Source organism: Oryx dammah, unplaced genomic scaffold, assembly GCF_014754425.2.
Source record: "Oryx dammah isolate SB20612 unplaced genomic scaffold, SCBI_Odam_1.1 HiC_scaffold_5, whole genome shotgun sequence".
NCBI classification, from domain to species: Eukaryota; Metazoa; Chordata; class Mammalia; order Artiodactyla; family Bovidae; genus Oryx; species Oryx dammah.
The window spans coordinates 98,385,521-98,529,699 of NW_024070189.1; the positions used below are offsets into that span (position 1 = coordinate 98,385,521).

Below are 144,179 nucleotides of genomic sequence, written 5' to 3' on the forward strand. Positions count from 1 at the left end.
CCAGGAAGAAATAGGACATCTTAACAGACCCATCACAAGCACAGAAATCAAAACTGTAATAAGAAATCTTCCAGAGCCCAATCCAAGATGGCAGAAGAATAGGACGGGGAGACCACTTTCTCCACTGCAAATTCATCAAAAGAACATTTGAACGCTGAGTAAATTCCACAAAACAACTTCTGAATGCTGGCAGAGGACATCAGGCACCCAGAAAAGCAGCCCATTGTCTTTGAAAGGAGGTAGGAAAAAATATAAAAGATAAAAAGAGGGACAAAAGAGGTAGGGTCAGAGCTCCAACCTGGGAAGAGAGTCTTTAAAAAAGAGAGGTTTCCAAACACCAGGAAACACTCTCACTGCCAAGTCTGTGGTGAGACTTGGAACCACAGAGGGCAACATAACAGGGAGGAAAAATAAATAAATAATTAAAACTGACAGATTATGTGCCCAATGAAAACTCCCAGTGGAGAAGCAGCACAGATGCCCGCATCCACCCCTAGCAAGCGGGGGCTGGGCAGGGAGGTGCGGGCTGCATTGCTTAGAGTAAGGATTGGGTCTGAATGCCCCGAGGGCAATCTGAGGGAATTAACTTGGGCTAGCAAACTGTGGCATAGCTACCACGCGAAAAGTCCTAACCTAAGACACCACCAGGCCCGCTCACAGAACAAAGGACTGAGCAGAGCTAGCTGGCTGCAGACCGACCCATCCCCTTCCAGTGACAGGCAGGCGAGGGCAGCCAGAGCCCAAAAGGGGCAATCACAGCCCAAGAGAGGCATTATCTACCAAGCTGCAAGCAGGCTTCGTTGATAATCAAGACTTCTTGGGATTCTGGACGGTCAATATCCACCTGAGAAGGTGTGCTGTTTGTACACCCAGAAAACCGAGCTGCAGGGTCGGAGGAGGTAATAAGTCACAGCGACCGTGCTGGCCAAACACCTGGTCACCTAAGCTGCTCGGACCTGGGAAGGGCACAAAACTCAGGCCCAACTGAGTCTGCACCTCTGAGGACCACCCAAGGACCTGAACCTGAGCGGCTTGGACCTGGGAAGTGCATACAACCGAGGGCCAGCCTCAGACAGTTCCCAGCAGAGCAACCTAGAGCCTAAGCAGTGTAGACAGGGAAAGCACACATACCGTGAGCAGGGGCAAACACAGTGTGGCTGAGACACTGTGAGCACATGCCAGTGTTATTTGTAGGCAGCGTCCCTCCCTCCCCACAGTACGACTGAACAAGTGAGCCTAAAAAAGAGTCCACCACCACCCCCTTGTATAAGGGTGGAAATTAGACATTGAAGAGACTAGCGAACAGAAAAAGCTAAAACAGAGAGAACCTCCTTGGAAGTGACAGGTGCAATAGATTAAAACGCTGTAGTTAGTACCGACGACATAGGAAGGGGCCTATAGATCTTGAGAAATATAAGATGGACCAAGGAACTATCCGAAAATGAACTGACCTCCACACTGCCCACAATGCCACCAGAGAAAGTACTAGATATATTTTTACTATTTTTACTATCATTCTTTAATTTAAAAAATTAAAAAAAACTTTAAGTTCTCTATTACTCCTTCAATTTTTATTTTTATAACCTATTACTTAAAAAAAAGAGACCCTATTTTTAAAGCAAACTTCATATATATATATATATATATATATATATATAATAATTTTTGTGATTTTGTTTTTCTTTTTTTCTTTAATATTGAATTTTTGAAAATCCAACCTCTTCTCTAGATTTTTAATTTTTGCTTTTTGGTATTTGTTATCAATTTTGTACCTTTAAGAACCCAATCTTCAGTACCCATTTTTACTTGGGAATGAGATTACTGGCTTGACTGTTCTCTCCCCCTTTGGACTCTCTTTTTTCTCCACCAGGTCGCCTGTATCTCCTCCCTCCCCCTTCTCTTGTGTACCCAACTCTGTGAATCTCTTTGTGTGTTCCGGATGGTGGAGAACACTTAGACAACTGATTACTGGCTGGATCTGTCTTTTTGCTTTTGATTCCCTCTTTATCCTCCTGGCCACCTCTGCCTCCTTCCTTCCTCTTCTCTTCTCTGTATAACTTCATGAACATCTCTGAGTAGTCCAGATGTGGAGAGCACATAGGGAAGTAATTACTGGCTAGCTTGCTCTCTCCTCTTTTGATTCCCCATCTTCTCTTCCTGTCACCTCTATCTCCCTCCTCCCTCGTTTCTTCTCCATGTATCTCTGTGAACCTCTCTGGATGTCCTTCACTGTGGAGAAACTTTTCATCTTTAACCTAGATGTTTTATCAATGGTGCTGTATAGATGGAGAAGTCTTGAGGCTACTGCAAAAATAAGAGTGAAAACCAGAAGCAGGAGGCTTAAGTCCAAATCCTGAGAACATCAGAGAACTCCTGACTCCAGGGAACATTAATTGACAGGAGCTCATCAAACGCCTCCATACCTACACTTAAGCCAAGCACCACCCAAGGGCCAACAGGTTCCAGAGCAAGACATGCCAAGCAAATTCTCCAGCAACACAGGAACATAGCCCTGAGTTTCAATATACAGGCTGCCCAAAGTTATTCCAAACCCACTGACATCTCATAACTCATTACTGGACACTTCACTGCACTCCAGAGAGAAGAAATCCAGCTCCACCCACCAGAACACTGACACAAGCATCCCTAACCAGGAATCCTTGACAAGCCACCTGTACAACCCCACTCATAGTGAGGAAATTCTACAATAAAAGGAACTTCACAAACTGCCAGGATACAGAAAGGCCACCCCAAGCACAACAATATAAACAAGATGAAGAGACAGAGGAATACCCAGCAGGTAAAGGAACAGGATAAATGCCCACCAAAACAAACAAAAGAGGAAGAGATAGGGAATCTACCTGATAAAGAATTCTGAATAATGATAGTGAAATTGATCCAAAATCTTGAAAACAAAATGGAATCACAGATAAATAGCCTGGAGACAAGACTGAAAAGATGCAAGAAAGGTTTAACAAAGACCTAAAAGAAATAAAAAAAGAGTCAATAGATAATGAATAATGCAATAAATGATATCAAAAACACTCTGGAGGGAACAAATAGTAGAATAATGGAGGCAGAAGATAGGATTAGTGAGGTAGAAGATAGAATGGTAGAAATAAATGAATCAGAGAGGAAAAAAGAAAAACGAATTAAAAGAAATGAGGACAGCCCCAAGCATTGAGTATCATGCATCAAACCTGGACTGGCAATTCGTTTCATATATGATATTATACATGTTTCAATGCCATTCTCCCAAATCATCCCACCATCCCCCTCTCCTACAGAGTCCAAAAGACTGTATGGCAAAACCAATACAATATTGTAAAGTAATTAACCTCCAAAATAAATAAATAAGTTTATATTAAAAAAATGAGGACAATCTCAGAGACCTCTGGAACAATGTTAAACACCCAAACATTTGAATCATAGGAGCCCCAGAAAAAGAAGACAAAAAGAAAGACCATGAGAAAATACTTGAGGAGACAATAGTTGAAAACTTCCCTAAAGTGGGGAAGGAAATAATCACCCAAGTCCAGGAAACCCAGAGAGTCCCAAATAGGATAAACCCAAGGCAAAACACCCTAAGACACATATTAATCAAATTAACAAAGATCAAATACAAAGAACAAATATTAAAAGCAGCAAGGGAAAAACAACAAATAACATACAAGGGGATTCCCATGTAAGGATAACAGCTGATCTTTCAATAAAAACTCTTCAGGCTAGGAAGGAATGGCAAGACATACTTAAAGTGATGAAAGAAAATAACCTACAGCCCAGATTACTGTACCCAGCAAGGATCTCATTCAAATATGAAGGAGAAATCAAAAGCTTTACAGGCAAACAAAAGCTGAGAGAATTCAGCACCACCAAACCATCTCTCCAACAAATGCTAAAGGATCTTCTCTAGACAGGAAAAACAAAAACCATGTATAAACTTGAACCCAAAACAATAAAATAAATGGAACAGGATTATACTTATCAATAATTATCTTAAACGTAAATGGGTTGAATGCCCCAACCAAAAGACAAGGACTGGCTGAATGGATACAAAAACAAGACCCCTATTTATGCTGCCTACAAGAGACCCACCTCAAAACAAGGGACACATACAGACTGAAAGTGAAGGGCTGGAAAAAGATATTCCACACAAATAGAGACCAAAAGAAAGCAGGAGTAGCAATACTCGTATCAGAGAAAATAGACTTTAAAACAAAGGCTGTGAATAGAGACAAAGAAGGCCACTACATAATGATCAAAGGATCAATCCAGAAAGAAGATATAACAATTATAAATATATATGCACCCAACATAGGAGCACCACAATATGTAAGACAAATGCTAACAAGTATGAAAGGGGAAATTAACAGTAAGACAATAATAGTGGGAGACTTTAATACCCCACTCACACCTATGCATAGAACAACTAAACAGAAATTTAACAAGAAAACACAAACTTTAAATCATACAATAGACCAGTTAGACCTGATTGACACCTATAGTACATTTCACCCGAAAACAATGAATTTCACCTTTTTCTCAAGCATATACAGAGTCTTTTCCAGGATAGATGACATCCTGAGCCATAAATCTAGCCTTGGTAAATTCAAAAAAAATTGAAATCATTTCAAGCATCTTTTCTGGCCACAATGCAGTAAGATTAGATCTCAATTACAGGAGAAAAACTACTAAAAATTCCAGCATATGGAGGCTGAACAACACGCTGCTGAATAACCAAGAAATCACAGAAGAAATCAAAAAAGAAATCAAAATATGCATAGAAACGAATGAGAATGAAAACACAACAATCCAAAACCTGTGGGACACTGTAAAAGCAGTGCTAAGGGGAAGGTTCATAGCAATACAGGCATACCTCAAAAAACAAGAAAAAAGTCAAATAAATAACCTAACTCTACATCTAAATCAAATAGAAACAGAAGAAATGAAGAACCCCAGGGTTAGTAGAAGGAAAGAAATCTTAAAAATTAGGGCAGAAATAAATGCAAAAAAACCCAAAAGAGACCATAGCAAAAATCAACAAAGCCAAGCGTGGTTCTTTGAGAGGATAAATAAAACTGACAAAGCATTAGCCAGACTCATCAAGAAACAAAGGGAGAAAAATCAAATCAATAAAATAAAAAATGAAAATGGAGAGGTCACAACAGACAACATAAAGGATCATAAGAGACTACTATCAGCAATTATACGCCAATAAAATGGACAACTTGAAAGAAAGGGAGAAATTATTAGAAAAGTACAACTTTTGATTTGCATTTCTCTGATAATGAGTGATATTGAGCATCTTTTCATGTGTTTGTTAGAGATCTGTATGTCTTCTTTGGAGAAATGTCTATTTAGTTCTTTGGCCCCCCCCCTTTTTTTTTTAATTTGGTCGTTTATTTTTCTGGAATTGAGCTGCAGGTGTTGCTTGTATATTTCTGAGATTAGTTGTTTGTCAGTTGCTTCATTTGCTATTATTTTCTCCCATTCAGAAGACACGTGTACCCCAATGTTCATTGCAGCACTGTTTATAATAGCCAAGACATGGAAAAAACCTAGATGTCCATCAGCAGATGAATGGATAAGAAAGCTGTGGTACATATACACAATGGAGTATTACTCAGCCATTAAAAAGAATACATTTGAATCAGTTCTAATGAGGTGGATGAAACTGGAGCCAATTATACAGAGTGAAGTAAGCCAGAAAGAAAAACACCAATACAGTATACTAACACATATATATGGAATTTAGAAAGATGGTAACAATAACCCTGTATGTGAGACAGGAAAAGAGACACAGATGTATAGAACAGTCTTTTGGACTCTGTGGGAGAGGGAGAGGGTGGGATGATTTGGGAGAATGGCATTGAAACATGTATAATATCATATATGAAATGAATCACCAGTCCAGGTTTGATGCATGATACTGGATGCTTGGGGCTGGTGCACTGAGACAATCCAGAGGGATGGTATCGGGAGGGCAGAGGGAGGGGGTTCAGGTTGGGGAACATGTGTATACCTGTGGTGGATTCATGTTGATGTATGACAAAACCAATACAATATTGTAAAGTAATTAACCTCCAATTAAAATAAATAAATTTATATTAAAAAAATAAAAAAGATATACTCAAAAAAAAAAAAAAAGAAAAGAAAAGTACAACTTTCCAAAAGTGAACCAAGAAGAAACAGAAAATTTTAACAAACCCATCACAAGCATGGAAATTGAAACTGTAATTAGAAATCTTCCAGAAAACATAGTCCAGGTCCAGATGGCTTCACAGCTGATGTCTACCAAAAATTTAGAGAAGAGCTAACACCTATCCTACTCAAACTCTTCCAGAAAATTGCAGAGGAAGGTAAACTTCGAAACTCATTCTCTGAGGTCACCATCACCCTAATACCATAACCAAACAAAGATGCCACAAAACAAGAAAATTACAGGCCAAAATCACTGATGAGCATAGATGCAAAATTCCTTAACAAAATTCTAGCAATCAGAACCCAACAACACATTAAAAATATCATACATCATGACCAAATGGACTTTATCCCAGGGATGCAAGGATTCTTCAATATCCGGAAATAAATCAATGTAATACGCCACATTAACAAATTGAAAAATAAAAGCCATATGATTATCTCAATAGATGCAGAGAAAGCCTTTGACAAAATTCAACATCCATTTATGATAAAAACTCTCCAGAAAACAGGAATAGAAAGAACATACCTCAACATAATAAAAGCTATATATGACAAACCCACAGCAAACATTATTCTCAATGGTGAAAAATTAAAAGCATTTCCCCTAAAGTCAGGAACAAGACAAGGGTGCCCACCATCACCGCTTCTAGTCAACATAGTTTTGGAAGTTTTGTCCACAGCAATCAAAGCAGAAAAAGAAATAAAGGAATCTAAATTGGAAAAGAAGAAATAAATCTCTCACTGTTTGCAGGTGACATGATCTTCTACCTAGAAAACCCTAAAGACTCCACCAGAAAATTACTAGAGTGAATCAATGACTTATAGTAAAGTTGCAGGATACAAAATCAACACACAGAGATCCGTTGCATTCCTATACACTAATAATGAGAAAATAGAAAGAGAAATTAAGGAAACAATCTCATTCACCATTGCAACGAAAAGAATACTTAGGAATATATATACCTAAAGAAACTGAAGACCTATATATAGAAAACTATAAAACACTGGTAAATAAATCAAACAAGACACTGATAGATGGAGAAATATACTGTGTTCGTGGATCGGAAGAATCAATATAGTGAAAATGAGTATACTACCCAAAGGAATCTACAGATTCAATGCAATCCCTATCAAGCTACCAGCGGTATTTTTCACAGAGCTAGAACAAATAATTTCACAATTTGTATGGAAATACAAAAAACCTCGAATAGCCAAAGCAATCTTGAAAGAAGAATGGAACTGGAAAAATCAACCTGCCTGACTTCAGGCTCTACTACAAAGCCACAGTCATCAAGACAGTATGGTACTGGCACAAAGACAGAAATATAGATCAATGGAACAAAATAGAAAGTCCAGAGATAAATCCACACACCTATGGACACCTTAACTTTAACAGAGGAGGCAAGAATATACAATGGAGAAAAGATAATCTCTTTAAGAAGTGGTGCTGGCAAAACTGGTCAACTGCTTGTAGAAGAATGAAGCTAGAGCACTTTCTAACACCATATACAAAAATAAACTTAAAATGGATTAAAGATCTAAATGTAAGACCAGAAACTATAAAAGTCGTACAGGAGAACATAGGCAAAACCCTCTCCGACATAAATCACAGCAGGACCCTCTATGACTTACCTCCTAGAATATTGGAAATAAGAGCAAAAATTAACAAATGGAACCTAATTAAAATTAAAAGCTTTTGTACAATGAAGGAAACTATAAGCAAGGTGAAAAGACAGCCTTCTGAATGGGAGAAAATAATAGCAAATGAAGCAAATGACAAACAATTAATATAAAAAATATACAAGCAACTTCTGCAGCTCAATTCCAGAAAAATAAATGACCCAATAAATAAATGGGCCAAAGAACTAAACAGACATTTCTCCAAAGAAGACATACAGATGGCTAACAAACACATAAAAAGATACTCAACATCACTCATTATCAGAGAAATGCAAATCAAAACCACAATGAGGTACCATTTCACGCCAGTCAGAATGGCTGCTATCCAAAAGTCTATAAGCAATAAATGATGTAGAGAGTGTGGAGAAAAGGGAACCCTCTTACACTGTTGGTGGGAATGCAAACTAGTGCAGCCACTATGGAGAAGAGTGTGGAGATTCCTTAAAAAACTGGAAATAGAACTGCCTTAAGACCCAGAAATCCCACTGCTAGGCATACACACTTAGGAAACCAGTATTGAAAGAGACATGTGTACCCCAATGTTCATCACAGCACTGTTTATAATAGCCAGGACATGGAAGAAACCTAGATGTCCATCAGCAGACGAATGGATGAGAAAGCTGTGGTACATATACACAATGGAGTATTACTCAGCCATTAAAAAGAATACATTTGAATCAGTTCTAATGAGGTGGATGAGACTGGAGCCTGTTATACAGAGTGAAGTAAGCCAGAAAGAGAAACACCAATACAGTATCAGTTCACTTCGGTTGCCCAGTCATGTCAGACTCTTGCAACCCCATGAATCGTAGCACGCCAGGCTTCCTTGTCCATCACCAACTCCTGGAGTTCACTCAGACTCACGTCCATCAAGTCAGTGAAGCCATCCAGCCATCTCATCCTCTGTCATTCCCTTCTCCTGCCCCCAATCCCTCCCAGCATCAGAGTCTTTTCTAATGAGTCAGCTCTTCACATCAGGTGGCCAAATTACTGGAGTTTCAGCTTCAGAATCATTCCCTCCAAAGAAATCCCAGGGCTGATCTCCTTCAGAATGGACTGGTTGGATCTCCTTGCAGTCCAAGGGACTCTCAAGAGTCGTCTCCAATGCCACAGTTCAAAAGCATCAATTCTTCAGTGCTCAGCTTTCTTCATAGTCCAACTCTCACATCCAGACATGACCACAGGAAAAACCATAGCCTTGACTAGGCGGAGCTTAGTCGGCAAAGTAATGTCTCTGCTTTTGAATATGCTATCTAGGTTGGTCATAACTTTTCTTCCAAGGAGTAAGCGTCTTTTAATTTCATGGCTGCAATCACCATCTGCAGTGATTTTGGAGCCCCCCAACATAAAGTCTGACATTGTTTCCACTGTTTCCCCATCTATTTCCAATAGAGTGATGGGACTGGATGCCATGATCTTCGTTTTCTGAATGTTGAGCTTTAAGCCAACTTTTCCACTCTCCTCTTTTCACTTTCATCAAGAGGCTTTTGAGTTCCTCTTCACTTTCTGCCATAAGGGTGGTGTCATCTGCATGTCTGAGGTAATTGATATTTCTCCCATCAATCTTGATTCCAGCTTTTGCTTTCTCCAGCACAGAGTTTCTCATGATGTACTCTGCATATAAGTTGAATCAGCAGGGTGACAATATACAGCCTTGATGTACTCCTTTTCCTATCTGGAACCAGCCTGTTGTTCCATGTCCATTTCTAATGTTGCTTCCTGACCTGCATATAGATTTCTTAAGAGGCAGGTCAGGTGGTCTGGTATTCCCATCTCTTTCAGAATTTTCCACAGTTTATTGTGATCCACACAGTCAAAGGCTTTGGCATAGTCAATGAAGTCCTTAACTTACTTCTAATGTTCTTATACCTATATATGACAATTTATTCCTAGGCAGAAGAGATAAGTCCTATCACATACTGGTAGTATAAATCACTTACCAGTGTTTTAGAGTCTATTCAGATGCATATGATGTTACATTTTTTCCTTCTAAGAAACTTGTTGGACTATGATTGGAGCATATCACTGTATAAAGAACACAGAACTAGTATTTACAATTTGATAAGTAAAAAGAACCATACAAACATTATAGTACCTATCTCATGCTTCCATTTGTGTAAGATTTAAGATAGTGCACAATATATTTCATGTCTTTTATATAATTATTAAAACATACTATTTCTGAACCTCAGTTTTCTTATTTATGAACATTATGTGGGATAGCATACATGATTTTAGATGAATATTGCATGAAATAAATGAAATGTGGGGATATATTTTGCTGAGTTCAAAGAAAATGTTCAAGGCGAAAGTCATGTGCATGTATGTGTGTGCTCATTTGCATGTATGTGTGTGCTCATTTGCATATATTTTTATTGTAGATAAATATACTCATAGAAATACTTTTATACTAGTTTACCACAGTCACTCAGTCTTGTCCAGCTCTGCGACCCCATAGATTGTAGCACACCAGGCTTCCTGTACGCCACCAACTCTTGGAGCTTGCTCAAACTCGTGTGCATTGAGTCGGTGACATCATCCAACCATCTCATCCTCTGTCATCCCCTTCTCCTCATGCCTTCAACCTTTCCCAGCATCAGGGTCTTTTCCAACTAGTCAGCTCTTTGCATCAGGTGGCCAAAGTATTGAAGCTTCAGAAATATCAGAAATGGAATGCAAACAAATAAATCTCATCTAAAATCTCATTCAGTTCAGTTCAGTCACTCAGTTGTGTCCAACTCTTTGCAACCCCATGAACTGCAGCATGCCAGGCCTCCCTGTCCATTGCCAACTCCCGAAGTCCACCCAAACCCATGTCCATTGAGTTGGTGATGCCATCCAGCCATCTCATCCTCCGTTGTCCACTTCTCCTCCTGCCCTCAATTCCTCCCAGCATCAGGGTGTTTGCAAATGAGTCAGCTATTTTCATCAGGTGGCCAAAGTATTGAAGCTTCAGCTTCAACATCAGTCCTTCCAATGAACACCCAGGCCTGATCTCCTTTAGGATGGACTGGTTGGATCTCCTTGCAGTCCAAGGGACTCTCAAGAGTCTTCTGCAACACCACAGTTCAAAAGCATCAGTTCTTAAGTGCTCAGCTTTCTTTATAATCCAACTCACATCCATACGTGACAACTGGAAAAACCATAGCTTTGACTAGATGGACCTTTGTTGGCAAAGTAATGTCTCTGCTTTTTAATAGGCTATCTGGTTTGGGCATAGCTTTTCTTCCAAGGAGCAAGCGTCTTTTAATTTCATGGCCACAGTCACCATCAACAATGATTTTGGAGCCCCCCAAAATAAAGTTTGTCACCATTTCCATTGTTTCTCCATCTACCTGCCCTGAAGTGATGGGACCGGCTGCCATGATCTTAGTTTTCTGAATGTTGAGTTTTAAGCCAGCTTTTTCATTCTCCTCTTTCACCATCATCAAAAAGGTCTTTAGTCCTTCTTCACTTTCTGCCATAAGCATGGTGTCATCTGCATATCTGAGGTTACTGATATTTCTCCCAGCAATCTTGATTCCAGCTTGTGCTTCATCCAGCCCTGCATTTTTCATGGTGTACTCTGCATGTAAATTAAATAAGCAGGGTGACAATATGCAGCCTTGACATACTCCTTTCCCGAGTTGGAACCAGTCTGTTTTTCCACGTCAACTGTTGTTTCTTGACCTGCATACAGATTTCTCAGGAGACAAGTAAGGTGGTCTGGTATTCCCATCTCTTGAAGAATTTTCCACATTTTGTTGTGATCCACACAATCAAAGTCTTTGGCACAATCAATAAAGCAGAAGTAGATGTTTTTCTGGAACCCTCTTGCTCTTTCAATGAGCTAATGGACGTTGGCAACTTGATCTCTGGTTCCTTTGCCTTTTTAAAATCCAGCCTGAACATCTGTAAGTTCATGGTTAACATACTGTTGAAACCTGGCTTGGAGAATTTGGAGCATTGTTTTGCTAGTGTGTGAGATGAGTGAAATTGTGTGGCAGTCTGAACATTCTTTGGCATTGCCATTCTATGGGACTGGAATGAAAACTGACCTTTTCCAGTCCTGTGGCCACTACTGAGTTTTCCAAATTTGCTGGCATATTGAGTGTAGCACATTCACAGCATCATCTTTTGGGAAGTGTGCTTATATAGAAACAAATCTATGAAACTGAAAAAATTATGAAATAAAATGATTGGCAGAGATAATAAAACCAGTTAAGTAGAGTTATGGTTAGGCAACTGTCTTCAACAAATGAATGGAGCATTGAAAACTTATTGAAATATGATGTACAATAGCAGTTATTGAACAATATCAATATGGATCAATAATTAAGTAAGCAAAGAATTGAAATAAAAGAATATAACATAAAGTGTATCTATAACTCTTTGACTTGAAACAGATGTTCTACCACTATTTGTTGAATGAATAAGGGACTAGGTTTCAGTGCGTATGGGCCTTTAATATATGACGAGGTTGATAAAGGCTGATTGTTTCAAAGAAGTTGGCACAGGTAGTTATCCATCTAGAAGGAAATTATATGGGTTTCTACTTCATACAACTTAAAAATATCAGAAAGATTATAGACCTCAGTGTAAACAGACAGAAGACCTGTTAGGTGAACATGTAAAGATCTACAGATAAACGTGTGTGGAGGAAAAGGGGACGACAGAAGATGAGATGGTTGGATGGCATCAGCAACTCAATGGGCATGAGTCTGAGCAAGCTCCAGGAGATGGTGAAGGACATGGAAGCCTGGCGTGCTGTAGTCAGTGAGATCACAAAGAGCCAGACACGACTGAGTGACTGAACAATACACATAAAAGCTACATGTGGGAAAAACCATCATAATTAAAACAAGAAAATCATATGTAAGAAGATGGATGTATTTGACTACATAAAATTTAAAACTTTTTATAGACAATATATTCAACTAAGAGTTAATAAAGAAAGATCTGTAAAAATCATTAAAAATGCTGCTAACAATAGAAGGCATGTAATTTATGGACATGTAATGACAATGGACATATAATAATGAACATGCTGATCAACTACATGAATATTTCTTCAAGTTGATTAATGGTTTAAAGAAACAAAAAGAAATCTCTTTCACATCCTTCAGTCTGTGAGACAACTTAAAGATCTCTCACATTGATTGGGGTTGGAGTTTTTAAACAGCTAGTAAGCAAGGATTCTCTACTTTTTCTGCAGAAAGGTGAAATGTTACACATGGGGGAAATAACCTGAAGACACTGTTAACATTAAAATACAGATGTTTTAACTGTGATTTCTCACACTTGGCACTGTTGGCATCCTGGGCCAGTTGATTATTCTTTGTGGTGAGGTCTATCCTGTGCATTGTAGAATGTTAGTTCAAGATGTCTCTGGACAGTGCTCAATGTCCCTTGAAGGAATGATATTGCCTTTGATGGGGAATCAGAGTTTTAACATAGCAATCTTAAAATATTTTTGTATGATTGTCATATGGGATTGGACATGACTTAGTGACTGAACAACAGCAACAACTGAGAAAAATTATGTAAAGCTTTGTTAGGGAAATTAAATAGATAGTCTTGTTTAGGCTTCAGAGACAAAGCAGAGCCAGTCTCTGACCTTTCTTATAACCTGCCTGGACACTGACCTGACTGGGAATGACTGTCTGCTGTGAGGGCAAGACTTGCAACACCGTAGATAAAATGGGGGGAACATCTTGAGATTTTTAAGCCCCTGGAGAAGACCTGGTCAACCAAGCCCCAGGCTTGACTACACTCCAAGTTTTACACAACAAGGCAAACAGCATTAACATGAAAACAGAGCTGAAATTTGCTCACAGATTGATGATGATATCAGTTTGCTTCCTGGAATTAGAAATGAACTGGAACTGTGGTCTTTGAAGTTTCATCCACAAATTGGACACAATGCTACCTGGGACCCTTTCCCAACTGGGACTCCAGATGTGCTGTGTCATGAAACTTCCCAGCACTGTTTAAGTCTGGATGTTGGTAAGAACCCAATTTGGTGTTGTATCCTCTGCTCTGTCTATTTCTCTTTTCTTTTAATGTTAATATATTGTAAGTAACCAAGATAATTCTCTAGTAAATATTTGTATTATTTGTTTGTATATAATGAGTGGCTCATTTTGTTAACAAATCCTTTGAACCTGAGATGAAAGTGAAAACTTTTGGTAAAACAAGCTTTATGCAGGTGAATAACACAGTCAAATGAAATGTTATGGAGCCATTGAAATAATGAATTAGCATTACACTAGTTGAATGGACATTTAGTCTTTGAGGTATTATTGAGTAAAAGAAAGAGTGGACATGTAGAAAAAAGGACTGCACTAAGACATGAAGAACAATTGTGATGCCACAGAATGCTATTTGTGTGTTTGTATGCCTATGAATATATATGTAACACAAAAAAGAGAATGTTAAAAGAAGCTAAGAATTTATGAAATAAAGGCCATCAGTAGGAATGCAATTAGGTTAAGTACAGAGGATTCACACAGTTCATGGGGTTCTTAAAAAATACTGAAGTGGTTTGCCATTCCCTTCTCCAGTGGACCATGTTTTATCAGAACTCTCCACCATGACCTGTCCATCTTGGGTGGCCCTGCATGGCATGGTTCATAGTTTCATTGAGTTACACAGAGTTATGACAAAGGATTAGATGGTTGGATGACATCATTGACTCAATGGACCTGAGTTTGAGCAAACTCCAGGAGATAGTGAAGGACAGGGAAGCCTGGTGTGCTGCAGTCCATGGGGTCATAAACAGTCAGACATTACTTAGCAACTGAACAAAAACATAGAGGTCTCAAAAAACATTATGAAATAAAAACAATGATAATTTATGAAATAGAAACAATGATAATTTAAATATATCCACATAGGTCACTAATTCAAGAATAAATTTCCAAAGACATGGACATAAAAGAATAGAAGGGCATTTTAAAATTGAAGAGGTAGAAGTATATAAGTTATGATATCTTCTTTTATAAAGATAAATGGGTTCAAATATACTTATGGAGGGTAAAAGTGGCCTTTAGTTAAATGTAAAAACGAATGCATTACAGTCAGAGATGATGCAACTTTTAGAAATAGATCTAATTAGAAAAGTGCAGAAGAAACAATAGGGAATAACAGATTTAAAAACAAGTCCATTAAGGCCGTATATTGTCACCCTGCTTATTTAACTTATATGCAGAGTACATCATGAGAAACACTGGACTGGGTGAAGCACAAGCTGGAATCAAGATTGCTGGGAGAAATACCAATAATCTCAGATGTACAGATGACACCTCCTTTATGGCAGAAAGTGAAGGAGAACTAAAGAACATCATGATGAAAGTGAAGAGGGGAGTGAAAAAGTTGGCTTCAAGCTCAACATTCAGAAAACTAAGATCATGGCATCCAGTCCCATCACTTCATGGCAAATAGATAGGGAAACAGTGGAAACTGTGGCTGACTTTATTTTTTTGGGCTCCAAAATCACTGCAGATGGTTCTTACAGCCATGAAATTAAAAGACCCTTACTCCTTGGAAGGAGTTATGATCAATCTAGACAGCATATTGAAAAGCAGAGACATTACTTTGCCAACAAAGGCCTGTCTAGTCAAGGCTATAGTTTTTGCAGTAGTCATGTATGGATGTGAGAGTTGGACATAAAGAAAGCTGAGCACTGAAGAATTAATTGATGCTTCTGAACTGAGGTGTTGGAGAAGACTCTTGAGAGTCCCTTGGACTGCAAGGAGATCCAACCAGTCCATCCTAAAGGAGATCAGTCTTGGGTGTTCATTTGTAGCACTGATGTTGAAGCTGAAACTCCAATACTTTGGCCACCTGATGCTAAGAGCTGACTCATTTGAAAAGACTGTGATGCTGGGAAAGATTGAGGGCAGGAGGAGAAGGGGACGACAGAGGATCAGATGGTTGGATGGCATCACCGACTCAATGGACATGAATTTGAGTAAACTCCGGGAGTTGGTGATGGACAGGGAAGCCTGGTGTGCTGTGGTTCATGGGGTTGCAAAGAGTCAGACATGACTGAGTGACTGAACTGAACTTTGCATCTATGTTCATCAGTGATATTGGCCTATAGTTTTCTTTTTTGACTGTTGTCTTCGTATGATTTTGGTATCAGAGCGATGAGTTTGGAAGTGTTCCTTTCTCGGCAATTTTTTGAAATAGTACTAGAAGGATAGGCATTGGCTTGTCTCTAAATGTTTGAAAGACTTCTTCTGTGAAGCCATCTGGTTCTGGGCTTTAGGTTTATGGGAGAGTTTTGATCACAGTTTCAATATCAGTGCTTGTAACTGGGTTGTGCTTAATTTCTATTTCTTCCTGGTTCAGCCTTGAGAGATTGACTTTTTCTAAGAAGCTGTCCATTTCTTCCAGGTTATCCATTTTATTACCATGTAGTTGTTCATAATAGTCCCTTATAACCCTTTGTATTTCTGCATTATCTGCTGTAACCTCTCCTTTTTCATTTCTAATTTTGTTGATTTGATTCTTCTCTCTTTTTTTCTGGGTGAGTCTGGCTAAAACTTTGTCAAATTTTTTGTCTTCTCAAAGAACCAGCTTTTAGTTTTTTAATCTTTATTATTGTTTCTTTCATTTCTTTTTCATTTATTTCTGCTCAGATCTTTATGATTTCTTTCCTTCTACTAATTTTGGGGTTTTTTTATTCCTCTTTTTCCAGTTGTTTTAGCTGTAAAGTTAGGTTGTCTATTTGATGCTTTTCTTGTTTCTTGAGGTAGGATTGTACTGCTATAAACTTCCCTTTTAGAACTGCTTTTGCTGCATCTTGTAGGCTTGAGTTGTCATGTTTTCATTGTCATTTGTTTCTAGACATTTTTTGATTTCCCTTTTGATTTATTCAGTAACATGTTGGTTGTTTAGTAACATAGTATTTAATCTCCATCTGTTTGTGTTTTTTAGAGTTTTTTTTTTCTCTTGTAATTGATATCTAGACTTATAGTGTTGCACTTGGAAAAGATGCTTGATATGATTTCAATTTTCTTAAATATAATGAGGTTTGATTTGTGACCCAAGATGTGGTCTATCCTGGAGAATGTCCCATGTGCACTTGAGAAGAAAGTGTGTTTCTTTTCATTTGGATGGAATATCCTGAAGATATCAATGAGATTCACCTCTTCTAGTGTATCATTTAAGACTCGTGTTTCCTTATTAATTTTCTGTTTTGATGATCTGTCCACTGGTGTGAGTGAGGTTTAATGTCTCCTACTATTGTTCTGTTACTGTCAATTTCTCCTCTTAAGTTTGTTAGGGTTTATCTTATGTATTGAGGTGCTCCTATGTTAAGTGCATAGATATTTACAATTGTTATGTCTTTCTCTTAGATTGATCCCTTGATCATTGTGTAGTGTCCTTCCTTATCTCCTGTAATCTTCTTTAAGTTTTATTTTGTCTGATATGAAGATTGCTACTCCAGCTTCCTTTTGCTTCCCATTTGCATGGGATATAGTTTTCCATACTCCCACTTTCAGTCTATATGTGTCTTTAGGTCTGAAGTTGGTTTCTTGCAGACAGCATATATATGGGTCTTATTTTTGTATCCATTCAGCCAGTCTGTGTTTTTTGGTTGAAGCATTAAATCCGTTTACATGTAAAGTAATTATTGAGATATATGTTTCTATTGCCATTTTCTTAATTGTTTGGGGTTGATTTTGTAGGTCTTTTTCTTCTCTTGTATTCCTTGACTATATAAGTCCCTTTAACATATGTTGTAAAGCTGGCTTGTTGGTACTCACCTCTCTTAACTTTTGCTTGTCTGAAAAGTTTTTTATTTCTCCATCAATTTTGAATGAGATCCTTGCTGAGAACAGTAATTTTGGTTGTATATTTTTCCCTTTCATTATTTTAAATATATCCTGCCATTCCTTCTGGCATGCAGAGTTTCTGCTGAAAGATCCACTGCTAAACGTATGGGGTTTCCCTTGTATGTTACTTGTTGCTTCTCCCTTGATGCTTTTAATATTCTTTGTTTGTGTTCAGTCTTTGCTAGCTTTATTTGTATGTGTCTTGAAGTGTTTCTTCTTGGATTTATCCTGTATGGGACTCTTTGTGCCATTTGAACTTGATTGAAAGCTTCCTTTTCCATATTGGGGAAATTTTCAACTACAATCTCTTCAAAGATTTTCTCATATCCTTTCTTTTTCTCCTTCTTCTGCTGCTGCTAAGTCGCTTCAGTCATGTCCGACTCTGTGCGACCCCATTGATGGCAGCCCACCAGGCTCCCCCATCCCTGGGATTCTCCAAGCAAGAACGCTGGAGTGGGTTGCCATTCCTCTTCTTCTGGGACCCCTATAATTCAAATGTTGGTGCATTAATATTATCCCAGAGGTCTCTGAGACTATCCTTACTTAAAAAAATATTTTTTCTTTAATTATAAATTTATTTATTTTAATTGGAGGCTAATTACTTTAAAATATTGTGTTGGTTTTGCCATACATTTGAATCAGTTCTAATGAGGTAGATGGAACTTAAGCTTATTATACAGAGTGAAGTAAGCCAGAAAGAAAAACACCAATACAGTATACTAACACATATATGGAATTTAGAAAAATGGTAACAATAATCCTCACTTCTTTTCATTCTTTTTACTTTATTCTGCTCTTCATAAGTTATTTCCACCATTTTATCTTCCAGCTCACTGAATCATTCTTCTGCTTTAGATATTCTGCTATTTTTCCTTCTAGAGTATTTTTAATTTCAGTAATTGTGTTGTTTGTCTCTGCATGTTTATTCTTTATTCTTCTAGGTCTTTGTTAATTGATTCTTGAATTTTCTCCATTCTGTTTTCAAGTTTTTTTTTTCATCTTTTATTTTTATCATCTTTTATCATTATTCTGAATTATTTTCCAGGTAGTTCACCTATTTCCTTTTCATTTATTTGGACTTCTATGTTTCTAGTTTCTGTCTTCATTTGTATAGTAATTGTCTGCCTTTTCATTATTTTTTAAAACTTGTTGTGTTTGAGGTCTCCTTTTCCCAGGCTTCAGGGTTGAATTCTTTCTTCCTTTTGGTTTCTGCCCTCCTAAGGTTGGTCCAGTGGTTTGTGTAAGTTTTGTATGGGGCGAGATTTGTGCTGAGTTTTTCTTTGTCTGCCTGTTTTTCCTCTGAGTGAGGTGGTAATTCTATCTGCTGATGTTTGGGTTTATATTTTTGTTTTGTTTGTTGTTTAGATGAGGTGTCCTGCACAGGATGCTACTGGTGGTTGGGTGATACTGAGTCTTGTATTCAAGTGGTTTCCTTTGTGTGAGTTGTCACTATTTGATATTCCCTAGGGCTAAATCTCTGATAGTCTAGGAGCTTGGAAACAGTGCTCCCACCTCAAAGGCTCAGGGCTTGATCTCTGGTCAAGAACAAAGATTCCACAATTGGTTTGTTATGCCATTAAGTGAGATTAAAACAAATGCCCAAAAATGAGAAACCAAAGATGAACCCCAGACAAATGGCAGTTACAAAATCAGGCAAATGATAATTAAAATAATGGAATATACACATATACATATACACCCATAAGCAAAATCAAAATAGTCCAACAAAAATAAAGTACAGTAGCTTGACCTGGTGATCAAAGGAAATAAAAAATTATATTTATCAGTTAAGATCAAAACCAAGTAAAGCACAAGCTGGAGAACAAAACTAAATTAAGGTGCTAAGCTGGGAATAAAGCAATGAAAGCAAAACTAACAAACATATTGAAATGAAAACACAGAAAAAAAGAGAGACTAGATATGCAAAGTTAAATAGAGGTAGATGAAGAAGATTTATATACGTTCAAGATTAACTGCAAGGGGAAAAGAACAGTAGGAAAAGCGAACAAAGGAACAATTGTAGAAGAACATAATAGGTTTTAAAAAATTAAAATTAAGAAAAAAAAAGGAAGAAGAAAGAAAAATTTTAAAAAAGGTTTACAGAACTGTGAAAGTCCAACTTAGAGGCAGAGGTAGATAACAACAATAAAAAATGTGATGGAGGCAAAGATTAGATTTCATAGTGCCAATAAAATTGGTATCTACAACAGAGGGGGATAAAAAGAAAAAAAATCCAAATGACTCTACAGAACAAGTGAAAACATAAGAATAATAAATGTTTTTCTTGAGTCACTGCTCTCAGTGTCCTTTTCTCGCTGGGAGTCAGAGTCCACCTCAGTTCCCTAGGATGCCCTCCAACACTGTGCTGGTCTCTGGACCCACTGTGGGGGCAGCTCAGATTCTAATCTGGTTCTACTCCTGTGTATTCTTGCCTCCAATGTCCACAGCTATCAGAACTAGTGCATTTTCTTTTGTGGGAACTCTCAAGGTCCTTTTATATATTCCATAGACAAGAGTCTGCCTAGTTGTCACATGGATTTAATCTGTAGCTTGTACAGCTGGTGGGAAGGTTTTGGGTCTTCTTCCTTAGCCACACTGCCCCTGGGTTTCAATTATGATTTTATTTCCACCTCTGCATGTGGGTCGTCCACTGGGGTTTGCTCCTGAGGCTGCCCTGGAGGACTTGGGTCTACCCCAGTGAGAGCCAGGAGTGGAGGTGGTGTAGCTGCTTGTGTAGCAGGGGTTCTGGCAGCACCAGGTACTCAGGGGAGTTGGTGGCTAGGGAAGCAGGAAATATAGTGCTCTAGAAGGGTATGGCAACTGGTATTAGCTAATATACTCCAGTGTTCTTGCCTTGAGACCTCCCCGACAGAGAAGCCTGGCAGGCCACAGTCCACAGGGTCGCAAAGTGTCTGACATGATCAAAACCACCCTGCATGTGTAGATGCAAGATTTCTTTTTGGCTGTGACAGCTCTGCCCCAGTGAGGGTTGAGCATGAAGGTAGCACAGCTCCTTCGCTTGTGGGGACCCTGGCAGCACCAAGTGTGCAGGGACATGGACTGCCTCTGCTGCAGGAATTAAGGCCCTATCATAGTCTTTTTGAGCCTCTTGTAGCTGGCAATCAGAAGGCCTCTTTGGCCAGTCTTTCTCCATAGCATCACCCCTTCAAGCACTTAGAGGGCTCCCCTGGCTGGGGTCCTACTCTGTAGATAGGCACGTCAGGCACCTAAAGGGCCACCTTGGGTGGGGTCCTACTCTGTATTTCTGTGCATTAGTCACTTAAAAGAGCACCCTGGATGGGGTCCTACTTTGTGGTTAAGTGGGTCAGGCTTTTGATGGGCCAGTCTCTCTATTGTTCAGCTCTGATGCTGGCATGTGGGGAGAGAGAGGCCATGGTGATGGCTCCACCCGCTGTGCTTGACTAACAGTATCGCCTTGCTTCCACGGCTGCCTGGCTTTCCTCCACAGGCATTTTCCACCACAGTCTCCTCCTTTACATCTGCTCGATCCATCTCTCTGCAGCCAATAGCAGCCCTCGCCCTAGGATTGCTCCACAATCCCTAAACTCCAGCTCCCAGCTGCTGTGCCTTCCAGGGGACCTGCATCCCTCTCCGGGATATGTATGGCTGTGGCAAGAACTATCTGATTCTCATTCCATTTAGGCTGCAACAGATCAGCTGTTTCACTTGTGGCCTTAAATGTTTCTCCTCTGACTCAGACAATTGTCCTGATTTGGGGATCGGACCCCTGCTTCAGTTCCCCAGTTAGCCAAGGGCAGGTCCAGTCCCACCAACACTCCTATTTTCCCCCCTAGTTCCTTCATCCTACCTAGTTTTGTTTGGTTTTATATATTCTTTTCCACCGGTCATGTACTCCTGTCTGCTCTCAACTGGTGTTATGCATGCACTTCTGTGTCTGAAAGTGTATTCCTGATATATCTGTGGATAGAAATGTACTCCACATACACCTACTCCTCTGCCATCTTGTTCTCCCTAGAAGTTCTATTTTTAACTATTTTTAGACAACTTCATACTGTTGTTTATAATGGCTGTACCAATATACAATCTCACCAACAGGACACAAAGATTCCCTTTTCTCCACATCCTCAAAACACTTATTATTTCTTATCTCTTTGAAAGTGGCCATTCTGATAGGTGTCAAGTGGTATCTGATTGTGGTTTTGATCTGTATTTCCCTGGTAATTACTGATATTGACTTCCCAGGTTGCACTAGGTGTAAAGAATCTGCCTGCCAAGGCAGGAGATGTAAGAGACTTAGGTTTGATCTCTGGGTTGGGAAGATCCCCTGGAGGAGGGCATGGCAACCCACTCCAGTATTTTTGTCTGGAGAATTCCATGGACAGAGGAGCCTAGTGGGCCACAGCCCATGGGGTCACAAAGAGTCAAACACGACTGAAACGACTTAGCACACATACACTGATATTGAACATATTCTCATATAGCTGTTGGCCTCAGTGTGTGTCTTTGGAAAACTGCCAATTCAGGCTTTCTGCCCATTAAAATTTTTTTTTTAATGTTAAGTTATATGAGATCTTTCTATATTTTGGCTATCCACCCTTCTTCAGATATATCATTTGCAATTATCTTCTCTCATCTAGTGGCTCAGCAGTAAAGAACCCACTTGCAATGCAGGAGATGCAGGTTCAATCCCTGTGTTGAGAAGATCTCCTGCAGGAGGAAATGGCAACCCACTCCAGTATTCTTGTCAGGAAATCCCATGGACAGAGGAGCCTTGTGGGCTACAATCAATCCATAGGGTCGCAGAGTCAAACACAACTAATCAGAAACACACACACACAGTAGGACACCTCTTCATTTTCTTGAAAGTTTTCTTCACTGTGCAAATTTGTTTATTTTTTATTTCATTTGCCTTGCCAAGAAAATAGATCAAAAAAAAAAAATTGCTCAGACAAGATTCAAAGAGCATACAACCCATGTCTTCTAGGAGTTTTATACTTTCAGATCTCCGTTTTGAGTTCATTTTTGTACATGGTCTGCTTTCTCAGTAGTCCAATTTCATTCTTTTGCATTTATCTGTCTAACTTTCCAATACCATTAGTGACAATGCTTTCTTTTCCTTGTTGTACGTTTTGTCTCCTTTGCCATAAACTAGCTGTCCATACCAGTGTGAGTTAATTTCTGGACCCTGTATTCTGTTCCATTGATCAATATGTCTGTTTTGAGCCAGAACCATACTGTTTTGATTATGTGACTTTGTAGTGTTTGAAATCAAAGTGCATGTTACCTCCAACTTTCTTCTTCTTTCTCAAGATTGCCTTAGCTATTGCATTAGGGTCTTTTGTGTTTACACACAATTAATCAGAAACACACACACATACACCAAGGTCTGGTTCCAGCAAGACTGATTGTGTGGTTCCAGGGCTAATACCAGGCTGCTGGTGTGGAGGTCTGAATCCTGGCAAGTGTGGTTGTACAGAGTTCCTAGGAAAATAGCACACAAACAGTTCTGTTGGCTTTAAAGCCCAGGGATTATTTGGGTTGGTGAGGTCTACTAGATAGCAGAACCAAATCCTGGGGTGGCTGGATCTGAGGCTGAAGTTGACTGGTCTGGTCCACTGGCGGATAGGTAAGACTGTTGTGCTAGAATGCTAGAGAGAGGGCTCCAAAATGGTGTTTGCCAGCAGCAGTGACCTCATGTTAGAATGAGGTCCCCAGTATGACTGTTGCTGGTGTCTATGTCCTCAGGGGCAGTCCCAAGTGTTTCTTGACTATCTGAGAAGCTCATCAAGTTAAGCATGTGGGTCTGACCTGGTATTTTCTCAAATAACTGTCTCTGTGCTGTCTCACTCAGAGCAACTGAGATTTTTCATGCACTCTTTAAGAGGGAAGTCTTTATTCTGTAGCCCTCTGACTCTCCCATATGCAAGCCCCACTGGACTCCAATGCCAGATGTTTTGAAGACTTGTCTTCCCAGTGTAGGACTCTTGGTCTGGAGAGCCTGTTGTGGGGCTCAGACCCAGCACTCTTGCAGAGAACTTCTGAAGTTGTGATTGTCTTCCTGTGTGAGTCACCTCCCTGGAAATGAGATCTTGGGTATATATTGCATTCCTCCCTTCTTACTCATTGTGCTGTGTTTCCTTCTTCATATCTTTAGTCATGAAGATCATTTTGGCTAGTCTTCTCATAGATAGTTCTCATCAAAGGCTGCTCTGTGAATTATAGTTTTGGTTTTGCCATGGGAGGAGATGAACTCAGGGTCATGTTTTCTGCCATTTTAGCTACATTTCTCAAACCTCTTGATTTCAGCCCAATGAGGCCCATTTCAGGCTTCTGACCCTAGAATTATAAGAGCATACATGTGTTTCCTTCCCATTTAAGTCACCACAGAGCATTGAGTAGAGTTTCTTGGGTGTACATATACATATGGTTGATTCACTTCGCTGTATAAGGTTAAGGTTGGGGTTCGTTGTACCCCAGAAATTAACTCAACATTGTAGAGTGACTCTGCCCCAATAAAAATTAAAAACATAAAGACATTTACCAAGCATAAGAAAAGATATATACATGTGTTTGCTTTCTATCACTAGTATGGTATTTAAAATAAGCATTGGAAATTGAATGTAAACATTTAACTAATAAAGTTTGCTCAGGAAATTGATATTAAGTGTCTCAGTTTATTCATTTAGCTTCCCCTGTAAAGGCATTTAATGTTGTAACCCCCATCTTAAGCAGAAGAAGAAATTAAAAATTAATTTGGAGATATTCAGTCTGTTTAACCAGCAGAATATTTCTCATGTACAAATGTAAATGTGATTTGGATTTCTCATCTTTGAGACATTAAGTAAAGAAAGTCATTAATCATTTAAATTTGTTTATACCATTTACTTTAAATCTTTGTGTAAATTTCTACACTCTTCAATTTCATGTTAATTTTTAGATTTACTTTTTACATTTTAATCCTCTCCAAGTTTCCTTTAAAGACAAAATATGAGATTAGGAGTCTGTTTTTGTGTACAAATATGTGTGAGTATGTTTATTTGCAATAAAAATTTATATAAATGAATTTACATATACATGCACACAACTTTCTTTTGAATATTTTCTTTGGGCCTGAGAAAATATATCTGCACATTTCATTTATTTCATGTAATATTTGCCTGATGTTATGTTTACAATACTACATGACATTTAGAAATAAGAAAATTGTGGCTCAGAAATGTTATATTTTTAAGAATCACATAAAAAAACTGAAATTTATTGTGTACTTTCTTGAATTATATACAAATGGAAACGAAGTAGGTACTGTAATTTTGGTATGGCTCCTTTTACTTATTGAATTGTACACTTTAATTATGTATCGTGTATATTGTGTCATACTTAAATTAAAGTCCAATACATTTTACAGAAGGGAAAATGTAACAATGAATGCATCAGAGTAGTATCTAGAGGACTAGTAGGTGATTCAGACTGGGCAGTGATAAGTATCTCTTCCTCCTGGGAAGAAACAAATGGTCACATACAGATACAGGAATGATATAGGTGAATTAAATTCACTTTTTATACTTTTTTTTTTCTAAAGTAAAAGATGAACCTAGGTATAAAACATGATAAACTGATTGTAGGAAGAAGTGCAACCTGACCACACATATTAACAAATCTTAGAAACAGATGTAAATTCTCCTAGCTCACTATTATACTCAAGAAGAGAGCAGTGGAACTCTGATTATATATGTGTAATATATATCACATCATATATTATCATTTGGTAAGAAAGGAATTATGCTATATCATTTGCTCTTAGGATAGCTGGTTATGCAGCAATAGCTAACTGATACACTGAGCAAAGTGAACAGAAGTAAGAATGAAGACAATAATCTGCTGATTATTCTTGGCATTTTTCTTGTATTTGAAGACACTATTCTTGATTATTCTGTTATTTCAGATGACTCTATTATAAAGTGCTTCTGGTCACCAGAAGCAGTTGAAAGGACATGCATGTGTGTGTGGGAATACTAGTGCTCTTGATTCATGTAAATTGATAGGAATCCATGCTCTCCTGAGTCACTTTTTGAAAATAAACATGAAAGGATTCCTGTGCATAATGGAAACATAATTGGTGACATTGATAATGCTCATCCACCATCGCTTTAGTGTTCATGAAAAAGTGTAGAAGAGGGGACATATTTCCTTTATAGCAACAGAAGGAGTCATACTATAGGCAGCATTAAATGTTTTGAAGTGGTAAAAAGATGATACATCAATAAAACTATAAAAAGTGCCAATCAAATTTCCACCCATATATAAAAGCCCTATTCTGTGGACAACAGTTCTCCATATTCTGGGCTCCCCAAGTGGCTCAGTGGTGAAGAATGTACCTGCCAAGCAGGAGACATAGATTGGGAAGATCCCCTGGAGAAGGAAATGGCAACCCACTCCAGCATTCTTGCCTGGGAAATCTCACGGATAGAGGAGCCTGGCAGGCTACAGTCCATGGGGTCACAAAAGAGTTGGACACAACTGACAACAAACCAAAACCAAAAATGTCCATATTCCAATGAATAAATGTACAATATGAAAAAGAAATATTTTGCAAAATAGCTCAGTATATGATTTAAAAGTCTTCTTCATCTTTTTAAGGTCATCTAAGAATCTAAGGTCATATTAGGTCAATATATTTATTAAAGTTTACCTTGTAATAAAGACTCCTCTTGAAGAAATGTATTTGATAATAACTTTGCCAGGGACTAAAGTTAGCATTTTGGACACTGAATTAAGAAAAAGAAAAAAAATAAGAAAAGAGTATCAGAATTCTAATGAGGAGAATAATACAAAATGACCAGCTTTAACACATTACTCTGTTAAAATCTACATTGTAAGTAGGAGCAGTTAAGGTAGAGCTATAGAAAGAAATGTTAGATAAAAAGGCAAAGAGTGGTCTCAGATTTTCCTCTATTATTAAGTTATATAAATTGCTTTCATCATCAGTTGTATCTTTTTCCATCAGAGTACTATAATGCATGACAATTCCAGTAGTAAAACAAAAGAAAAAATATTTAATATGATGTATATAATTTGAAATATTCTAAAATGTTGCTTCATTAGGTAAATGGGGATTTCCAAATATTTCTGAGCCATGGTTGGAAATAAATTTGGGAAAACATGGAAACAACAATGAGCAAAGCTGTTGGATATCAGAGAGAGCAGAAAGGTTGATAAAGTCAGTTATTTAAACTTTATAATGAAGTTGAGGTCAAATAAATACAAAAATTAGGAAATAAATAGAGAAAAATATTACTTTAACAATCTGATTAAATAATCAAAATTTCTGACTCTGGGGCTTTGTCTTCTGCTATCATGTGCATTTCCTCAGTATTCTGACAATGGATCACTTTGTAGTCTGCTTCACAAAGAATGCTTTCAGAGCCCTCTTTATATCTTTATTTCTCAGACTGTAGATGAAGGGGTTCAGCATGGGTGTGACCACAGTGTACATCACTGAGGCAGTTGCACTTGATTGTGAGCTGTGCGTACCAGCAGAGCTAAGGTACACCCCTAGCATTGTACAATAAAATAAGGAGACAACTGAGAGGTGAGAGGCACAGGTAGAGAATGCTTTATACTTCCCCTGAGCTGATGAGATTCCACATATGCAAGAAACTATCTTAGAGTAAGAGTAAAGGACACCAGTGAAAGGACCACCACCCATCAGGACAGCTGCAAAATACATCACCATGTTATTAAGAAAGGTGTCAGAACAGGCAAGTTGGATCATCTGATTGAGTTCACAGAAAAAGTGGGGGATTTTCAAGTTTGTGCAGAAGGATAGTCGCAATACCATTAAGCTTTGTAACAAGGAATTCAGGAGACATATGATCCAGGACATTAGAACCAGCAGTGCACAGAGCTGGGGGTTCATGATGATTGTGTAGTGCAGGGGGTGGCAGATGGCCACAAAGCGGTCATAGGCCATCACGGTCAGGAGGAAGATGTCCAGCACTGCAGAGAGTGTGAAAAAATAAATCTGGGTGATGCAGCCTTCATAGGTTATGGCTTTATTCTGGGTTTGGATGTTCCACAGCATCTTTGGGATGGTGGTGGAGGTGAAGCAGATGTCTACAAAGGACAGGTTGGAGAGGAAGAAGTACATGGGGGTGTGGAGGTGGGGGTCTGAACTGACAGCTAAGATAATGAGCAGGTTTCCAAACACAGTGATCAGGTACATGGATAAGAAAAGCCCAAATATGAGAGGCTGCACTTCTGGTTCCTCTGAAAATCTCAGAAGAAGAAATCCTGAAATCCATGTATCATTGCCTGGTTGCGTATGATGGAAGTAACTTCTAGGAAAGAAGGAAATAACACGACTAATACAAATATGTGCGGGTGTGTGTGCTAAGTTCCTTCAGTTGTGTCTGACTCTTTGTAACACTATGGACTATAGCCTGCCAGGCTCCTCTGTCCATGGAATTCTCCAGGCAAGGACACTCGAGTGGGTTCCATGCCCTTCTCCAGGGGATCTTCCCAATCCATGGATCGAACCTGTGATTCCTGCAATTCCTGCGTTTCAGGCAGATTCTTTACTGCTGAGTCACCAGGGAAACCCCAATATTCACACAAACTTGTATTATTCACATATTCTAAATTATACAATGTATACTTTGCAGTCAATAAATTATTTTCTGTATTTGTTGTATGGATCTGACTTTCTTTAATGAACCCCCCTGTGCCATTTATTATTTTTTTTAAATATAAATTTGTTTATTTTAATTGGAGGTTAATTACTTTACAATATTGTATTGGTTTTGCCATACATCAACATGAATCCGCCACAGGTATACACGTGTTTTCTGATATGAAATTGCTTGCCCAATCAGATTTTTCCCTAGGAGGGCAGGATGAATTTTACAGTTTTAATGGGAAACCCATCTATTTCAGGAATGTAAATTGTAGTATGACCATATTTTCACCACTGCCTAGGCTATGAATATAAGATGTTGAAAAGCAACACTCCATCCAATTCACAGATCGAAAAATATATATGCAAACATAAGATTATCTATCACTTCTGATGGGGACAAGTGGTATGATGAGAAAGAAAGCAAGCATAAAGGAAAGAGTACAGCATTCTATTTTTCCTGTGCTTTGGGTAAGACTGGCAAACATGGTGACATGTGAATCATAACCTCTAGTAAGAATGGGAGGGAGATGCAAAGGCATGTGTGTAAGTGTGTACCCAGCAGACAGAATGGCAAGGACTCAAATAAGTGACATCAGAACTGAAAGAGGAGATATTACAAGTGATACTGAAATGGAGGAGAACCTTATGGTCTTTACCTTCACCTCGTGTTCCACCTGTCTTCTGTGTTTAGAAAAACTTCAACTGAGAAGAACTTAGAGCAGTGAGAAAATGCAGAAACAAAGGCAACCAGCCCAACAGACTAAATAATAGTAGTTTAGTCATTAAGCACAGTCAAGGACCTTTAGTTCTTTCTCAAGATATATAGATAATATTCTGAGCTATACCCTGTGAGTTGTCTTAGAAATACTGAAACCTTCATCAGGTGAAAGAAGTTAACTACATGAGGACCAGACTGCAGCTATGATGTAAAAGCTGCCACAATTCCAAGAACTGGCCTCAAGGACATGGGAACAGACTGAGCCTGGAAAAGAAGATTAACTGTACTTAATCAAGATGACACTGGTCAGACCCCTGCATACATTCAAGTTAACTGTCAGAGATAGCAATCTACAAAGACTTAATCATAATGGAGTCAAACAATTATATTGCTGCTGCTGCTGCTGCTAAATTGCGTCAGTCGTGTCCAACTCTGTGCGACCCCAGAGACGGCAGCCCACCAGGCTCCCCCATCCCTGGGATTCTCCAGGCAAGAACACTGGAGTGGGTTGCCATTTCCTTCTCCAATGCATGAAAGTGAAAAGTGAAAGTGAAGTCGCTCAGTCGTGTACGACTCTTAGTGACCCCATGGACTGTAACCTACCAGGCTCCTCCGTCCATGGGATTTCCCAGGCAAGAGTACTGGAGTGGGGTGCCATTGCCTTCTCCAAACAATTACATTAAATGACATTTAATTAAAATTTATGACCTCTGAAATAAAACATATAGAATAAAATGTTTAACCACATCAACATGGGTCTCTCATTAAAGTGTAAAATGGCAAAGACGTGGGAATGAAAAATATAAAAATATACGTTTTGAAAAGCTGAAGAAGCAGTATCAAATGTTACACTTTTCATCTATATAAACATAAATGAATTTCAATGGGGAAGAGGCAATAGTTGGAATACAAAGGAATGTCTCTCACAAGATAGGGTAGTATGATTGCTATTTAACAAAACATATCTAACCACAAAAAGATAAAAGGTAGCAACAAAGAAAGGGAAATGTTTAACAATAAATATAAAAGGATGTTATTACTAGTAAGGATGCAAAAAAAGCTTTCTATCATTTAATGTGATCAACTGATAGAAGAGATCATACAAAATTAAGTCTCAATGTATATGGCTAGATTATATTTCAGTTTAGTAGGAAATGATTTGGTTGTTAAATAAAACCTGGCATAAATGGCTCTCTGTCTGGAAGAATGTAAAATTGGCCCACTCTCAGACATCATACAAAAACACATGAGTATTACATACAACCTCCAAAATTCCATTGAGAAACAGTGATGTGAAAATATTTTGAAACATTGAAAACTATAGAGAAATAGGTAAATACTGTAAGGGCATATAATGATGATAATAAAACCAAGTGTTGATGTATGGCAAAACCAATATAATATTGTAAAATAATTAACCTCCAATTAAAATAAATAAATTTATATTAAAAAAACAAATGGTGATAGATATATGTAAAATTTACTGCAACTGAGCAATATTTGAAGAAAACATGAAACGTCTTTACCTATCAGCCTGGGAAAAAGACTGGGATTAAGAACTATTATGATGGTTGAGGTTGGAACTTTTTTAAAAAAATGTATTAATGTTATTTTATTTTTATTATTTATTTATTTATTTTGGAATGTGAAATCTTCTTCTTCTTTTTTTTTTTTACTTTGTAATATTGTATTGGTTTTGCCATACATCAACATGAATCTGCCACAGGTATGCACATGTTCCCCATCTTGAACCCCCCTCCCTCTTCCCTCCCTGTACCATCCCTCTGGGTCGTCTCAGTGCACCAGCCCCAAGCATCCAGCATCATGCACTGAACCTGGAGTGGGGACTCGTTTCATATATGATATTATAAACTGGTAGCAAACGCAGTACTCTAATTTTGCTAGCATTAACATAAAGTATTTTAAGATTAAAAAACAACCCAAAGACAGCTATAAATATCACAAGTACAGATATTCTTTGGGCTTCCCAGGTGGTGCTAGATTGTAAAGAATCCACTGGCCAAAGCAGAAGACACCAGAGATATGGCTTTGATCCCTGGGTTGATCCCCTGGAGAAGGAGATGACAACATGGACAGAGGAGCTTGGCAGGCTACAGTCCATGAAGTCACAAAAGAGTCAGACACAACTGAACACACATACTGCCTGACTGATATGCTTTACCCCAGGGATACTCAGTCTCAGGGCTATTAATTTTCTGGACCAGATCATTCTCTTTTATGCTCTGTCTTGTAGGTTGAAAGATGTTTACAGCATCCATGGTCTCCATCCACCCTTCTCCAGGTTGACAGCCAAAAATGTCCCAGAATATTGTTCAATGTGTCCCCAGGGGGAAAAATCACCCCTGATAGGAACCAGTGTGAATTTAACAATCTCAACATCTTTTTCTAGCATTGACATAGTAGCAATTTCATGATAAAGAATGTGAAATATGGTCAAAGGTGTAAATAGCATTGCTGCACTGTAAATATTATGTAACTACTGTAATAGATACGTTAATTAATTTGTCAAACAAATAAATAGATACAGTAATCTATTGCCTCTGGCTTGAGTTGAACTGGCTTCCATTCGCTCTGACCTTCTTATGTGTAGTCAGCTGGGTTGTTTGACTCACCTGGATGGGAACTCTGAGAGGATGGTCTCCAACAGGGGCATCTGAATTCTCCCTTGGATGGTTGGTGATGGAGACAAAACAGCAGGAATGAGTGAAGCTGCAGCCTCCAACCAGAATTAGGACTCCAAACAAAGGGGAAAAAGGGCCAAGGTTACACATGCTGAGAGACTGCAAATTTGGATATATTTAAAACTCCCTATTATCTGCTCGTTAAGCATGTTTCTCTCTGTTATTGCAAGTTCTAAACCTCATAATTCCCCTGTGGAAAACTGTTAAGGAAGGAAGGAAAATTTCCTTAATGATTCTCAATTCACAAGAGAGCAGGGTAGAAGTCAAGTGAATCCAATTCTGTTCTCTGTTTTTCACTCCTTCTCCATGAAGTAGCCTCCCTTTCAGATCTCTAAATCTCCTAGCACCTTATCTCAAATCTGAGTTAGAGTTTTCTCCAAGTCTAAGACTGAGGAACCTGTCTGGATCAGGTCTCTTGCATCTTCAAATCACTGACCTGTGGTGGAGGCACAGGCCCTGAATCCTATGAATATTTCTATTCTCCTTTCAACAAACAGTGTGTGTTGGGGGGGAACTGAGCTCTTTTGGTAATAAAGCTTGGGCACTACATGCATGTCTTCATTACACATGAGGGATTTTATACCTACATCTGTAGTTCAGAGATGTCATTTTAGTTCATCATAAAACATTTGTTAATGATAGATATATTTAATTATTTTTTTTACTAAAACCTGAGCTTAGTACCGAATATGGATTGTTTGATTGAGTATTTACAATCGTCTCATCTATGAGGAAGTACATTTTAAGAACTTTATTCTCCCCTGCAGAAATGGGGCTTGAAGGTCTTTAGTGAACTGGACAATGTTATTATCTGAGTATGTGATGGGTCTTGATTGTAAATCTGTCAGGATACTTCTAGTTTTCAAACTAGACCAGTGGTTCTCAATTAGAAATGTTTTTCCCTTGAATGTTAGATGTCTGAAATGATGCTGCTAAACATCTAAAATCCATGGGAAAGAACCCCCAGAATAACATCTCTCACATTACAGTTGACCCCCTTCACCCATTTGGTTCACCCACTCCAGTTCACTCATCGTCTGATAACCCACAAGACTTTCTCTGTATCTACGAGTTTTTTTTTTTTAATTCCATATATAAGTGCAGTCTTATAAGTGAAACCATGCAGTATTTGTCTTTCTCGACCTGACTTAGATCATATGGCATAATACTCACGAGGTCCATCATGTTGTCTCAAATGGCAATGGATCCTTTTTCATAGCTGAGTAGTATTTCCTTGTGTGAGTGCATGTAGTATTCAAGTGTGTGTATCTCATGTATTTTTTATTCATTAATGTATTGATAAATAAGTAGCTTCCATATCTTGTCTATGGTAAATAAAGTTGCAATGAACATAGGGATGTAAACATCTTTTCAAATACATTTTTATTTTCTTCCGATAAAGTCCTCAAAGTGGACTATGTGGGTCTACTCACATTTTATTTTTTGAGTGATATCCATAGTTTTTATAGTGGCTGCACTTATATATATGGTGAATTCCCCAGAACAGAGTATGAGGGTCTCCTTTGCTCTACATCCTCATCAGTACTTGTGATTTCTTGTCTTTTTGATAGCAGCTAATCTAACACAGGGCTTCCCTGGTGGCTCAGCTGGTAAAGAATCTGCCTGTAGTGCTGGGGAGCTGGGTTTGATTCCTGGGTTGGGAAGATCCCCTAGAGAAGGGAAAAGCTACTTACTCTAGTAGCAGTAGTAGTAGCAATAGTGGTAGATTCTAACACATCTGAGGTGATATCTCATTGTGGTTTTGATTTGTATTTCTCTAATAAATAATGATGTTCAATAGAAAACTATTTAAATCCTGTGCCCTTTTTATATCAGGCTTACTTAAATCAACCTATAATTATAATAGTCTATTTTATGTTGCTAACAGTCTAAGTTTGAATGCTTTCCTAAAACTCTATATTTTCAATTGCTCCCATGTTGTATGTTTTCAATGTCACACTTTGCATGTCTTATTTTGTATGTTTTTTAACTAATTGTTTTAGTTGCAGTTATTTCTATTACTTATCTTTTAACTTTCGTACTAGCCTATTGGTAATTAATCCATTACTTTTATTACATATTTACTTTATCATTGAGATCTATATTTTTATATGTTTATTGCCATTGTTGTTGTTAATGTTGATCTTTCTTTTCAGCTTAAAGAAGTCCCTTTACCATTTCTTGTTAGGGCTGCCTAGTGATGATGAACTCTTTAAGTTTTTACTTATCTCTATCATGTGAGAAACGAATTGCCAGTCTAGGTTCGATACAGGATACAGGATGCTTGGGGCTGGTGCACTGGGATGACCCAGAGAGATGGTATGGGGAGGGATGTGGGAGGGGGGTTCAGGATTGGGAACACGTGTACACCCATGGCAGATTCATGTTGATATATGGCAAAACCAATACAGTATTGTAAAGTAAGATAAAGTAAAATTAAAACAAATTCTTTTGACTCTCCAATTCTGAATAAAAAGATTGCTGGGTAGAGAATTTTTAGTTTGATTTTTTTCCCCTCCTTTTCACCTCTTTGAGTATATCATGTTAGTCCCTTATGGCCTGCAAAATTTCTTCTGAGAAATCTGTTAATACACTAGGAGTGCCCTCATATGTAGTAAGTTGTTTTTTCCTTGGTGCTTTTAAAATTCTATGTGAGACAGCAAAAGAGACACAGATGTATAGAACAGTCTTTTGGACTCTGTGGGAGAGGAAGAGGGGGAGATCATTTGGGAGAATGGCATTGAAACATATATAATATCATATATGAAATGAATCGCCAGTCCAGGTTCAATCCATGATACTGGATGCTTGGGGCTGGTGCACTGAGATGACCCAGAGGGATGGTACGGGGAGGGAGGAAGGAGGGCGGTTCCGGGTGGGGAACACGTGTATACCTGTTGTGGATTCATGTGGATGTGTGGCAAAACCAATACAATATTGTAAAGTAATTAACCTCCAATTAAAATAAATTTTATATTAAAAAAATTCTATGCTAAGTTTTGTTATTTTAATCATAATGTGTCTTACTCTTGATCTATTTGAGTTTTTGTTTCACAGTCTCTCAGCATCTCTAGGTTAGAATAATTTTTCAGCAATTATTCCTTTAAATAAGCTTTCTGTTCCTTTCTCTCTCTCTTCTTGTTCTGGGATCCCTGTAATGCAAATATCATTCCAATTGATGTCGCTCCAGGTATGTCCTAAACTGTCTTCATTTTATTTTTTCTCTTCCTTTTAGCTGCCCTGTTTGGCTGAGTTCTACTACCCTGTTTCTGAGTTGCTGATCTGTTCTTGTGCATTATCTGGTCTGCTGTTAAACCTCTCTAGTGTATTTTTTAGTTCAGTTATTGTGTCCTTCAGTTCTGTGACTTCTATTTGGTCCCAGTGTTGGAGATGGTTCCAAGCAAACCTTATCAGTGTGCCAAAGGGAGGGACCACTGTCAATACATGGTTTCAGACTAGTTGGAAGATAGATTGTCAGGCAGCAGTTATTTAAATATTACAGTTATTTACAGTTCCCTGGGAACACAATGGTAACCCCTGCTGGCCTACTGATGAAGCACAGTAGTTGTTCTCTGACTAGTTGCAAAAACTGGAGATCCAGATGAGTGTATAAGCTTCTTTTGGGGGATACCTGTGAGATATATTGAGGCCAAAGGAGAGCGCTGAGTTGCCATTCCCCCAGTTTTGTCTCCCATGAGCTCCTCTGTAGCCTGTAGATACGAAACACGCAACTCAGGCTAAAGCTCCGTTTTGCCATACATCAACATGAATCTGCCACACATCAACATGAATCTGCCACGGGTGTACACGTGTTCCCAATCCTGAACCCCCCTCCCACCTCCCTCCCCATACCATCTCTCTGGGTCATCCCAGTGCACCAGCTACGGCCATACCACCCTGAATGTGCCTGATCTTGTCTGAATAGGCCTTTTTCAGGGAAGACTTGGAAAAGTGTTTCAGGCAACTTTGTATGTTGTGGCTTGTGGGTGGTAGCCTGCTCAGAACTGTTTCTCTGACTATTTCAGTCCTGGGTCCTCCAAACAGTGGTTGCCTGGCCACCAGTGCTGGGTGCTTGAGGGGCATCTCCTGTGTGTATTGTGTTTGCCTGATGGACACAATGGGCTGTAGGGGAGTCTAGGTCTGGTGTGAGTGAACCAGCCATATGGGGGAGGGGTAGGAACATAGGGCAAGCTCATGTGAATCAGGGCCATGGATGAGTGCATAGTAGTAGTAGTGTTAGTCATTCAATCATGCCCAACTCTTTATAAATCCATAGACTGTAGCCTGCCAGGCTCCTCTGTCCATGGGATGCTCCAGGCAAAAAATACTGGAGTGGGTTGCCTTTCCCTTTTCCAGGGGATCTTCCCCACCCAGGGATCAAAATAGGTCTCCTGCATTGCAGGCAAATTCTTCACAATCTGAGCCACCAGGGAAGCCTTGATGAGCACACGAGTGAGTGAAGGTTACTCAATCATGTCCAACTCTTTGCGACCCCATGGACTGTACAGTCCATGGCATTCTCCAGGCCAGAATACTGGAGTGGGTAGCCTTTCCCTTCTCCAGGGAATCTTCCCAACCCAGGGATCGAACCCAGGTTTCCCAAATTGCAGGCAGATTCTTTACCAGATGAGCCACAAAGGAAGCCCAAGAATACTGGAGTGGGTAGCCTATCCCTTCTCCAGGGAATCTTCCAGACCCAGGAATTGAACCAGGGTCTCCTGTATTGCAGGCAGATGAGCATATGAGAGGGACAAATTCTCTGGTGTCAGTTAGGCTGCCAGGGATTCTAGATCAGGGCAAGAGTTTAGCTGCATCAGGGCCTAGAAAGGCCAAAAGTGCAGGAAAAGCATTCTGGCTTCATTTGGGCTGCAGGAGAATCAGGTTAAGCCCACTGGCTGCAGTGGGGATGTGAATAGCCTTGGTGAATAATCCTTATAAGGGTTCAGGGTCATGGGAGAGCCATTAGGTGAGGAAAGCCCACTGGACATAGCAGGGGCATGGAATAGTGTGGGTGTGGGGCAAACCCTCCACTTCCATTTGGCAAGGAGAATGCAAGTTCCTAGAAAGTTTGTTGGCCTCAAGAGGGGAAGGGAACGCATGGTTGTTGGGCATTTTTGTGGACACTTGCAAGACTGAGTTTCTGCAGTAGTGGCACACACTAATGACAGCACTAACAAGGTAGATTGAGAGCAAAAAATGATCACTTCCAGTGCCTCTGTTCTCAGAGAAAATATCAATAAGCCCCTGCACCCTAAGCAGAAACCTTCTGTTGCTGCTGCTGCTGGTAAGTCGCTTCAGTCGTGTCCAACTCTGTGTGACCCCATAGATGGCAGCCCACCAGGCTCCCCCATCCCTGGGATTCTAGGTGCTTTTTAAAACTGCTGCTTTAACTTATGCAGCTCAATTCCAGAAAAATAAACGACCCAATCAAAAAATGGGCCAAAGAACTAAATAGACATTTCTCCAAAGAAAACATATGGATGGCTAACAAACACATGAAAAGATGCTCAACATCACTCATTATCAGAGAAATGCAAATCAAGACCACAATGAGATACAATTTCACACCAGTCAGAATGGCTGTGATCCAAAAGTCTACAAGCAATAAATGCTGGAGAGGGTGTGGAGAAAAGGGAACCCTCTTACACTGTTGGTGGGAATGCAAACTAGTACAGCCACTATGGAGAACAGTGTGGAGATTCTTTAAAAAATTGCAAATACAACTGCCATATGACCCAGCAATCCCACTGCTGGGCATACATACTGAGGAAACCAGAATTGAAAGAGACACATGTACCCCAATGTTCATTGCAGCACTGTTTATAATAGCCAGGACATGGAAACAACCTAGATGTCCATCAGCAGACGAATGGATAAGAAAGCTGTGGTACATATACACAATGGAGTATTACTCAGCTATTAAAAAGAATACATTTGAATCAGTTCTAATGAGATGGATGAAACTGGAACCGATTATACAAGAGAGAAGTAAGGCAGAAAGAAAAACACCAATACAGTATACTAACACATATATATGGAATTTAGAAAGATGGTAATCATAACCCTGTGTGCGAGACAGCAGAAGAGACACAGATGTATAGAACAGACTTTTGGACTCTGAGGGAGAGGGAGAGGGTGGGATGATTTGGGAGAATGGCACTGAATCATGTATACTATCATGTAAGAAACAAATCGCCAGTCTATGTTTGATACAGGATACAGGATGGTTGGGGCTGGTGCATGGGGATGATCCAGAGAGATGATATGGGGTGGGAGGTGGGAGGGGAGTTCAGGACTGGGAACTCATGTACACCCGTGGCGGATTCATGTCAATGTATGGCAAAACCAATACAGTATTGTAAACTAAAATAAAGTAAAAAACAAAAACAAAAACAAAAAAAACTGCTGCTTTTATGCTGCTCCTGGGGTAAGTGAATCTGCACATGAGCTATGTAAGAACAGACTTTCCCTTCCATACTGACTTTGGGGTCTCCTGGAAAGAAGCACCATTGATTTCCAATGCCATGCTTTTTGGTGACTTGAGACCTTTTGGTGTACGTCCCAAGAACTGGCATGCTCGATGTCAGGTATAAACCCCATTGTCCATCAGGGAAAACATCTGTAAGTGTGAGATCCTGCCCACCTGTGGGTCACCAGTGGCACGGGTGGGGTTTCTGAAGAGACCACTTCTCTGCTTCTCCTACTGTCTTGATGAGGCTTTATTAGCCTTTATTATGGAGAAGATGTTCACATAGTTTTCAGGTTTACTTTGGAAAAAATTGATCCATGCATAATTGGAGATTTGGTGCATCTGTGGTTTGAGTTGAGTGAGTGTAGGGTCTTCCTATTCTGCCACCTTGAACCACAACCCCAGAATTTGACATTAGTCCATGCCAGTAATTGAACTTTTGACATCTAGAACTGTAAAAGCATATACTTGGTTTTTTTTAAGGAAACTGAAGTTGGATTTTTTTTATAATAGCAATAAGAAACTGTTATAGACAGTTATTCTATATAATGTAGTTGCAATGTATGTATGCTCAGTTATGTCCAACTCTGCGACCCATGGACTGTAGCCTGCCAGGTTCCTCTGTCCATGGAATTCTCCAGGCAAGAATACTGGAGTGGATTGCCATTTCCTCCTCCAAAGTATCTTCCCAACCCAAGAATCAAGTCTCTTGTGCCTCCTACATTGACAGGCAGATTCTTTTCCACTAGGGCCACTTGAGAAGACTCTGAATTTTTTAAAAATTTATTTTAATTGGAGGCTAATTACTTTACAATATTGTAGTGATTTTTGCCATACATTCACAAGAACCAGCCATGGGTGTACATATATTCCCCATTGACTTTCCATTCATTACTTGGCCTACTGTGAGTAATAGGAGCATTTTTTGATAAAAACCCATACCGAGGAGAAACAAATTTTTAATCAATATAAAGATATTCTGTCCCATTAGTGAATTTCCCATTGCATAAATCTAAATGTCTATGATGACATGTGAACTTAAGAAAGGAAAAGTAATCTATTATGAAACTGGAGACACCCATTTTACTTTAAATTTTTTGCCTATATTTCAATATTTTTAAAACCATGTTAATTTAAATATTCATTACTTTCATTTCTGTCCTAACATTCTCTCAAGTTTCTTTTCAACATAAAAGATGGAATCATAATTGTGTTTTTGTGTTTATATGTATTTGTTTGATGGTGCTTATTTAAAGAAAGATGTATGCAAACACACACTCAGTCACATTACCTTTGAAACATTTTCTTTGCATAAAAATGAATTTCCACATGTTTCATTTATTTCTCAGAGCATCCATATGAAGTTATATTTAATATTCTAAATTGAATTTATAAATAAGAAATTGAGCCTCAGGAAGCTTAACATTTTCACAATTACATAACAAAGCATTTAAAGCTATATGCACTGTTGAATTAAACATAAATGGAAATATGCAATGTGTTCTCTTAGTTGTTGTATAAGTCCTTTAATTCGCCAAATTGTACACTTTAAATATACATTTTATTGTGTGTAATTATACTCTGATAATTTAATTAAATGGAAAAAACTCTAGTGGTCTGTGGCTAGGGGCTGAGTCTAGAACATAGGCAGTAGTTTCTTCCTTAACAGGGAGGAAGAAATGTCTTCCAACTGGGAAGAAAGCCAAGCCTCATTTAGGGATGTAGAAACTGTTATTAAATTTAAGTAATTCACATGATTAACTCTTTTTTTTTTCCCTTGCAAAAGAGAGGTTTATCCTAGATACAGAAACACAGAAAGCTCATCATATGTTGATTCAAGACAGAAAAGCATCACAGCCTTACTAACATCATGGATGAGGCTTAGAAACGCAATGTAGAGACTGACAACTGACTACACCTTTATAAGGAGCACAAATAAGTCAGCACAACTCCCTACCAAATAAATTCATCTAACAGTAAAGGTAATAAGGTATCCAATTTGACATAAAATAGCTTGTTATGCAGGATTATTAACTGATAAAATAATTCAAATAAACAGAGCTGAGGGCAGTTATAATAACTTGAAGCTTTTAATTTTTGGCATATGTTCTGACATTTGAAGAGAACATCCATGGCTCTTCTGTTGTTCAGTTTATTTCAGATAAACGTAGTAACAAGTGACTACCTTGAAGTTACCTTCTAGGTCACAAGGAGAGGTGGACAGATATGCATGTTTGTGCAGAAACACGGGTGGCCCTGAATCACATGACTGGGCAGGATATCAAGCTGCTTTGCAGATCATCCTCTGATCATGAAGAATGAAGAGACTCCTGAGCATGAAGAAGATGGGAAATGGATGAGCTGATATGGTTCATCCACCATCCCTTTTGTATTTATGACAAATCTCAGGAAATGGGAGATTTTTGTAGAACAATAGGAGATATTATATTTGTAGGTAGCATTAACAGTTCAAGCAGAAACAGGAAGATAATTCAGTAATAAAACATAAAATACAGAAACCAATCCTTCATCTCAATAAATGTGTCTCCTAACCTATGGTCATCAATGTTTCATGCTTTAATAAATAGATGTAGAGCATGATAAAGAAATAATATGCATATTAACAAAATACTTGGTTTGACATTTTAGGTCCTCATTTTTATGGTTTTCTCTGACACTAAGCTTTTATTGAGAATAGTCTCAGTAGGGAGGTCCTAGATCCCCAAGCTGCAAAAGGAAATAAACTGCAATTTGAAGTTGTTTTTTCTTTTCTCTTCTAATCCTGTGTTGCCATGGAGATACCTGGTTCCACCAGAACTTAACTTTATCTCAAACCTTGAGCTGACCAATGTGTTTTTCTCATGGAAATGTATTTCTTAAGCTATGTTAATGAACTAAGTATTTGCTTGGAAATCTGCCTCTCTTCAAGATTCATGTGAATTGTTTCATTGATATGAATAAGATAAAATAAAAATTCTGGGTGAGCCCAGGATGACTCACCTTGTGCGAATGCTATCTCAAAATGCATGTTGTAAATGAGGGGCCTGGTGCAACTCTCTCAGTTTTGAGGCTTTCCTTTCTCTAGTTAGTAGCTTGCTTATAGGTATATAACTCCTTGCTAAAAACTAGCAACGAGGCACTCTTTCTGTCCCCTTCTGATGTCTATGTCAGAAACTTTTTCTATCTCTTTTATACTTTAGTAAAACTTTATTACAGAAAAAAACTCTGAGTAATTAAGCCTTGTCTCTGGCCCCAAGCTGAATTCATCTCCTCTGGAGGCCACAGATCCTGGCATTGTTCATGTCTGGTAGCAGTAACCTTTCATTATTAGGTCAATTTAATCCCACTTATCTTTCCATGTAGCAACAACTGGGAGATATATATTTGATAATTTTTACAGTGACTGTGTTGGTATAGTCAAAGCTATGGTTTTTCCAGTAGTCATGTACAGATGTGAGAGTTGGACCATAAAGAAGGCTGGATGCTGAAGAATTGATGCTTTTGAACTATGGTGCTGGAGAGGACTCTTGAGAGTTCCTTGGACAGCAAGAAGATCAAACCAGTCAATCCTAAAGGAAATCAATCCTGAATATTGGGAACACGTGTACTCCCTTGGCGGTTTCATGTTGATGTATGGCGAAACCATTACAATTTTGTAAAGTAAAACAAACAAACAAACAAACAAACAAACTCCAATACTTTGGCCACCAGACATGAAGAGCTGACTCATTGGAAAAGACCCTGATACTGGCCAGAGGAGAAGGGGGTGACAGAGGATGAAATGGTTAGATAGCATCACTGACTCAATGGACATGAGTTTGAGCAAACTCCAGAGGATAGTGAAGGACAGGTAAGCCTGGCATGCTGCCGCCCATGGGGTCGCAGAGTTGGACATGACTTAGCAGTTGAACAACAGCAACAACATTTTAGACATAACATAAAACCAAGAAAGCATTTATAAGTGACAGTAGCATATTTCCAATATAAGTGCATTACCATTAACCTTTTTTGATTGTAATAAAAGTGCTTAAAATTAAGCTTTTTATTTTTTAGTCATTCATTTCAAAGGCAATCATGTCAAATAAGCATATTGCTAGCTGCAGTATGACACAGCTACTAGATAAGCTCCCAGGACTTATCTAATAACATTCAAAAGAAATAAATATTTAGGAATACATTTTATCAAGGAGTTGAAAGACATATAAACTAAAAACTGTTAGATAGTGATGAGAGAAATTGAAGAAGACAAACAAATGAAAAGATTATCAAGTGTCCATGGTTTAGAAGACTTAATATTATTAAAATGTTCATACTACCCAAAGCATTCTACAGATCCATTGAAATTTCTGTCAAAATTAAAGGTATTATTTACAATAAAGCTCAATAAAGTGAGTTACATAAATTGTGTAGAGGAGTTGAATTCATACAAATGGAAATTCCAGGAAACAGAGAAAAGGAGGAAGTTCTCCTTCTACAATCTGATAAAAAATATCAATTTCTGGCTCCCTTTATTTCAGTTCTGAAATCACAGTACTACTTCAGCCCCAAAACAGCTGGACCTTTTGTAGCTGCCATTTCAATGATTCTTTCCAGAGCTCTCTTTATATCTTTGTTCCTCAGACTATAGATGAAGGGGTTCAGCATGGGTGTGACCACAGTGTACATCACTGAGGCTGTTGCACTTGAGTGTGAGCTTTGGGTAGCAGCAGAGCTAAGGTACACGCCTAGGCTTGTACAATAAAATAAGCAGACCATTGAAAGATGAGATGCACAGGTGGAAAATGCTTTATACTTCCCTTGAGCTGATGAGATTCCTCTTATGGAGGAAACTATCTTAGAATATGAGTAAAGAATTCCAGTGAGGGTTAAAAAACCAAACATCCCAGCTGCAAAATAAAACAACATGTCATTAAAAAATGTGTCAGAACAGGCAAGTTGGACCATCTGATTAATTTCACAGAAAAAGTGGGGAATTTCCAAGTCTGTACAGAAGGTCAGCTGCAACACCATTAAGCTTTGTATCAAGGAATTCAGAGCACTCATCACCCAGGACACCAACATGAGCAGTCCACAGAGCCGGGAGTTCATGATGACCGTGTAGTGCAGGGGACGGCAGATGGCCACGAAGCGGTCATAAGCCATCACAGTCAGGAGGAAGTCATCCAAACACACAAAGAGTATGAAAAAATACATCTGGATAACGCAGCCTTCATAGGTTATGGCTTTGTTCTGTGCCTGGATGTTCCACAGCATCTTTGGGATGGTGGTAGAGATGAAATAGATGTCTACAAAGGACAGGTTGGAGAGGAAGAAGTACATGGGGGTGTGGAGGTGGGGGTCTGAGCTGAAGGCCAGGATGATGATGAGGTTTCCAAAGACAGTGATCAGGTACATGGAGAGGAAAAGCCCAAATATGAGGGGTTGTGTTTCTGGTTCCTCTGAAAATCCCAGAAGTAAAAATTCTGAAACTTTTGTTTTGTTTCTTGATTCCATATGCTGGCTGTGACTCTGAGGAGAGAAGCAAATACTATGATTAGTATTCACATGAACTTACATTTGTCACATATGCTAAATGCTACTGCATATACTATTCAGTCAATACATTAATATTGATATTCATTGTATGGATCTGGCTTTCTTTTTTTTTCACTTCACTGCTTTATTTTTATTTTATTTTTTAAATATAAATTTATTTATTTTAATTGGAGGCTAATTACTTTACAATATTGTATTGGTCCTGCCACACATCAACATGAATCCATCACAGGCATACACATGGCTTTCTTTTTTATAATTAAATTTATTTATTTTTGATTGAATGATAATTGCTTTACAATATTGTGTTGATTTCTGCCAAACATCACCACGGTATACCTATGTCCTCTCCCTCTTGAACCTCTCTCCCACCTTCCTCCCCATCCCATAACTCTAGTTTGTTACACAGTCCTGGATTGGGATATTCTGTGTCATTGATGATATGGAATTTCTGTCCCAATCAGCTTTTTCTCTAACGGGACAAGAATTTTAAACTTTTAATGAGAAATTCTTCATGTACGTAAGGAATGTACAGCGAAGTCTGGCCACATTTTAAGCACTAACTAGACTATGAATAATGGATGCTGAAGCACAAAAATCCCTGCAATTCATTGATAGAGAAAAAGTATATAAGGAAATAATGAAGTTCTATATAACTTCAGATGGGGATGAATGATATGACAAAATGGAAAACAAATCTAAGTGTGAGAGTGAGTAGTGCATTTTACTTTTCAAGAGTGTTGTGGCAAGACTGGCAAACAAGCTGACATTTGAACAGTGACTTCAAGTAAGAATAGGACAGGTGCACAAAGCTGTGTGTGGAAGGGTATGCAAGCGGAAGAATGGCCAGCACACTTATAAATAAAAATCAGAAACGAAAGAAGTGTTGTTACAACTGATACCAGAGAAATACAAAGGATCATGAAAGACTACTGTGAACAATTACAGGCAACAAATTAGAAATTTAGAGATTTCCACTCCAAAGCAGCAGAATACACTTTCTTCTCAAGTGCACATGAAATATTCTCCAAGATAGATGACATCTATCTATCAAGCCTTGGAAAATTTAAGAAAATTAAAATTGTATCAAGCACTTTTTCTGACCACAACCTTATGAGATTAGATATCAGTTAGAGGAAAAAGAACTGTAAGAAAAATGCATGGTACCTGAAAAACCTAGAGATCACTGAAGAATCAAAGAGGAAATTAAAAAAAAAATACACAGATTCAAATGACAACAAAAACACAATGACTCAAAACCTATTAGATGCAGCAAAAGCAGTTCTAAGAGGGAAGTTTATAGTAATTCAAGCACACCTCAAGAAACAAGAAAAGTTTTAAATAAACAATCTAAACTTACACCTAAAGCAACTAGAGAATGAAGAACAAACAAAATCCTTAGGTAGAAGGAATGAAACCATAAAGATCAGAGCAGAAAATACAAAATAGAATTGATGCAAGCAATAGCAAAGATCAATAAAACGAAACGTTAGTTCTTTGAGATGATAAACAAAATTGATAAACCTTTTACCAGACTCCTCAAGAAAAAAGGGAGAGGACTCCAAGCGATAATATTAAAAATGAAAAAGGAGAAATTACAACAGATATTACTGAAATACAAAGGATCATAACAGCAGACTTTTCTTAATGATATAAAATGCAAAACTTTTGAATTAGGAAATCTGGACTTGAATTTCAAATCTATCACACCTTAGCTTTTTAAACCTGGAGAGCCAACCCAACCTTTCAAAATGTTAATATCATCACTCAAATAGTGGGGAGAACAGTATCAATCATCCCAAGGTAGTTGACAGATTTAATATTTCCTGTTGGTAAATGAGCAGTTAACACTTAAGCTAAAATGAGGCGGATTTTTTTCTGCTCTTCCAATGTCTGTTTCTTCACTTCTTGGTCCTCAATTTTACAGTTTTTTTTTTTTTAAATTCATTGTTGTCTCTTCCATCTGGCACCCCTCTAGCCTTATATTCACTTTGATCCAGATAAATTTTCTGTATTGCAAAGCTGATCCTCAAACTTCCTCTCCCTTTTGTAACATTTCAATGGAGAATGAAGTCAAAATCCCTTAGCCTCAAACATGAAGCCTGGGTCTCTGAAACCTGTCTGCCAGCTTCACCTTCACACTGTCCTGCCCTCATCCACATGGATCTCACAGACACTGAACCTGACTGACTGCTTCACCTGACCCTGCAGCTTTGATGCTCAGTGCCTCTACACACCTGTCTTGGCGTCTCACCACAGGTATATTTGGAAATTTTTACCTCCTTTTCATATCCAAATCTTCATCTACACTTTATGACTGCCAAGACTTATCTATTTTATGAAGCTTTATTTTCTTCTTAAATATTTTCACAGAAAAAAAAGACACTTTGTGCACTTAATTTAGATAGAAGGGCTGTCATTTTGAAAATTTTATCTACATTCATGTCTTTTATCCATCACCAGACTGAGGGTCTGGAGGCACATAGCAATGCTATACTTACTCACCACTCTTCCATATCAGATTTAGTTTGCTTGGAAAGGTAACTGAATAAATATATATATTGCAAGAAAGACTGAGAGAAGTTATTTTCAGAAAAATTGGCAATGGTGAAAGAAAGCATAGAAGTGTGTCCCTCTGTATCCATGGAGCATTGGCTTCCTGCATATTCAGAAATCTGAGGATGAGCAAGTCTCTTATAGTCTCATACACTATACTATGTGTAGTATAGTTTTGCACATAGCCTGCATATATCCTCAGTATATTGTATTTTAAATCATCTCTAGATTGCTTATAATGCCTAATAACAGTGCAAATGTCCTGTAAATAGTTGCTGCTGTTGCTACTGCTAAGTCGCTTCAGTTGTGTCTGACTCTGTGCGACCCCATAGACGGCAGTCCACCAGGCTCCACCGTCCCTGGGATTCTCCAGGCAAGAACACTGGAGTGGGTTGCCATTTCCTTCTCCAAAATAGTTTCTGGTGCATAGTATATTCAAATTTTGCTTTCTGGAACTTGCTGAAAATTTCTGGATAGTTTTGATTTGCAAATGGGCAAATCAACAGATGTGGAAGCTGCAGATATAGAAGGTCAATTGTACTAACACAAGTATGGAGGATATGTCAGAGAAATGTTCATATTCTGAGACTGGGACCCATTAGGGTTTTAGACTATCATATTAAGAATTAAATAGAGTAGTACCAATAAGTTGCAAAAGAAAAACTCAGAGACCATCACAAATACATAGTAAGGGTAACATTGTAGATATATCAGTTCAGTTCAGTCGCTCAGTCATCTTCGACCTTTGCAACCCCATGAATCGTAGCACGCCAGGCCTCCCTGTCCATCATCAACTCCTGGAGTTCACTCAAACTCACGTCCATAGAGTCGGTGATGCCATTCAGTCATCTCATCCTCTGTCGTCCCCTTCTCCTCCTGCCTCTAATCCCTCCAAGCAATTGTAAATACATAGTAAGGGCAAGGTTGTTGCCTAGTTCTCTTTGTTCAGTCATGTAAGTGTGTGCATATGCTTGTATTTCTTTGTTTCTATGTGCAAGCATGCTGGACCACAAAATAAAGGCATAGATTTGATATATAGTCTAAATTTCAAGAATCTACCTCAGTAAAGGCAAGACTAGTTTAAAAAGGGAAATCCTGGTAATGTGAGGTAAACAACATGAATGAGGAGCCAGAAAGAATAAGCAGCAGAAGTGACCTCAGACTCTAGGGACCACACACTGACTGAACCTTTATTGTTCCACTTGTCTCACAGTGGTATCTACCTTATCCTCCTGATCTGTTATTCCTGTACATATCCATGCTCATTTGACCACAATTGTTTAATTAGTGCAATAGTCGGTGTGCTGGTCCTTCTCTCATTTTCCTTTGTGACATTATTTTCTGCTATTGATTTTTGATCTCTTTTTGGACACAGCCAGTGGGTATAATCTTGACCTATGTTTCTTTGCTTGAGTAATTAATTAATGTATCTATTTTTGTTGTTACATAATATTTCACAATGTGACTGTGCTACTTACAATTTTGACTGTCTTTCATATTCTTTATCATTAAATTGCTACTAGGTCAATGCTAGAAAAATATGTTGAGATCATTAAATTTAAACTATGGTTCCTATGAAAGGCAATTCCCACCACCTTCCTTGTTCAGCATGCAAAGTCCTCCCAGGTCATATTCCATAAAGTTCTACCAAGTCATATTCCATGAAGCCCTCCAGGCTGTGAAAATTCATATATTTAAATGATTTACTTATGATTCATGCATTTATTTTATTGTATTAGGCCTTTCCATTATGGTTTACAATCCAGAAAAGAGACCCCATAGTTTCTTCATTTTCTTTGATTCAAAATGTGTGCATTTGTATAGAAAAAAAGTATAGAAAAGAAAATTCATAAAGTAAAAAAAAAAAAAAAACAATAAGGAAAATAAAAGCAAGTCTAGTGGATTGGATTAAAATAATTACAATTAATGACATTTAGTAAAAATTTATGACTGATTTCTGAAATAATACACTGAAGAGTAAAATTTTAATCATGTCAACATGATTCTATCATTAAAGAGTAAAATGGCAAAGATCTAAGAATGAAAATTATAAAAATATACTTCTTGAAGAGCTGAAGGAACAGTATTTAATGTTTTTTTTTTTTTTTTTTTAAGATCTCATTGTATATGGACATTTACCATATGGTCAGATTATATTTCATTCTAGTAGAAGAAAGTTGGGTTGTTAAATAAAACCTGGAGTAAATGTCTGTCTCTCTGGAAGAATACGAAATTGATCCCCTATGTCAGGCATCATCAAGAAAAAAAAATGAAGAGGTATATTCCCTCCAAAATTCCAATGAGCAAGAATGGTCAGTAGAGATCATTTGGAACGCTGAAAGTAATAGAAAAATGGGCAAGTAATATATGGGCACATAGTAACAAAAAGCAAACAATAATGATATTCAATATATGTAAATTTTGCTGAAACTGCGGTAGTTTAAGAAAACAAGAAATGTCTTATACTCATCAGCCTGGTAAAAAGAACTGTCATGGTAATTGAGGATGGAACTTTTCAACTGCTAGCAAAAACAGTACTCTAGTTTTGTTGGCAGAAACACAAAGGATTGCAGGATTTAAAAACAACCTGAAGACAGCAATAAACATTACAAATACAGATATTCTTATCCCAGGGATTCTCAGTCTCAGCACTGTGAATTCTCTAGGCCAGATCGTTCTCTTTTGTGTGCTCTGTCCTGTGCATTGAAGGATGTTGACAGTATCCATGGTGTCCACCCACCTCTCTCCAGCATGACAAAAATGTCCCTGGACATTGCTCAGTGTGTCTCCCGAGCGGGGTAGAGGGATTGTCTTTTATAGGAACCATGACTCAAATTTAACAATCTCAACATAGTTTTTCTAGCATTGACATAGTAGCAATTTAATGGTAAAAAATATAAAAGACATCAAAAGTATAAGTAGCACAGTCACATTGTGAAATATTATGTAACAACAAAAATAGATACATTAATTAATTAATCAAGCAAAGAGATACAGCTTTTTGCTTCTCTTTGGGTTGAGTTAAATTGGCTTCCTTTGTCTCTGACCTTCTCATGCACTGTAACCTGGGTTGTTGGACTCACCTGGATGTTAACTCTGAGAGGTCCAACAGAGGTCCAACAGGTCCAACAGAGACTCCAACAGGGAGTCTGAATTTTTCCCTGGAGGGTAGATGATGGAGACTAAGGCTCTCTCCTCAGACAAGACAGTAGGAAGGAGTGAAGCTACAGCCCCCCAGCCAGAGTTAGGACTCCAAACAAACAAAGGAAAGGAAAGCTCCCTCCAGTCCAAGTTTATAAACACTGAGAGGCTACAGAATGGAGATATTTATTATGCCCTATATCTGCTCATTTCTCTCTAGTTATTTCCACATTTAAACACACATTTCCCTTGTGGAAAACTGTTCTGGAAGGAAGGAAATTTTTCTTAATGATCCTCTATTCACAAGAGACCAGGGTAGAAACCATGAGAATCCAATTTTGTTTTTCTTTTTTCACTCCTTCTCCATGAAATTGCCTCCTTTTGAGGTCTCTAAATCTCCCAGTTCCTTGTCTCAAGTTTTCTCCAAGTGTAAGACTGAGAAACCCATCTGGATTAGGTCTCTTGTATCTTCAAAGCATTGTCTTGTGGTGGCGACTTACCTCCTGAATCTCCAGAAAATTTCCACTCTTTCAACAAGGGTTGTGTGTGTGTGTGTGTGTGTGTGTGTGTGTGTGTGAAGAGGGGACATATTGAGTTCTTTTGATAATAAAACACGGGCTTTGCATACATTGTCTTCCTAACACTTTTGCTGTATCAGTTAGGAATTTCATACTTACATCTCTAGTTTTGAGCTATCATTTAGCTCTACATTATAAAATATTTGGTGACTCAGATGGTAAAGAATCTGCCTGCAATATGGGAGACACTGGTTCGATCTCTGGGTTGGGAAGATTCCCTGGAGAAGGGAATGGCAATCCAGTCCGGTATTCTTGCCTGAAGAATTCCATGGAGAGGACAGCCTCATGGGCTACAGTCCATGGAGTCACAGAGTTGGACACGACTGAGTGACTAACATTTTTACTTTCATAAAATACTTGCTAGTGATCTGAAATATATTTAGATTTTTTTTTTAACTAAAGCCTTAGCTTAACATGTTATACAGATTTTTTGATTTAATATTTATAAATGTTTTATCTATGAGGAAGTACATGAAGAATTCCATTATCAACTGCAGAAAGGAGGCTTAGTGATCTGGCCAGAGTTAATATCTGAGTATGTGATATGCCTTGACTATAAACATGTCAGTATGCTTCTATCTTTCAAACTCTAGGCTAGTGCTTCTCAACCAGAAAGGATTTTCCCCCTACGATGTATGATGATGTCTGAAATGATTCTGCTAAATATCTAAAATCCATGGGAAAGAACCTCCGGGATAGCATCATCCTGCTCCAAATGTGAACAGTAAAGGGTTGAAAAATTTACTCCAGACAAGCTCTTCTCTAACTTCAGTCTGTCTGGGAGTCAACAGCAATCCTGCTACAAATGCAGAATCTGATTCAGCAGGTCCTGGTGTGCCCAGAGACTCTGAATATCTCACAAGCTCCTGGATGATTTTGATGCTGGTGGTCCTGGTCTGTGGATCACTCTTTGAGTAGAAAAACTGTAAGCCTGTGATACAGTCAGTTGTAGACAGTTTTAGTTCTTCTGCACCAAAAACTGACTTTGCATGTAATTTTGAAGGAATAACTTATTCACTCATTCCAGAGGCTATGGTAAATTCTGTTGGTTTCTTTTATATAAGGGTTCTTGAATGAAACAAAATGATACGCTATTGAAAAAGATTTTGTAGTAGGCAGGATAAGGACCTCAAAAATACTTCCACATCTCAATCCCAGTTAACTTTAAATATGATATTTTTTTGTCACAAGGGAAGATTCGTCTTTCAGATTTATTAGGGCTGTTAAACAGTTAATCTAAGACAAAATTTAGTTGTGATTGAGCTTCTCTGGTGGCTCAGAAGGTAAAGAATCTTCCTGCTGATGCAGGAGACTTGGATTTGATCCCTGGGTCAGGAAGATCCCCTGGAGAATGGAATGGCTACCCACTCCAGTATTCTTGCCTGGAGAATCCCATGGACAGAGCAGCCTGGCAGGCTATGGTCCATGGGGTGGCAAAGAGTAGGACATGATTGAGTGAGGATTTAGGACCCCTAAGCAGCCTGTGGATAATGCTAGGTGTTCAAGTGTCACCCCTGTGTGTACTGTGTGTGCCAGCAGTGTGCAGTTGGACTACAGGGTTGTCTAGGTCTGGCAGAAACTCACCAGCTAAAGGTGGAGGGGCAGGAGCATAGGGAAAGTTCACCTGAAGCAGGGTCATGGATGAGCACATGAGGGGGGCAAACTCTGGTTTCAGTGAGGCTCTCAAAGGAGCCTGGACCAGGGGAAGCCTTACCTATATCAGGGCTTAGGAAGATCATGGTGCAGGGCAAGACTTCTGGCTTCAGCAGGGCTGCAGGAGTGCCTGAAGCCAGGTTAAGCCCATTGATTGCAGCAAGTGTGTGGGTATCTATGGGTGAATGAGCCCTCTGAGGGGCAGTGTGGCTGTGGGAGACACATGGGTGGGGCAAACCCACTGACCACAGAATGGGCATGGGAGTGTGGGGACAAGCTCTCCAGTTTTAGTGTGGCAAAGAAAGTGCAAATTCCAGGAAAACCTGCTGGGTTCACAAGGTGAAGGAAAAACATGAAGATAGGGCATTCCATGGGCACTAGCTAGCAAGATAGAGGGAGTGCAATAGCGGCACCTGCCAGTGATGAGCTAGCACTGTGGATCGAGAGCGCACACATGATACGTGCCAGTGCCTCTGTTCCTGGAGAACGTTTCGAGCCCCTGCACCCCCAGCAGATGCTTTAATTAACTAATGAATCTCCTTTATACACCTTCTAGGTGCTTTTCAGGTGGTGCTAGTAAAGAACCCGCCAGTCAGTGCAGGAGACATAAGAGATTTGATCCCCAGTCCAGGAAGATCCCTTGGAGGAGGGCATGGCAACCCACTCCAGTATCGCTGCCTGGAGAATTTCATGGACAAAGGAGTCTGGCGGGCTACAGTCCATAGGGTAGCAAAGAGTTGGACACGACTGAAGTGACTTAGCATGCATGCAGCAGGTGCTTTTCAAACTGCTGCTTTTGTCCTGGTTCCTGGGGTCAGTGAATGTGCAGAAGCTCTTTCAGAGCAGACTTTCCCTTCCCTACCGACTTTACAGTCTCCTGGACAGCAGCCCCATTGGTGTTTAGATCCATGCATTTTGGTGACTTATTTCTCTGGTGTAGATCCCAAAGGCTCGTGTACATGATGTAACGTACAAACCCATTTTCCTTAGTGAAAAAGTGAGATCCTTCCCACTGGTGGGTTACCAACACCAGGAGTAGGGTATTTGAAGAGACTGCATCTCTGCTTCTCCTGCCATTTTTATGTGACCTTATAAGTCTTTGCTATGGAGGAAATATTCACCTAGGTTTTGGGTCTTTTTAAGAAGAAATTGATGCACATACAGCTGTCAATTTGGTGTGTTCGTGGGTCGTGGTGAGTTTAGAACCACCTCCCCAAACATTTAATATTAGCCCAATAAGACTCACTTCAAGCTTCTGATATCTAGAACTGTAAGAGTATGTATTTGTTTACTTTAAGCAACTAAAGTAGGAGTATTATAATAGCAGTTCAGTTCAGTTCAGTTTAATTCAGTCACTCAGTCGTGCCGACTCTTTGCGACCCCATGAATCGCAGCACGCCAGGCCTCCCTGTCCATCACCAACTCCCAGAGTTCGCCCAGACTCACGTCCATCGAGTCAGTGATGCCATCCAGCCAACTCATCCTCTGTCATCCCCTTCTTCCTCTGCCCCCAATCCCTCCCAGCATCAAAGTCTTTTCCAATGAGTCAACTCTTCGCATGAGGTGGCCAAAGTACTGGAGTTTCAGCTTTAGCATCATTCCTTCCAAAGAAATCCCAGGGTTAATCTCCTTCAGAATGGACTGGTTGGATCTCCTTGCAGTCCAAGGGACTCTCAAGAGTCTTCTCCAACACCACAGTTCAAAAGCATCAGTTCTTCAGCGCTCAGCCTTCTTCACAGTCCAACTCTCACATCCATACATGACTACTGGAAAAACCATAGTCTTGACTAGATGGACCTTAGTCTGCAAAGTAATGTCTCTGCTTTTGAATATGCTATCTAGGTTGGTCATAACTTTTCTTCCAAGGAGTAAGCCTCTTTTAATTTCATGGCTGCAATCACCATCTGCAGTGATTTTGGAGCCCCCCAAAATAAAGTCTAATACTGTTTCCACTGTTTCCCCATCTATTTGCCCTGAAGTGATGGGACCGGATGCCATGATCTTCATTTTCTGAATGTTGAGCTTTAAGCCAACTTTTTTGCTCTCCTCTTTCACTTTCATCAAGAGGCTTTTTAGCTCCCCTTCACTTTCTGCCATAAGAGTGGTGTCATCTGCATATCTGAGGTTATTGATATTTCTCCCCATAATCTTGATTCCAGCTTGTGTTTCTTCCAGTCCAGCGTTTCTTATGATGTACTCTGCATATAAGTTAAATAAGCAGGGTGACAATATACAGCCTTGACGTACTCTTTTTCTTATTTGGAACCAGTCTGTTGTTTCATGTCCAGTTCTAACTGTTGCTTCCTAACCTGCATACAGATTTCTCAAGAGGCAGGTCAGGTGGTCTGGTATTCCCATCTCTTTCAGAATTTTCCACAGTTTCTTGTGATCCACACACTCAAAGGCTTTGGCATAGTCAATAAAGCAGAAATAGATGTTTTTCTGGAACTCTCTTGCTTTTTCCATGATCCAGCGGATGTTGGCAATTTGATCTCTGGTTCCTCTGCCTTTTCTAAAACCAGCCTGAACCTCAGGAAGTTCACGGTTCACGTATCACTGAAGCCTGGCTTGGAGAATTTTGAGCATTACTTTACTAGAGTGTGAGATGAGTGCAACTGTGCGGTAGTTTGAGCATTCTTTGGCATTGCCTTTCTTTGGAATTAGAATGAAAACTGACCTTTTCCAGTCCTGTGGCCACTGCAGTAGGAAGATAATATAGACTTTTTTAATATGGTAATGTAAGTTTCCATGTTACTTTTTCCATACATCTCACCCTCTGCTCCCCTCGACCCATTTCCATAAGTTTATTCTCTATGTCTGTTTCTCCACTGCTGCCCTGTAAATAAATTCTTCAGTGCCATTTCCCTAGATTCTGTATATATGTGTTGGAATACAGTATTTATCTTTCTATTTCTGACTCACTTCACTGTGCTTAATAGGTTCTAGGTTCATCCAACTCATTAGAACTGACTCAAATGTGTTCCTTTTTAATGGCTGAATGGTGTTCCACTGTGTGTGTGTATATATATATATATATACCACAACTTCTCTATCCATTCATCTGTCGATGGACATCTAGATTGCTTTCATGTTCTGGCTATAGTAAATAGTGCTGCAGTGAGCAATGGGAAACATGAGTCTTTTTCCATTTTGGTTTCCTCAGGGTATATGTCTAGGAGTGGAATTGCTGGGTCATATGGTGGTTGCAGTCATAAAATTAAAAGACACTTACTCCTTGGAAGAAAAGTTATGACCAACCTAGACAGCATATTGAAAAGCAATGGACTGTAGTCTACCAGGCTTCTCTGTCCATGGGATTTTCCAGGTAAGAGTACTGGAGTGGGTTGCCATTTCCTTCTCCAGGGGATCTTCCTGATCCAGGGATTGAACCCCAACAAAGGTCAAGGCTATGGTTTTTACAGTAGTCACGTATGGATGTAAGAGTTGGACTGTGAAGAAAGCTGAGCACCAAAGAATTGATGCTTTTGAACTGTGGTATTGGAGAAGACTCTTGAGAGTCCCTTGGACTGCACGGAGATCCAACCAGTCCATTCTGAAGGAGATCAGTCCTGGGTGTTCTTTGGAAGGACTTATTCTGAAGCTGAAACTCCAGTACTTTGGCCACCTCATGCAAAGTGTTGACTCATTGGGAAGGACTCTGATGCTGGGAGGGATTAGGGGCAGGACGAGAAGGGGACGACAGAGGATGAGATGGCAGGATGGCATCACTGACTCGATGGACGTGAGTTTGAGTGAATTCTGGGAGTTGGTGATGGACAGGGAGGCCTGGTGTGCTGCAATTCATGGGGTTGCAAAGAGTCGGACAAGATTGAGTGACTGAACTGAACTGAACTGAATGGTGGATTTATTCCTGGATTTTAAGGAATCGCCATACCGTCTTCCATAGTGACTGTATCAATTTACATTCCCACCAACAGTGCAAGAGCATTCCCTTTTCTCCACACCCTCTCCAGCATTTATTGTTTGTAGACTTTTTGATGAGGGCCCAAAGCTGAGCACCAAAGAATTGATGCTTTTGAACTGTGGTGTTGAGAAGACTCTTGAGAGTCCCTTGGACTGCAAGGAGATCCAACCAGTCCATTCTGAAGGAGATCAATCTTGGGATTTCTTTGGAAGGAATGATGCTGAAGCTGAAACTCCAGTACTTTGACCACCTCATGCGAAGAGTTGACTCATTGGAAAAGACTCTGATGCTGTGAGGGATTGGGGGCAGGGGGAGAAGGGGATGATAGGGGATGAGATGGCTGGATGGCATCACTGACTCGATGGACGTGAGTTTGAGTGAACTCCAGGAGTTGGTGATGGACAGGGAGGCCTGGCGTGCTGCGATTCATGGGGTCGCAAAGAGTCGGACATGACTCAGCGACTGAACTGAACTGATTCTGACCAATGTGAGGTGATACCTCACTGTAGTTTTGATTTGCATTTTTCTAATAATGAACAATGTTGAGCATCTTTTCATGTTTGTTAGCCATCCGAATGTCTTCTTTGCAGAAATGTTTATGTCTTTTTCCCACTTTTTGATTGGATTGTTTGTTTTTCTGATTTGTGTTGTATGAGCTGCTTGTATATTTTGGAAATTAATCTTTTGTCAGTTGTTTCATTTGCTGTTATTTTCTCCTATCCTGAGGGTTTCCTTTTCACCTTGGTTATAGTTTCCTTTGCTGTGCAAAAGCTTTTTTTAAAAAAAATTTATTTATTTTAATTGGAGGCTAATTGCTTTATAATATTGTATTGGTTTTGCCATACATCAACATGAATCCACCACAGGTGTATTCGTGTTCCCAATCCTGAACCCCACCTCCCACCTCAAAAGCTTTTAAGTTTAATCCCACTTGTTTACTTTTGTTTTTAGTTCTGTTACTCTAAGAGGTGGGTCATAGAGGATCTTGCTTTGATTTATGTTATTGAGTGTTCTGCCTATGTTTTCCTCTAAGAGTTTTATAGTTTCTGGTCTTAAATTTAGGTATGTAATGCATTTTGAGTTTATTTTTGTGTATGGTGTTAGGAATTGTTCTAATTTCATTCCTTTACATATAGCTGTCCAGTTTTTCCAGCACCATTTATTGAAGAGGCTGTTTTTGCCCCATTGTGTATTCTTGCCTCCTTCGTCAAAAATAAGGTACCCTTAGTTACTTGGGTTTATTTCTGGGCTTTCCATCTTGTTCCATTGGTCTATTTTTCTTTTTTGAGCCAATACCACACTATCTTGATGACTGTAGCCTTGTAGAATAACCTGAAGTCAGGAAGCTTGATTCCTCCAGCTTCTATCTTCTTTCTCAGAATATAAACATTTTTTCAATAAAATTTGCTTGCTAGAATTAACTTTAAGCCTCTTCATTGGCTTACCTTGGGTAAGGGCATTTTATGTTGAAAATCCACATTAAGTAGAAAAATAATTGAAATCAAATTAAGGGTATTGTGTGCTATTAGTGAATTCTTCATTGCATAAATATTAATTTTGCCTGACTATGATGTCTTCATAACTTTAAGATAAGATAAGTAATCTATTATGAAAACGAAGTTACCCATTTGACTTTAAATTTTTGTGCTTATATTTCTACATCTTTATGCTTCTTGGTAATTCAGACATTCATTATTTTCATATCTATCCTTTCCAACATTCAGTCAAGTTTCCTATTACCATAAAAGATGGAATCTTGATTGTGTTTGTATGTGTATATGTGTGTGTATGATTATGCCAATTTCAAGGAAAACTGTGTGAAACACACTCATATAAACACAAAAATATTTTATTTGCACAAAACATGAACTTCCACACAGTTTATTTATTTCTTACAGCATCCTTATGAAGTTGTATTTAGTATTCCACATTAACTTCAGAAATAAAGAAATTGAGCCCCAGGGAGCTTAAAGTTTTCACAGTTACAGGTAAAGCACTTAAATATATGTGCACTGTATTATTATGCACAAATGGAAATATGCAGTACATTCTCTTAGTTTTTTTTTAAATAACTCTTATAATTCATCAAATTGTGCACTTTAAATCTGAAGTTATTGTGTCCCATCTCTTTGCTCCCCTCTCTCTCCCCTCTCTCTCCCCATCCCACTCCTCTAGGTCATCACAGAGTGCCAGGCTGGACTCCCTGTGTTATATAGCAACTTCTCATAACTATCCATTTTACACATAGTAGTGTATATATGTTGATGCTGCTTTCTTGATTCGTCTCACTCCCTTCCTATTGCACTGTGTCCACAAGTCCACTGAAACAGGTCTTTGAGAAGAAATTATTTTTAAGAAATCAAAATTGTCCCATGTAAGATAATGGAAAAATTTCAAACATTTCTGACTTAAACTTGGGAAAAACTTTGGACATGTGTGAATATGGACAAAGGGGAAAATGTCTATATAACATACAGAGTAGTGAATGACAAATTGTGTAGAGGAGTTGAATTCAAAGAAATGGGCATTCAAGTAAATAAATAGAAGGAGAGAGTTCTACTTCAACAATCAAAACAGTGGGGTACCACTTCACACAGTCAGAATGGGCGTCATTAAAAAGTCTACCAATAAAAAATACTGGAGAGGGTATAGACAAAAGGGAACCCTCCTGCACTGTCAATGGGCATGTAAATTATTGGAGTCACTATGGAAAACAGTATGTCAGTCAGTTCAGTCGCTCAGTTGTGTCCGACTCTTTGTGACCCCATGAATTGCAGCACACCAGGCCTCCCTGTCCATCACCAACTCCTGGAGTTCACTCAGACTCACGTCCATCGAGTCCGTGATGCCATCCAGCCATCTCATCCTCTGTTGTCCCCTTCTCCTCCTGCCCCCAACCCCTCCCAGTATCAGAGTCTTTTCCAATGAGTCAACTCTTCACATGAGGTGGCCAAAGTACTGGAGTTTCAGCTTTAGCATCATTCCTTCCAAAGAAATCCCAGGGCTGATCTCCTTCAGAATGGACTGGTTGGATCTCCGTGCAGTCCAAGGGACTCTCAAGAGTCTTCTCCAACACCACAGTTCAAAAGCACCAATTCTTTGGTGCTCAGCCTTCTTCACAGTCCAACTCTCACATCCATACATGACTACTGGAAAAACCATCGCCTTGACTAGATGGACGTTAGTTGGCAAAGTAATGTCTCTGCTTTTGAATATACTATCTATGTTGCTCATAACTTTTTTTCCAAGGAGTAAGCCTCTTTTAATTTCATGGCTGCAATCAACATCTGCAGTGATTTTGGAGTCCCCCAAAATAAAGTCTGACACTGTTTCCACTGTTTCCCCACCTATTTCCCATGAAATGATGGGACCAGATGCCAGTATGGAGGGTCCTCAAAACAGTAAAAATGATACTACATTGTAAATCAATTATACTTCACTTGAATAAATTTTAAAACGGAAGAATAGCACCTTCTGCTTCTGAGGTTTTGAGCCCTACAATCATGAGTATTTTTTCAGCCCCAGGACAATTGGACTTTATATAACTGACATTCCAGTGATTCTTTTCAAAGCCCTCTTTATGTCTTTATTTCTGAGACTGTAGATGAAGGGGTTCAGCATGGGTGTGACCACAGTGTACATCACTGAGGCGATTGCACTTGAGTGTGAGCTGTAGGTACCTCTGGAGCTAAGGTACACTCCTAAGATAGTACAATAAAATAAGGAAACAATTGAGAGATGAGATGCACAGGTAGAAAATGCTTTATACTTCCCATGGGCTGATGTCATTCCTCGTATTGAGGAAACTATCTTAGAGTATGAGTAAAGAAGACCAGTGAGGGAAGCACCACCCAACATCCCAGCTGCAAAATACATCACCATGTCATTGAGAAATGTGTCAGAACAGGCAAGTCGAACCACTTGATTAATTTCACAGAAAAAATGGGGGATTTCCACGTCTGTACAGAAGGGCAGCCACAACATCATTAAGCTTTGGCTTAAGGAATTCAGGGCACTCATCACCCAGGACACCAGCACCAGCAGTCCACAGAGCCGGGGATTCATGATGACCATGTAGTGGAGAGGCTGACAGATGGCCATGAAGCGATCATAGGCCATCACAGTCAGAAGGAAGTTTTCCAGTGCAGCGAAGAATAGGAAGAAGTATATCTGGGTGATGCAGCCTTCATAAGTTATAACTTTGCTCTGTGTCTGTATATTATTCAGCATCTTTGGGATGGTGGTGGAGATGAAACAGATGTCTACAAAGGACAGGTTGGAGAGGAAGAAGTACATGGGTGTGTGGAGATGGGGGTCTGAGCTGACAGCCAGGATGATGAGCAGGTTTCCAAACACAGTGGTCAGGTATGTGGAGAGGAAAAGCCCAAATATGAGAGGCTGCAGTTCTGGTTCATTTGATAATCCCTGAAGAAGAAATTCTGAAATTTGTGTATCATTCACTGGTTCCATGTGGTGGAGATGGCTACCTGGAAAAAAAATTAACATGGCTAAGTTTTTCAAAAATTGCGATTGGAAACCTAATTGAATTCTGCAATATATACTTTACATTAGAAGTCAGTATCCATAATTTGGTATGGAACTTTACCCGTCAAGGCATGCTCTTGTGCCTTCTTATTGTGCATCCAGCCTTTTGTCCAGGTGGTCAGGTATTCTACACTTTTAATAAGAAGTTTATGTGACACATTTCAGTAATGTCAGTTGAGATCTGACCAATATCTAGGCACAAAGTACAAGAGTTTCTACTATTCTTCAACAGTTGAGAAAAATATAAAGAAAAAAATTATACAAATTCTCAGATGGTGACAGATGAAGTGAACAAAAAGAAGTCAGGTATAACAAATGGTTAAAGGTATATTATTTTTTACCCAGTCATTGAATTAGACTGGAAAATATTTGATTGGAGACCTCATGGAAAAGAGGGTGGGAGACACGAGGTTATCTGGTTGAAGTGTGTGCTGGTCAGAGTGAAAAGACAGGGCAAAGGACCTGAAAAGCAGTTGTTTTAGAAAGTCAAGGTTAAAAAGTAAGCCGCTGTGTCCAGGGGGATGTGCAAGATGGAGAGTGATGCTAGTATCAGAGAATTTGGAGGAATGAGGTGTCCTTCCTGCTACAGCTGAGACTTCAAGTCACAGGGAACTTAGGTCACCATATTTTTACCTGCATTTTATTAATTTTATTTCCAAGAGATCCAGTGATTAGAAATGAATCCCTTCCTTATTATTTTCTTTTTTTATAGTTTATTTTAATATATTGGTTTATATTATAAGGACCTCATACCGAAGATCCTTATACATGGACTAGGGCTTCCCAAGTGGCGCCAGTGGTAAAGAATCCACCTGTCAATGCAGGAGACATAAGAGGTATGGGTTCAATCCCTGGATCAGGTAGATCCCCTGGAGAAGGGGATGGCAACCCATGCCAATATTCTTACCTGGAGAATCTCATGGACAGAGGAGCCTGGCAGGCTACAGCTCATAGGGTTGTAAAGAGTAGGAGAAGACTGAAGCGGCTTAGTACACACGTATGCATACGTGGGCTCAGGTATCCTTTTTCTGCCTTGGGAACTGTTCATGCTCCACAACATGCATGCTTGCGCACTCACACACACACACACACACACACACACACTCACCCCTACTGGAATGATGCTACCACCGGTACACTCTCAGCCACAATAATTAGGAAAACAATGACACAATTCAAGCTGTCAATGTCTTGTCAATGACAATGATTATCTTTCCTGCAAAATTATATCGATAGTACCTAAATTCCAGTTGCTAAGTCTCCCATGGACCTGTAAACATAGGTGGGCCTCCTTTTTAACATGACCATTTTATGTCCAGTATTCAAAGAAAAAAATAAAATATCACTTTAAAAAACTGAGAGGGAGAGAAAAGGACATGTAAGGGGAAAAAAATTCTAATAAACTTAGGTAATCCATAGAGTTTTGGTGACATTCCAGCCCCTGTTCTATCCCCATGTTACCCAGAATAGCAAAGCAGCAAAAAGCATTTTATCTAAAAAAGAAAGAAGAGATGTATTTATGTTATCAAATATCTGACAGGTTTCCCACCAGGAAAATGAGCAAAGGGAATAAACCCATAATTCACAAAGTGAAATAAAGTTCAACAAAAGTTGAGGATTTAAAGAATGATTTGGTAAAAAAATTCCCAAGTGATATCAGATGTAAAACTTTTGTAGTTTGAAATTCTAGATTTACATTTTGGATCTGCACATATTTGCTGTTTGAACATGGAGAGCCACTGGAACCTTCTAAATGTTAATATTATTACTCAAATTATTGGGATAGCAGTACTCACAATAAGATAGTTGACAGATTTAGTCAACATATGCAAAACGTTTATAATATTTCCTTCCTGGTAGTAAATGAATGATTTACATCACCTCTGGTGATGAGATTCGGCTGATTTTTCTCTTTTTCCTCTCAAATGTTTCCATTGCTTTCCCACATCTTAGTCCCCAATCCCCAGCCTTATTTCAGTTTCCGGTCATCTTTCCCATCTATCACAGGCTGGTACAGGGCCCTCTATCCAATATTCACATTAAGCTAAAGAAGTCTTTCTATATTACAAAGCCGACTGTCCAACTCCCTGACTTAACTCTCACCAGTGACTCCCCAATAAGGAATGGACCCCAAATTCCATAACTTCAAACCCCAGCCTTGACTCTCCCTGAATGAACCACCAACTTTACACTCATGCTGCCTTTACTCACCTTCATCTCATGAATACTGAACTTAAGCCACAGATTCACTAGATGCCACAGGCTTGAGTCTCAGAACATATATGCACCTGTTCCCTCTGCTCGGAGAGTCAATCACTGGTCTATATGGAATTTTTTCACATATCTCTGTATTGAAAACTCCATCTCCTGTTTTAGAGATGGAGTTTTGGACATCTCCTACATGAACTTTAAAATTATTCCCACATACGGGGAGGGAGGAGGGAGGCGGGTTCAGGATGGTGAACATGTGTATACCTGTTGCAGATTCATGTTGATGTATGGCAAAACCAATACAATATTGTAAAGTAATTAACCTCCAGTTAAAATAAATAAATTTATGTTAAAAAATTATTCCCACAGAAAAAGGACAGTTTATCTAGTGATAATTTAGATAAAAGGTTATCACTGTGTGATTTTTATTAATTCAATATTTTCATCTAGACTGATATTGAGGCATGTATCAATATCATACATACTCCTCAACCCTCCTAATTTAGTTTAGTTGGGAAACATAGCTGAATAAATAAATTATATACTGCATAAAGCAATAAAAGAATATGTTCTCTCAGAAACTGTGGGTGATTAGGCAAGAAAAAGAAGCAGGTAAATGCTAACATAGGTATGGGAGGCATGCTGGAGGAATGTTTTCCATATTCTGAGATTCAGATTTATTAGAGTATCAGACTATAGTTTGTAAAAATAAAATAGGATTTAACAAATTAAACACAGAATAGAGTACATTGTGTTAATACATGTAAGGAGTTTATTCTTTTTGTTCAGCTGTTCTTGTGTGTGTATGTGCATACACATGGGTGCGTGTGTGCTAAGTCACTTCAGTCGTGTTTGACTCTTTGGGACCCTATGGACTGTAGCCCCCCAGGCTCCTCTGTCCATGGAATTCCCCAGGCAAGGATACTGGAGTGAGCCATGCCCTCCTCCAGGGGATCTTTCCGACTCAGGGATCAAACACGTATCTCTTATATCTCCCGCATTGGCAGGTAGGTTCTTTACCCCTAGTGCCACCTGGGAAATCACATGCACAGGTGTATTCCTTGGTTGCCTGTGCACACAAGCTGGATCACATGTAAAAGGTGTGTTTTACTCTGGGACACATTCTGAAAAACTTCTTATCCACCGCAGGTGATGCAAGAATACTTACAAGAGAGGCTAGTCCTTAAAAGGGTGAGAAGCAATGTGCAGAGAGCTCAAGAGAAGAGTTCAGTTGCAGAGAGAACAGGAAGCACCATGGGTGCGGAAGTCAGACTCCAGGAACAACACGCTGACTTCACATTAGAACCTTGACTGAATTTTTATTCTGTATTTATTCCTGTGTATTTGACTACACATATTTTCATACATTTCAAAGAATGAGGTAATAAGATAGTAGATGAGGATGTCACACCTCTCAGTTTTTTTATGTGGTATCATTGTCATTCTTGGACTTTGACTTTAGATCTCTTTTTGCTAAAACCATTGGTCACATTTCACTTCTGTTTCTGATTCTTGTCCCAAACGCAAAGACCTCCCCACAATATACTCTATAAACTCCTACCCATGCCACAAAACTTACTAACTCCTTTCTCATTTGATTTATACCTAAGGACATTTTTGTCATACATACATTTTTTACTATACTCTTCTTTCTCCATGGAAATATGAGATCCAAAGCAGAGACCTCACCTGCTTTGTTCACTCTAATGGTTTCATAATGGTGTGCATTTATACAGAAATAAATATTTTATAAATTAAAATTTCAAAATAAAAAGAACACCAAGGGAAACAAAACCAGATTAAATATATTGGATTCAAAACAAAGATATTAAGCAAATAGAATGATATAATAAAATGAACTTCTGAAAGAAAAATATAAAGTAGTAAAGTCACATTAACATAGGTTTTAAATATAATAATATGAGTAAAAATTTAAAAGAGAATGGAAAATGCAATTTAAAAAATAGTGCAGGAAGTTGTATCTAAAATTTTAATTTCAACCTACACAAACATAAATGGATTAAATATGCTTATGAAAAACATATAAGTGATCTTTAATTGTATGCAAAAGCACATATTCCACAAGAAGGCAGCAAATAGTTGCTCTTTTTAAAATAGACTACTCACAAAAGGCAAAAGGTGGCAGAAACAAAAAACATGTGAGATTATATGGTAATGCATATAACAGGTGGTTTATTACTTCTGTGGATGCATAGAAGGACTGCAAGAAAATCAAACCTGTCAATCATAAATGAAATCAGTCCTGAATATTCATTGGAGGGACTGATGCTTAAGCTGAAGCTCCAATACTTTGGCCACCTTATGCGAAGAGCTGACTCATTGGAAAAGACCCTGATGCTGGGAAAGATTGAAGGCAGGAGGAGAAGGGGATGATAGAGGATGAGATGGTTGGATGGCGTCACTGATTCGATGGACTTGAGTTTGAGCAAGCTCTGGGAGTTGGTGATGGACAGGGAAGCCTGACATGCTGCAGTCCATGGGTCACAAAGAGTTGGACACGACTGAGTGACTAAACTGAAATGAACTGATGGATGCATAAGAACTTTCCATGTTTAAAAAATCAGTGGGAGAGAGGATAAAATACGACCAATTGATAGATTTATACATCCCAAACTTATAAGCTCTCATGCAACCCAACAACAGATATATTACATTTACATACATGATTTAAATTGCAAAGAGTAAAAAATTTTTAAAAGAATTTGTAAATCTTTGTTTAAAGAAATGCAATTAAAAAACCAAGAATAAACAGAGAATGGGAGCAGTTTGGGGTGAAAGGTACCTGAGACACCTATATGTGAGGGAAAGGAGAGTCGGGAGAGAGAAGTTGCATGTATCTATTTCAGCATAGAAGGCTTGTCAAGGTATTTAAAATACATCTCATTCTCCCCCTCATCCACATGTTGAAGTGTAATTCCAGGCCTTTTCTCTCAGAGCTGGGGATGAAATATATTATAAAAGAAATCATACAGAAAAAAACCTGGAAAGAATAAAACAATCTGAATCCAGTGCATAAAGCTAAGAATATGCATAAACAGTTTGTGATAAAGCAAATGGCTAATAAACCTCCAAATATATCCAATCTCCAGTAATAAACAGCTGCAAAGATAAGCTCTTTACCATCTGTCTGTTTGCATATTAAATTTAATTTTTTTCAAGTGAATGCTCAATGTAAGAGAAAATTTTGTGAAATGTGTATCAAAAATTGTAGTTTCCAGGTAATAGCTATGCTGTTGATTTGAATCTTTGTGACTCCACAGACTGCAGCACACCAGCCTTCCCTGACTTTCACTATCTCCCAGAATTTGCTCAAATTCATATACCATCCTATAAATTTTAAAAATTAAAACAATGTCATTATTTCACTGCAAATTCCTCTTTATGTGATAGTTTATTTTCCTACCCTAAATCTCCCTGGAAATTTTACTGATACCATTGTGCTTCCAATTTCTTCTTGAATTTCATCCAAGTATATTTTCATTCTTATCACTTAATTATCACTAATAATCTTGTACTGCTGAATCTGATAGGTGATTCTCTTTGAACATATTAAATAAATTGATTATAAATCAGTTAATTAACCGTGCATGTAAACAGGGGTGATCTGTTGGTTCTGAGCCAGGTATTTGGGTTTATAAGTGACTGCTGGTAAATGTTCTTGGATTTCATTCTCTGTGGCTTTCTCCTGAAGTGTCTACTCAGCTCTAAGACTCACCTGGATAGAAAGGTTGAGATGGAGGTCTCTGGGTGGAAGTCCAAAACTTCCCCAGGTGGTTGATATTGGAGAATGAAGCTCTGTTCCCAGCTAAGAAAGAAGTAAGAAGCAAAGCATGGGTCCCTGAGCCAGACTCAGGAATCCAAATGCACAAACCATGACTTCTCCAGCTCAAAGTGGAACATGCTTAGACCTAGAAGCAGTGGAGATATTTAACAGCTCTGCATATCCACTGTATTTTCTCATTAGCACATTTTACACTGTTACTTCAACCCTAAGCACATTTCCCCCATGGGAACTTATCTGGACAGAATGGAAATTTTCTGGGCTGATTTGTTCCCAAGAGACCAGTTAGATGTCAAGTGTATCCAGTGCTTATTACTACTCCATGAACTCTTCTGGATTCTAAAGTTATAACAGTGAACCTTTTTATAGTCCTGAGACAAAGATTTCTCTAAAGCTAGCCTGACTGTCTCATTTGTTCTTTAAAAAAGTCCATCCAATGAGGACTATACAATCAGACCCCTCATTCTAAATTTTCAGAATTGTTGTTCAGAGGGGTTAGATAGATAATATAGATACAAAAATCAATGAGGGGAAAGACTAAAATATCTTACACTAAAATCTGTACACTAAATATCTTACACTAAAACCTGTAATATATTGATGAGAAAAATTGAAGAAGACAAATAGATGAAAAAATATAAGGTGTCCATGGCTTGGAAGACTTAATATTATTGAAATGCTGATACTACCCAAAGCATTCTATAGATTCATGCACCCTTTATCAAAATTTCCAAAACTTTATTCATAATAAAGCTCAATAAATTGAGTTCCTAAAATTGTGTAGATGAGTTGAATTCAAATAAAAGGAAGTTCCTGGAAATAAATGGACAAGTTCTCCTTACAAAATCTGGTTAAAACATAGCAATGTCTGGCTCCATTTATTTCAATCCTGCAATCATGGGTAGTTCTTCAGCCCCAGAACAGATAACAATGTTATACCTGCCTTCCTAATGATACTTTCCAGAGCCCTCTTTATGTCTTTGTTCCGCAGACTATAGATGAAGGGGTTCAGCATGGGTGTGACCACTGTGTACATCACTGAGGCAATTGCACTTGCGTGTGAGCTGTGGGTAGCAGCAGAGCTAAGGTACACTCCTAAACATGTACAATAAAATAAAGAGACAACTGAGAGGTGAGATGCACAGGTGGAAAATGCTTTATACTTCCCCTGAGCTGATGAGATTCTTTGTATTGAAGAAACTATCTTGGAATATGAATAGAGAATCCCAGTGAAGGAACCACCACCCAATATTGCAGCTGCAAAATACATTACTATCTCATTAAGAAACATGTCAGAACAGGCAAGTTGAATCAACTGATTAATTTCACAGAAAAAGTGGGGGATTTCCAAGTCTGTACAGAAAGACAATCTCAACACCATTACACTTTGTAACAAGGAATTCAGGGCACTCATCATCCAGGACACCAGAACCAGCAACCCACACAGCCGGGGGTTCATGATGACCATGTAATGCAGGGGGTGACAGATGGCTACAAATCGGTCATAGGCCATCACGGTCAGGAGAAACATGTCCAATACTGCAAAGAGTATGAAAAAATACATCTGGGTGATGCAGCCTTCATAGGTTAGTACTTTGCTCTGTGTCCTTATGCTCTGCAGCATCTTTGGGATGGTGGTGGAGGTCAAGCAGATGTCTACAAAGGACAGGTTGGAGAGGAAGAAGTACATGGGGGTGTGGAGGTGGGGGTCTGAGCTGACAGCCAGGATAATGAGCAAGTTTCCAAATACAGTGATCAGGTACATGGAGAAGAACAGACCAAATATGAGGGGCTGCAATTCTGGTTCTTCTGAAAATCCCAGAAGAAGAAATTCCAAGATTTTTGTATTATTCTCTGGTTCCATGTAGTGAATGTGACTATCAAGAAACAAAAATAACATGATTACTTTTCTCAGAAATTAGCATTGTAGTTTAAACTCTACAATTCATATTTTGCATTTAATATTAATATTTATAATTTTCATATGAAAAATTTCCCTCAAGTGATCCCATGTGCTATCTCTGAATACTTCATCCCACATTCAATCTTCTCCCCATAAAATCATTTATTCTAAACTTTGAAGAGAAATTATGTCACATATTTGGCAGTATAAATTGAAGACTAACTTCTGGATAAAGAGTTATACAGTGCTAATATACAATAGTTAATACAGTTCAATGATGGAGGAAGAATAGAAGCAAATAAGAAATTATAAAAATTATCAGATAATGGCAGGTGCTATAAAGCTAAAAAAAATCAGGTATAAAAAACAGACTTAAAGGGTGTATTAATTTTTTGTGATAAAGATAAGCTTTCTTGGTCCTGGAAACCATTCAATCCTGGATACCCAGAAAAGTAAAGAACAAAATGCATTTTAACAAAAAGAAAGGAATGATATACTTATATGATCTATGTAGAACATCCTACTAGAAAAATTGACAAGAGGAATGAATTAGAAAAACCAATACAGTATTGTAAAGCAAAATAAAGTAAAAATAAAAATTAAAAAAATTAAATTAAATTAAAGAAAGAAAAACCAATACAGTATTGTAAAGTAAAAAAAAAAATAAAATAAAAATAAAGAGCACAAAAAAATTCACAAAGGAAAGTATTGAAACTACAACAAAAATGGAGGATTTTAAAAAGTTATCTGTTAAAATATTTTTCTAAGTAAGATCAAATGCAAAACTTTTATAATTTGAAGCTCTTTCTAAGTGATATCAAATGCAAACCTTTTGTAATTTGAAACTCTGGTTTTGAGTTTTGGTTCTGCACATATTTGCTCTTTGATTTTGGAAAGTCACTGGAAATATTCTAAATGTTAATATCCTCCCCCAAACAATAGGAATAGCAGTATCTGTCCTCTTGGAGTAGCTGACAGATTTAGTGGTGGTGGTTTGGTCGCTAAGTCGCAGAAGCCTGGCAGATTTGATCAGTACACATAAAAAGCTTTGCATAGTTCCTTCCTGCTGGTGGGCTTCTCTGGTGGCTCAGTGGTAAAGAATTAGCCTGTCAATGCAGGAGCCACAGAGGATGCGGATTTGATTTCTGGGTAGGGAAGATTCCCCTGGAGAAGAAAATGCCAACCCACTTTAGTATTCTTGCCGGAATAATCCCATGGATGGAGGAGACTGGTGAGCTACAGTTCATGGGGTCTCAAAGAGTCAGATACTATTGAGCAGACACATGCACTATACTACAACTACTTCCTGTTAGTAATGGTTACCTCTGGCAATGAGATTTGACTTTTTTTTTTTCCTTCTTCCTCTCAAATGTCTCCATTGCTTTCCTATTGAGGTTCCTGATACTACCTGTCTTTCACAGGCTGGTACCCCTGCAGCCAGTGTTTACACTGACCCATAGAAACCTTTCTATATTACAAAGCAGACTGCCCAACTCCCAGACTTAATCATCTCCCAGTGTCTCCCCACTGGAGGATGAACTCCAAATCCCATAATTTCAAACTCTAGGCTTGACTCTTATTATCTGAATCACCAAGTCCATCTCCTTGTGCTATCCTCACCCACATCAATTTCATAAATATTGATCTTCAGTCACAGCATCACCGGATATCACAGGCTCAAGACTCAGAGTCTATGTGTATGTTTCCCTATGCTTGGAGAGTCAACTACTGGTCTATTTGGAACTTTTTATTCACCACTATCTTCAAAATGTCATCTTCTTTATTAGACTGCTTATGTAATCTCATTCATGATTTATTTTAAAAAATATTCCCACATATAAAGAAGTGTTTCTCTTGCAATAATTTGTAATTTTTGTTTAATTATATACCTATTATCCTCTCTAGACTGTGAGCGCCTTGAGGCATTTATTAATATCACACATACTCCTCAACACCCCAGACTTAGTTTAGTTAGGAACAGTAGCTGAGTAAATATAAATTACATAAAGGAATAAAAGAATATGTTCTCACAGAAGTTGCTGATGATGAAAGAAGAAAAAGAAGCCAAGAAATACTAACATAGGTATGGAAACATGCTGAAGAATATTTTCCATATGCTGAGATCCAGACCTATTAAACGGTCAGACCACGTGATTTGTAAGAACAAAATAGAGTAGAATAAGTAAAACACAAAAGAAAATATCAGAGTGCATCATACATAATAAGGGTTTTTTAGTTCTCTTTGTTCAGATGTCCAGGAGAAGGAAATGGCAACCCACTCCAGTATTCTTGCCTGGAAAATTCTATGGACAGAGGAGCCTAGCAAGCTACAGTCCATGGAGTTGCAAGGAGTCAGACACAACTGAGTAACTAACACACTTGTTCAGATGTGTTTGTGTCTGTATGTGTGTGCACATATGCATATGTATCTATTTCTTGCTTGCCTGTGCACACATGCTAGATCACATGTTAAAAACATGTAGACAGCTTGGACACTTCAAAGAAGTTTCTTATTCACTGAGATAAATGCAAAAGTAGGGAAAGCAATCTTGTTGAGGGAAAGCAATACAAATAAAGAGCTCAACAGAAGAGGCAGGTTACAGAGCGTGGGCACTGAAGTAATCTCAGACTCAAGGGATACCACACTGACCACACTTCTTTTCCTCTTTTTACAACATCAGAGTATCCACATGAAGCCCCTGGTTGAATTTTGACTACATCTATATCTATATGGTTCAGTGGGCTTCTCTGGTAGCTCAGCTGGTAAAGAATCTGCCTGTAATGCAGGAGACCCTGGTTCGATTCCTGAGTCAGGAAGAGCCCCTTGAGAAGGGATTGGCCACCCATTCCAGTATTCTTGGGCTTCCCTCATGGCTCAGATGGTAAAGAATCCACCTGCAATGTGGGAGACCTAGGTTCAATCCCTGGGTTGGGAAGATCCCATGGAGGAGGGCATGGCCACCCACTCCAGTATTCTTGCCCAGAGAATCCCATGGACAGAGGAGGCTGGTGGGCTACAGTGCATGGGATCACAAAGAATCAGACACGACTGAGCAACTAAGCACATGTGGTTCAATAGCTGATGAAGCTGACCCTTCTGTTAATTTTCTTATGTGTCATTTTCTTTATTATTTTGGGGCTTTGTTTTTGTTCTATTTTTTTGGGAAAAACCCATTGGTCACACTCTACTTCTCCTTTTTATATTTCATTTTTTTACTTACTTAAAAAAATTATAATGGAGTGTAGTTGATTTATAATGCTGTACTAGTTTCAGGCATACAGCAAAATGAGTTAGTCAAACAGAGATATATATCCATTCTGTTTCAGGTTCTATTTCACTTTCTGATTCTTGTCCCAGATGAGGAAGCCGCCTCACAGTGTGATTGATAAAATCCTATACATGCCACAAAATCTATCCTTTCTTTCATCTGATTTATCCCTATGGGCACTCTGTAATACACACATTTATTTTATTGTAATCTTTCTTCATGAAAAAAAAAAAGAGAGAGAGAGAGAGAGATCTGAAAAGCATGAAACTCACCTGCTTTCCTTGCTCTTGTGGCTTCATAAAGGTGTGCATTTATATAAAATGGATTTTTAGAAAATGGAATTTATGAAATAATAGAATAGCATGCTAAATATAGTGGATACAAAACAACTAAACAAAATTGAATAAGATAGTAAGATGAATTTTTGAAAGAAAATAATATATAAAATTTTCCAGGCAATAGTACTGGAGTGGATTGCCATTTCCTTCTCCAGGGGATCTTCCCAACCCAGGGATTGAACTTGGGTCTCCCACATTGTAGACAGACGCTCTACCGTCTGAGCCACCCGGGAAGTCAATGTGTAAAATAACAATAGTCAAATTTACATAAGTGAAATGAAATGAGCAAAAACCTAAAAAAAAGAATAGGCATTATAATTTAAAAACTCATTACAGTAAGCGGTATGCAAAAATATAAATTCAATCTAAATACATATGTGAGTGAAAGTTGCTCAGTCGTGTCTGACTCTTGGCGACCCCGTGTACTGTAGCCTGTCAGGCTCCTCTGTCCATGGAATTCTAGAGGCAAAAATACTGGCACTCTGGGTAGCCATCTGCTTCTCCAGGGGATCTTCCTGACCTAGAGATCAAACACAGGTCTTCCACATTGCAGGCACATTCTTTACCATCTGAGTGACCAGGGAAGCCCTAAATACATTTAAATGGATTCAAACATGTTTATGAAAAATAAGCAATAAATTAGTTGAATGCAAAAGCATGTGTTCCACAAAAGGGCAACAAATTATTGCCATTTTAAAAAGAGATCTACTCATAAAAGGCAAAAGGTAGCCCTAAGTAAAAACATGTGGATAAGATGGCAATTCACATAAATAACGGTTTATTATTACTAAGGAGGCAGAAGAATTTCTATGTTTGAAAAGCAGTGGGAGGGAGGCCAAAATAGACCAACGGATAGTTTTGACCGCTTCCAGTTCATGCACTCTCATACAGCCCAACAAATGCAGTATACACACATACAGGAATTAAATGGTGCATAGCAAACTTCCTTTAAAAATGATAACCCTTTGTTTGAAAGAATGCAATAAAAATAAGAATAAAGAGAGACTCATATAGGGAATCTGGAGTAGGGGAAGTGGTTGCAGTTTAGAGCAACCATGAAATGGAGCCACGGAAATGGTGCCTGACACGCTTGTGTTGGGAGCGGAAGAGTAGAGACAGAGAAGCTGCCTGTATCTCTAGTTTCAGCAAAAAGACTTGTCAAGGTATCTAAAATACATGTCATGCTCCCTTTCTTCCACCTGTTGGAGTGAGTTTTCTGGCCTTTTCTTAGCCAGAGGAGAAAGAAATTATAAAAGAAGGGATGTAGAAAAAGAAAAGAAAAATAATAGGACACTCAGAAGCCAGTATGTGAAACAATTTGCATGGACAGTTTACAGTAGGGAAAGTAAATAGCTAATAAGTCCCCAAATATATTCAGCCCATAGGTAGTGAAGTAATTGCAAAGTTAACCCCTTTACCATATGCCTGTTTGTATAGTAAATGCAATTTTTAAACAAGTGAACACTCAAATTTGAGTAAAGACTCTGTGACATGTGTGTCTCAAGAACTGTATTTCCAGGTAGTTACTACAGCCATTGATCTGGATCTTCCTTATGAATGCTCCAATATATTGCATCTTAAAAATTGAAAAGTAAATAAAATGTTGTCATTTTACTACAAATCACTTCTAATCAAATCATTTATTTCCTACTCCCGTCAACTGCAAAAGTCCTTGGAAACATTCAAATTTTACTGATCACTATGTCTCCCATTTCCTCTTGAGTCTCTTCCAACTAGATTTACATTCATATATCTTAATTATCAACTGTAATTCTTGTATTTCTGAATTCATAGGTACTTTCCTTTTAAGTTGTTAAATACATTTGTTATAAATTAATCAAGCAAACAAGCAAACATGGAGATCTCTTGGCTCTGGGTCAGTTGCTTAGTTTCCAGATGACCCCAGATAAATAGTGTTGAGTTTCATCCTCTGTGACTTTCTCCTTTAGTGGTTATTTCTTGCTTGGACTCACCTGAGTGGGAAGTCTGAGATGAAGGTCTCTGTGTAAGCCCAAATTCTTCCCTGAATGGTTGATGATGTTGATTGAAGTGCTGTCTTTAAACAACAGATGATTAGGAAACATGGAAGCAAAACCAGGCTTGGGAATCTAAATGAAAAACCATGCCTTCTCCAGCTCAAGAAAGAATTGCTCAGACATTGCAGCAGAGGAGATGTTTATAGTTCCTTATGTTTTCTGTATCTCCTCATTATTTTCAGCACATTTTCCATTGTTACTCCAACCCTTGAACACATCATTTCCTCAGGGAAACTTGTCTGGACAGAATGGAAATTTTCCATGCTGATTTGCCATTCCCAGGTGAACAGGTTAGAAACCAAGTGTATCTGGTTCTTATTGTTACTCCATGAAGTCTCCTCTCTCCCAGAGGTCTGACATTGAAACTTTTAAAACAGTCAGTCAAAGTTTTCTTCCATGTCTAAGTCTGAGGAACCTGTCTTGACTAGGTCACTTGGCCCTCAGAAGCACTGGCTTATGATGGGAACACAACTCCTAATATATCTCCAGAAAATTACTGCTTCTTCTTTGATAAGTGAGAGAAGTGTGTGCCTTGTTATAAAACCATGGGTAAAATAATCCTAGGCTTCATAATGCCTTTAACATATCAATAGGATTTACATGCTTTAAATGCATATGAAAAGTTGATATTTAGTCCTTTATTTATAAAACATTTGATAATTATAAGATATCCACTTAAATTTTTTAATACACCATGGGCTGAGCTTAGAATCGTACATATTATTTCATTTATTTTTTTGCAATAGTCCATCTTATGAGGATTGTACAACAATGAGCCTCCTTCTAAATTTGCAGTGATTGCAAATTGGGTGATTGGCCTAAAACTTACAAACTGAGTAAGGAATGTGTTTTGATTAGACCACAGGATATTTCTGTTTCTCTCACTCCAGGCTTTGGCTTCTCAATCAGAGATGATTTCATCTTCTGAAGACACTTGGCAATATCTGGAGAAACTGTTGATTGTCATATTAGGGGAAGTGCTACTCACTGATAGTGGGTTCAGGCCAGGGATACAGCTCAACAGTCTGCAAAGTAAAAACTGCCCCCACCCTAGAGAGTTATCCAGCACTTCATGGCAAATAAAAGGGAAAAAGTGGAAGCAGTGGTGGATTTTATTTTCTTGGGTTCCAAAATCACTGTGGATGGTGACTTCAGCCATACAATTAAAAGATGGTTGCTCTTTGGAAGGAAAGTTATGCAAAACCTGGACAACATATTAAAAAGCATAGAGAACAGTGTGGAGATTCCTTAAAAAATTGCAAATAGAACTGCCATATGACCCAGCAATCCCACTGCTGGGCATACACCAAGGAAACCAGAATTGAAAGAGATACATGTACCCCAATGTTCATCGCAGCACTGTTTATAATAGCCAGGACATGGAAACAACCTAGATGTCCATCAGCAGATGAATGGATAAGAAAGCTGTGGTACATATACATAATGGAGTATTACTCAGCCATTAAAAAGAATACATTTGAATCAGTTCTAATGAGATGGATAAAACTGGAGCCGATTATACAGAGTGAAGTAAGCCAGAAAGAAAAACACCAATACAGTATACTAACACATATATATGGAATTTAGAAAGATGGTAGTGATAACCCTGTATGCGAGACAGCAAAAGAGACACAGATGTATAGAACGGACTTTTGGACTGTGAGGGAGAGGGAGAGGGTGGGATGATTTGGGAGAATGGCACTGAAACATGTATATTATCATGTAAGAAACTAATCGTCAGTCTATGTTCGATACAGGATACAGGATGCTTGGGGCTGGTGCAGGGGGATGATCCAGAGAGATGATATGGGGTGGGAGGTGGGAGGGGAGTTCAGGATTGGGAACTCATGTACACCTGTGGTGGATTCATGTCAATGTATGGCAAAACCAATACAGTATTGTAAAGTAAAATAAAGTAAAAATAAAAATTAAAAAAAAAAAGCATAGACATCACTTTGCCAACAAGGGTCAATATGGTTAAAGCTATTGTCTTTCCAGTAGTCATGTATGGATATGAGTTGGACCATATTTAAAAAAAAAAGAAAGCTGAGCACCAAAGAATTGATACTTTCAAGTTGTGGTGTTGGAGAATACTCTTGAGAGTCTTTTGGGCTGCAAGGAGATCAAACCAGTTGATCCTAAAGAAAATCAACCCTGAATATTCATTGGAAGGACTGTTGCTGAAGCTCCAATACTTTGGCCCCTTGATGTGAAGGGCCAACTCATTGCAAAAGACCCTGATGATGGGAAAGATTGAGGCAACTGGAGAAGGGGGCAGCAGAGGATGGGATGGCTAGATAGCATTGTTGACTCAGTGGACATGAATTTGAGCAAACTCCCATATATAGTGGGGGACAGAGGAGCCTGGCATGCTGCAGTTCATGAGTTTGTAAAGAGTAGGACATGACTTAGCAACTGAAAAACAACAGGGCTACCCAGAGATGCTGCATTTGTAATAAATTCCCAGATGTTGTTGATGTTGTAAGCCTTACTCTGGAGATCACACTCTGAATGTCAGTACTGTGGTCCAGAGTGAGGTGTAGGTCTTTTAGGTCTGCTCTATTAAGAATATTCCTTTCTGCCTCTGGTCTGATCTAAGGTGGTCAAATATTGAACTCAGTCACTCTACTACTGCATATACAATTTTACATGTGCCTCTTGGGTATTTCACTCTTGGTAGGAAATAATAATTTTGACCTGTGCATCCTTTTGTGTAAGTGGGTAGATTTCACCTAAGCAGTTATTGGCTAAGTTGATAATATTTCAGATATCACAGGAAATTATTTGGCACAGACAGATGCTCAATTCATTGCAGCTGTTATGACTATGTCTGAGTTCAGAATTGACTAAAATTATTGGGACTCCAGAGAATCCCTTAAAATAATAAAGGAGTCAGGAATACTCTGATTGTGGATTGAATTGTGATTTTAAAGGCGTATCTCCTCTCAGAATTCCACACAGGGAGGAGAGTGTTTGAGAGCCCACCATTCTGTGCCTTGTTCTACACAGGGACATAAACTCTGACCCCTTCATGCTGGCTCCATATTATCTCAGGAAGAAATTTTAGACTCTATGAAGCTATTTTACTGTTTCTACAGTCTACTCAGAATATATGCAAAGCTGCCATTTCTTGGTGAATAATCGTATTTCTCCAACTCTTTTTATTTTCCTTTGTTGCAAGTCTGTAGCATAGAATTCATAAGCACTTGATGTCAGTAGTAGTATGAAATACTTGTGTTTGTTTCTGCCTTGAGTAGAATTTTTATTTTCAAAATTACTGCATTACTCCCTTATTATCTTAAGAGGAATGTACCTCCCATCCATTACTTTGTGCCTTGACGGTGCAAGTGGGAGGAATACATGTCCCCACTTATGAATCTTGACATGACATGCTCAGAGCCTAAGGAGAAGCTGTAAGAGACTTTGGAAGAGTCCACCATTTCTATTACTATTATTGTTGCCCTCTTTCATGAGAATAGGCACTTTCCACCTAGGAGCTGGTCCACTGGTATGGCTCCCAGACATGCAGGTAGCCTAGCAGAATATGACCAGAGCCATAGTCACTTTGCACCACGCATCTAATATGATAATAGGTAAACAATTGTTATTTTAAGCCACCATGTTGAGGGAGTTGCTTGTTGCCACAGCAAAATTGACTACTATACTACTTTGTGTACATACTAAGTCACTTCAGGCTTGTCTGACTCTTTGCAACCCTAAGGACCATAGCCCACCAAGTTCCTCTGTCCATAGGATCCTCCAGACAAGAATACTAGAGTGAGTTGCCATGCTCTCCTCTAAGGGGATCTTCGTGTCCCAGGGATTGAACCCGCATCTCTTGTGTCTGCTGAATTGGCAGGTGGGTTCTTTACCTCTAGCGCCACCTGGGAAGCCCTATGCCCCTTTACATGATGTTTAATGATAATTAATATTTATCTACCAACTAAATGGATACTACAGGGTACAGACCTGTTCAAGTATGTATTCTCATGTGATATGCATATGGGAATAAAATCTCTAAAAGAAAAGCCAGAGCCTGAAACATTTCAAATATTAAAAAATTTAATCCTGACTACTTTCATCCAGTCCCCACTGGTTTAATTACTGATTTATGGAATGATAATAAAATAATTACATGAATACCTTATTGTCTGAGCTCAAATTATTCTGTTTCCTTCCCAAACTCAGGAATAAAATAGACTTAGATACCAAAGTGCTACTTGTACTATTTGGGGAGGGAACTGGCAATCCACTCCAGTATTCTTGCCTGAGAATCCTATAGATAGAGGAGCCATGGGGTCGCAAAGAATTAGACACAACTGAGCGACTAATCTACACATACTTGCACTATTACACCTTTTATTAGATGTTATTTTTTATTTTTGCCTTTTTAAATTAATAAATTTATTATTTTAATTTATTTTAATTGGAGACTAATTACTTTACAATATTGTAGTGGTTTTTGCCATACATTGACATGAATCAGCCATGGGTTCCCCATCAGTACATGTGTTCCCCATCCTGAACCTCATTCCCACCTCACTCCCCATTCCATCCCCTCCCTCTGGGTTATCCCAGTGCACCAGCCCTGAGCACCCTGTCTCATGTATCGAACCTGGACTGGCGATCTGTTTCACATATGATAATATACATGTTTCAATGCTATTCTCTCAAATTAACCCACACTCGCCTTCTCCCACAGAGTCCAAAAGACTGTTCTATGCACCTGTCTCTTTTGCTGTCTTGCATATAGGGTCACCATTACCATCTTTCTAAATTCCATATATATGCATTAGTATACTGTATTGCACACCTTTTATTAGATATTAAAGAAATATTCATTCTTTCCCCTCTCTCTCCCTCTCTCTATGTCTCTCAAACAACTTTAGAGAAAGCTTTAAAACTCAGTTCCTGTCTCAATTGTGGAAATCTGGAAAGCACTTTCTTTAACAGGAAAGGGGCAGATAAACTACAAAATTGTATCTTTTCTTAAACCTCTTGGAGAGTGGAAATCTCAGAGCAACCATCTATTCTGATATCTAAGGCAAGTCAGGTGCATCCAATAAGAGTCAGGGACTTGAGGAAGTGTTTTCTTGGGCGACTATCATGGGAGAAAGGTCATGTCAACATTCATCAGGCAAGGTTTCAGGTAAAATCTTGCTGTTGCTCAGTTGCTAAGTCATGTCTGACTCTTTGCGACCCCATGAACTACAGCATGCCAAGCTTCCCTATCCTTCACTATCTCTGTGAGTTTGCTCAAAAACTCATGTCCCTTGAGTCAGTGATGCCATTCAACCATCTCATCCTCTGTCACCCCCTTCTCCTCCTGCCCTCAATTTTTCAGCATCAGGGTCTTGTCCAAGAAGTCAGCTTTTCTCATCAGGTGGCCAAAGAATTGGTGCTTCAGCTTCAGCATCAGTTCTTCCAATGGATATTGAGGTTTAATTTCCTTCAGGATTGACTGGTTTAATCTCCTTGCTCCCCAAGGGACTCTCAAAAGTCTCCAGCACCACAAGTCAAAAACATCAATTCTTTAGTGCTCAGCCTCCTTTATGGTTCTACTCTCACATCTGTACATTACTACTGAAAATACTGTAGCTTTGAGTATAGGACCTTTGTTGGCAAAGTGATGTTTCTGCTTTATAATATGTTATCTAGGTTTGTCAGAGCTTTCCTTCCAAGAAGCAAGTGTCTTTTAATTTCATGGCTGCAGTCACCATCTGGGTTGGTTTTTGAGCCCAAGAAAGTGAGTAAAAATCTTAGAGACTATTTAAAGATCAAGTGTGGATTGACTACCATGAGAATATAGAATTCCAGGAAAGGTTATAATATTTCATTGCAATTCTCAGGTAACTGTGCAAATGGTGAGAGAATGTTTCATTGTCCACTTAAAGCCCTTGGATACAGAGATCAAGATATGGTAGTTGAAAACTGAGCTTTAAAATGTCAGAAATGATAGGAATAAAGATGATATGGGTGGGACATACACCATTTAATATAGTTACTGATATCAATGTATAGATATTTATGTATTTTTCTCTACAGACATCCACTTCCTGCACCATTTTGCCAAAACGTTATTTTCTTCATTGTTTTAGTGCTTTTGTCAAAAATCAATCGAGCAGATATGACTCATGTCTATTCGTGACTCTGTACCGCTCCTCCATAAGTTTCTGTGTGCATGTGTGCTTAGTTCCTTCTGTCGTGTCTGACTCTTTGCAACCCCATGTACTGTAGCCTGCCAGGCGCCTCTGCACATGGGGATTCTCCAGGCAAGAATACTGGAGTGGGTTGCCATACCCTCTTCCAGAGGGTCTTCCTGACTCAGAGATTGAACCCTCATCTCTTATGTGATCTGCATGGGCAGGTGGGTTCTTTACCACTAGTGCCACCTGGGATGCCCCAAATCACAGTGTCTTCATTATTATATTTTTAGAGCACCTACTAGTGTGAAACCTTCAAAAAAATTTTTTTGCCTTTGGTAATTCTTTGCATTTTTCCATATAAATATCAGAAATGATTAGCAATTACTACCCAAAAGAAAATTTTTAAAAAATTTTAGTTGAGTTTCCATCTGTAGTACAGATTAGGTAGAACTGACATCATAACAGTACTGAATCTTCCAATTCTTTAACCCAGTGTAGCAGGCAGAATTCTGAGACAGCTTCAAGATCCCTGTTTCTGCTGTATGCACTCTAGATGCATCTCCCCTTGAGTGTCGATAAGTGAATTTAACACTCAATATTAGGATATACTTTATGGAAAAAAAATGAAAATATTTTCCAGATTTAATAAAATCTCAATTCAGTTTTCTTTGTGCTAATCAAGAGTGAGGTTATCCTGGTTTGGGCTGATGCAATCAAGTTAGCCCTTAAAAGAGACTAGGCCCTTCCTAAAATAAAAGTTTGGGAGTGGAGGAATGATTCTGCCACTGGCTTTTAAGTAGCGAGCTGCTGTCTTGTGAAATGGCTAAAAGTTGGGGCAGGTGTGCTCAGTAGTTCAGTCACAGCTGACTCTTTGCAATGAATCATAGCCCACCAGGCTCCTTTTACCATGGAATTCTCCAGGCTACCCACTGGAGTGGGTTGCATTAGTTCAGGGAGCTGTACAAAATTCCATAAACTGGTAGTCTACCAACAACATACATTTATTTTTTATAGTTCTGGAAATGTAAGATCAGGTGCAAGCATGATCAAAGTCCAAAGAAGGCTGTCTTCTGGATTGTAAATTAGAAGTTTTCCTGTATCCTCATATGATGGAAAAGGACTAAACTTGCCCTCTAAACACCAAGGACTTTGCCAGGTGGCATTAGTGGTAAAGAACCTGCCTCCAATGCAGGAGATGTAAGAGGCCTGGTTGGATCCCTGGGTCAGGAAGATCCCCTGGAAGAGGGCATGGCAACCCACTCCAGTATTCTTATCTGGTGAATCCCATGGACAGAGAAGCCTGGCAGGTTACATGGTCTGTAGGGTCACAAAGAGTCGGACACAACTGAAGGGACTTAGCATGCACGCTAAATGCCAAATTAAGATAAAAGAAAGATACCAAATAGACAACCTAAATTTCTACTTGAAGGAACTACAAAAAGAACAGCAAACTAAGCCCAAAGTCAACAGAAGGAAGAAAATAAGTATTGGAGCAGAGAGAAATAAGACACAGGCTAGAAAGACAATTTAAAAATTAATGAAACTAAAAGGTGGTTTTTGAGAAGACAAACAACGTTGGTGATCTTTTGGCTAGACTAAGAAAAAAGAGGAATGACTAAGAAGAGTTTACATGAAAGAGGAGACATAACAGCTTATACCACACAAAGACAAAGAATTATGAGACCTTCAGAAATAATTACATATCAATAAGTTAAGTAACTGAGAAGCAGTGAATAAATACCTAGAAACACTCATGTTACCAAAACTGATTCATGAAGAAACAGAATATCTGAACAGACCAATGACTAGAAAGGTGCTTGAATCAGTATTAAACAAAAGCCCCAAGCATCCAGTATCATGCATCGAACCTGGACTGGCGATTCATTTCATATATGATATTATACATGATACTGTATGCTTGGGGCTGGTGCACTGGGACGACCCAGAGGGATGGTACAGGGAGGGAGGAGGGAAGGGGATTCAGAATGGGGAACACATGTATACCTGTGGTGGATTCATGTCGATGTATGGCAAAACCAATACAATATTGTAAAGTAATTAACCTCCAATTAAAATAAATAAATTTATATTAAAAAAGAAAAGCCCCATGTAAGATGGCTTCACTGTTGAATTATACCAATCCTTCTCAAATTCTAAAATGTTGATAAGGAGGTAGCACTTTCTAAGTCATTTGACAAAGTCAACATTACTCTGACATCTAAGCCAAATAAAAACACTACAAGGAAAGAAAATTACAGAACAATATTCCTGGGAAACAAATGCAAAATATTCCCCTCCCTGCAAAATGCCAGTTTAAAAATAATTCCCGATGCAGGATACAGGATGCTTGGGGCTGGTGCACTGGGATGACCTAGAGGGGTGGTACGGGGAGGGAGGTGGGAGGGGGGTTCAGGATGGGGAACACGTGTACACCCATGGTGGATTCATGTTGATGTATGGCAAAACGAATACAATATTGTAAAGTAATTAGCCTCCAATTAAAATAAATAAATTTAAATTAAAAAAATTCCATAGCACATGATAAATATTATACACTGAATCAAATGAGATTTTCCCATGAGATTCAAGGATGTCTCAACATATATAAATCCATAAATGTAATACACCCATTAACAGAATGAAGAATAAAAAATATAATCACTAAAGACTGAGAAAATTTTTTTGACAGAATTAAACGTCTTTTATGATAATGCATGCATGCTCAGTAGCTTCAGTCATGCCTGAATCTTTGCACTGTAGCCTTCCAGGCATCTCAGTCCGTGGGATTTTCCAGACAAGAATACTGGAGTGGCTTGCCACGCCCTCCTAGGAGATCTTCCCAACCCAGGGATCAAAGATGCATTATCCTGCGTCTCGTGCATTGTAGGCAGATTCTTAACGAGAATCTGCTGAGCTACCAAAGAAGCCCTATTATGGTCATACCTTTCAACAAAATGGGTTTAGAATGTACCTCTACAGTTTTTGATAATAAAGGCATTATATGACAACCTCACCGGTAACAACAAACTCAGTATGAAAAGTGAAAGCTTTCCTCCTAAGTTGAAAGGCAAAAATGCCCATTCTTGCTAGTTCTATACAACATATACTAGAAGTTTTCTGCAGAGGAATTAGGCAATAAATGAACAAAAAGCATCCAATTCAATAAAGAAATAGCAATGCAAGCTGTATTAGTAGGTGACATTATCACATACATAGAAAATACTAAAGAATCCATTAAAAAAGACTTATAACTAATACTTGAATAAAGTTGTAGGGTAAAAAATGACCATATAAACATAAGCTGTATTTCTACACAGTAACGCCAAACTATCAGAGCTAAAAATAAATAAATAAACAAATAAGAAAAGCAATTTTGTTTATAATAGCATCCAAAAGTCTAAAATATTTATAAATAAATTTTACCAAGGAAGTGAAAGACATGTATGCTACAAACTGTATGATACTGTTGAGAGAAATTAAAAAAGATCAATAAATGAAGAGGTATAAAGTGTCCATGGTTTGTGAAACTTTATATTATTAATATGCTCATACTACCCGAAGCATCCTACAGACTCAATGCAGCCCCTATAAAAATTTTAAATGCATTATTCACAATAAAGCTCAGTAAACTGAGCTACTTAATTTGTACAGAGGGGTTGAACTCAGATAAATGGAAATTCTAGGAAATAAATAGAAGGAGCAAGTTCTGCTCCCACAGTCAGATCAAATAATATCAACTTCTGGCTCTCTTTATTTGAGCCCTATAACACAGGCACTTCAGCTCCGGGACGACTGGCCCGTATCTAACTGCCACTCCAGTGATTCTTTTTAGAGCACTCTTTATATCTTTGTTCCTCAGACTGTAGATGAGGGGTTTAGCATGGGTGTGACCACTGCATAAATCACAGAGATGACTGTACTTGAGTGTGAGCTATGGGAAGCAGCAGAGCTAAGAAACACTCCTAAGGCTGTACAATAAAATAAGGAGACAACTGAGAGATGAGATCCATAGGTGGAAAATACTTTATATTTCCACCAAGGTGATGACATTCCTCGTATGAAGGACATTAACTTAGAATAAGAGTAAAAATTTCACTGAGGGAACCACCACACAACATCACAGCTGCAAAATAGAAAGTGAAAGTGAAAGTGAAGTCACTCAGTCGTCTCCGACTCTTTGCGACCCCATGGACTATAGCCTACCAGGCTCCTTCCTCCATGGGATTCTCCAGGCAAGAGTACTGGAGTGGGTTGCCATTTCCTTCTCCAGGGGGTCTTCCCGACCCAGGGACTGAACCTGGGTCTCCTGCATACATCACCATGTCATTAAGAAGTGTGTCAGAACAGGCAAGGTGAACCACCTGATTAATTTCTCAGAAAAAGTGGGGGATTTCCAAGTCTGTACATAAGGAGAGTCACAACTCCATTAAGCTTTGAGTCAAAGAATTCAAGACACTGATAATCCAGGACATCAACACCATCAATCCACAGAGCCAGAGCTTCATGTTGACTGTGTAGTGCAGGGGGTGACGTGGCCACAAAGTGGTCATAGGCCATCACGGTCCGGAGAAACATGTCCAGTACTGTAAAGAGTGTGAAAAAATGCATCTGGGTGATGCAGCCTTCATAGCTTATGCCTTTGCTCGGTGTCTAGATGTTCCACAGCATCTTTGGGATGGTGTGGAGGTGAAGCAGATGTCTACAGAGGACAGGTTGGAGCGGAAGAAGTACTTGGGTGTGTGGAGGTGGGGATCTGAGCTGACTGCCAGGATGATGAGCAGGTTTCTGAACACAGTGATCAGGTACATGGAGAGGAAAGGTCCAAATATGACGGGCTGCAGTTCTTGTTCCTTTGATAATCCCAGAAGAAGAAATTCGGAAATTCGAGTATCATTCCCTGGTTCCATGTTGTGGAGTTGACTGCCAGGAAACAACAAATGGTATGACTAATTATCTCAAATTTTGCATTGCAGATACTGTTGAAATTCTACTATTTATGTTTTGCATTCAAAAACTTATATCCATAATTTTGGTATGGAATTTTCCCCTTCAAGTGATTTACTAGTCCATCCCTAACTAACAATTCCCATCCCACATTCAGACTAACCATTTACATTTTTAGTAAGTAATTTTGTCAAGCATTTGCTAAGTACAAGTTGAGAATTGACTGACTTCTGAACAAAGAGTATACAGTGCTGAGACACAATAGTTCCTACAGTTCAATAATGGAGAAAGAATACAAGCGAATAAAAATTCATTTTTTTAAATGAGATGAAGTCAGGTGCTGTGAGGAAAAAGAAATCAAATATAAAGAAGAGCATTTACTTTGATATGGTGTTGAGATAGATTTGCAACTACTCAAACATAGATCTCACAGAAGAGAGGGCTAGAGATGTGATTTCTTCTAGGGAACTGTGGGCTGGACAAAGACAATGGCCAGAAGAAAGGTCTTGAAAAGGCACTTGTTTCAGAATCCTGAGGCTCAAAATGAAGCAGTTGCATGTGCAGGGGAATGCAGAAGAAGGCAAGTGATGAGAGATGGTGTCAGAACTTGGAGGGAAAAGCAGGGCTCCTTGTTACAGCTGAAACTTCAAGTTCCAGGGAGTGCCTACTCACATGTTGTATTATTGTTCAGTCATTAATTCATGTCTGACTCTTTGCAATCCCATGGACTGCAGCATGCCAGGCATCCCTGTCCTTCACTGTCTCTTGGAGTTTGCTGACACTCATGTCCATTGAGTTGGTGATGCTATTTAACCATCTCATCCTCTGCTGCCACCTTCTCCTTTTGCCTTCAACATTTCTCATCATCAGGGTCTTTCCTAATACATGTTGTATTACTTTCACTTTATTAATTTTGTTTCTAAGAAATCCTGTGAATAAAAATGAGTCCCTTCCTTATTTTTAATGTTGATTAATATTTTGGCACGTGTGTTATAAGAGTCCCATACTGGAAGCTCTGTGCTCAGGTACTCTTCCCTGCCTTGAGAACTGCTCATTCCCCACAACACACACACACACACACACACACACACAGAGGCCTCCAAGGGCAATGCTACTACCAGCTATTCTTACCCTCAGCCACAATAATTAGGAACAGTGATACAGACAGGCTCTCAATATTAGATTATCTTTCCCCTATAACTGTAGAAACAATACAGTTGTTAAGTCACCCATGGACATTTAAATATGGGGCTCCATTTTAATATGACCATTTTGTGTGCAGCATTTAAAGAACAATAAAAACTCATGTGGAAAAAAATAAAACAGAAAAAAAAGTATGTGAGGGAAAAGGATCAAATAAGCTCAGGTGATCCCTATAGTTTATGATAAAGTTTCCTTGATTATGGCAACATCTAAACACCAGTTATAACCCCATGATGCCCAGAATAGTAAAACAACATCCCTTGGAGAGTAAGGAGATCAAACCAGTCAATGTTAAGGAAAATCAACCCTGAATACTCATTTGAAGGACTGATGCTGAAGCAGAAACTCCAGTATTTTGGTCATCGGGTGTGAACAGCTGACTCACTGGAAAAGTCCCTGATGCTGGGAAAGATTGAGGGCAGAGGAAAAGAGGGTATCACAGGATGAAATCGCTGGATGCCATCACCGATGCAATGGACAAGAACTCAGGCAAACTTCGGGAGATGGTGAGGGACAAAGAGGCCTGGCATGATGTGGTACATGGGTCTCAAAGAGTTGGACTTGACTAGGTGACTGAATGACAACAACAAGAATAAAATAAACCAAATTAAAAATGGGAAGAAAATCTAAATAGACATTTCTCCAAAGAAGACATGTAGATGGCCAAACATCACATGAAAAGATGCTCAACATCACTAATTATATAGAAATGCAAATCAGAACTATAATGAGGTATTACCTCACTCCATCAGGATCAGTTCAGTTCAGTTCAGTTGCTCAGTCGTGTCTGACTCTTTGCGACCCCATGAATCACAGCACGCCAGGCCTCCCTGTCCATCATCATCTCCCGGAGTTCACTCAGACTCATGTCCATCGAGTCAGTGATGCCATCCAGCCATCTCATCCTCTGTCGTCCCCTTCTCCTCCTGCCCCCAATCCCTCCCAGCATCAGAGTCTTTCCCAGTGAGTCAACTCTTCGCATGAGGTGGCCAAAGTAGTGGAGTTTCAGCTTAAGCATCATTCCTTCCAAAGAACACCCAGGACTGATCTTCTTTAGAATGGATGGGTTGGATCTCCTTGCAGTCCAAGGGACTCTCAAGAGTCTTCTTCAACACCAAAGTTCAGAAGCATCAATTCTTCAGCACTCAGCTTTCTTCACAGTCAGAATGGCCATCATCAAAAAGTCCAAAAATAATACATATTGGATAGAGTATAGAAAAAGGAATCCCTCTACAATATCAGTGGGGATGTAAATAGGTGCAGTTACTGTGGAGAACAGTATGCAGGTTTCTTAAAAAACAACAACAACAAAAAACATAGCAACAACAACTAAAATAGTGCCAGGGTCCAGCCCTGGTGGATCCAGGGAATTCAAAGTGGGGATGGAGTCGTCGAAGAGAGATTAATTAGAAGTTTAAAGAGAGATTAGAAAAGAATAGTGTAGCAGGAAAATTAGTGCAGAAAAGATGCTGAATAACTTGGTTTACACGGAGAACCAATAAAACTCTGAGACAAGAGGTTTGCACCATTTACGTAGGCCACCGGCGCCCACTTGAATAGTGGAGGGTGCCCCGCTTTGGGCTCCCTCTCGCGTGGGTCTTAGAAGCCAGGGCAAATAAGCAGACCCGGTGAGCCTCCATGCTCCAGATGGGAATTCAGCCAGAAAACAAGAAAAGACAACACAGGGGAAACCAGTCTTTCCAGGAACTGGTCCATCTTTTATTTTCCAGGAAAGCTTTTATACTTTTTTTGTACATAGAGATCAATGGATAATACAAAGTTATGCAGGGTCAGCAGCCCTGACCCTTATCGAGACCAAGCTTTCTCTCTGCATGCCTGGCTGTATACACAGGTCTTAGGTGATTTACATCATCTTCTGGCGAGGAGGCATATTAGCATTTTATGGCCCTTTTCTGACAAGGGTCCGTCAACCAGAAAACTTATTTGCCCTAAAAGTGTTGTTCTTACTAAAGTCTGGTGCCACTCTCAGAAAGCACTAATTAAGGTTACATTCTTACATAGCAAGAATACAATAATTTATAACAAGGAAAGAGGAGTACAGTGATTTATAACAAAGAAAATTCATTAACTCAAAAGTCAGTATTGCTAACATCAAACTACTATATTCCCATTTCTGCATCCCAATTACATTGATTAATATCCTCCAGGTGCCTGAAAGATAAAGGATATGGAGGCCTGGCAGCAGTCATTAACTCAACAATGAAAACCCTCCTCCAATATAAGTCTTAGCTCTTTAAAAAAGGCTCTGTATCTTTAAGATGTTTTAAGCTTCATGCCTCTTGCAGTTGGGGTCTGTAAACAATCATATGCATAGTTGTAAAAGTCCGAGTAAACCCGTCAGGCAAGTTAGAGAGCCATCAGAGGGGTTTGAGCTGAGACACTCCTTTTATATGCAAGAGACTTTTAACTAGAGCTCTAAGTTAACTTTTTCCAGAGAAAGGTGGTCAGGGATAGCCCCTGTTAATGTCAGAGGAGTCGGTGAAAGTCATAAAATAATAAGACAGACAGATTCTGGTTTGGGGGTAGATGCTCAAGAAGGCCCAGGGGAGTTTCCTTGAGGCCTGATCTTGCCTTTGCCTATCAGGCCTCTTCCTCATGACCTTTGCCATGGGCGGGATTCCCCATGCTGGCTCCCAGCAAAATAGAGCTAACATATAACCCCACAACCCCACTCCTGGGGATATGTATGGAGAAAACTATAATTGGAAAAAATACATGCATTTTAATGTTCATTGCAGCATTATTTACAAAAACCAAGACGTGGAAGCAACCTAGATATACATCAACAGTTGAATAGATAGATGTGGACCATATATACAATGGACTATTACTCAGCCATCAATAATACTATTTGCAGCAACATGGAAGAAACTCGAGATTATCATTATAAAGGAAGTAAACCAGATAGAGAAGGAAACATATCATATGATATTATTCATACATGTAATCTGAATGTATTTACAAAACAGATATAGAGTCAAAGATACAGAAAATAAACTTATGACTACCAAACTGGAAAGAGGAAGGGGTAAATTAGCAGGTTGGGATTAACATATACACACTACTGTATATAAAATAGATAACAAAAAAGACTTACACTATAGCACAGAACCATACTCAATATTTTGTAGTAACCTATTAGGAAAAGAATCTGAAAAATAATGTGTGTGTGTGTATACACATATGTATATATGTGTGTGTGTGTAAAATTGAATGACTGTGCTGTATACCTGCAACTACATGATATTGTAAATCAGCTATACTTCAATAAAAAAGAATAAAGTAGAATTGAATAAATAAAACACAATATATCAGAGTGCATCATACATGCATGCTTGCTAAGTCGCTTCAGTCATGTCTGACTCTTTGTGACTCTATGGACTGTAGCCTGCCAGGCTCCTTTATCCATGGGGTTTTTCAAGCAAGAATACTGGAGTGGGTTGCCATTTCGTTCTCCAGGGGATCTTCTCAACCCAGGGAGTGAACCCATGTCTCCTATAATGGCAGACAGATTCTTTTCCACTGAACCACGTGGGAAGCCCTCATGCAATCTTTGATTGAATTCAAAAGAATGGGTTCCACAAGATGGCTGCAAATGATTGATATTTTAAAAATAGATCTAATTAGTAAAGGCAAAAATAACAGTAATAAAGGATATGTGAAGTAAGATGGCAATGCATCTAAAAGGTGGTTTATTACATCTATGGATGTAGAACAGCTTTCTATGCTTGAAAAACCATGGAAGGGAGGACAAAATATAGATAGATTTGATATAGATAGTCAAATCTATCTGCTCAAAATTCATAAAGTTTCACACAACCCAACACACGCATTGTATATACAAATAAGATTTAAATGTCAAATAGCACACTTGTTTGAAAAATTGAAGGAATGAAATAAAAAAAATAAGAATAAAGGAGACTAGGGATTGATAATCCTGAGTAGTGGAAGTAGTTGCAGCTTACAGCAGCTTTGGGTGAAATGGAGTCACAGAAATGGTGCCTGACACACCTGCGTGGGGGAAGGGAAGAGTGGAGAGAGGGTGAGATGTATGAAAGAGTAACACGGAAACTTACATTACCATATGTAAAATAGATGGCCAGTGGGAACTTGCTGTATGGCTCAGGAAACTCAAACAGGGGCTCTGTATCCATCTAGAGGAGTGAGATGGGGAGGGAGATGGAGGGAGTTTCAAAAGACAGGGGATATATGTATACCTATGGCTGATTCATATTGAGGTTTGACAGAAAACAGCAAAAATCTGTAAAACAATTATCCTTCAGTAAAAAAAATAAGTTAATTAAAAAAAAAGAGAGAGAGAAGTAGCACGTATCTCTATTTCCAGCTAGAAGACTTGTCGAAGTATTTAAAATACATCTCACTCTTCCATTTTTCCTTATGTTGGAGTACAATTCCTGGCCTTTTTTCTCAGAGATAGAAATGAAATAAGTTATGAAAGAAATTACATGGAAAAAAAATAAAGCAGAAAAAGTAAAAGCACTCAGACACCAATTCTTCTTAAAGCAAAGAACATCCATAGACAATTTTCAGTACAGAAAGTAAATGGCTAATAAACCCTTAGGTATATCCAGTCTTCCAGGTAATAAAATCATTGCAAAGTAAAACTGTTTATCATCTTCCTGTTTGCACTATAGTAAATGCAATTTTTCCAAGTGAATACTCAGTGTGAGAGAAGACTCTATGAAATATGAATCTCAATAACTGAACTTGCAATTTCATAGTTACTTTTATTGATCTGGATCTTCCTAATAAAGACAGAACACCATCAAATATACTTTATGTTAACATTTTAAAAAATAAAATGTTCTCACCTAACAGCAAATTCTTCCTTACCTGTCTATTTTCCTATACCCATATGTAGTAAAATTCTGGAAAATTTCAGAGTTTCTGTTTCTTCTTGAGTTTCATCCAACAGATTTTCATTCCCAAAACTTAATAGGGAACAGTATTTCTTGTATTGCCAAGTCTGATAGAGACTTATCACTAAATAAATAGATTAATTTACCAATCAAGCAAACAAACATGGAGATCTCATGGCTATGGGCCATCTGTTTGAATTTTCAAGTGACCTCAGGTAAATAATGGGGCTTCCCTGGTGGCTCAGAGGTTAAAGCATCTGCCTGCAATGCGGGAGACCTGGGTTCAATCCCTGGGTCAGGAAGATTCCCTGGAGAAGGAAATGGCAACCCACTCCAGTATTCTTGCCTGGAGAATCCCATGGATGAGGAGCCTGGTGGGCTACAGTCCATGGTGTCACAAACAGTCACACACAACTGAGTGACTTCACTTGGTTCAAGCAAATAATATTGGGTTTAATCCTCTCTGACTTTTTCCTGTAGTGTCTACCGAAATTTTATACTCACCTGGATGGAAAGGCTGACAGGAAGTTCTCCATGTGGAAGTCCAAATTTCTCCATGGATGCTTGATGAAGCATCCTGGGCTAAAGCTCTGTCTCCAGACAAGAAAGAAGGAAGGAGTACCTGAACTTAATTTAGGAATCCAAATGAAAAAACTATGTTCCCTCCAGCTCAAGGTTGAACTTGCTCACTCATTGCAGCAGTGGAGAGATTTAAAACTCTGTATATTCACTGTATATATGCTCATTTTCATTATTACTCCAACCCTGAGCACATTTCCCCATGGGGGCATGTCTGGACAGAATGGAAATATTCTGTGCTGATTTGCTGTTCCCAAGAGATTAGTTTAGATGTCAGGTCTATCCAGTGCTTATTGCTATTCCATGAACTCTTCTGGCTTCCAAGGGTGAAACATGGATCCTTTTTAACAATCTTGATTTACAGTCCTGAGTCAGATTTCTCCAAAGCTGAGCCAGAGAAGCCTGTCTTGACTAGGTCCTGTGAGTCTGAAGTATTGACTTGAAGTAGCAACACAGCTCCTGATATCTCCAAAAAATGTTTATTTATTTCTTCAATAAAAGAACTGTGTTCTTTTGCTATAAAATTTTCATTTAAATAATCCTTGTTTTATAAGGATTTTAAAAACAAAAAAGGATGCTTTTGATACATCAGTCAAGAGTTTCATGCTTTTAATATAAATGAAAATTTGGCATTTGAATTTCACTTACTATGCAAACAGGCAGATGGTAAAGGTTTTCCTTTGCAATGATTTTATTGCCTGGGATATTGGATATATTTTGGGGTTTATTAGCCATTTGACTTTCTGTATTGCAAATAAAGTCTACTTTTTAAAAAACTGATAATCATAAAAGACTGTTAGATCTTTTAATGCACTATGAGGTGAGCTTAGAAACTTATATGTATTGTCTCATTCATTTTTTGCAAAAGTCCAACCAATTATGAGCTTCATTCTAAATTTGAAGAATTGTGGTTCAGAAGTGTTATGTGGTTGCTCCAAAGTTATGAACTGAGTAAGGGATGCACTTAGCTTAGAATACAAAATACTTCTTAATTCTCTTGCACCAGGCCAGTGGTCTCAATCAGACATGATTTTGTCTCCAGAGGACCCTTGGGGATATAGGGAGAAATAGTGGATTTTCCCACAAGGGGAAGTGTTCCTGGACATAGTGGGTTGAATTCAAGGATGCAGGTTAGCAAACTACAAAGTACAGGACAGTCCTCACTACAAGGAAGTATCCATCACAATGTCAACAGTGGTGAGGTTGAGAAACACGGTTCTTCACAAGACATTTCTCCCCAAATCAGTGTGTATAAGAATCACTAGGGAATCTTATGATTAAATACAGATTCGGATTTGGCAGGACTAGAGTGTCCCAGAGATTCTGCATTTGTAACAACCTCCCAGATGTTGCTGATGTTGCAGGTCTGTTCTTTGGAAGAGCCTTTGAGTATCAGGACTGTGGTCCAGTGTTAGATTCAGGTGGAAGTATTTTCTTTCTTTCTTTGTTTAAAAAAAATTTATTTATTTATTTATTTTTAATTTTTACTTTACAATTCTGTATTGGTTTTGGCATAGATTGACATGAATCCCAGATGGCATGAGTGGTAAACGACATGCCTGTCAGTGCAGGAGACACAAGAGACATGGATTTGATCCCTGGCTCAGGAAGATCCTGTGGAGGAGGGCATGGCAACCTACTCCAGTATTCTTGCCTGAAGAATCCCACAGACAGAGGAGCCTAGTGGGCTCAGTCCAGGGGGTCCCAAAGAGTCAGACATGACTGAAGCGACGCAGCATGCATGCACCTGTGCATAGGTGTTTTAGTTCTCCATCAAGAATCTTCCTTCTCACATCATGTCTCATGTAAGGTGATCAAATGCTAGACCAATATCAAATGTGGTGGTCAAATGCCATTCTGCTTCTCCCTTAACAAATTTACACACATCTCTGGAGTATTTCCCTCTGTACAGATGGTAAAACTTTTAGGCCTTTTTTCCTCTTATGTTGTTGTTGTTGTTGTTGTTTAGCCACTGAGTCTTGTCCAACTCTTTTGTGACCCCATGGACTGTGGCCTGTCGGGTTCCTCTGTCCATAGGATTTTGTGCCATTTCCTTCTCCAGTTTCCTCTTACATGACTAGGGAAAATCCTCCTAAGGAGTAGGTTGAGAAGTTTTTAATATTTCAGAGCTTATAGAAAATCACCTGGCAGAAAACAGTTGCTCACTTCACTGCAGCTATTATGACTGTGGTGTAGGAGAAGACTCTTGAGATTCCCTTGGACAGCAAGGTGATCAAACCTGTCAATCCTAAAAGAAATCAGTCCTGAATATTCATTGGAAGGACTGATGCTGAAGCTGAAACTCCAATACTTTGAACCACTTGATTTGAAGAACTGACTCACTAGAAAAGACCCTGATGCTGGGCAAGATTGAAGGTAGGAAGAGAAGGGGACAACAGAAGATGAGATGGTTGGATGGCATCACCAACTCGATGGACATGAGTTTGAATAAACTCCGGGAATTGGTGATGGACAGGGAGGCCTGGCATGCTACAGTCCATGGGGTCACAAAGAGTCAGACTCAACTGAGCAACTGAACTGTATATGTTCTAATTTTATTGGAACCACTTTATGCCTCCAAATCGAATTTTACCCACTTAATTCCATTCTCATCACTTAATTGTCAAGAATGATATCAAAAAAGCCAAAACTAAAGATAAATACATTATATAATATTCTTGTATTGATGACGTTTCCCTCTTGTTACTCCAGCCTCAAGCATGTAATTGCCCCCAGTGCACTGGTCTAGACAGAAGTTCCTCTTAATGATTCTCTGTTCCCAAGAGACTAGGTCACAAATCAGGTGAATACTATTAATATTAATCCTTCTCCATGAACTCTTGTGCCATCTAGAGGTATAACCTCCTAGTACCTTATTCTACCATGAGTCCACATTTTCTTAAAAATCTAAGACGGAGGAACCTGTCTTGATTAGGTCCTTCGGATCTTCAAAGCATTAATTTGTGGCGGCGACAGAGTCCTATATCTGCAGAAGCAGGTTGACTGGGAATTGTTTAGCACCAGGTTCTGCATGAATGTGCAGTGCATGACAGGCAGGGGAAGCTCACCACGTCCCAGGACAAAGGGTTTTCTGCACTAGACCCTGGTCTGGCAGCGGGGCAGGGCATGCCATGCCACGCCCCAAGGGTTGTGGGCAGTGGCCCGTTGGTGGGGATGGCAGGGGACCAGCTATCTGAGGCTCCTCTGGCGCTGCCAAATCCTTTGGCCTGGGCTGGATTCTGACTTAGAGGTGTTCAGTCATAATCCCACAGATAGTAGGTTTGCCCCATTGGCTCCTCAGCCAAACACAAACACCAAGTTTTAGCTTTTGTTTTAAAGTCTATTTTCCCCCCTAAGATAATGTTCTCCATATCTCCTATTTCTTTTACTTTCCCTATGCATGAAATATCTTTTCCATCCTTTTACTATCATTCTTTGGGTGACTTTAGCTCTGAAGTGAGTTTCTTATAAATAGCATAGAGAAGATAGAAGGGTCTTTTTTCTTTCTTTTTTTTTAACTCAATCAGCCACCCTATGTCTTTAATGGAAACATTTAGCCCATTGGCATTTAAAATATTAATGATAAATATATGCTTATTGACACTTTGTTATCCATTTTCCAGTATTTGTAGTTTTTTTTTTTTTTGAAAATATTTGAGATAATATATATGTCTTCTGGGGCTTTCCCAGAGGCTCAGTGGTAAAGCAGCTGCCTGCAATGCAGGAGACATGGGTTCAATGCCTGGGTTGGGAAGATACCCTGGTGGAGGGCAGGGCAACCCACTCCAGTATATTCATCTGGAGAATCCATGGCTGTGGTCCACGGGGTCACAAAGGTAGGACACAGCTGAAACAATTGAGTATGCATGTCCATATATCATCTGAGATGAAATTCTTCATAAGTAATCCATGTAGCATCCTGAAATTAACCAGAATTTCAAAGTCTTTCTGGTCTTAGGCTAGGAAAAACTTTGTGGAAATAGGAAAGTGGATCATGGGGATAACTGTCTTTTCATCAGATAGAGAAGAAGCTTCAAAAAGTGAGTACACAGTTTATTTAAAGTGCAAAAGTTAAAGAAACAGAAATTCCAGGAAATGAATAGAAAAAGCAAGTTCAACATCCACAATCTAATCAAAGAATAGGAATTTTTGTTCCAAAGCTTGAGCTCTTCTTCAAGGATGCTTCTTCAAACCCAGAACAATTTCCCTTTTTATAACTGCCATGTGAATGAGTCTTTTCAGAGCTCTTTTTATGTCTTTGTTTCTGAGACTGTAGATGAAGGGGTTCAGCATGGGTGTGACAACGGTGTACATCACAGAGGCTGTTGCACTTGAATGAGAGTTGTGGGGAGCAGTAGCAGAGCTAAGTTACACTCCTAGGCTTGAACAATAATATAAGGAGACAACTGATAGGTGAGATGCACAGATGGAGACTGCTTTATATTTCCCCTGAGGTGACGAGATTTCATGTATGGAGAACATTATCTTAGAGTAAGAGTAAAGGATACCAGCGAGGGGACCACCACCCAACAGCACTGCTGTAAAATACATAATGGTATCATTAAGAAGCGTATCATCACAGGCAAGTTGGACAATCTGCTTGATTTCACAGAAAAAGTGAGGGATTTCCAAATCTGTATAGAAAGACAGCCGTAACACAAGTAAGGTTTCTAACAAGGAAAGCAGGGTACTAATGACCCAAGATAGCAGAACCAAAAGTCCACAGAGTCGAGGGTTCATGATGACTGTGTAGTGCAGGGGGTGGCAGATGGCCACATACCGGTCATAGGCCATCACAGTCAGAAGAAAATCTTCCAACACTGCAAAGAGCATGTAAAAATACATCTGACTGATGCAGCCTTCATAAGATATAGCTTTTCTCTTGTTCTGTATATTTATTAACATCTTTAGGATTGTTGTGGTGGTGAAACAGATGTCTACAAAGGACAGGTTGGAGAGGAAGAAGTACATGGGGGTGTGGAGGTGGGAGTCTGAGCTGACAGCCAGGATGATGAGTAGGTTTCCGAACCCAGTGATCAGGTACACTAAGAGGAAAAGCCAGAATATGAAGGGCTGCAGCTCTGGTTTCATTGATAATCCCTGAAGAAGAAATTCTGAGTGTTGTGTATCATTTCCTGGTATCATGTTGTGGTGTTGATGACTAGGAATGAAAAAAAAAATTGCATGAATCATTTTTACCCAAATGGACATTATTCATTTGAAAATGCTACAATTACATCTATATCTATCTCTACCTATCTACCTATCTATCTATCTATCTATCTATCTATCTATCTATCTATCTATTCATCCATCTTTTCATCTGTATTTTTAATGAATCTTCACATTTAAAGGATGTTTTATGACATCTCTGACCAGGAATTCTGTTAGAGAGAGAGGCATAATACTGACCTAAGTGGAAAAAACAGATTTAAATTGCTAAGTTAGTCCCAGTTAGATTATGATGTGGAGAAAGCTTTCAAATTTTCTCAAGGGATCATGCATTGCACAGTTTTAATGAGAAATATTTTTATCCATTTGAGGAATATATGCTGAATACTAGCCATTTTCTAGGTTTAAAATTCTGAGAAAGAAAAGCCAAAAAATAATGATAAAGGATATAAGCACATAAACATCTTATGTCACATGGTGACAGATTCTATGAATAGTATAAAAAAGTATAAAAACAGTGGATGAGTGTGCTTTGTTTTTTTTTAAACTGAGAGTTCAGGAAGACCTAAAAATGGAGAAGATAAAGTTATACTAAATGTTGTTAAGATAGATCCATCTAAAATAGAGGAACTGACATATATAAAGCAAGTATTAGGAGACCTAAATGGAGAAATTGGCAGCAGCACAATAATAGAGGAAGACTTTGACACTCCTTTTATGTCACTGCATAGCTCATTGAGACAGAAAATCAACAAGAAACAACAGCCTTATGTTTTCATTAGGCCAGATGGACATGAGAGATTTGTACAGAACATTCCATCCAAATGCAGAATATACATTCTTCTCAAGTGTACATGGAACTTTCTCAAGAGTATTGTTTCCCATATGTTGGGAAACAATAGAGTCTTAATAAATTCAGAAGACTGAAATTTCATCAGTCATTTTCTGATCACAATGGTATGAAACTACAAATCAGCTATAGAAGAAAACTGAAAAAAATCAAGAAAATATGCAGGCTAAACAACATGCTACTGAACAACCATTGGTCAATTGAGAAATCAAAGGAGTCATTAAGAAAAATATCTGAAGACAAGTAAAAATGAAAATGTGGCATATCTAAATCTCTGAGATGAACAAAAGAATAAGAGGGAAATTTATAAGAGCACAGACCTACCTCAAGACACAAGAATTCTCTCAACAAACAATCTAACTTTATATCTAAAGGAAGTAGAAAAACAAGAAGACACAGCTCAAATTCAGTAGAAAGAATGAAATAATAAAAACCAGAGAAGAAATTAATGAAATAAGGACTATAAAATTAGGAATGATCAGTCATACTAACGGCTGGTACTTTGAAAAGACAAATAAAATTGGCAAACCTTTACTAGATTCACTGAAAAAAAATAGAGAGGAAGAAGACTTTGATTAATAAAATCAGAAGTGAAAAAAGAGAAATAGCAATGAATACCTGAGAAATACAAAAGATTATGAACAGCTATAAGTTAACAAATTGGACAACCTAGAAAACATGAACAGAATCTTAGAATTATATGACATTTCATGACTGAATCATGAAAGGATAGAACATTTGAACAGACCTATCATTTAGTACAGATATTCAAGTCAATGTATGGCAAAACCAATACAATGTTGTAAAGTAAAATAAATAAATTAATTAAATTTAAGAAAGTACAGATATTAAAACAGTAACCAAAAAGCTCCCCCAAATCAAAAGTTCCAGACCAGACAGCTTCAGGGGTGAATTCTTTGAAACACTACCTATCCTCCCCAAACTCTTCCAAAAATTAAAAGAGAGAAAACCATCCTTAATAATTTCATGAGACCAAATTTACCCTGATTCCCAAACCAAACTAGAACAACAAGAGCAAAAAAATATAGTGCAATAGATCTGAAGGACATAGAGCAAAAAGCCTCAACAAAATATTAACAAAAGAATACAACAATTCTTAAAAGGACCACACACCATAAAAACGTGTAGTCAAGTGGTTTATGTTTCTGGAATGCAAGGATGTTTTAACATCTGCAAATTAACATGGAAAACAGCAATAACATAATGAGGAATAAATATCATATGATCAGTTCAGTAGATCCAAAAAAAGATGCGGATGTTGAAAGAGAGTTCAAAAGATTCATAAAAACTTTTGCCATATAAATTCTCAATAAAGTGGGTATAGAGGGAATTTATCTCAACATAATAAAACCCATATATGACAAACTCATTGCTAACATCATAATCAATGTTGAAAAACTAGATACTATCTCTCTAAGATTAGAAACATGACAAAGGTACCTACTCTTCCTATTCTTATTCAAAATATTGTTGGGGTCTTAACCAGTGTAATGAGGCAAGAAAATAAATAAAAGACATTTATTTTTTGGAATTGGAAAGGAAGTAAATCTATCATAAATCGCAGATGACATAAATTTTTGAGTAGGAAACTCTAAAGATCCCACTAAATACTATTAGAAATAACAAATGAATACTATGAAGTTACAGGTATAAAATCAATACAAAAAACTACAATGTTTATAAACAATAATGATGAACTAGCAGGAAAAAAACCTCAAATACAAACCCACTTACAATTGCAACAAGAGAATAAAAATTTAACTCCTAACAACAACAAAAATTTCAACTCAAAATGGGTTAAACTAATGAATGCAAAACCTGAGAAATCATAAAACTCCTAGAAGAAGACAAAGGCAATACACTCTTTTGCAATATATTGTTAGATACATCTCCTAAGGCAGAAAAAAAAAGTCTAATGGGATTACATTAATTAAAGATCTGCTCAGCAAGGCAAACCATTAATAAAATGAAAAAAACAACCTACTAAATGGGAGAAAATCTTCACCAATAATGTATCAGATAAGGGGTTCATATCTAATATTTATAAAGAACTCATATAAGTCAGCAATCAAACTACAAACAACCTAATTCAAAAGTGGGCAGAAGAGCTGAATAGACTTTTTCTCCAAAGAAGACATACAAATGACCAGAAGGCACAGGAAAAGATGTCCAACCTCACTAATTATTAGTGAAATGCAAAGCAAAACCAAAATGAGATATCACCTCTGGCCCATTAGGATGATTATTACCAAAAAGTCTAGAAATAATGTGCTAAAGAGGATGAAGACCATAGGTAACCCTTATGCACTGTTGGTAGGAATATAAATTGGTGGTGCCACTATTGAAAAACAGTGTGGAAGTTCCTCAAAATTTAAAAATAAAACTGACATATCATCCAAAAGTTCCACTTCTGAATATTTTACTCACATCCCCCAAAAGTCCCACTAATTTGAAAAGAGGTATGCACACCAATGTTCATTGCAGTATTATTGACAACAACTAAAATATAGAAGCAGCCATTTATAGATGAATGGATAAAGAAGATGTGGTAGGTGTCTGCCATGGAATACTAGTAAGTCAAAATAAGTCTTACCATTTTTGACATATGTTCATCTAAACTAGGAGGTATGATGGAAGGAAATAACTCTAACAAACACTTAGATACAGAGAACACAGTAGTTGTCACAGGGAGCATTGGGGGCAGACAAAATGGGTAAATAGTGACAACTGTGTAGTGAAGGATGGAAATTGAACTTTTGGTGGTGAGTACACTGTAGTAGAAGTCAAAATATAATATTCACATGAAACTTATGCAAAGTTTTAAACCAATGTTACCTCAGTAAATAAAAGAATGTAGAAATAATACCCAAATTCCAGTTGGTAAGCCTCCCATGGATATGTAAACATGGAGATCCATATTTATATGACCATTTTGTCTCCTGTATTTAAGAAAACATGAAAGTGAATTTAAAAACAGAAGAGAGACCTACACATCAGTGGGTGAAAAGATCTAGAATACTCACATTGTTCCTAAGAAATTGTGATGAGAAAAAACTTTTTTATTGGTTCTGGCAATATTTGAACCCCAGTTATATCTCATCAATGCCCAGAATACCTAATAAATCAGGAAGAACATACACACAATGTAGTCTCCAGAGAAACAAACAACATTTTACAACGTTACAACATTTTACTGATTACTGACCCTTTACTGATTCCATTAATGATCATAGGAAATAAATTCTCAATTTAAAATAGAAAATATACAAGGTACAATAACCATTGTACATTTAAAAAATTGAAATGGTGAAATATTTTTTATTTTTTTTAATTTATTTTTTATTTTACTTTACAATTCTGTATTGGTTTTGCCATACATTGACATGAATCCACCATGGGTGTACATGCGTTCCCAAAGATGAACCTCCCTCCCACCTCCCTCCCCACAACATCTCTCTGGGTCATCCCCGTGTACCAGCCCCAAGCGTGCCATATCCTGCATCAGACATAGACTGGCAATTCGATTCTTACATGATATTATACATGTTTCAATGCCATTCTCCCAAATCATCTCATCCTCTCCCTCTCCCACTGAGTCCAAATGAAACTGGAGCCGATTATACTGAGTGAAGTAAGCCAGAAAGAAAACCACCAATACAGTATACTAACACATATATATGGAATTTAGAAAGATGGCAATGATGACCCTGTATGCAGGACAGCTAAAAAGACACAGATGTGTATAGCAGACTTTTGAAATATTTTCTAAAATAATACCTTATGAAAAGACTCTGGGCACTTGAAAACTGAGTTTTGAATCTTGTATGTACCCCATATTAGTTTTTTGTCATGGCTGGCCAATGGAATCATTATAAATGCTAACGTTCTCTTTTACATAGTAAGAGAGTAGCATACACTGTCTGGAGGTGCTCGACAGATTTATTCAATGAGCAAATAGAATAGTTCCTTCTTGTTAACAAATGAATGGTTATCACTGCCAATGAGATTAAGTTGATTTCTCCCCCTATGTTTCAAGTGTCACTGTTGCTTCCCCACCTCTCAGTAATGAAATAGTTGTAAAGTAGAGCTTGTTAGCATAACTCTTTTTCATATAAGGTACAACTTGTTATCCATATGGATATCCAACATGAGGGACATCTATGCAAACAAATATTCACCTCCCTTAGTCTGTTTCTAATCAACACACAAACATACTCAAACATAAATATGATACATGGACAAACATGAAAATAAAAGGTACAAAACATGAAAATATTTACAAAATATGCAATCAACAAATGATTAGTCTCCAAAATTTAGTAACAGTTTGTGTGGCTCAATATCATAAAAATAAACTATCTAATCAAAAAATCAGTCTTTCTAGTAAACAAATGCTCAAATATATCCCATCTTAAGAGTTTAAAAAATGCCTTTAGTTCACTGCACAAGACTCTGAACCTAATATTCTATAATACAACTCCCCTTAACTGTAGATATCCTCAACCATGTTCTAATTTTACTGGAACTACACTATGCCTCGAATTCCTTCTTCATTCTTATTAAGCTGAACTTCCTATTTCATGAGTTAGCTGCAACAGTACTCCTTGTATTTCTAAGTCTAGAAGACACTTCTCTTTTTACCACATTAATTGAATTAATTATAGGTTAATTAGTATCTCTAGCATAGACACATGGCAATCTCTTGTCTCAAGGCTAGAGTGGTCTGGCTCTTATGTGAGCTGAGGTAAAATTTTCAGGTTCATTTCTCTCTGAACCTTTTTTCCTCACCTACTTATTGAGTGCTCAGATATACCTGGATAATGTCTCTAAGAAAAATCTCTGTATGGATGTCTGAATTGCTGTCTGGATGATCAGCAATGGAGATAGAAGCTCTGTTTCCAGACAAGCTAACAGGAAGGAGCAAAGCATTGGTTCCTGAGCTATGATAAGACACCAAAAGCAACAATCAAGTCCTCTCCAGCACCAGAAATGCACACACTAAGGAATTCCAGCAGAGGAGATAGTTACAGCTCCCTAGGCTGCTCCTTAGGCACTGTTTCCATTGTTGCCCCAACTTCTGAGTTCATAATTTCCCTGTGGGACGCTGATCTGAACACAGAGAAAATTATTCCTATTGAGTCTCTGTTCCCAAGAGGCTAGATTAGTAGAAATCAGGTGAATCCAGTCTATTCTTAGTTCTCCATGAACTCTCTTGCCTTTCAGAAGTCTCACCTCATTACACCTAATCTCAGCCTTGATCTAACATTTTCTCCAAATCTGAGAACGATAACCTGTGTTTACTAGGTCCTATGGAGTTTCATCAGCCCTGGGATTTCTTCGGAAGGAATGATGCTAAAGCTGAAACTCCAGTACTTTGGCCACCTCATGTGAAGAGCTGATTCATTGGAAAAGACTCTGATGCTGGGAGGGATTGGGGGCAGGAGGAGAAGGGGACGACTGAGGATGAGATGGCTGGATGGCATCACTGACTCGATGGACGTGAATCTGAGTGAACTCCGGGAGTTGGTGATGGACAGGGAGGCCTGGCGTGCTGCTATTCATGAGGTCACATAGAGTCAGACACGACTGAGTGACTGAACTGAACTGAACTGATGGAGTTTCAAAACATTGACTTGTGAGGGGATGTTTCCCAATAACTCTAGAAAATTAGTATTCCCCTCTTCAACAAAAAATCTATACATACATAAATGAACCAAATGTAAAACAGCTAGTTGGTTAAAAAACAAAACAAAACAAAACAAAAAAGCCCCCTTTTTGTTTTTTAATGAATGCGAAGAAAAATGGCAGGAGAAATACTATGACATCACTATACAAAAGGAAAGGACTCCCATAGACAATTTATGATGGAGAAAGTACATATCTAACAAACTCACAAATATATTCACCTTCACAGATAATGAAATAATTTGAAAGTAAACTTCATTACCGTGTCTGCTTTGATATATTATATAATTTTCTTTCATGTGAATACCCACACTGAGAGGATACCATGAGAAATATATCTAATGAAATGCTATTGCAAGAGAATACTTTCAAGAATTCTTTGGTCTGTGTTTCTCATTAATATACAGTCAAGTATGCACCATCTTTTAAAATAAAAAAGAATGCCATCACTTCACTGCGTATTCCCTCCTCTGCTAATAAGGATATTTCTCTACTCCAGTTAATTAGGAAGATCCTTGGACTTATTTTCCACTTTTACCAAAAGCACTTTACATCTCCCATTCTACCTTCTAATTGGGCTTCCAAGGTGGCGCTAGTGGTAAGAAACCCTCCTGCTAATGCAGGAGTTGTAAGAGATGCAGGTTCGATACTTGGGTCGGGAAGATCCCCTGGGGAGGGCATGGCAACCCACTCCAGCATCCTTTTAGACAGAGGAGTCTGGCGGGCTACATTCTGCAGGGTCAAAAGAGTCAGACACGACTGAAGCGACTTAACACGCACTTCAATTTAATTTTCAACGTTGACCTTGCTTTGCTGAGTACAGTATTCAATTCTTTCTTAGGCATCATAAATAAATTAATTAATGAATGAGGCAAACAAGCAACCAATCACAATGAATTGGAGGCCATAGTTTAGGGAGGATTGGCTCAGGTAAACATTCTTGGATTTCCTTCTTTCTGATTCACTCCTACAATGTCTACAGGGCTTTCAGACTCAAGGATTGTGATCTCTGAGAGGACAGTCTCCAGGAGGAATTACAAATTTCCCCTGGAGGGTAGATGGTAGAGATTGAAATCTTTCCCCTGGCAAGATGGCAGAAGGAGTGAAATACCAGTCTCTTAGTCAGGCTTTGAACACCCAAAAGAAACAATGGTGTCCCATTAAGCCCTGATTTTGCAACTATGAAGAATTTTTCTCCCTATATCTGTTCATTGGGCACATATTCTTCTTGTTACTCCAAATTATAAGTACAGATGTTCACTTCACTCATCTTTCCCCACTTTGAGATGTCTCTCTTCTCACTGGGATGTTCAGACTTGGGGTAGAGGAGATGGGAGTCATATGAAAGTTTCTTTCCTTACCCTGTTTAATGGGATTCCCAGGTGGCACTTGTTTCCTTGGTGGTTAAAAAGGTAAAGAATCTGCCTGCAATGAAGGAGACCTGGATTCATTCCCTGGTTGGGAAGATCCCCTGGAGAGGGGAATGGCTACACAGCCAAGTATTCTGACCTGCAGAATTCCCATGGATAGGGGAGCCTGGCTGGCTACGGTCCATGGGGTCTCAAAGAGTCGGACACACTGAGCAACTTTCACTTTCACTCCCACATGTCGCTAGTGGTAAAGAACCCACTGTCAATGCAGGAGACACCAGGTTTGATCCCTGGGTCAGGAAGATCCCCTGGAGGAGGGCATGGCAACACACTTCAGTATTCTTGCCTGGAGAATCCCATGGACAGAGGAGCCTAGCAGTCTGTGGGTGTCACAAAGAGTCGGACTCCCATCACTGAGTCAGTGATGCCATCTAACCACCTCATCCTCTATTGACCTCTTCTCCTCCTGCCCTCAATCTTTCCCAGCATCAGGGGCTTTTCCAATGAGTCAGCTCTCCACATCAGGTGACCAAAGTATTGGACCTTCAGCATCAGTCCTCCCATGAATATTCAGGGTTGATTTTCTTTAGGATTGATTGGTTTGATCTCCTTGCAGTCCAAGGGACTCTCGAGAGTCTTCTCCAGAACCGCAGTTCAAAAGCATCAATTCTTTGGCCCTCAATCTCATGTAAGACAACTTACTTATGACAAACTCATTTTTTTTTCTGTAAACTATGTTAACCTAGATATAGATATGGATGACCTGTCCATAGTTTGGTTTTAGAGAGACGACCACTATACCCAGGCACAGGATCAAAGGTGAGCCTTAGAAGTACTGTATAGAGCTGTTGTTGCTGCTGCTACTAAGTTCCTTCAGTCGTGTCCGACTCTGTGCGACCCCATTGACGGCAGCCCACCAGGCTCCTCTGTCCCTGGGATTCTCTAGGCAAGAATACTGGAGTGGGTTGCCATTTCCTTCTCCAACTGTATAGAGACTGAAAGCTAATTACAGAGACTGTCAGCTAATTCCAGACTCACAAGAAAGTATAACTTGGAACAACTTCAAACCATACCATCTCATTTGATAATAAATACATTATGTTTTAATATTTTATTTTATGATGGATGGTTACTCAGCCTGCTAAAAAATATAATCATCAGTGGAATGGTATTAAGGGCAAAGATAATAATATATTGCTTGTTATATTTCACTGTGTTCTAACATTTGCAAACTGCATTTCTGATTACTCTGATTCAAATTTTTTTCCCCATACAACTCTATAAAGTGATTTCATTGATGTTCCTTTCCTGATAGCCAGGAGAACTTGCAAAAACATGCATTTTTGTGTACAAAACAGGCTGACCCTAGGTCTTATGTCTATACAGGAAAGCACATTCTTATGATTCAGTTTTGATCGTGATAGTTGAAAGAATTGCTTTGTGTATGTGAGATAAATAGTGGATGATACTGCCCATTCACTGCTTGTTTTGTTTCTGACAACATTTAGAATGGATGCCAAGTTTTATTTAGAACAATGGAAAAAGTGATAGCTGTAGACATCACCTGAAATTTTTAAGTAGGATGAGTGAAATAATTCAATAAGACCTGTGGTGGATTCATGTCAATCTATGCCAAAACCAATACAGAATTGTAAAGTAAAAATTAAAAATAAATAAATAAATTTAAAAAAAAAAAGAAAAAATAAAAACAAGTTCATCAATCACCTTATACATTTACACTGATATTCTATACTTTAATGAATATACATATAGCTTAAAAATAAATGGCATGTGTAATAATACAAAGTATCATTTAAAATGTGTTTAATTATATACAATGCCATCTCTGATTTATATTAAGTCATATGACTCAAAGTTATAATATGGCTGAAGATCATATTAAGTCAATTGATTTATTTCAGTTTCTGTTTCTGTGTAGACTACATTGGCAGATCTGTATTTGATAATCAGCTTTGCTAATGACTATGGTAGGGAATGTGTAGGTAGAGTCTGATAAGAGAGTAGAATCCTATCCAGGAGAATAAAACCCAAAGACCTTTTATAAAATAGACTGTTATGTTAAGGTCTACATTCTCAGGAACACCAGTTCAGGCCATAAAAAGGAATGATGGACCCAGAAGTGAAAAACTGTAGTCTCTGGTTTTTCCTCTCCCACAATGTTATAACAATGAGCTCTGTAGTTTAGTTTTCTTCTGATGAAGTGGTAACTCATGACTATTCTAGCAAAACTAAGAGGCATCACCTGGGAAGGTATTTGTCATTTTAAAAGAAATTGTTCTTAATAAACCCAAGCGATTTCATGAGATAAATGAGAATTTCCAACTTTTTGATATCAAAGCTTGGGGATGAAGTAGGAAAAATAGGAATAAAGAGCAGAAGGAAAGAAAAATAGTTAGATATCTGACAGAGAAGAGTGATTAAGTGAGTAATTAAATTGAGTAGAGTAGTTGAAAAAAAAATGAGAATTCTAGGAAATAAAGAACAGGGCAACTTGTACTTCCAAAGTCTGATTAAAAAAATCACAACTACTGACTCTGAGACTTTGACATCTGAAGTCTTGGGCACTTCTCCAAATCCAGAATAAGTAACCTTTTTAGACTTGCCATCACAAAGAATCTTTTCAGAGCCCCCTTTATGTCTTTGTTTCTCAGACTGTAGATAAAGGGGTTCAGCATGGGTGTGATCACAGTGTACATCACTGAGGCTGTTGCACTTGAGTGTGAGCTGTGCGTAGCAGTAGAGCTAAGGTACACTCCTAGGCTCGTACAAAAGAATAAGGAGACGACTGAGAGGTGAGATGCACAGGTGGAAAATGCTTTATACTTCCCCTGAACTGATGAGATTCTGCATATACAGGAAACTATCTTTGAGTAAGAATAAAGGATACCAGTCAGGGGACCACCACCCAGAAGCACAACTGTAAGATACATTACCATATTATTAAGAAAGGTGTCAGAACAGGCAAGTTGGGTTATCTGACTGAGGTCACAAAAAAAATTAGGGATTTCCACAACAGTGCAAAAAGAAAGCTGTAACAAAATTAAACTTTGTAACAAGGAATTCAGGACACTGATGGTCCAGGACACCAGAACCAGCAGAAAGCAGAGCCTAAGGTTCATAATGACCATGTAGTGCAGGGGGTGACAGATGGCCACAAAGCGGTCATAGGCCATCACTGCGAGGAGGAAGATGTCCAATACTGCAGACAGTAGGAAAAAATAAATTTGTGTGATGCAGGCTTCATAGGTTATAACTTTGCTCTGGGTCTGGACATCCCACAACATCTTTGGGATAGTGGTAGAGGTGAAACAAATGTCTACAAAGGACAGATTGCTGAGAAAGAAGTACATTGGGGTGTGTAGGTGGGCATCTGAGCTGACTGCCAGGATGATGAGCAGGTTTCCAAACACGGTGATCAGGTACATGGAGAGGAAAAGTCCAAATATGAGGGGCTGCAGTTCTGGTTCCTGTGAGAATCCCAGAAGAAGAAACTCTGAAATTTCTGTATCATTCCCCAATTCCATGTAGTAGAGGTGACTGCCTGGAAACAAACAAACAAACAAACAAACAAAAAACGAATGACATGACTAGTTTTATCTGAAATTGACATTGTAACAACGTTGAAATTCTACAATTTTGCATTCAAAAATTAAAATCCATAATTTTTATATGAAAATTTCTCCTTCAAGAGATCCCCTGTGCATCTCTGAGTACCAACTTCTGGCCCATATCCAGCCTTCTCCACAAATGGTCATGTATTGGGGAGTTTAGATGAGAAATTCTGCCATGTTTTGGGGAATATAAATTGAGGACTGACCTGCTTCTAGATAAAGAGCATACTATACTGAGATAGTTGCTATGAAGAAAGAGATCTAGTATGAAGAAGAAAGTTAATGGGGGTATTATGCTTTATTTTCTTGGGCTCCAAAATCACTGTGGATGGTGACTGCACCATGGAATTAAGGGATGCTTGCTCCTTGGAAGAAAAGCTATGACAAACTTAGATAACATATTAAAAAGCAGAGACATCACTATGCTGACAAAGTTTCCTTATAGTCAAAACTGTGGTTTCTCCAGTAGTCATGTACAGATGTGAGAGTTTGACTATAAAGAAGGCTGAAGGCCACAGACCTGATGTTTTTGAACTGTGGTGTTGGAGAAGACTCTTGAGAGTCCTTTGGATTGCAAGATCAAATCAGTCAATCCTAAAAGAAGTCATCTCTGAGTATTCTTGGAAGAACTGATGCTGAAGCTGAAGCTCCAATCCTTTGGCTATCTGATGCAAAGAGCTGACTCTGCAAAAAGCCCTTATGCTGGGAAAGATTGCGGGCAGGAGGAGGAGAGGGCCACAGAGGATGAGATGGTTGGATGGCATCACCCGACTCAATGGACATGAGCTCGAGCAAACTTCAGGAAATGGTGAAGTACAGGGAAGCCTGGTGTGCTGCAGTCCATAGGGTTGCAAAGAGTTGGACATGTCTGAGTGAACAACACCACCAACAACAATGTTTTATGGAGCGTTCAGATAGTCTGCCAAATATCTGAACAGAGACCTCATGGAAGTGAGGGCTGGAGATTTGAGGTTATCTGAAGGAAATGTGCATAGTGGACAGAGATAACCCCAAGATGAAAGGACCTGAAAAGGCATTTGTTTCAGAAAATCAAGTTTGAAAGGAAGCTTTTGTATCCATGGGAAAGTCCATGAGGTAAAGTGATGAGATATAGTATTAGAAAATTTGGAGGTACCAAGAGGTCTCCTTGCAGTGACCAGGCTATTCTCAATCTCAGGCACATAATTAGGAAAACAATGTCACAAGCCAAGCTGTCAACATTAGATTATCTTTCTTCCCTAAGTAATAGTACATAAAGTCCAGTACTGTTTTTGCAGAGTCAGCTCTTTGCATCAGACAGCCAAAGGATTGGAGCTTCAGCTTCAATAGTACCTAAATACCCTGGACACATAAAACAGGGCTCTATTTAAATATGACAATTTTGTGTTCAGCCTGGCTTTCTGTGGGGGTGGGATAGGGGTAGGAGAGGGTGGTTCAAGAGGGAGGTGATACATATACACACACATACAACACACACACACACACATATGTATGTAAAAGTGAAAAGTGAAAGTTGCTCAGTTGTGTCTGGCCCTTTGCGACCCCATGGACTGTAGTCCATGGAACTCTCCATACCAGAATACTGGAGTGGGTAGCCTTTCCCTTCTCCAGAAGATCTTTCCAACCCAGGATCCAACCCAGGTCTCCCGCATTGCAGGCAGATTCTTTACCGGCTGAGCCACAAGGGAAGCCCAAGAATACTGGAGTGGGTAGTCTATCCCTTCTCCAGTGGATCTTCCGAACCCAGGAATTGAACTGAGTCTCCTGCATTGCAGGCAGATTCTTTACCAACTGCTATCAGGGAAGCTTATCTTATAGAATTATGGTTTATTTGTGATGTCATCTGGCAGAAACCAACACAGCATTGTAAACCAATTTTCCTCCTAATAAAAGAAAGACTCCATCTTCTTTTTTAGGCTGCATATGGAATGGGTGAATTTAACTTAGAGGACCATTATATATACTACTATAGGAAAGAATTCCTTAAGAAGAAATGGAGTAGCCATCATAGTCAACAAAAGTGTCCAAAATGTAGTACTTGGGTGCAATCTCAAAAACGATAGAATGATCTCTGCTCGTTTCCAAGCCAAACCATTCAAGATCACAGTAATCCAAGTTTATGCCCCAATCAGTAATGCTGTAAAAGCTGAAGTTGAACAGTTCTATTAAGACCTACAAGACCTTCTAGAGCTAACACCCCCAAAAGATGTCCTTTTAAAACACTATAGGGGACTGGAATGCAAAAGTAGGAAGTCAAAAAATACCCAGAGTAACAGGCAAATTTGGTCTTGGAGTACAGAATGAAGCTATTAGAGTTTTGCCAAGAGAATGCACTGGTCATACCAAACACCCTCTTCCAACTACACAAGAGAAGACTCTACACATGGACATCACCGGATGGTCAAACTGAAATCAGATTGATTATATCCTTTGCAGCCAAAGATGGAGAAGCTCTATACAGGCAGCAAAAACAAGACTGGGACCTGACTGTGGCTCAGATCATGGACTCCCTATTTCCAAATTCAAATTTATATGGAAGAAAGTGGGGAAAAAAACCACTAACCATTCATGTATGACTTAAGCCTCTTACGATTATAGAGTGGAAGTGACAAATAGATTCAAGGGATTAGATTTGATAGAGTGCCTAAAGAACTACGGATGAAGGTTCTTGACATTATACAAGAGGCAGTGATCAAGACCATCCCCAAGAAAAAGAAATGACAAAAGGCAAAATGATTGTCTGAGGTGGCCTTACAAACAGCTAGGAAAAGAAGAGAAGTAAAAGGCAAAGGAGAAAAGGAAAGATATAACCATTTGAATGCAGAGTTCCAAAGAATAGCCAGGAGAGATAAGAAAGCCTTCCTCAGTGATCAATGCAAAGAAATAGAGGAAAAGAACAGAATGGGAAAGACTAGGAATCTCTTCAAGAAAATTAGATATGCCAAGGAAACTTTTCATGCAAAGATGGGCACAATAAAGGACAGAAATGGTATGAACCTAACAGAAGCAGAAAATATTAAGAGGTAGCAAGAATACACAGAAGAATTGTACAAAAAAGATCTTCATGACTCAGATAACCATAATGGTGTGATCACTCACCTAGAGCCAGTCATCCAGGAATGTGAAGTCAAGTGGGCCTTAGGAAGCATCACCACGAACAAACCTTCCAAACTCAATGGAATTCCAATTAAGCTATTGCACATCCTAAAGGATGATGCTGTGAAAGTGCTGCACTCAATTTGCCAGCTAATTTGGAAAACTCAGCAGTGGCCACAGGACTGAAAAAGTCAGTTTTAATTCCAATCCCAAAGAAAGGCAATGCAAAAAAACGCTCAAACTACTGCACAATTGCACTCATCTCACACACTAACAAAGGAATGCTCAAAATTCTCCAAGCCAGGCTTCAATAGTACATGAACATGAACTTCTAGATGTTCAAACTAGATTTAGAAAAGCAGAGGAGACAGAGATAAAATTGCCAACATCTGATGGATCATCAAAAAAGCAAGAGAGTTCCAGAAAAACATCTACTTCTGCTTTATTGACTACAACAAAGCCTTTGACTGTGTGGATCACAATAAACTGTGGAAAATTCTTCAAGAGATGGGAATAGCAGACCACCTGATCTGCCTCTTGAGAAACCTATATGCAGGTCAGGAAGCAAAAATTAGAACTGGACATGGAACAACAGACTAGTTCCAAGGAGTACATCGACACTATGTATTGTCACCCTGCTTATTTAACTTGTATGCAGAGTACGTCATGAGAAATGCTTGTTTGGATAAAGCACAAGCTGGAATTAAGACTGCTGGGAGAAATATCAATAACCTCAGATATGCAGATGACACCACTCTTATGGCAGAAAGCAAAGAAGAACTAAAGAGCCTTTTGATGAAAGTTAAAGAGGAGAGTGAAACAGTTCATTTCAGTTGCTCAGTCATGTCTGACTTCGCAACCCCATGAATCGTATCACTCTATGCCTCCCTGTCTATCACCAACTCCCAGAGTTCACCCAAACTCATGTCCATCGAGTCGGTGATACCATCCAGCCATCTCATTCTCTGTCTTCCCCTTCTCCTCCTGCCCCCAATCTCTCCCAGCATCAGTGTCTTTACCAATGAGTCAACTCTTCGCATGAGGTGGCCAAAGTACTGGAGTTTCAGCCTCAGCATCAGTCCTTCCAAAGAACACCCAGGACTGATCTCCTTTAGAATGGACTGGTTGGATCTCCTTGCACTCCAGGGGACTCTCAAGAGTCTTCTCCAACACCACAGTTCAAAAGCATCAATTCTTTGGCACTCAGCTTTCTTCACAGTCCACTCTCACATCCATACATGACCACAGGAAAAACCATAGCCTTGACTAGACGGAACTTTGTTGGCAAAGTAATATCTCTACTTTTTAATATGCTATCTAGGTTGGTCATAACTTTTCTTCCAAGGAGTAAGTGTCTTTTAATTTCGTGGCTGCAGTCACCATCTGCAGTGATTTGGGAGCCCAGAAAAATAAAGTCTGACACTGTTTCTACTGTTTCCCCATCTATTTCCCATGAAGTGATGGGACCAGATGCCATGATCTTCGTTTTGTGGATGTTGAACTTTAAGCCAACTTTTTTCACTCTCCTCTTTCACTTTCATCAAGAGGCTTTTTAGTTCTTTTTCACTTTCTGCCATAACGGTGGTGTCATCTGCATATCTGAGGTTATTGATATTTCTCCTGGCAATCTTGATTCCAGCTTGTGCTTCTTCCAGCTCAGCGTTTCTCATGATGTACTCTGCATGGAAGTTAAATAAGCAGGGTGACAATATACAGCCTTGAGGTACTCCTTTTATTATTTGGAACCAGTCTGTTGTTATACATCCAATTCTAACTGTTGCTTCCTGACCTGTATACAGATTTCTCAAGAAGCAGGTCAGGTAGTCTGGTATTCCCATCTCTTTCAGAATTTTCCACAGTTTATTGTGATCCACACAGTCAAAGGCTTTGGCATAGTCGATAAGGCAGAAATAGATGTTTTTTTCTGGAACTCTCTTGTTTTTTGATGATCCAGCAGATGTTGGCAATTTGATCTCTGGTTCTTCTGCCTTTTCTAAAACCAGCTTGAACATCTGGAAGTTCATGGTTCTCGTATTGCTGAAGCCTGGCTTGGAGAATTTGAGCATTATTTCACTAGCATGTGAGATGCGTGCACTTGTGCGGTAGTTTGAGCATTCTTTTGCATTGCCTTTCTTTGGGTTTGGAATGAAAACTGACCTTTTCCAGTCCTGTGGCCACTGTTGAGTTTTCCAAATTAGCTGGCATATTGAGTGCAACACTTTCACAGCATCATCTTCCAGGATTTGAAATAGCTCTACTGGAATTCCATCACCTCCACTAGCTTTGTTCATAGTGATGCTTTCTAAGGCCCACTTGACTTCACATTCCAGGGTGTCTGGCTCTAGGTGAGTGATCACACCATCGTGATTATCTTGGTAGTGAAGATCTTTTTTGTACAGTTCTTCTGTGTATTCTTGCCACCTCTTCTTAATATCTTCTGCTCTTTTAGGTCCATACCATTTCTGTCCTTTATCGAGCCCTTCTTTGCATGAAATATTCCCTAATTTTCTTGAAGAGATCTCTAGTCTTTCCCATTCTGTTGTTTTCTATTTCTTTGCATTGATCACTAAGGAAGGCTTTCTTATCTCTCCTTGCTATTCTTTGGAACTCCGCATTCAAATGGGAATATCTTTCCTTTTCTCCATTGCTTTTCACTTCTTTTCTTTTTACATCTATTTGTAAGGCCTCCTCAGACAACCATTTTGCTTTTTTGCATTTTTTTTTCCATGGGGATAGTCTTGATCACTTTCTCCTGTGCAATGTCATGAAGCTCTGTCCAGAGTGAAAAATGTGGCTTATAACTAAGATCATGGCATCCAGTCCCATCACTGCATCCCAAATAGATGGAGAAACAATGGAAACAGTGACAGAATTTATTTTGGGGGGCTCCAAAATCACAGGAGATGGTGACTTCAACCATGAAATTAAAAGATGCTTACTCCTTGGAAGAAAAGCTATGACCAACCTAGACAACATATTAAAAAGCAGAGACATTACTTTGCCAACCAAGATCTCTCTGGTCAAAGTGGCCATGTGTGGATGTGAGAGTTGGACTATAAAGAAAGCTGAGCACCGAAAATTGATGCTTTAGAACTGTGTTGTTGGAGAAGACTCTTGAGAGTCCCTTGGACTGCAAGGAGATCCAACCAGTCAGTCCTCAAGGAAATCAGTTCTGAGTGTTCATTGGAAGGACTGATGTTGACGCTGAAACTCCAATACTTTGGCCACCTGATGCAAAGAGATGACCCATTTGAAAAGACCCTCATGCTGGGAAAGATTGAAGGCGCGAGGAGAAGGTTGGACAGAAGATGAGATGTTTGGATGGCATCACTGACTCAATGGACATGAGTTTGAGTAAACTCCAGGAGTTGGTGACGGACAGGGAAGCGTGGCATGCTGCAGTGCATGGGGTCACAAAGAGTCAGACACGACTGAGCTACTGAACTGAACTGAACTGAACTGATATCATCTATATCTATAAAGGTGTGCATTTATGTAGAAATGAATTTTATAAAACACAAAGAATATCAGAGGAAATAAAAGCAGATTAAATACAGCTGATTCAAAACAATTTTACTAAACAATGTTGAATATTAGTAAAAGAGTAAGATGAATCTGGAAGAAAATATACAAAATAACAACACTCATGTTAACATAAGTTTAAATATAAATGAAATGGGTGTAATCTTATGAAAAGGATTGGAAATACAATTTTTAAAGAACAGTGAAGGAAGCAGTATCTAACACTACAAATTCCAAATATATAAACAAAAATGGATTCAAACATGCTTTTAAGAAAGCCCATACAGTATTGTAAAGTAAAAAAAAGAAAGATGTAAGCAATCTTAAGCTGAATACAAACACATGTGTTCCACAAGATGCCAGCAAAGGATGACTACTATGTTTAAAAAGCAATGGGCAGGAGGGCAAAATATGACCAACTGATAGACTGAACAACTCACAATTTATAAACTCTCACACAACCCAACAAATACATCATACATACATACATGTGTGTGCGAGCGTGCCTGCATGCTCAGTCACTTCAGTCATATCTGACTGTTTGCAACCCCACGGATTGTAGCCCACCAGGCTCCTCTCACCATGAGATTTCCCAGGCAAGAATATTGGAGTGAGTTGCCATGCCCAGCTCCAGGGGATTGTCCTGACCTGGGAATCAAACTCGTGTCTGCCTGCATCTTCTGCATTGCAGCTGGATTCTTTACACACTGAACCACCTGGAAAGCATATATATATTCATATATATGCTTTATGATGGGGTATATTTGAGCAATTATATATAGAAACTATATATATAGCAAGCATATATATGTATATATACCTGTATATAATATTTAAATGGTAAATAGTAAACTTCTTTTAAAAATAATAACTTTTTGTTTGAAAGAATGCAATAAAAAAAAACAAAACAAGAATAAAAGGAGAGAGGAATAGGGAATCTGTAGTAAGGGGACTGGTTGCAGCTTAGACCAGTTTTGGGTGAAATGGTGTCACAAAAAGACACATAATACACCTATGTGGGGAAGGGGAAGGGTGCGGAGAGAAACACCACATGTACCTCTATTTTCAGCAGTAAGACTTTTCAAAGTATTAATAATATGTCTAATTCTCTCCTTCTTCCACATGTTGGAGTGCCATTCTTGGCATTTCCTGAGTTGATGATGAAATGATTTATAAAGGAAATAATACAGCCAAAAAAAAGGGAATAAAATCACTCAAACACCAGTATATAAAATAAAAAGCTTACCTAGACAATTAGCAGTAGAGAGAGTAAATGGCTAATAAATCTAAAACTATGTTCAGTCTCTCAGCTAGTGAACTAATTGAAAAGTTAATCCTTTTAACATATGCCTGTTTATATATTAAATGCAATTTCTTTATCAAGTGAATATGCATGGTGAGTGGAGCTTCTGTGAAATGTGTATCTCAAGAACTGTGGCTACAGGGCAATAACTACTCCATTGATCTGTGTGTTCTCAGTGCATGCTCAGTCATGTCTGACTCTTTGTGACCCAATGGACTGAAGCCACCAGCCTCCTCTATCCATGGGATTTCCCAGGCAAGAATACCAAAGTGAATTTTCCAAGGGAAGATTCTCCAGGGGAATCCTCCTGACTCAGGAATCAAACCTGTGTCTCATGTCTCCCCCACTGCCCACTATGCCACCTGGGATCCTAATGAATATAGAAGTTGCTCAAATACACCCCATCTTAAAAATTAAAACAAATAAATGAAATGTTCTCATTTCACTGCAAACCAGTCCTAATCTAATAGTTTATTTTCCTACCCCCTCAAACAGCAAAACTTCTGGGAAGGATTGAAGGCAGGAGGAAAGGGGATAATAGAGGATGAGATGGCTGAGATGGCATTACTGATTCAGTGGACATGAGTTTGTGTAAACTCCGGGAGATAGTGAAGGACAAGGAAGTCTGGGGTGCTGGGGTTGCAAAGAGTTAGACATTATTGAGCAACTGAACAACTACCTGCCCCCCGCCCCCCCCATTTCTTTTTGAGTCTCATCCAACTAGATTTTCATTCCCATCCCATAACAGTCAACAACAATCCTTGACTTGCTGAATCTGATAGACATTTATCTTTTTAACATATTAAATAAATTTATTATAAATTAGTCAATCAGACCAACAATCAGAAACCTCTATGCTCCAGGCCAGCTGTTTGTCTTTTCAAATGACCTCAGGTAAATGTTCATGGGTTTCATAGGTTTCACTCTCTCTAACTTTCTCCTGCAATGCCCACTGGAGTCTTACTCACCTGGCTGGGACAGCTGAGAGGAAGGTCTTTATGTGGAAATCCAAATTCCTCCCTGGATGGTTGATGATGGAGACTGAAGGTTTGTCTTCCAACAAGAGAGCAGGAAGGAGTGAAGCAGAACTGGACTTGGGAGTGCAAATGCAAAAACCATGCCCACTCCAGCTCAAGGTGGAACTGCTCAGACATTGCAGCTGTAGAGATTGTCATAGCTCCTTATAGTTTTTGTACCTGCTCATTATACCTGCTCAGCACATTTTCCCTTGTTACTCCAACCTTGATCACATCATTTCCTCAGGGGAACTTGTCTGGACAGAATGGATTTTTTTTCCCCCACTGGTTTGCTGATCCCAAGTGACCAGGTTAGAAGTCAAGTGTATTCAGTTCTTATTACTACTCCAGATTCTCTTCTGGCTTCCAGAGGTCTGACACTAAAATGTTTTTACAAACTTCAGTCATAATTTCCTTCAAATCTAAGCCTGAGGAACCTGTCTTGACTCGGTATCTTGGATCTTGAAGGTACTGGTTTATGGTGAGAAGGCAGTTCTTGATATATCCAGAAAATTAGTATTATTTATTTAATAAGGGAGAGAAGTGTGTCCCTTTGCTATAAATCACAGGTAAAATAACCCTTGGATTCATAATGCTTTCCTCACATCAATTAGGAATTTTATATTTTTAATAGAAGTGTTAAACTGTTTTTTCATCCTTTACTTATAAAATACTTGGTAATTATAAGAGATACACTTAGATTTTTTTAAAATATACATTTAAGACGGAGGAAAGGACACCATCCTTCTGATTGTGGACAAAGGATCCTGGTGTTTGGTTTGTTTGCCCCCTAAGGCAACATCCAGACAGACATTTAAATCTCAAATCATCTCTCTAGGAGTTGGGGGGGCTAGTTAAGAGGGAAGGTTTGGGGACTTTCCTGGTGGTCCAGTGGCTAAGATTCTGCATTCTCAGTGCAGGGGGCCTGGGTTCCATCTCTTGTCAGGGAACTAGATCTTACATGCCGGAACTAAAGATCCTGCATGCTGAAAGATCCTGCATGCTGAAAGAAAGGTAGAAGATCCCACGTGAGGCAACTAAGACCTGACACAGCCAACTAAATAAATATTTTTTTAAAAAAGGAGGGAAGAGCTGCGCGAAGACCAGAGGGCTGAGAACACTGCAGAATCCTTGAACCAATTTAGATTATTCAGATGAGTTACAGTGACAAGGAAAAGCATGGCTAGTAAGTTTTTGTTTCAAAGCTTTTAGGAAACTATTGCCTTATAGACTGAATTACCAAACTGAGCAGGTGTGGGGATCCTGAAGAATAACATCAACTTAAAATTTTCCTTATCACTAAACTATTGAATTCTGTGGGTCAGGGGAAGAAAACATAAGAAGAGCCACCCATTTTATCTTGATAAGATCTTTTTTAAAGAGCTGCTTGGCTGCGATGGGCCAGCCTTGGCCATGGCAGCACAATTCATTCATTCACTCACTGATGATTATTCCCAGAGTTTTTTGGGGGTCTAAAAATTAAGTATAATTTTAATACCCCATTTCAAAGAAAACAGTCTGAGAGTTAATACTGTTTGTAATGTTCCAAAAGTAAAAACACAATTTATATATAATTGTATACACACACACACACACACAGAAATATTCTCTTGGAGTTAAAAGATGTGTCATAGCTTTTATTTGTCAGGCAAATATTTGTATGAGTTTGACTACACAGCATCTAAATATTCCTTTTTATTTAAAATTTTTATTTATTTTTTATAGTAGGTCCTTGTTGGTTATGATTTTTAAATATAGAAGTGTGTACATGTCAACCCCAAACTCCCAATCTCTCCCTTTTCCCCACCCTACCCACCTGGTAACCATAAGTTCTTAAGTCTGTGAGTCAACTTCTGTTTTGTAAATAAATTCATTTGTATCATTAAAAAAAAATACATTTATTTATTTCAATTGGAGGTTAATTACTTTACAATATTGTATTTGTTTTGCCATATATCAACATGAATCCACCATGGGTGTACACGTGTTCTCCATCCTGAACCCCCCCTCCCTCTCCCTCCCTGTACCATCCCTCTGGGTCATCCCAGTGCACCAGCCCCAAGCATCCAGTATCATGCATCAAACCTGGACTGGTGATTCGTTTCATATATATAATATTATACATGTTTCAATGCCATTCTCCCAAATCATCCCACCCTCTCCCTCTCCCAGAGAGTCCAAAAGACTGTTCTATACATCTGTGTCTCTTTTGCTGTCTCGCATACAGGGTTATTATTACCATCTTTCTCAATTCCATATATATGTGTTAGTATACTGTATTGGTGTTTTTCTTTCTGGCTTACTTCACTCTGTATAATCAGCTCCAGTTTCATCCACCTCATTAGAACTGATTCAAATGTATTCTTTTTAATGACCGAGTAATACTGCATTGTGTATATGTATCACAACTTTCTTATCCATTCATCTGCTGATGGATATCTAGGTTGCTTCCATGTCTTGGCTATTATAAACAGTGCTGTGATGAACATTGGGGTACACGCGTCTCTCTCACTGTTTGCAGATGACATGATCCTCTACATAGAAAACACTAAAGACTCCACCAGAAAATTATTAGAGCTAATCAATGAATATAGTAAAGTTGCAGGATATAAAATCAACACACAGAAATCCCTTGCATTCCTATACACTAACAATGAGAAAATAGCAAGAGAAATTAAGGGAAAAATTCCATTCACCATTGCAATGAAAAGAATAAAATACTTAGGAATATATCTACCTAAAGAAACTAAAGACCTATATATAGAAAACTATAAAACACTGGTGAAAGAAATCAAAGAGGACACTAATAGATGGAGAAATATACCATGTTCATGGATTGGAAGAATCAATAGAGTGAAAATAAGTATACTACCCAAAGCAATCTTCAGATTCAATGCAATCCCTATCAAGCTACCAGTCGTATTTTTCACAGAGCTAGAACAAATAATTTCACAGTTTGTATGGAAATACATAAAACCTGGAATAGCCAAAGCAATCTTGAGAAAGAAGAATGGAACTGGAGGAATCAACCTGCCTGACTTCAGGATCTACTACAAAGCCACAGTCATCAAGACAGTATGGTACTGGCACAAAGACAGAAATATAGATCAATGGAACAAAATAGAATGCCCAGAGATAAATCCACGCACCTATGGACACCTTATCTTTGACAAAGGAGGCAACAATAGACAATGGATTAAAGACAATCTCTTTAACAAGTGGTGCTGAGAAAACTGGTCAACCACTTGTAAAAAAATGAAACTAGAACACTTTCTAACACCATACACAAAAATAAACTCAAAGTGGATTAAAGATCTAAACATAAGACCAGAAACTATACAACTCCTAGAGGAGAACATAGGAAAAACACTCTCCGACATAAATCACAGCAGGATCCTCTATGACCCACATCCAAGAATATTGGAAATAAAAGCAAAAATAAACAAATGGGATCTAATTAAAATTAAAAGCTTCTGCACAACAAAGGAAACTATAAGCAAGGTCAAAAGACAGCCTTCAGAATGGGAGAAAATAATAGCAAAGGAAGTAGTTGACAAACAACTAATCTCAAAAATATACCAGCAACTCCTGCAGCTCAATTCCAGAAAAATAAATGACCCAATAAAAAAATGGGACAAAGAACTAAAGAGACATTTCTCCAAAGAAGACATACAGATGGCTAACAAACACATGAAAAGACGCTCAACATCACTATCAGAGAAACGCAAATCAAAACCACAATGAGGTACCATTTCACGCCAGTCAGAATGGCTGCTATCCAAAAGTCTACAAGCAATAAATGCTGGAGAGGGTGTGGAGAAAAGGGAATCCTCTTACACTGTTTGTGGGAATGCAAACTAGTACAGCTGTTATGGAGAACAGTGTGGAGATTCCTTAAAAAACTGGAAATAGAACTGCCTTATGACCCAGCAATCCCACTGCTGGACATACACATTGAGGAAACCAGAATTGAAAAAGACACTTAGATTTTTTGACACACCATAGGCAGAGCTTATATATATTGTCTCATTTAACTTTTACAACAGGCCGTCCTATGAGGACTATACAATTTTGAATCTTCTAAATTTTCAGAATTGTGAGGTGGTTGTCTCAAAGTTATGAACTGAGTAAGCCATGTGCTTTGATTACAACACAGAATATTTCCTATTTCTTTTGCTCTGGGCCAATGGTTCTCAATCAGAGATGATTTTGGCTCCAGAGGACACTTGGAAATATCTGGAGAAATATTTGATTGTCATATCTGGGTAAGTGCAACTGAAACAAACTGTGCTGAGGCAAGGGATACAGTTTAAAAAAACTAAAATGCACAGGACATCCCCTAACACTAGGAATTACCTATCACAATGTCAATAGTGGTGAAGTTGAGAAACACTGTTCACTAAATAAACACTTCTCCCAACATCGATGTGTGTGTGAATAATTAGGGAATGTTTTTCAAATACAGACTGATTTGACAAGACTAGAGTGCTCTAGAGATTCAGTATTTCTAACAAGCTCCCAGATGTTGTTGATGTTGCAGGTCAGGTCCTGTTCTGTGGACCACTCTCGTGAGTATCAAGCCTGAGGACCGGTGTTACAGTTAGGTGTAGGTATTTTAGATTTTCTCCATTAGGGTTCTTCCTTCCCACCTCAGGTCTGATGAAAGGTAGTCAGATGTTGGATCCGGTCATTTAATATCTGCATACCTAAGTTTATATGTGCTTCTTGAGTATTTCCCTCTTGGCAGGAAATGAACTTTTAACCTTTATTTCCTTATCTATAAACTCAGGAATTTCCACCTAAGGAGCTGGTGTGAGAAATTGATGATATTTTAGACTCACAGGAAATTATGTGGCACAAACAGATGCTCAATCTGTAGCACCTGTTATGATTCTGTCCAAGTTCCAAAATTACAAAGATCATTTGAACTCTAGAGAATTTACTGATTAGAAATGAGTCCAGGATGACTGCTCTTAGGAGACAGTAAGATGTGATCTTGAAAACATATCTTCTCCGAGGGCCCCACACAGGAAGCAGAGTGATTGTGAGGACACATCACATCACTTGTTCTACACAAGACATTGTTCTACACAAGACATAAACTGTGACACCCTCATGTTGGCTCTATATAGCCTCAGGAAGAATTTTCACTCTCTCAATTGATTTTACCATGTTTCAATGATCTACTAGGGCTTCCCTGGTGTCTCAGTGGTAAAGAATCCACCTGCAATGCAGAAGGCGCAGGTTCCATCCCTGGGTTGGGAAGATCCCCAGCAGTAGGAAATGGCAACCCACTACAGTATTCTTACCTGGGAAGTCCCATGGAGAGAGGAGACTGGTGGGCTACAGTCCATGTGATCACAAAGAGTTGGACAGGATTTAGAGATTAAACAGCAGCAAATGCCTTACTAACTATGTGTGTAAAACTGCTTCTTCTCAAATCATACCTTTCTCCAACTCTTCTTATCTTCCTTTGTTGCAAGTCTATAGCATATAATTGACAAAGATTTGCGGCTAATAGAAGTATAGACTATTTGTGTGGTTGTTTCTTCCCCAGGTGGACTTTTTAAATTCTTCACAGGTATTGGTTTACTCTTACTTCATACTCTTAGGAGGTCTGCACATCCTGACCCATTGCTTTGAGTCTTGAATGTGCCTCTGGTGGAAGGAGTACATGTCCCCACTGATTGGCTTTAAACTTGGACATGTCACATACTTTGGTGGATAGAATGAAGGCAGACATGAGGTGCTCAATGCCAAAGGAGAAGCTCAAAGAAGCTTTGGGAAAGTCCACTCTTTCTATTACTGTCCCTCTCCATCACAAGAAAGAGCCCCTCCCACATAGGAGCTGGTCCCTTGGCATGACTCCCAGAATGAAGATATGCATGCAGCCTAGCACAGTCGGGTCAGAGCCATAGACACCTTGCAGGATGTGTCTAATACGATTAAAATATACTTTCATTATTGTAAGCCAGTGTGATTTGAGGAGTAGCTTCTTACCAAGCAAGCTGACTGACTACTACCTTACATATACAGCATTAAAGTGTTAGTCACTCAGTCATGTCCAACTCTTTGTGATCCTATGGACTGTAGCCTGCCACGCTCCTCTATCCATGTGATTTTCCAGGCAAGACTACCAGAGTGGGTTGTCATCTCCTTCTCCAGAGTGTCTCCCCTGCCCAGAGATTGAACCTGGGTCTCCTGCATTGCAGGCAAATTCTTTACTGCCTGAGCAACCAGGGAAGCCCCAGCTTACACAGTGCTACATGTCAATCATATCTAAATAATACTGGAAGAAAAAGAAGGACACTGGACATTTTTCCTTTGGACATTTTTTCATTTTTCCAAAGGACAAAGGTATACAGTTGTCCAACATGTACATGAAAATGTGGTCAATTACCATGACTATGCAGGTAAATGTATATCAAAACTATGCTGGGATATAACTTCACACCATTAGAATGTATTTTATTGAAAAGACAAGAGCTAATAAATACTGGAGAAGATGTGGAGAAAAGGAAATACTTTAGTACTGTTGGTGGGATAGTAAATTAGTACAGCCATCATGCAAAACTGTATGGAAGCTCCTCAAGAAATTAAAATAGAACTACAATATAATCCAGCAATCCCACTTCTAGGATATATTCAGAGGAAATTAAAAATATTATCTTAAAGGGTTATCTGCATGCCTACATTCATTCACAACAGTCATAGTATGGAGACAAACTGTGGACAAATAAATAGACAAAATGTGGTAGAAATAGACAAGGGAATTTAACTTTTTAAATAGAAGGAAACCCTGTCATTTGCAACAATATGGATGGACCTTGAAAGCATTATGCTAAGTGAAGTAAGTCAGAGAAAGATAAAAATTATATGGTATCACTTGTGTTTAATATAAAAAATAAACATATAGAAGAAAAGTAGAATGGCTATTGTAAGGTGCTGGTCATGGGGATTGAGGAGTGGTTGGCAAGAGAGTCCAAATTTTTAGATACAAGATAATAAGGTTGAGGATCTCATAAGCAGCATGATTAATACAGTTGAAAATACCATTTTGTATAATTGAAATTGCTAAGACAGTAGAACTGTGAGAGATATAAGTAGAGTCTAGTTTCATCTTCCTGTGAATAGCCAGTTTTCACAGGACCATTTATTAAAGAGACAGTCTTTTCTCCACTGAGCATTCTTGGCTGGTTTGTCAAATATTAAGTGATCATGTATGCATGGGTTTACTTCTAGGCTCTCCATTGTGGTATACTGGTCTTAACATGTCTCTTATTATGCCAGCACCATGCTATTTTGATTACTACTCTTAGTAAAATAAAAGAAAAATTATGACTAGGTATTAGAAAAGGAAGAAGAAACTGAGTCCAAAATTAGAAGAAAGGAAACAAAGATTGAATCAGAGATAAATATATTAATGGTGAGGAAAGCAATATCAAATATTAAAACAAAACAAAACAAAACAAAAAACTGACCTGGTTTCCTCGGTGTGTATGTCCGGCAGTGGGATTGCTGGTGCACTGGGACAACCCAGAGGGATGGTACGGGGAGGGAGGAGGGAGGATGGAGGGGGGTTCAGGATGAGGAACACGTGTATACCTGTGGCTGATTCATGTTGATATATGGCAAAACCAATACAATATTGTAAAGTAATTAACCTCCAATTAAAATAAATAAATTTATATTAAAAAAACTGAGCTGGTTGTTTGAAAAGATAAAATTGACAAAAACTTAGCTAGACTAACCAAGAAAAATATTACTTTAGCGAATGACAAAATTTATGAAAGAGGAGTTATTTCATTAAGATCAGGAGAAAATTCACATTTGTAGGGAGAAATGTACATTTTTAAGCAGAAAAAAGTCAATTCAATATTCTACCTCCAAATGGAACAAACCAAAAAAAAAAAAAAAGATAAAGAAAACCTTTCGCCTGGGCACCAGTCTTTCACACTTCAATAATGCATGAAAATGAAATTTATTGCTTAGTATTATAAATTATCAGAGAAGGCAATGGCACCCCACTCCAGTACTCTTGCCTGGAAAATCCCATGGACGGAGGAGCCTGGTGGGCTGCAGTCCATGGGGTTGCTAAGAGTCGGACACGACTGAGCGACTTCACTTTCACTTTTCACTTTCGTGCATTGGAGAAGGAAGTGGCAACCCACTCCAGTGTTCTTGCCTGGAGGATCCCAGGGGCGGGGGAGCCTAGTGGGCTGCCGTCTATGCGGTTGCGCAGAGTTGGACACGACTGAAGCGACTTAGCAGCAGCAGCAGCAATATAAAGTATAATTTAAAATTTTGCTTCATCATATATAGTTAAGGTCTTCCTTGACTCAAAGACCATATTAAGTCAACCTATCTATTCAAATTTGTGTTTCTGTGTAGTCTTCACATGGAGGTACATATTTGATAAACATTTTGCCAGTCGCTATGGCAGGGATGTGGACATGACTGAATGAAAAAACAGGATGTTAAGGAGGAGAATAAAACTCAGTTCCCACCTCTAAAGCATGAACATGCATGCTAAGTCACTTCAGTAGTGTCTGACTCTTTGAGACCCTATGGACTGTAGCCCACCAGGCTCCTCTGTCCATGGGATTCATCAAGCAAGAACACTGGAGTAGGTTGCTATTCCCTTCTCCAGCATATCTTCCTGACTCAAGGGTTGAATCAGCAGCTCCTGAATTGGCAGGCAGGTTCTTTACCACTACTGCCACCTGGGAAGCCCATCTATAAAGTGCATTATTAGTTAAACTCTACATTATCAGAAGAGCAGTTAAGGTAATTATATATAAATAAATGATGTATGCAAATATGGCAAACTGTGGTCTCAGATATTCCTCTGTTATAAAATATACATTGTCTGGGTTTTCAAGTGTAGTTTTTATTCACATGAGAAATACAACTAATAACTCCAGTATAAAAGGGAAAAAATACTTGGGATGATAAATATAGTTTGAGGAGAAATTATTCATAAGACATTCAGGCTGCCCTATGACGGGGGGGCGGGGAACAGGAATTTCCAAATATTTCTGATACAAGATTGGGGAAAACTTTGCAAAAGTAGGAAAACAAATGGTAAACTATCTATATATGAAACAGAAAAAAAGTCTAATAAGGAGAGCTACATACATTTCACAGAGAAGGTGCCAAGTAGAGTTTATTCCATACAAGCAATACAACTCATGACTTCTTAGTAAAACAAAAGAAAAAAAAACCTTGTGATAATATTTCACCTGAGAAGAGAGTGTTCTTAAGACATCCATATTCTCAAGAAGCAGAGCTTTGCAACTATTTGCTGTATGTTTGGGAAAGCTCAGTGAAAGCAGGAGAATAGACAAATGGAAAAACTGTATGGGTATCCGAGCAGAAAAGTTGATAAATTTAGTTACTTAAGTGTAGAGAGAACTTGAAGTCACAGAAATGGAAATTTCAAGACACAATAGAAAGAGAAATTTCTACTTCCATAATTTGATCCAATAAAGGTAGTTTCAGGCTCCATTGATTTGAGCCCTGCAATTATGAGTACTTCTTCAGTCCCAGAATAGTTGGCCTTTTTGTAGAAACCATCCAAATGAATCTTTTCAGAGACCTCTTTATGTCTTTATTTTATAGACTGTAGATGAAGGGGTGCAGCACGGGTGTGACTGCAGTGTACATCACTGAGGCTGCTAAACTTGAGTTTAACGAGTGGGTATCAGCAGGGCTAAGACAGACTCCTAGAAGCATACCATAAAATAAGGCAAAACAAAAAAAAAAAGGCAACAATTGAAAGGTGAGATGTACAGGTGAAAATGCTCTATACTTCCCCTTGGCTGTTAAGACTCCTCTTGTGGCAGAAACTATCTTAGAATAAGAGTAAAATATTCCAATGAAGGGACTCCCACCTAGTACTCCAGCTGAAGAATACATCACGATGTCATTCAGAAAGGTATCACAACAGGCACGTTGCATCACCTGATTACATTCACAGAAGAAGTGGGGGATTTCCAAGACTCTACAGGACACCCACAACATCATTAAGTTTCGTAACAAGGAAATCAGGGCACTCATCATCTAGGACGCCAGCATGAGCAGTCCACAGAACCGGGGATTCATGATGGCTGTGTAGTGCGGGGGGACAGATGGTCACAAAGCAGCCATCAGCCATCACAGCCAGGAGGAAGCCATCCAATCCTACAAAGATAGTAAAAAATATACCTGACTGATGTAGTGTGCAAATGTTATAATTTTGCTTTGTGTCTGGATGTTCCACAGCATCTTTGGGATGGTGATGGAAATGAAACAGATGTCTACAAAGGACAGGTTGGAGAGGAAGAAATATTTGGGGGTGGGGGTGGGAGTCAGAGCTGACAACCAGCATGATGAGTAGGTTCCCAAACACAATGATAAGGTACATGGAGAGGAAAAGCCCAAATATGAGGGGCTGTAGTTCTGGTTTCTTTGATAATATCAGAAGAATTTCTGATATCTGTGTATCATTTCTTGGTTTCATGTAACAGGGCTACCTGGAAACAATGCAAAAATATGACCAATTTGCATAAAGCATCACTAATATAGTTGAAATTCTGTGATTTGTATTTTGCAGTCGTGAAACCAATAGCTATAATTTTGGCATGAAATTTGTCCCCATTAAAGCGTTCCCTCCACCATGTCTGTTTACAAATTTCTGTTAACATCTTAGTCTTTGCCTATTTTGTGTGTGTGTGTGTGTGTGTGTGTGTGTGTGTGCGTGTGTGCTCAGTCATGTTTGACTCTTTGTGATCCTATGGACTGTAGACCTCCAGGTTCCATTGCTAGCAAAGTAATGCTCAAAATTCTCCAAGCTAGGCTTTGACAGAACATGAACCTAGAATTTCCAGATGTTCAAGCTGTATTAAGAAAAGGTAGAAGATCAAATGATCAAATTGCCAGCATCCATTGGATCATAGAGAAAGCTAGAAAATTTCAGAAAGACATCTACCTCTGCTTCATTGACTAGACTAAAGCCTTTGACTGCATGGATCATGACAAACTGTGGAAAATTCTTAGAGATGGGAATACCAGACCACCTTACCTGCCTCCTGATTAACTTGTGTAGGTCAAGAAGCAACAGTTAGAACCATACATGGAACAATGGACTGGTTCAAAATTAGGAAAGGAGTACAACAAGGCTGTATATTGTCACCCTGCTTATTTAACTTATATGCAGAGTACATTCATGCAAAATGTCAGGATGGATGAAGCACAAACTGGAATCAAGATTGTAGGAAGAAATATCAATAACCTCAGGTATGCAGATGAACCATCCTTATGGCAGAAAGTGAAGAAGAACTAAAGAGCCTCTTATGAAAGTGAAAGAGTAGAGTGAAAAAGTTGGCTTAAAGCTCAGCATTCAGAAAACTAAGATCATGGCATCTGGTCCTATCACTTCATGGGAAATAGATGGGGAAAAAATGGAAACAGTGACAGATTTTATTTTCGTGGACTCCCAAACCACTGCAGATGGTGATTGCAGCCATGAAATTAAAAGATACTTGCTCCTTGGAAGAAAAGCTATGACCAACCTAGACAGCATATTAAAAAGCTGAGACATTATTTTGCTGACAAACGTCAAAGCTATGGTGTTTCCAGTAGTCATGTATGGATGTGAGAGTTGAATTATAAAGAAAGCTGAGCGTCAAAGAATCGATACTTTTAAACTGTTGTGTTGGATAAAACTCTTGAGAGTCCTTTGGACTGCAGGGGGATCAAACCAGTCAAACCTAAAGTAAATGGGTCCTGACTATTCATTGGAAGGACTGATGCTGAAGCTGAAACTCCAATACTTTGGCCACCTGATATGAAGAATTAACTCACTGGAAAAGACCCTGATGCTGGGAAAGATTGAAAACAGGAGGAGAAGAGGACACCAGAGGATGAGATGGTTGGATGGCATCACCGACTCAATGCATGTGAGTTTGAGAAAGCTCTGGGAGCTGGTAATGACAGGGAATTTATATTAAAAAAAAAAAAGAATTGGAAGACAAGAAAAAGAAATAAAATGTATTCAGATTTTCAAGGAGGAGGTAATGTTGTCGTTAACAGACAACATGATGCTCTATATACACATGAAACTACATATTCCATACAAAAACTAGTAGAACTGATGAACAGATTCATCAAGGTAACAGGATACAAAATTACCATATGTAAATCAGTCGCATTTCTTTACACTAACAATGAAATCTCAGAAAGGGAACATAAACAAGCAATTTCATTTAAAATTGCATCTCAAAAATACTCAGGAAAATACCTCACCAAAGAGGCAAAAGACTTATATACTGAAAACTACAAAACATTAAGAAAGGAAATTTAAAATGATTCAGTATTGGAAAAGACGCTGATGCTGGCAAAGATTGTAGGCAGGAGAAGAAGAGGGTGACAGAGAATGAGATGGTTGGATAGCATCACTAATTTAATGGACATGAACTTGAGCAAACAACCAGAGATGGTGAGGGACAGGGAAACCTGGCGTGCTGCAGTTCATGGGTCATGAAGAGTCAAATATGACTAGGCAACTGAACAATGACAAAAATGATTCAAAGAAATTGAAAATTATTTCATGCTCTTGGAATAGAAGAATTAATATTGTTAAATGGGCATACTATCCAAAGCAATCTACAATTTTAAGGTCATCACTCTCAAAATATCCATGACATTTTTCATAGAACTAGAAAAAATAATCCAACAATATACATGGAACCATGAAAGACCCTCAGTTGACAAAGAAATCCTGAGGACAAAAGAACTAAGCAGAAGGCAAAACCTTCCCACATTCAGACAATACTATAAAGCTATAGTTATCAAAACTATGCTATTGGCAAAAACCAGACATGTGGATCAATATAACACAGTAGAGAGCCCAGAAATAAACCCACAGACCTACAGACACTTAAATTTTGAAAAAGGAAACAATGGGGAAAAGACAGTCTCTTTGGCAAGTGGTGTTGAGATATCTGGAACAACCACATGTAAATCAATGAAGCGAGAGCATATCTTTACACTATACACAAAAATAAACTCAAAATGGCTTAGAGGCTTAAATATAAGTGAAGACACCATGAACCTTCTAAAAAAGATCACAGGCAAAACATTTTCCAATATAAATCATAGCAATGTTTTCTTAGGTCAGTCTTCCAAGACAATAGATATAAAAGCAAAAATAAACCAGTGTGACTTAATCAAACTTATAAGCTCTTGCTTCCAAAGGGAACCATAAAGAAATAGAAAAGACAGCCTATGGACAGGGATAAAATATTTGCAAATGATGTGACCAACAAGGGGTCCATTTCAAAAACATGCAAATTAAATTTAAAAACTCAATTGAAAAATGCACAGAAGACATAAATCCACATGTCTCCAAAGGATGGCGGATAGGCACATGCAAAGATGCTCATCATTTCTAAGTGTTAGAGAAATGCAAATCAACAACAGTGAAGTATAATATCAAACTGGTCAGAAATGTCATCTTTAAAAAGTCAGCTAATAACAAATTCTGGAGAGGTCTGGAGGAAAGGGAACCCTTTTTACACTGTTAGTGGGAATGTAAATTGGTGCATCCACTGTAGAAAACAGTAAAATCTGAAAACAGATTTTTAAAAAATTTCTTCATGATAGTAGCCCAAGTCCTGCAGCAGTCATCCTACAAAAGATACTGAGTGAGTTCCCTGATGATGTCCACAGGTGGAGGTGCTTCTGGAGTCCTTGGGTGGGCAGGCCTGGGGTCTGAGTAATCAAGTCGCCTAATTCTTGGATCCCTGTGGTCTGTCCAGTGTCTGAGATCATACAAGCAAGGGATGGATCTTGAAATCACCTGCTTGAGTCTATGGTGGTGAGCGTGACATGTAGTTCTATGATCAGGAATGACATTTTTGTCCAAAGTTGCCAACCAGGTGCCAGGGACCCCTGCTATGGGCTTGACATTTCAATTGGTAGAGTTTGGTTTTATTCTGGTGATGGTTGAGATCTTTAGTTTGAGGGAGATTTCCTAGAGAATGGGGACTATATACTGTATTGGTTCCGTGTCAAACCTGGATGTTGGGTCTCAGGGGCCAGCTTTGATGCTTAGATGAGCCAGAAGCCTGTGTCTGAAGGAGACTGCATAGACTGTCTGCTGGAGCTTGCATGGACACTGAAAGCATGAGGAATAGCCTGGTGCTGCGTAAGTTCAGATCTTGTGTTTGCAGGAGCTGGTTTGAGGTCTAGACCATAAGGGCTAGACTGACACTACTAAAGACATGGCACTGGAGTATGAAGTGCAGTCAAATACCTCCTTCACTTGTCTTTCCCCCACTTGGATGTTTCTCTCTTTGTCCTGGGATGCCCAGATTTGGGGTAGGAGTGGCAAGGATAATGTGAAATTGTCCTTCCTATTCAATTCAATGCATCTTTAAAAAAAAAAGTAGTTTCCTTCATCAAGGTCTGTAATGCCTCACCTGAAATGCTTTGCTTGTATGAAGGTATTCTGGTGAATGGATAGTTCTTCAATTTGATGTTTCTGGGAGGGGACAGATATAGGATTTCCCACACTGCCATCTTGTTTTGATGACACCCTGGGAAAGTCCCTCTACTTCCTCTATGACTGATGCTGCTGCTGCTGCTAAGTCGCTTTTAGTCATGTCCGACTCTGTGTGACCCCCATAGATGGCAGCCCACCAGGCTCTGCCGTCCCTGGGATTCTCCAGGCAAGAACACTGGAGTGGGTTGCCATTTCCTTCTCCAATGCATGAAAGTGAAAAGTGAAAGTGAAGTCTGTCAGTCATGTCCGACTCTTTGTGACCCCATGGTCTGCAGCCTACCAGGCTCCTCCGTCCATGGGATTTTCCAGGCAAGAGTACTGGAGTGGGGTGCCATTGCCTTCTCCAGTTTATTACATGGCATACTCTAACTAGTTAAAGGGGAAAAAAAACCTAAAGATGCATGACTCAGGGTCAGATTGAATACAGGTAGCTGAGCCACTCTGAACAAGTGTGGATGATATGTCTTCTAACTGGGAAGAAAGCAAAGTGTTATGTATGACCATAGGAGCAGTGGAATAAATTAAGGCAATGTGCATATGATAAAACTATTTTTTTTCCTGTAAACTAGGTTAACTAGATATAGAAATGAACAAACCAACTATAATTTAGTTTAAGATGGAAGAGCACTATAGCCAGGCACAGATGAGCCTTAGAAACACTTTGTAGAGATAGACAGCTAATTACAGGCTCATGAGGAAACTAACAGAGCTTGGAAAAATTCCAAACCATACCATCCCATTAAATAATAAATACATTATGTTTTGGGGGTTCCCAGGTGGTGCTAGTGGTAAAGAACTTGCCTGCCAATGCAGGAGATATAAGAGACCAGTTTAATCCCTGGGTCAGGAAGATATCCTGGAGGAGGGCATGGCAACTCACTCCAGTATTCTTCCCTGGAGAATTCCATGTACAGAAGAGCCTGGTGGGCTACAGTCCATGGGGTCGCAAAGAGTCAGACACAACTGACGTGACTTAGCATGCATGCACATTACGTTTTACCATTTTATTTTAGGATGGCTGATAATGCAATCCACTGAAAAATATAATAATCAAAGTGAATGAAGCAGGAATCTACTGTTTCTTTTAAAAATGTTTTATTGGAATATAGTTAATTGACAATATTGTGTTAGTTTCAGGTGTGCAGCAAAGTGAATCAGTTATACATATACATATCCAGTTGTTTTTTAATTATTGTCCCCATGTTAGATCATGTTGACATTTGGAGACAGCATTTCTGATTACTTTGTTACTCAAGTTTTTTTTTTTTTTTTCACAAAATTGTATCAGCTTGAGTCTGATGCCTTAGACCACTTGGGCATCCTGATAGCCTACAGAACTGCATTAAAAAGTGACTTCATTGATATTTCTGTCCAGATACCAAGGAGAGCTTGTAAGGACATACATACTTGTACACAAAAACTGTTGACACTGAATGATTTGAGTAGGCAGAAATTCAAGTTCTTTCATGAATCCTGATCATGAAAACTGAAGGAATTCTACTGTATCATATGGGAGATATGAAGTGGATAATATCACTTACTGCTCATTTTGTTTATGACAATATTTGGAATGAATTAAGTATTTTATGTAGAACAATGGGGAAAATAATGGTTGTAGGCATCCCTACAAGTTTTCAAGCAGGAAGAATAAGATGATTCAATAAGGAAATATAAAACAGTTTCATCAGTCCTTCACCTCAATGAAGAAATCATCTTAGACATGGACGCTGATGTTCCATACTATTTTTAAAATTTTTCTTACAATTTAAAAACATTTTAATCTTTAATGAACTATCTAGACAAAAAGTTACAACTGAATCTGAAATATAGACCCTGAAACATACATACACTTGTAGTATGTAAATTTCATTCATAAATGGATAAAACTATGGATATTGTGAATGTCTTGGCATATAGTCTAGGAGATGAACTGCCTGTTTATTAGTTTGTGAAATTCTTATATATTCCCTTCTCAGTATTCTCTGCTTCCTATATATTATGGTAATGCCTCTATTTCTTACTGTTTCTACCTATGGGTAAGGAGGTTTTCCTTAATTTATTGAGTAGATGTATCGTTTGAAAAGGAACGACATGCATAATATTACAAAGTATAATTTAAAGTTTGTTTCATTATTTTTAATGTCTTCTCTAACTTGAAGGTCATATTAAGTCAATCTATTTATTGCGGTTTCTGGTTCTGCTTAGACTGAAACTGCCAGACATGTATTTGATAATCAGTTTTTTCCAGCAACTATGGTAGTCAGTGTGGATATAGAGCCTGCTAAGAGAACAGAATCCTGTTTAGGAGAATAAAACTCAATGGCCTATTATATATATATAAGAAAGACACTAGTACGTTAAACTCCTCATCAGGAACACCAATTCAGGAAGTGATCTTAAAAAGGAACAATGGACATAGACATAAAAAAACTGTAGTCTCAGGTTTTTCCTCTCTGTAATGTTATAAAAACAACCAAGTTTCCAAGCTTAGTTGTTTTTTTTTTTTTCTTTTTTTTTTTTTTCCAATAGAGTGGTAACTCATGACTAGTCTTTTTAGTAAAAGTGAAGACATATGACATGGGGTGATATTTGTCATTTAAGAAGAAATTATTCTTAATAAATTAAGGCAGTTCCATGAGATACATGGGAATTTCCAACATTTCATATCAAAGGAAATTTCATATCTTTTTTTGAGAAAAAAGAAGGGACACAGGAAGAAAGAAAAAGAAGAGAAAGCCTTTGGATATTTTCATTAATAATGAGATAATTACATTGTACAGAGCAGCTGAAAAAAAAAATTCTAGGAAACAAATAAAAAGGCAACTTCTACACCTGCAATCTCATTAAAGAGTCACAACTACTGCTCTCAAACTTTGAGCCCTGTAGTCATGGGCATTTCTTCAAATCCTGTATAAATGGCTTTTTTTTTTTTTGGACTCAGCATCACAAAGAGTCTTTTCAGAGCCCCCTTTATGTCTTTGTTTCTCAGACTGTAGATGAAAGGTTTCAGCATGGGTGTGACCAGAGTGAGCATCACCAAGGCAGTATACTTGAGCTGGGAGTAGCAGCAGAGCTAAGGTACACTCATAGGCTTGTTCAAAAGAATAAGGAGACAATTGAGAGGTGAGATGCATTGGTGGAAAATGCTTTATACTTCCCTTGAGCTGATGAGATTCTACATATATATATACACTATATATATACTATATATATACTAGCTTTCATAAGAGCAGTCTTTAGAGTGAAGGGTAGGAAGGCAGAGATTTTAGTGGTAGAGTTGGTGGGTGGATTGTTATGGAGGTGCATCCCTTTGAAAAATTGTTTCTAAGTTCTTCCGATTTCTCAGGGAGTTAGGGGTCAAGGGTATCAGTTTACACAGGATGGGGGAAGATGGTGTTTAAAGTATGAAGATACAGAAGACAAGAAATAGTCATTGGGGGGTTAAAAAAAACAGGAGAATGGTGGGAAGAAAAGAAATCAGGAAAGGAAGAAAACAGGGAAGGAAGAAAGGGAGGGGAGGGATGAAGGGAAGGAGGCATTACAATCCTAGTGTATGGAAAGATTTTGAAAGGAAGGTCATTTTGTTCAAACATATGTACATTGAATTGGTGATGCCATCCAACTATCTGCCCAGCAAAAAATCAGGGTTTCAAGTCTTCCTTTCATTCTCAATTTGTTAGTCACCTCCTAGTTTCATTTCTTTCCCACCAAGACCACACTCTTTTGATCAGGCATCCATCACAATTCTACTCCTTGTCCTATCAATTACTTCAAATTAGCCCATTCTTACCCAGCTGATGCACTCAGTTGGCAATCAAATTCTTCTCCATAGGTATGATCCTGCATGTCTGCTAAATTTTGCTTCCTTTTCTCATTAAGAAAGAACTAGTGTTTCTTCTACTTGTGGTGGACTTGAATTTTTTTTTTAGATTATCCTTATTTATTTATTTAATATAAATTTATTTATTTTAATTGGAGGCTAATTACTTTACAATATTGTATTGGTTTTGCCATATGTCAACATGAATCCGCCATGTTTTATAAACCCCTGGGCACTTCCTCTGCTTGGAAAAAAGTCCTTATCTATTTTTTCCCCCAATCTAACTTCCACCATTAATGCCAACTAATCTGCACCTGTATATATCATTAATAAATGACTAATAGCCAGATATCATGATCATTTATTTATTATTCTCTGACTTTGTGAAAGCAGAAAAATATTTTATATATTAGAGTGGAAATCCTAAAAAATTGAATCTCTTAAGTGTAGATAGAAGTTGAAGTCAAAACAAAGGAAATACCAGGAAATAATAGAAAAAGCATGGTCTACACCTACAACCTGGTAAAAAAAAATAGTGATTTCTTACTCCAGTTTCTTTAGCCTGGCAATCATTTACACTTCTTCAACCAGAGGTAAGTTGGCATTTTTAGAGATGCCATCCCAATGAATCTTCTCAGAGCTCTCTTTATGTCTTTATTCCGCAGACTGTAGATGAAAGGGTTCAGCATGGGTGTGACCACTGTATACATCACTGAAGCTGTTATATTTGACTGTGAGCTGTGGGTAGAAGCAGGGCTAAGGTACACAGATAAGACTGTACAATAAAATAAGGCAACAACCGAGAGGTGAGATGCACAGGTGGAAAATGCTTTATATTTCCCCTGAGTTGATGAAATCCTTCGTATGCAGGAGATTATCTTAGAGTATGAATAAATGATTCCAGTGAATGCACCACCCCCCAGGATTGCAGCTGCAAAATATATTACTATGTCATTAAGAAAGGTGTCAGAACAGGCACATCGGACAACCTGATTGAGTTCACAGAAAAAGTGAGGGATTTCCAATCCTGTGCAGAAGGACAACCGCAGCATCATTAAGCTTTGTAACAGGGAATTCAGAGCACTCATCGCCCAGGACACCAAAACCAGCAGTCCACAGTGCCGGGGGTTCATCATGACTGTGTAGTGCAGAGGGTAACATATGGCCAGGTAGCGGTCATAGGCCATCACAGTCAAGAGAAAGTTATCCAGCCCTGCGAAGAGTAGGAAAAAGTGTATCTGGCTAATACAGCCTGCATAACTTATATGTTTGCTTTGCCTCTGGATGTTCCACAGCATCTTTGGGATGGTGGTGGAGGTGAAGCAGATGTCTACAAAGGACAGGTTAGAAAGGAAGAAGTACATGGGGGTGTGGAGTTGAGAATCTGAGCTCACAACCAAGAAGATGAGCAGGTTTCCAAACACAGTGATCAGGTACATGAAGAGGAAAAGCCCAAATATGAGGGGCTGCAGTTCTGGTTCCTCTGAAAATCCCAGAAGAAGAAATTCTGAAATTTGTGTATCGTTTCCTGATTCCATGTAGTGCAGGGCACTACCTAGCAATAAAAATAATAAGACTGATTTAACAAAAATAGATCTTGCTGGTATAATTTAAAATGTACAATTTATATTTTGCAGTCAAGAAATCAACACCTACAGTTTTGGTGTGAAACTTTTCCCTTTTGGGACATCCTCTGATCACAAATTCCTGTTCATCTCTGTCTTTTCACCAAGAGGTCATATCTTGTAAACTTTGAATGAGGGATTCTGACAAAGCATTGAGGCTATATATTGAGTACTCACCATCTACTGAATAAGCAGAGTATGCTGAGAGACACAAGTCCCTATAGTTCAATGATGGAGAAAGAATGTAAACAAGTAGAAATACAATAAAATGTCGAATGAAGAAAAGTAGAGAAGGTTATAGAAGGTAGTAGTAGAGGTATTATTTTTTACTGGGTGTTCAGCTAGGCTGGCAAACAATGTAACATTTGAACAGAGATATCAAGGAAGAGGGTCTGGGGTGTCAAGGTTATCTCAGGAAACGTGGGCCTGGCAGGAGGAAGGGCCAGTGTAAAGACCTTGAGGAAGGCCATTGTTTCTAATAGTCAAGGCTCAAGTGCAAGTTTGTGTGTCAAGGGGAATGACCAAGAGGGAGAGTGATAAGAAATAGGACAGAGTGCTAAGGAATAAAGATACCAGGAGTCCATCATTCACATGTTGTTCTTGCACACTATAAATTTTGTTGATTTTATTTAATATATTTTTGCTCTAATCTTATGATGGCCATCATTCTGATTTTGTATTTAATTGAAGGGTAATTGCTTTACAGAATTTTGTTGTTTTCTGCCAAATAATATGATGCCATAAGTATACATATGTCCCCTCCTTCTTGAACCTCCCTCCCATCTCCTTCCCCATCCTACCCCTCTAGATTGTTACAAAGGCCTTGTTTGAGTTCCCTGAGTCATATAGCAAATTCCCATTGGCTGTCTATTTTACATATGGCAATGTAAGTTTCCATGTTACTCTCTGCTGTCTGTATTTTAAGGAGAATAATTTGTGTGTGTGAGTTCAGATCCTCCTGCCATAAGGACTCTCATACCTCACAACACACACACACACACACACAGCATCTTCTCAACTTCAGCTGCAAAATTAGAGCAGAAATAATACAAGGTGAGCTGTCAAAACCAGATTATCTATACCCTCAGTTATGGGGAAATAGTACCCGAATTCCAGTTATTAAGTTTTCTATGGACAGTGAAACATGGCTCTCCATTTTAATATGACTACTTTCTCTCTATTTGATGAAACATTTAAAAAGGTTCAAAAAGCATAGTTGTAGGAAAGAAATAGACATGAGGGAGAAAAACGACCTAATAAACTCAGGTGGTTTCTGAGAGGAGATGAGGAGAGAATGGCAACTTCTGTTATTGCCCTGTCCATGGGATTTTCCAGAATACTGGAGTGGGTTGCCATTTCCTTCTCCGGGGATCTTGCCCACCCAGGGATTGAACCAGTGTTTCCTGCATCTCCTGCCTCGCAGGAGGATTTTTCACCAAAGAAGTCCCGTGATGCCCAGAATAACCAGTAAAGCAGCAAAATACCAATTTATTCAAAAGAAAAGGACTGATGTCCTTATGATGCAAAGATAGTTTACTGAATGAAGTAGGAAAATGAGCAAAATGAATAAACACATAATTCAGAATAGTGAATCACCACTGGAGAATGAAGCCAAAATTCTGTAGCTTAAAAGGATGCTCATACAAAAAAGATCTTCACGACCCAGATAATCATGATGATGTGCTCACTAATCTAGAGCCAGACATCTTGGGATGTGAAGTCAAGTGGGCCTTAGAAAGCATCACTACGAACAAAGCTAGTGGAGGTGACGGAATTCCAGTTGAGCTGTTTCAAATCCTGAAAGATGATGCTGTGAAAGTGCTGCACTCAATATGCCAGCAAGTTTGGAACACTCAGCAGTGGCCACAGGACTGGAAAAGGTCAATCTTCATTCCAATTCCAAAGAAAGGCAATGCAAAAGAATGCTCAAACTACTGCACAATTGCACTCATCTCACATGCTAGTAAAGTAATGCTCAAAATTCTCCAAGCCAGACTTCAGCAATACGTGAACTGTGAACTTCCTGATGTTCAAGCTGGTTTTAGAAAAGGCAGAGGAATAAGAGATTAAATTGCCAACATCCGCTGGATCACAGAAAAAGCAAGAGAGTTCCAGAAAAACATCTATTTCTGCTTTATTGACTATGCCAAAGCCTTTGACTGTGTGGATCACAAGAAACTGTGGAAAATTCTGAGAGAGATGGGAATACCAGACCACATGACCTGCCTCTTGAGAAATCTGTATGCAGGTCAGGAAGCAACAGTTAGAACTGGACATGGAACAACAGACTGGTTTCAAATAGGAAAAGGAGTCCATCAAGGCTGTATATTGTCACCCTGCTTATATAACTTCTATGCAGAGTACATCATGAGAAATGCTGGACTGGAAGAAACACAAGCTGGAATCAAGATTGCCAGGAGAAATATCAATGACCTCAGATATGCAGATGACACCACCCTTATGGCAGAAAGTGAAGAGGAGCTAAAAAGCTTCTTGATGAAAGTGAAAGAGGAGAGTGAAAAAGTTGGCTTAAAGCTCAACATTCAGAAAACGAAGATCATGGCATCCGGTCCCATCACTTCATGGGAAATAGATGGGGAAGCAGTGGAAACAGTGTCAGACTTTATTTTCTTGGGCTCCAAAATCACTGCAGATGGTGATTGCAGCCATGAAATTAAAAGACACTTGCTCCTTGGAAGAAAAGTTATGACCAACCTAGATAGCATATTCAAAAACAGAGACATTACTTTGCTGACTAAGGTCCGTCTAGTCAAGGTTATGGTTTTTCTTGTGGTCATGTATGGATGTGAGAGTTGGACTGTGAAGAAGGCTGAGCGCTGAAGAATTGATGCTTTTGAACTGTGGTGTTGGAGAAGACTCTTGGGAGTCCCTTGGACTGCAAGGAGATACAACCAGTCCATTCTGAAGGAGATCAACCCTGGGATTTCTTTGGAAGGAATGATGCTAAAGCTGAAGCTCCAGTACTCTGGCCACCTCATGCGAAGAACTGACTCATTGGAAAAGACTCTGATGCTGGGAGGGATTGGGGGCAGGAGGAGAAGGGGACGACAGAGGATGAGATAGCTGGATGGCATCACGGACTCGATGGACGTGAGTCTGAGTGAACTCCGGGAGTTGGTGATGGACAGGGAGGCCTGGCGTGCTGCGATTCATGGGGTCGCAAAGAGTCGGACAGGACTGAGCGACTGAACTGAACTGAACACCCTGTGTGCGTTCTATAAACTTCACATTCACATTGCCCTGCTCTTGACCACACAGATCTAGTAAACATTGAACTTGACTGTTTCAACAGATGTGAAACCTTTAATGCTCCGAGTCACTATAATACTGCTTCCCTTTTTTCGAGTCTCATTCACTTTCTTACTTGGAAATGTTTATGCCTCCTTTGTCTTCAAAAACTCCATCTACGGTTTCACATTGCTTGTAGGAAACTCTTTCATGAACCATTTTTTAAGTTAATAATTCTGAAGGAAAGGGACATTTCCTCATACACTTAATTTAATTGTATAAGCCATCGATGTCTACTTCTTTTTTTTTAATTTTAATTTTTACTTTATTTTGCTTTACAATACTGTATTGGTTTTGCCATACATTCTAATTCCTTGTTATTTTCCTATGCTTTGAATATCTTGACACATGCAATGATGCTCTACTTACCCATTGCCATTCTGACCCCACCCACACCAGACTTAGTTGGAAATGGTAGATGAATACATATATATCACCTGAACTTGAAAGATTATGGTCCCACAAAATTGTCAAGGCTGAAAGATGATGAAAATATGAACAGAGGCAGGGAAATGCTAAAATAGGTATGGAGGATACACAAAATAAATATTTTCCATATTCTGAGGTGAGGACCTACTAGGGAATTGAACTATCTTTTCTAAGAGTTAAATAAAATAGGTTAAATAAAACACAAAATAACTTTTAAGAGCATCCTTCAGAGTAAGGATACAGACAAAATCATATCAGGGTTCTCTTTGTTCAGTCTCTTGTATGTTAGTATATCTGTCTGTGTATGTACATATGTGTTTATATCTATATTTGCATATACTGCAATATGCAATGTAAAAGGCATGTAAAAAAATATACAAGGCATGTCTTCTTCTCTACATAGTCAAAATATCTGAAATTCATGGCAGTATGGGAAGTGTTTCTATTTTTGTTTATTTTTATTTTTAAAGTTATTTGGATTGGAGTATAATTGCTTTATAATATTGTGATGGGGAACAGTATGGAGATTGATTAAAAACTAAGGATAACATTACCAGTTGACCCAGCAATCCCACTACTTGGCATAAGCCCTGAGAAAACCGTAATTGAAAAAGACAGTGTACTCCAATGTTCATAGCAGCACTATTTACAATAGCTATGGGCACAGTCTAGACCTGATTCTGTTGCTAGTCCAACATGCAGAGGCTTCTCCACACCAGATTCCATAAAATCCTACAGAGGCCAAGATAATATCTCCTTTTAACATATAATTTATCTCTGAGTACAGTATATCATATTTATGCATCTATATGACTGCAATAAACTTTTTCTTTTATGATTTAATATTCAAATGAACAGAGGCCTCATATTTTATTCAGCTTTGTGTTTTAAAGTGTGTACATTTATATAGAAAAATATTGAGGAAATGACAATTCAAAAAATAAAAATGATGCAAAGAAAGAAAAACACATGTGAAGACTAGTAGTTTCAAATAATTGTATTAAATGATATTTAACAAGATTTATATGAAATAAGACATATAAAATAAAATTTTAATTGTATTATTTGGGTCTTTAATTATAGTTCAAAATGGCAAAGGCTTATTAATGAAAAATGTAAAGACACAATACTTGAAAAGCAAAAAAAGAAACAGTATCTAAAGTTTTACTTCTATCAAAATAACAATAAAGAGATTCTAGAATGCTTATGAAAAAGAAGCAGTAGTTAATTGAATGAAAAAAAAAAAAAGCCTTCCACAGAGGGAAGAAAATGACTTCTATTTTTAAAAACAAATCTAAGCGTAAAGGCAAAAAACTACCATTAAGGAAATGCAGATGTGAAATAAGAACACAATACATATAAAGGACTGTTATTACTGCCAAGGATACAGAAAACATTTCCAAATATATAAAATATAATATGAGAGGACATGATTAAATAATAGAACTAACCACTCAATAAAGCAAGCTCTGGAAGTTGGTGATGGACAGGGAAACCTGGCGAGCGGCAGTCCATGGGGTCACAAAGAGTCGGACACGACTAGTGACTGAACTGATTAACTGAACCACTCAAAATGTATATATTTTCACAGATTTCCCCCTAAAACATATACATATTATGTAATCATGGGCACCACATTTTTTGGCTTCTTAAAACATTTGTTCAAAAATTTAAGAATGTCTCCCTTTATTGCAAATTAAGAGCTGTCATTTATGCTCTCATATAAAATATCTGTCAACTATTTTTAAAAATTTAGATATTTTAATACTATTTAACCTTAGATTAACATCTTATAGGTACTGCATGACTTAAGTTTTAGAAAATTTTGTGCTGGGAAATAATATAGAATAGACCATATGTCAACACACACACACACACACACACACACATATGAATTAATGTCAAGGAGCAGTTAGTGCAAAAAATCAATTTTTTCTGAAAATATGGAGCAAAAACAATATTTGAAAACTCAGGCACCTGTATATAAACTGTGGAAAAAACTTTCATATTCAATTTATAATATAAAAAATGTCTAACCCCCCCAAATATCAATATATGTGGACTCATCAGTAATGAAATAACTGCAAAGAAAAAGTATTCAGTATAAGAGAAGATATTGTGAAATAGATGTCTCACAAACTGATGTTGCAGGTAATATCTATCTCTTTTGATTTGGATGTTTTTAAAATGAATATGCTCAAATTTAAAAAAAAATATTCAAATTGCTGCATAGGCCTCCACATATAATACTATATATGTTCTTATTCTGCTGAACAGCAAAACATATATATTTTAATTTTACTGGAAATATGTTATTTATCTCACTTATGTTACATCATCATCAAACTAGACCTTCACTCCCATCACTTAATTGTCAACTTGCATTGCAGATTCGAAAAAACACATTATTATTAACAGATTAAATAAATAAACTGTATAGTATTAGTTAACTAAGAATATAAACACAGTCTTCTCTCATCTCCTGGCTAGGCTGTTTAGGCTCTTAGCTAAATTCAGATAAAAGTTCTCAGGTTTAATATACTGTGAATCTTTCCTGAAGTAACTCCTCTGCTCTCAGACTTACCTAGATGGAGTTTCTTAGAAGGAGGTCCCTTGTGGAATCTGAGTCACTGGGTGGCTGATGATGAAGACTGAAGCTCTGTCACCAGACAAGACAGCAGAGTGTAGTAAAGCATTGGCCTCTGATCCAGACTTTTGACTCTGAAAGCAAGTCTGTGTCCTGTCCAGCTTAAGGACCAAACACTAAGGGACCTCAGCAAGGGAGATATTAATAGCTCTCTATACCTGTTCATTAGGCATATTTCCCTCCAGTTAGTTCTACCTCTTCATATATGATTTCTCTCTGGGCCACTGCAATAAAATGAAAGAAATAGTTTCCTAATGATTCTCTGATCCCAAGAGATCAGCTTCAAAGTCAAGCAAATCCAGTCTTTATTACTCCTTGTGCTTGATCTTGTCTGTTTTTCAGAGGTCTAACCTGGACAGCTGTAGCCTAATACTAAATTAGTTGTTTTCCAAACCCTGAGACTAAGGGAACTTTTAGGACTAGGTCCCTTTGATCCTTAAAAGATTAATTTGTGGTGAGCACGAAGTCCTTTAATTCTCATAAAATTGCTTTTTTTCTTCAACAACAAGAAAGTGTTCCTCTGATATGTAGCCACATTTGTTGACGTCTTGTAACATTTGTCCAAAAATTTAACAGTGTTTTCCTTTATTGCAAGTTAAGAACTGTCATTTATTTCCT

At 38.6% G+C, this 144,179-nt stretch overlaps 5 protein-coding genes, 1 long non-coding RNA gene and 3 pseudogenes across 6 annotated transcripts; 1 reads left to right on the forward strand and 8 right to left on the reverse strand.

Annotated features, from left to right (window-relative positions):
* Positions 1-27,075: 27,075 nt before the first annotated feature.
* LOC120864112 (olfactory receptor 7A10-like) lies at positions 27,076-28,029 on the reverse strand. The gene has a single exon (XM_040240956.1). It carries the CDS (start codon positions 27,910-27,912, stop codon positions 27,076-27,078), a length of 837 nt encoding a protein of 278 aa, XP_040096890.1. The 5' UTR covers positions 27,913-28,029.
* Positions 28,030-42,669: 14,640 nt separating this feature from the next.
* On the reverse strand, positions 42,670-45,118 carry LOC120864113 (olfactory receptor-like protein OLF4). Its single transcript, XM_040240957.1, has 2 exons — positions 45,107-45,118; positions 42,670-43,762 (listed from the first exon to the last, which is right to left on the reverse strand). The coding sequence occupies exon 2, from the start codon at positions 43,745-43,747 to the stop codon at positions 42,788-42,790; it is 960 nt and encodes a 319-aa protein (XP_040096891.1). The 5' UTR covers positions 43,748-43,762; positions 45,107-45,118; the 3' UTR covers positions 42,670-42,787.
* A 14,061-nt stretch (positions 45,119-59,179) lies between these two features.
* On the reverse strand, positions 59,180-60,130 carry LOC120864114 (olfactory receptor 7A17-like). The gene has a single exon (XM_040240958.1). It carries the CDS (start codon positions 60,110-60,112, stop codon positions 59,180-59,182), a length of 933 nt encoding a protein of 310 aa, XP_040096892.1. The 5' UTR covers positions 60,113-60,130.
* Positions 60,131-67,095: 6,965 nt separating this feature from the next.
* LOC120864115 (olfactory receptor 7A10-like) lies at positions 67,096-68,100 on the reverse strand. Its single transcript, XM_040240959.1, has one exon. The coding sequence runs from the start codon at positions 68,098-68,100 to the stop codon at positions 67,096-67,098; it is 1,005 nt and encodes a 334-aa protein (XP_040096893.1).
* Positions 68,101-83,747: 15,647 nt separating this feature from the next.
* LOC120864610 lies at positions 83,748-84,799 on the reverse strand (annotated as a pseudogene).
* A 9,936-nt stretch (positions 84,800-94,735) lies between these two features.
* LOC120864119 lies at positions 94,736-115,447 on the forward strand. Its single transcript, XR_005721135.1, has 4 exons — positions 94,736-94,837; positions 101,299-101,302; positions 102,921-102,931; positions 115,438-115,447. It is a non-coding gene; the product is annotated as an uncharacterized LOC120864119 (long non-coding RNA).
* On the reverse strand, positions 95,693-96,737 carry LOC120864118 (annotated as a pseudogene).
* On the reverse strand, positions 107,164-108,280 carry LOC120864116 (annotated as a pseudogene).
* Positions 115,448-136,120: 20,673 nt separating the features above from the next.
* Positions 136,121-137,119, reverse strand: LOC120864611 (olfactory receptor 7A10-like). The gene has a single exon (XM_040241649.1). It carries the CDS (start codon positions 137,087-137,089, stop codon positions 136,121-136,123), a length of 969 nt encoding a protein of 322 aa, XP_040097583.1. The 5' UTR covers positions 137,090-137,119.
* Between the last annotated feature and the right edge of the window lie 7,060 nt (positions 137,120-144,179).

Coding starts and splice junctions, on each gene's coding strand:
- LOC120864112 (XM_040240956.1), bottom strand. CDS start 27,912: ATGTACCTGATCACTGTGTTTGGAAACCTGCTCATTATCTTAGCTGTC.
- LOC120864113 (XM_040240957.1), bottom strand. CDS start 43,747: ATGGAATCAAGAAACAAAACAAAAGTTTCAGAATTTTTACTTCTGGGA.
- LOC120864114 (XM_040240958.1), bottom strand. CDS start 60,112: ATGGAACCAGTGAATGATACACAAATTTCAGAATTTCTTCTTCAGGGA.
- LOC120864115 (XM_040240959.1), bottom strand. CDS start 68,100: ATGTTATTTTTGTTTCTTGATAGTCACATTCACTACATGGAACCAGAG.
- LOC120864611 (XM_040241649.1), bottom strand. CDS start 137,089: ATGGAATCAGGAAACGATACACAAATTTCAGAATTTCTTCTTCTGGGA.